The sequence below is a fragment of the Apteryx rowi genome, unplaced genomic scaffold, assembly GCF_003343035.1.
Source record: "Apteryx rowi isolate R43461 unplaced genomic scaffold, aptRow1 scaffold_578, whole genome shotgun sequence".
Classification (NCBI taxonomy): domain Eukaryota; kingdom Metazoa; phylum Chordata; class Aves; order Apterygiformes; family Apterygidae; genus Apteryx; species Apteryx rowi.
Window position 1 is genome coordinate 253,495 of NW_020450847.1, and position 138,814 is coordinate 392,308.

General features: G+C 41.7%; 3 protein-coding genes and 1 long non-coding RNA gene across 8 annotated transcripts; 2 read left to right on the plus strand and 2 right to left on the minus strand.

Moving 5' to 3' along the window:
* Window positions 1–19,114: 19,114 nt before the first annotated feature.
* Window positions 19,115–26,842, minus strand: LOC112973975. 2 transcript variants are annotated; one of them, XR_003256121.1, is made up of 3 exons: window positions 24,944–26,842; window positions 19,572–19,640; window positions 19,115–19,316 (listed from the first exon to the last, which is right to left on the minus strand). It is a non-coding gene; the product is annotated as an uncharacterized LOC112973975 (long non-coding RNA). The 2 variants fall into 2 exon arrangements; XR_003256120.1 differs by lacking the exon at window positions 24,944–26,842 and having other exon boundaries at window positions 19,572–21,903.
* A 120-nt stretch (window positions 26,843–26,962) lies between these two features.
* Window positions 26,963–76,380, minus strand: RIMKLB (ribosomal modification protein rimK like family member B). 4 transcript variants are annotated; one of them, XR_003256119.1, is made up of 8 exons: window positions 76,204–76,380; window positions 74,430–74,961; window positions 67,852–68,072; window positions 38,616–38,846; window positions 36,622–36,708; window positions 33,520–33,723; window positions 29,344–31,887; window positions 27,010–27,035 (listed from the first exon to the last, which is right to left on the minus strand). XR_003256119.1 is itself a non-coding variant. In XM_026082452.1 (7 exons), exons 3-7 carry the CDS (start codon window positions 68,024–68,026, stop codon window positions 31,424–31,426), a joined length of 1,161 nt encoding a protein of 386 aa, XP_025938237.1. In that variant the 5' UTR covers window positions 68,027–68,072; window positions 74,430–74,961; window positions 76,204–76,380; the 3' UTR covers window positions 26,963–31,423. The 4 variants fall into 4 exon arrangements, 2 of the variants coding, with proteins under 2 accessions (XP_025938237.1, XP_025938238.1); XR_003256118.1 differs by having other exon boundaries at window positions 27,012–27,035; window positions 27,442–31,887; XM_026082452.1 differs by having other exon boundaries at window positions 26,963–31,887.
* Window positions 76,381–92,990: 16,610 nt separating this feature from the next.
* MFAP5 (microfibril associated protein 5) lies at window positions 92,991–101,781 on the plus strand. The gene is made up of 9 exons (XM_026082456.1): window positions 92,991–93,032; window positions 93,445–93,507; window positions 96,272–96,319; window positions 97,505–97,540; window positions 98,906–98,941; window positions 99,699–99,734; window positions 100,438–100,525; window positions 100,969–101,042; window positions 101,660–101,781. Exons 2-9 carry the CDS (start codon window positions 93,447–93,449, stop codon window positions 101,779–101,781), a joined length of 501 nt encoding a protein of 166 aa, XP_025938241.1. The 5' UTR covers window positions 92,991–93,032; window positions 93,445–93,446.
* Window positions 101,782–116,848: 15,067 nt separating this feature from the next.
* AICDA (activation induced cytidine deaminase) lies at window positions 116,849–122,042 on the plus strand. The gene is made up of 5 exons (XM_026082455.1): window positions 116,849–116,933; window positions 120,404–120,551; window positions 121,066–121,336; window positions 121,521–121,636; window positions 121,943–122,042. Exons 1-5 carry the CDS (start codon window positions 116,926–116,928, stop codon window positions 121,994–121,996), a joined length of 597 nt encoding a protein of 198 aa, XP_025938240.1. The 5' UTR covers window positions 116,849–116,925; the 3' UTR covers window positions 121,997–122,042.
* The last annotated feature ends 16,772 nt before the right edge of the window (window positions 122,043–138,814 follow it).

Here is a 138,814-nt window from a genome sequence, read left to right on the forward strand (position 1 = left end):
ATGTGATCCTTAAAAAATGAACTTGAAAGAGCTGAGAGATTGGATTGCAGCATTGCAAGAAAGGTGTTAAACCAGCGCTATGAAGACTGGTGTATTGCCCAGGACCACGTAAGGAGAACCACTTCCTTTGAACAGGCTCTAACTCAGTTACAACCCATGCAACCTCTCAAAAAGTTAGCTGGAAAAAGATTGTTGCAAATAAATCAAACTTTGAATAAATCATATATAACGGCCAATACAAGGTATCAAAATAAGGTTTGCACACACTGCCAAAGATGCAGCCCATAACTATTTGTGTAGTCGTCTTCACAAAATCATGTACGGATATTGATTAGCTACCATAGGTCTGTACACATACATGTGCACGTGCTTGCAAATACCTGCATGTACGTAACAAGGCAGAAAAGTCCACAGGTACATATGGACAAACTGTAATTAGGCACAGTTCTGTACACAAAATTAGTCCTGATAAGAGGAAATTTTAAGTTGACTGGGCACTGTTAACTCTAACAGGCCTTGCTCAAATCTTCCAAAGGTCCTTCTTGTGCAAGCAGAAAGGAACCATTTGAAATATCTTTTACTTCAGGTTATCTATCTTTCAAAGCCATGGTAATGATTCAACAAATAATGATAACAGTTCTTATTGCAAAATGAATAAAAGACATAAGGTCTTGAAAAAAGATGCTAATCAAATATTTATTTCAATAATAGAATCATGCCACCTTCAGGGGAGAGAATGTGGGTGTGTAGTTTTCCAATAACTATAATTAGAGTAAACTGCACGCATTAAGTGTAGCTGGAGTGTTTACTGCTGAAGAGGTAATTTTGGATAGGCCAGACATTATTGAAGTACTGGACAGTATTAAAAAAAAAAAAAAAGATACACCAGCTACAAATAGAAAAGAAGAGTTTTCTAGACTTGATGTAACAAGGAAAATATTCTTTGACAAAAATGATTTAGGGAGCTTGAATACAACTAACAAATATAAGATGAAGGTCTTCTGATAGGTGACAGACAGTTGCCAGGTAGGTTCCCAGCATTTCTAAAAAAGGTGAGAGTGCATCATGGCATTTGAAATCTAGGGCAACAAAGGTAGTGAGTTCATTAAGGTTCTTGACCATTCCTTGATGGAATTTGTGTGGATACCCAGGATGATGTTTCCTGGAGCCCACTTAAGATCAGTGCTTATAAACCTAACAAGTCTGCATTGGGGAAACTGTAGAGTGGGTTGGTACAATTTTTTAGAAACAAGCCTTCAGTAGCAGTAAAGTATGAACTGGCAATCAAGTGTGATTTCTTCACTAAAATCCAGGGCCAAGGCAATTATTATAGCAGCTGGGCAATCCAAATCACAAGTCTCTATATTGATGTAGTGAGGATTTGCACACCATCAGGAACACTCTCTCAACCCTCCTCACAGCTTACCTTTATAGGCTTACCTTGTGGTCCTGGCATGTAAATGGGTATCAGTTTGCACAAAAGTGCTGCTGTCAATGTTCTGGACAAAGACCTTCTTCTCAGCTATTGTGTCCTTGCCTACAGAGAGCTGGATGATCACAGCTTCCTTATTGCCTCTTGCAGTGGAGGGATCTGTGGAGTACAGGAAAATACCCCAGGGTAACTCCTGAGCAGTTCTCAAGGGGGGAATTGGGCATACCAGTTAAGCACATGTGATCTGACTAGTAGCTAGTTTGCAGAGGAAACAAGGGGCATAGAACTCTACTTACTGCTAAACAAGTTGTTTCATAGTTGATATGGAAGAGACAGAAGTTCTTAGAACTGCACATGATGTTTATAGGATTTATACAAATTTATACTGGTATCTGTAGTACAAGGACACTGGAAGCATCAAGAAGCAGATAATGGTAGAAGCCAGATCTGTATACCATGCTGGAATAGGTTGAATATTATTTATTACCAAAATTAGAACCCCAATTTGGACTCTGGCAAGTCATAACAATTAGAAGCAAGTGGATCTGACCATTTTCTGGACAGAATGAGAAAAGAATTGCCAGCCTCCAGATGCTTCCCTAAATGTCAAAATGAAGAAACACCTGATTTTGAAGATCCTTCATGCTGTGCTGTGAGGTCCTTGGTAATGCTTGGAGCCACATTGTCCAAGAGGGAAGTAAAACAGAAAAACATAAACATAGGGAATTCTTGAGCGTTAGTAATAAACACAATACTCAAGCAGTTGCCTTTCACACTGTCAGCAAATGCCAGAGTCCCTAAGCCTTCAGCATGTGTTACTGATCGGGAGATCAGAGAATGAACAACTGTGAGACATAAGATCTCAGTAAAATCTCAGATCTGAATAAGAATACTGCACAGAGCTGTGTTCTGAACTACTGCCAAGCACTGCTGTTACCCACTCTCGTTTTGATGGGTGTTCTGCTATCGTTTCCATTTCTTTATGCATGTTTAAGATCAGTTGGGTGTGACTGGCCAGGTACTCACTTTCCATTGCTGTAATCCAACACTTCTCATCACCTGGAATTTGCATTAAGAGATTCTTTATAGGACAAGAAGGAAGGGTCCATGGGCATATAGCTGAATCGCTGACAACACAACCTATGCACAGAAGGGAATTTTGGCTACCACCTCAGAAAAAGGTTGGGTGCTTCATTAGCCTTACTATGAACTACTACGAATTACTCCATATACAACATACGAGCAATATAGCTGTTAATATAACTATTAATAATAGAACCGTTAATAATAATATATTAAACCTTAGTATGAACGACTCTGTGTAATAGAGTCTGATCATCAAATCACATACAAAGTAAGTGAGTATATACATACACACTGTCACCATCAAAACAAGGATCCCACAGCTCTCATCCACAACCTTCTGGAAGGGAAGTCAGAGCTTATAATTCTGCTCATTATAGTATTGATTACAAGGCTTTATGCAGAACTGTAAGTGGGCTTCTGATACTGCTCATAACTATTCTGCAGAGCTGCTATTCCTCCAAAAGGCAATACAACAGTCTACTGGCATGTATGTTTGTGAAGAGTACCTTTCAAATGGGAGCTGAGAGTCAGCACCAAAGCATTTCAAGCAGTCATCTGCAGGCAGGCTGGTACAACTCTCCTTATGCAAACCCATTTGGCTAAGGAACATGCACTGTTCTGTAGCTAAGCAGAGAGAAGTCTCCTTATCTTGTGGACAGTCCCTGCCTGCCTCAGTATCTGTCTCTAAGGCTGATACATCAGACTGCAGGAGCAGCACATTTCTGTGTGCACAGCTTTCCCATTTGCCAGCTGCACCCTCTTGCACTCCACCTCTGGTCCCCTCATCACAGCAACAGAGAAGTGAAATTGACAAGGAAGCAGAATTTACCAGCTTTCTTCTGCTCATGTGCCATTTTTGGCAGAACAGATGACTGCAGTGGAGATGGCTGAAAATCCTTCTCTGGGCCACATTTGAAGTGCACCCTACTAGACATTCAGGCCAGCAAAGATGTGAACAAGCTGAGCAGGGTAGCAAGGACACTTTAAAAACTCCCCCAAGGAACAAAGCCCTGACCATGAAGCCCTGATACTGTAAGCTCGTGTCTGCCCCCACCACTGAAGTAGCTCTAGCTTCAACTTTGACACCCTCACCAGGAAGTTGAAGCACTGGAACAGTTTTCTGTTCCAGAGAAAGCCATCTAGTAGTGTGTGGTTCTTGCCTTCAGTCTCCAATATAAGGGTGAGTAGCAGGGGCTCCTTTGAATCCCCTAGGCCCACACAGACCCTCTCTGTAGAAGGATAGCTCAGCCATGCCAGCAGCACCACCCCATAGGTCCTAGGAAGACAAAAGAAAACTGGGAGAGAGGTTTAAAAACATCTAGATTTTAAAAAGATAAGCATCTGTGTTCAAAAAGGAGAAGGAAATTCAGAAGGGAACTGAGTTCTCTGATTAACTGGTAGACTGATACCAATGTGATTGCAGCAGCCTGTCAGGGCCCTGAGGCACTAATAGGCCTTATTGGCCCTACCCAGCCTCCTCTGGGGCTTACCCCCACCCCTGCCCATGGCCCAGGACTCCATTTCAGCAGAGCTCCGGACTGTCAGTCCCAGCCCCAGCGACGCCATAGCAATGCCAGTCTCCAGCTCTGCCACAGCTATGGCCCTGCCTGGCCACAGGCCGCACTGATCTTGACCTCGTCCCGAAGGCTGACTGCCTGGCCCAGTCTCTGCCCAGCCCTGTCACCATGGCCCTACCCGGCCATTGCGGGGCTGTGTCTGATCCCAGTTACCCTCACCAGGCCTGATCCAGACTCAACCTGCAGGCTGACTGCCCAGCCTGGCTTCAGCCCTGCACCACCACCATGGACCTGCCTGGCTATCATTGGGCTGTGTCTGGTCCTGGTTGCCCTCACCAGGCCTGATCTGAACCCCAACCCATGTTGTCCAGTTTGACCTCAGTCCTCCCTCATCAGCACAGACTTACTTGGTGATCACAGGGTTATGACTCACCATGTTCACCAACACTGGACCCAATTTTGATTTGCTGACTTGCATACCTGGCTTGACCTGGAGTCTGCCTCATCACCATGAACTTGTCTAGTGATCTGGACTCCTGGTTGAATCTGGCTACCATCTCTTGGTCTGCCTTGCTTGCCTCACTCAGGTACTGTGAGCCTGGGCCTGGGCCAGCAATGCCCCTACCCTGCCAGCCATGTTATCAGGTTCAGCTTCCGGCTCCTCTCCCTTGGGGAGCAGCTGGCCTTCACTACTCCCTGATGCAGGCTGCCTGGCAGTAGGAACACATGGTTTACTACCTCTCCTTTATCTTCCTGCCTTCACTTCTCAGATGTCAAAGGAACTCAGTGAGGTTCAGAGACTCCAGCCTTAGTATTTCGGAAAGTAGAGAAAGTAGCCCAGAGAACTACAGAGACTGAAGCAACAAGTGCCTGCATACCTTCCCTACAGAGGTACACCCAACCTTCCACAAGAGAAACAGGGACTCAAAATACCTCATCTCTCAAAGGAAAGGGGCCTTGCTGTTGCCTCTGAAGTTCAATTGGAACAGTCCCTTTAGTTGCTCCTGTGACATCAGAGTTGTTTCTCTGGTATCCAATAATGATGCTGCAGAAGCAAATTTCTCACAGATGTATCACATCTGTATAATCTTTCTGCTTGTGCTACCATCTTTTACCATCACTGGGCCTCTGAGCAATAGGACAGAAAGAGGCACATGGGAAGCCATGTGCTAAGACAGGAAGCTTCCTAATATGTCACCTGTCCACTCTCTCTATGGTCCTTGGCCTTCTGCAACTTGGTAACAATTACTAGTTATCCCTTCAAGAGGAAAATCAGTGCAAAGTGGAACAAGAGGACGAGGCTTTGATAATGAATATTTCTCCTCTATTTCTATTGTATAAAGAACAGGAAAGAGGGTGAAATTGGAAAAAATGTAGTTTTTTAACCAGTTTCATCAAGAAGTTCTCAGCACAACACTGCTACTGGTTTTCCAAAACCCTTATTATACCCCTTCTAAAAGCCATACTAAATTACAGAAGATGGCCAGACTCTCCCTCCCTTAGCCCTTTTTGTCCCACTCTCCATGGGAAAACCTCAGAATTGGTCTTTCACGTTCCCTTACCGCAGTATAACCACCTCCCTACACCAGCCAGGCACCTGTCCCATCTCCAGCTTCCTCATTCCCTGTCAAGGACAATGCACAGTCACTCAAATTCATCTGTTTGCCTCCTTTCTGATTTTATTTCATGTGGCATTCCCTCTGCCTCTGTCTAGTGCCCTCAAACCCTTGGTCCCCAATGATGCCTTCTCCTAGTCCTATGTCCTCCACAATACCATCTCGTTATCTCTGAAGTCACTAAGGTAAAGTACTAAGAGTGCTTTAGGTCCCCCAGACACCTCATAAGCTACTCCTCCTTCTCACACACATGCTGTCTTCCTCCCCTTTCCTAAAGGGCTGCAACCAGTTCCACAGTGACTCAAAGGACAGAAACACTTGCTGGGGTTTACTGAAGAAGCAGGATCAACATGTTGAGAAGAAGCAGCCACATGTCCATGGGTGAAGCCACATGTGCTGCACTTGGCACAGCTGCCAAAAAGCCTCTTTGCAAGGACCTAGAGAAGGATAGAGGAGAGGAGACTAGGCTACTTTGTCTCAGGTTCTGCAGCACCAGTTTTATAACCTGTCAGCATCACAACTCCTTTGCCCAGCTACCAATGGGATTCAGTCCTCCAATCAGGGCATCTCCTGAAGTGAGGAAGAAGGAAATCAGATATGACCTGAGAAGACCTCTGGAACAGAGCCCAGGGAAAGCCCTGGAAGGCTGGAAAAGCTACTTTTCTTCTTGCAATCTGGACAGGACCAAATGTCCACACAATATACAAGCACCACATGCCTCAGTTTGTCTAATATGTATACAAGCAAGTACGCTTGGAAAACCTTATAATCTGCAGAAAACAAGATTGAACCAAATCAAAAGTAAGACAAAAAGAAATCTAAAAAGAAATCATTTTTCCAAGCCTGGCAATATTCTTTGTGCTGAAATAAGTCCAAACAAAAGTATGAGTTGCTTTTTGTAGAAGAGCTGTCAGGTTTTCACTCACTACCCAAAGAGTGCTAAGCATAGCAGACTGAAACAAAATTCATCAGGGCACAAATCACCAGACAGGAGAAAATAAACATGGTTAAGAGTGGGATTGTCAAAGATCCATTCCACAAACCATTCCACTGCATTGACAGTTATGCTCCCATACTCCATAAACAAAACTATCCATCAGGGGAGTTCTTCCAGTATCTGTCCAAAGAAGTAATGTAGTTAAGGTAGGAAAAACTCCTGAATCTTATCTGTAGATGTTCTCAATGGACCAAGCTCTGTCTAAAATTCACCAGCCCAAATTCTGTCGAACAGCCTCCGTACTGTCAGTACCATTCCCAGTGGACCTGTTCTAGTAGAGATTCACACTATGAGGTTTGCTAGCTAGTTTATGCAAGATGAGAGATTTTGCAAGATGAGAGATTTTGTAAGTACTGTGCCTCACCTAGGAAATATAACCCCACGGTTACAAGACTCACAGAAGTATGTGCTGGGGTCTTTCCCATATACTTTAATTTGAGGGTAATCAGATTGTCACAGGAAAATCAATGCTGGTCTAAACTCACATTCGCAACTTTTCAAGTAAATCAGTTTGAGCCTGGTGAAGTTAGGAGACAGTTTGCTTTTTTGCTAGTAACTGGTATGTCTTGCAGATACTTGTGAAAGGGAGTAAAATCTTTCCAGATGCTAAACACTTTAACAAAGAGGGCAATATAATGGAGGAGGAAAACAGTAAGCAATATGTAATTCAGCTGGATGAACAACTATTATAGCCAAAGGAAAAGTAGTTACTGGAATGATGCAGTTCAAAGGGGAGACTGCAAAAGAACTTGCAGTTAAGAAAGAACAATGGAAACAGTTCTCCACTGCTCTGAGTGACATTTTTCTGAAGCTTATCTATGGATTTAAATTTACAAGGATCTTTTGTTGGCCGAGATTAAGGGAGTAAAAGTCAAGTGCTGTTTTATTAATGCATGCATGTTAATTCTCTTGTTTCTTCTTCATCTGCATGACAGTAGGTAGTCTGGAAGTTCCAGGATTCCAACTAAAGTTCTGTTTAAGTGTCTTGTTTTGCATGTTGAATATACACTTATGCCTAGATCTATGATTTCTTCTGAGGACTCTTTGCACATTTCCACAATACTATATCTACAAACAACTGCTGCTTCCGCAGTTTTCCAGTTATTTACAGTTGGAAGTCTGAATGTTGTTTAACTTAGTCTCCAGGAAGCTCTTCTTTCAACACACACTTACCTACAGATAATGAACCAAATAAGGAATCAAACTTTCAGAAATAATGCTCTGCTCCTAAGTCTTGGTCAGCCCATACCAGCATGCACTGCTTTTTCCTGTCCTTGCTCATAGGGAGGGTGATTTTGGGAAAGTATCCTATGCACTGTGAGGAGAGTTCAAAAAAGCTCTCAGCCTCACTGCAAGACAAATGCCTGAAAGTCACTCTCAGCTGTTGTATCGGCATACTCACTTGAAGGAAGTAACACCTGATCACGTGAATACATTCATTTTGAAGCAATTATTCCCCCTTCCCATGTGTTGGAAAACACACACTAACCTACCATCATCTGTTCCTCCTTCTTCTTGTAGACAAGCCTATGGAGAAATGCTTAAGCTCTGATACTAATTCATGAGGTAACATACTGTGCACACTCTTTCTGAAAAGCTCGTCCCAGATGAAGAAGCAAAAGTTGCCAGCCTGCATACACAGGCAACACCTGCTGCCTGAAGAGCTCTAGATTATAACAGGTCAGCTCTGCCAGCCTTAATCCTCTGGGCAGTGAATAACCATTTTCATGCAAGGGCTGCCAAACACATGAAAAAGTGATTGCCCTGCTGTATTATGTTTCCATATAAGCTGCACATTTCACTGCAAGTGCACAGATCCATTGCATCTACATAATGGATCCAGTGCAGCCCCCTGGCTTCTGGCTCCAAAACACACTGAGGCGCTAAGTAGGTCCAATTCATAATGTGAACAGTACTGCTACTGTTAGCACAGTTCTAAAGGACTGCAATAATTCTTCTGGTGGCCCTGCATTCAGCTTCGCATGTTCCATACTCTGCTTCCTCCCATCCCTTTCCTCCCATCCCAGCTTCTTCTTCCTTCCTTTCCTTTTTGGATCTAGAAATCCAAGGTTTCCCTTCTTGAGAGGATGTTTAGCTACATTATAAAGAAGAAGTTTAGCTAAAACCATAGTTCCATAAGATATTAATATCAGTTTGGGGCACAGCCAGATTGCTTGTAGTTTTGCATGTGATCCAGATGAAGTGGACCCACACAGTTGTAACTGTTGAATGCAGCTGGGTGTTTCCATGAGCTGTGGGAGTGCAAATGATGCCTGATCAGGCATGAAGCATGTTAGAAAAAAGTTTCCTCTATCAAAGTCTTAAAGAAAAGACACCTTGAGCCTGCAAGACAAGTTTGTAGGTGTTCCATTCTGTGACATATGGCCATAAAGTTCAGGATCTAATTATACAGTAAACAGGATTTATTGCCATGTGGAATCAACCTGGTACCCAAGTAGAGCTTGGAAACTTCCTTTCTAAACCAGCATCCCAAAATGGCAGAATTGTTTTTCTGTGCTCCAGACCAGTGAATTTTAGCCTGTTCTCTGCTAGCCCTTAGAGGTCTGTGTATTCACAGAATCACAGAATGGTTGAGGTTGGAAGGGACCTCTGGAGATCATCTAGTCCAACTCCCCTGCTCAAGCAGGGTCACCTAGAGCACGTTGCACAGGATCACATCCAGGTGGGTTTTGAATATCTCCAGAAAAGGAGACTCCACCACCTCTCTGGGCAACCTGTTCCAGTACTCTGTCACCCTCACAGTGAAGAAGTTTTTCCTCATGTTCAGATGGAAGTGTCTGTGTTTCAGTTTGTGCCCATTGCCTCGCATCCTGTCGCTCGGCACCACTGAAAAGAATCTGGCTCCATCCTCTTGACACCCTCCCTTCAGATACTTGTACATGTTAATAAGATCTCCTCTCAACCTTCTTTTTTCCAGGCTAAACAGGCCCAGCTCTCTCAGCCTTTCCTCATAAGAGAGATGCTCCAGTCCCCTAATCATCTTTGTAGCCCTTCACTGGACTTGCTCCAGTAGTGCCACATCCCTCTTGTACTGAGGAGCCCAGAACTGGACCCAGTACTCCAGATGTGGCCTCACCAGGACTGAGGAGAGGGGGGAGGATCACCTCCCTCGACCTGCTGGCAACACTCTTCCTGATGCACCCCAGGATACCATTGGCCTTCTTGGCTACAAGACGGAATTGTGGACAAGTCCATTCCCTTGAAGGGATTACAAAAGGACACTAAAACACAGGCCTGTTCTTAGTGCACTTACTTTTGCAATATAAAGTTCTGCACCCTTATTGGAAAACTTGCAGGAAGCTAAAGATTTAGGGAAAAAAAGGTTGCAAACAGCTGTGCTAGACCTTTTTTTCCCTGTCACCCACCCCCACCTGTTCTTCTGGAACAAACACAAAATGATGCTCTGAAAATTCACACGATGGCTCTTTACTGACACATTGTTCATACTACTCTCTCTGTAGCATCTCCTGACATTCTTGGCTTTGTTGTAAAATACCTGGAATGTCTGTTTAACTTAAATGATTTCCTTTGCTTCAACTTGTGTATACGGACATGGCATTCAGATTCCTAGGGCATTAGAACTGCTATGAAGTCACATCCTTTCCATCCTACAGGACCACTGAGAGTTTGTTCTCTGCTCTCTAGAACTACATTCAGTCTTGGTTTACATAATTTAAGTAACAGCATCTCGGGTGAGAAGTCTATTCCACAATGTAACCTATGTAAACAATGTGATCTGCTCTGGCAGATCTGCTTGAGAATTCCTGGATTTAGGTGGGGCAGGACAGTAAGGAACATTGGTAAAGAAACTCAGGACTGGAAGTTCCAAAAGGCCAGAGAGGAGGAGTGGGGGATATCTGATTATGCATATGACCTATTTACAACACACTCGGCTTTAATTTGCCTTGACAAAATTTTACCTTCCTATAAAGAGCATGGATTTCAAGAAAGGGAAACAGGATCACAACCTACAAACTATATGAAAGTTGTTAAGGTCAAGGCAGCAGAAAAATGGTTTAGAGGAAAGCTGGATAGGTAGAGTAGGTAAAGCTGAGGGATGGTGGCAAATTTCAAGCCGAATACCAGGAAATCCTAGTTAACAATAAGACTGCTTAGCAGTACTGGTAAGTAAAATTATCTCCAGAAGGAGAAAAATCCAGAAATGGGTTTTTAAAGTTGGGACAAGATGAAACCTTGGAGAAACCTGGAGATGACAAGGAGTGAGGGGTGAAGAGGCAAAGACATAACAACTAGCTATATAAAGTATTTACAAGGTTTCTGCCACATTTTCCAATATTTCATTAAAGGTACTTTACCTTAGCAGGATAGGGAATTATTTAGTCAGGGCTCAGCTCACTGCAGTATGCAATAGGACAGATCATAGTTAGGATCATAGAAAGCAGACACCTCCATGCCCAGAACTGCACTGGATGCAACACACAGCCTATCAGCAGCTAGGAAAGCAACAGATCAGCTGGACATGAATTTCTTACATATTTGCCTGATTGCAAGTCCATGAGCACTGCCATAGCTACCTATGCCAGGCCTAAGCAGAGCCCAGGAAGTATCATAAGGAAAGACCCCAAATTGGGAGAATAATGCATTACAGAACTGTCATTTTGCTCTTTGAAAAGTTAACCCTAACTTGAGGTTCTTTTAAGCCCTTTGAGTCAATTTAATGTCTCACAGACTTGCATGGGAAAAAATAAAGTGTTTTCTACTCAAAGAAATGTGTACATTTCACACAACAGACAGCTTCCCAAGACCAGGTACCTAGAGCAGTGAATAGGAAAATCCTGCTTACAGTATAATCTATATACTCAGCTCTTTGCATATCTTTTTCCTTGATTCATCTCTCATCCTAGTTTTCTCATTCTCTACTCTGTTTCACCCTTAGCCTTCTTTGTACTGCCTCCTACTTTTTCCTCTGCCACTACTTCAGATCTCCTGGTCAAATGGGTGAGCACTGAGCCTGGAAAACAGCGGGAACAGGAAACTGACCCTTGCAAGAGGAACTGATTGAATGCTCAGCTACTACTTGAACATCTGCAGATGCACATGAATCTCCCCACATAGCAGCTTGGAAAGATTTCTGCAGCAGTCTGCATCAAGGGTAACATATATATCCAACATGCTCTTGTATTCTATTCCCAAGGGATAAAAAGTAGAATGACCCTATCTGTCCCCACCTAGTTTCTTCATTCTCTAGAATGCCAAAGATAAAATAACAGGCTGTGGAGAAGGAGCATGACTCACATGATTTCTGCTTGCTGAAAAACAGTAAGAGTCAACAGGTCTTGAAAGTCAACAACACCCCTTTTTATGGCTGTGTATAAGTGCAGATCCCATGTACAGTAATGAGCTAGCAGCATGGTCTTGCAGGTGGATTGAGTTGGGATTTCACCTGAATATTGCCCTCCCTAACACCAGTTGGCAAAAGTTTGTAGTAGCTCTTTAAACTTCTGCTTTGGGGGCCATGCTGCGGAGGATTTAGCTTGTTTATAGCATGTGCTGCTCCATTTGGATGTGCAAACCATTTCATTAGCCTCTGATCCAAATCTTTTGTGATGTCAAAAGAAAGTATAATCAAGGGACTTTATAAGGGATCTCATTCTATTTGAGTTCTGTGGGTTTAGAATATCTCTTTACATTCAGAGGACAGCATTTTGCTTCATTTCCAGATGATTAGGCTCTTAGGAAAAAGGTCCCTAAAAAGCAAAGATATGCCTAAGTCTTGATCATAATGAAAGTCTTAACACCATTTTTTTTGATGAGGATGAGGTTTCATTGCTCTGAATGGAGGGAGTATTTTGACTGAAGAGTTTGATGTACAGCTTGTCTTTGAAAGCTGAAATAGCCACTGAAGAGTCACCTTCATTGATAAACAGAGGAGGAAGATAACAGTTCAAACAGTGGTTCCATATGTACTGAAAGAATTGAAGTCCCATAGTGAAGAAGTTTTCCTGTCTAGACAATGAAGGTGAGAAATCTGTTTGATCTGAAAAACTGTAATCATACTGTAAGTGACAGACAGACATTGCTGTCAAATGTATCTCTCCAACTTTAAAATAGGTTCATCTGTTCTAACAATGACAAACACTCCAGAGGAACTGAAAGTGAAGACTGTCTCAAAATACTTTCTTTTCATCTCTGAAAAATGTTTTCACTTAACAACTAAAGTTCTTGTAGAGAAAAGCTTTGCAGTATCGTTTGCCATGTCTCAGTAAAACAATTTGTATCAATAGATGTCTTTCAGATATGTTCCACAACCATGAGCAGAGAAAAACCTGTCCTAATGGAATAATAACCCCAAATTGTGCAAAATAACATTGTTTTGGGGTAGTAATACTGAGCTGGTGATTTTGTGAACTGAGAATATGAGAAAAATAGAGTTACTGGGGTAGGGCTGAAAGTAATAACATTATCTCAGCACCAACTTGTCTCCTCTTTCCCAGGGCACCATGAATTGTAAGAGACAGTGTATATTAGCAAAGGAGACCCCTGAATCAGAGAAGTATTTGCTGTCAGTATTGGGCTGTTCTCTTGAGAAAAAAAAGGAAGACAATTTGCATTGTCTTTGGTCACAAGTAGGTCCACCTTAGAGATCAGTATCTCCAGAATATTTGGGACAGCATCAATTGTTTCAGGATACACCTTAACAAGCATCTTAAACCAATCTCAGACTGTAGTATTGCTGAAATGAATGGAATCAAGCCTTTCAACAGACCATGATTTTAGAGAACCTTAACCTGATGATGAAAATACACCTGCAGAGATCATCTGTGGAAAACAAAAGCTCTCTTCAGAGATGCATAGCCAGTGAGTTTACTTGATTTATGATGTTCATTTTTTAAAGCAGGTTAGCTTTCAAACATAAATGGTTTGATTCCCATTTCTTGTTTAAGGCTGTTAAGATAGCCTTGGATCTGATCCACAGTGTTTCTTTTCAAGTCCAAGGAGAGATTCACACAGCAGCCATAATAGCTTTCATTCTTGAACACCTATGTGAAGTCTGGAATCTACTTGTGACTATACCCCATGTATCAGATAATGATACTGATGGAAGCACTGATGACTGGGGGATTAGTAGGCTCTAACGTTCCGTGTAGGTAAACATTTTTCTGTTCTTTCCAGTATAGAAAGGATAAGGAAGACTTCCAGATTCTCACTAGTGGACTGGCATTGTGAATGTTCTGACTTCACTGACATCTGAAACAGCCTAAAGTATGATCAAGCAAACTGTCACAAATATGCAAGCTGCTGGATATTCCAAAGAACTGACGTTTTCATTTTTGATGAACCTGGATCAGTCTGCCAGTCCTGTTATCTGAAATCTTGTAGATGACAGAGAGATAAAGGGTCCTTAAAATTCTGAAATATAAGACCCCAAGCTCTTGAAGGGACTATAGAGAACTCCCTAGAGTGCAGGTGACAAGAAAAGCCACATAGAGATTGCTCATCCAAGTAATCTGGTTAATCCAAGAAACATGTAGCATTTTTAATATCTGACTCTATGTCCCTGTTCTTAATTCAGAATACTTTCTATGGCCATCTTTTCTTTTATGTCAACTAGCAATAGATGGCTTGGAGAACATCTTCTGACAAGAAGGTAAAAGGAATCTCCCATCAAAGTAGTTTAGCTATTAACTCAAAGACCCTATCTGCATGGAGATATTTAGCAAGCATGCAGCAAAGAATGCAAGATTTGTTCCACCAAAGGGAGAGCTTGACTCTCTAACCTATTAATCAGGACATTCTTCTAAAAGTACTTGGAAAAAAAAAAAAGGGCCTTCACCACTGACACTGAGCAAGTATCTTCATCCTGGGCCATAGAGTCAGACCCCCTCTTATTTGCTCCCTCTCTTGCTCAGTGTCTTACATTTCTTCTGTCTATACATTTGTAGATTTAACAGAAAAACTTGAGTGTCTTCCCTACCCTATTTGCCTGTATCCTGATGGTGTAGGCATTCTTTGTATAAGACGCAAAGATGAAGGCTCTCAGCACTTTGAAAGGAGGTAGCACGACTTTCTCTACCACCAAGCAATTTTCAAATGAGAGGCTATGGCCACCACACTTAGTGCCAAATTTAGTGTTGTTGGGGTACATGAGGGACCCCGGCTTGCAAATATCATGCTCTAGTCCTATTAAGAAAGATACCAAGATGCTCAACACAAGATGCTTGAAAATCTCAGATGTTAGGTAGGATTTCTGCAGATTCCTCTGTTAGTTCTAAACTCTGGGATTCCATCTAAGTTACACCTATATTAAATGTGTCTTTTAGTGTTGAGGCCATAAGGGCTTAAAATTGCACTGAATTTAAAACTGCAGTAGTATTAGAAAAGGGGTTTTTTAAGCTTTTTACAGATTTTTTTTTTTTCCAGCTATGAATTTCCTCTTCTTCTGAGTAGAATACAATCACGGGAACAAAAGCAACAGCTTTTAAACTTACAGCTGCAAAGCAATTCCAGGAAGTAAGTATTGCATAAAAATCTATATATAGGGAATGTACAGAAAAATGCATTTTAAAACTCCTTGTGAGCAAATTAAAAAGAGACCTTATGTGGCATATCCAGGCTATATAATCTAACAATTTGACATGGGGACATCAATTATTGCTACCTACAAAGAAGAAATGACTGGAAGCTAAGACCATATGTCATGTAAACATACATGTGCTTAAACTACATTTATATTTCAGAAAGTCAGCAGTATTACTCACATGCAAATTTATATACCTCAGCAAGTGTCTAAATGACCCAAGGCCTTTGTTTGCCCCCCCCCCCCAAAAAAAAGGCAGTTTAGCAGTTTTACAAATTATCTGGTAAAACATCCTACTGCTAAGAGGGATTTAAAAATAAACAGCATTTACGATGCACTGCAACAAAAGTTTAGATGAATTTCATAAAGCTTCCATTTAACTTAGATCAGCTAATCATGCCAGTCAGCAATATGAATTTTCAAAAAGTATTATTTTATTGGTTGGAGAGATACCACGCTATTACTAAATATACCCTAGAGGAATAAAAGTAGGAGACAGAAATTTTTGTCATTTCACCTCTTCTAACTTCTCCCCCCCTCTAAAAATAAATTACTGTATGCATCATCCTCAGAAAAAATTAGGCTGGAACATCTTTCTAGTCCAATGCTCTGTTCAAAGCATGGCCAGCTTTATATCTAAATCAGGTCTCTCATGGCCCTATCCAGTTGAATCTCCCAAACCTCCCAAGGACTGAGATTCCACAGCCTCTTTAGGCATGTATTCCAATGCTGCACCACTATCATCGCGAAGACTTTCCTCCTATGTCCAGTTCAAATTTCCTGAGTTGTAGCTTTGGACTATAACCTCTTGTATCCCAACACACTGTCTTAACATAATCTAGAAACAAAAGTCCAACCAATACTTCTTGACACTTGGAAAATATAATTAACTATATCAATTCTACTTCTGTTGATAGTTTCACTGGAATATCTTTTTTAGTATTTCAAAAAAAATTTTTTTTTAATCTTAAAACCCCCAAAGGCACTAGAAATATTTTAGCACTTCAAATTTTTATTTAAAGACATTTTTAAAGTATGAATTTATTTTACTGGTTAGCACTATTTTTTTTTTGATTAATATTCTGTATTTGGTCACTAAAAAAGACAGTTTAAATGTTTCACTTGCAAATTACAAGGATGCCTGGCTTAAAAAAAAAAAAAAAAAAAGCGCAGTATTAACTACATACCAGCAGGGGGAAACAGAGCCTCAAAAAAAAAAAAAAATTCACTCTCTCTTTCAGATACTTGTTTACCCATCACATACATTGAAACTAACTGATTTACCCAGGGATAAATTTGACCCATTGAGATGCTACAATCTGTGTTGTCTGGTATGCTGTACTACCATGCATACTGACAGAAATAAATAAAAGTGATCTCTGATTTGGGTTGTGTTTGTTAATACATGACAAGGCATCTTAGGCTTGATTTTTTTTTCAGAGGTTTTAAATTTCCTATTCTACATGAAGTTAATGGATCCTCAGTACACTTGGCAAAATATGATCCAGAGCCAGCACAGTTAGAAGCAAATTCTGGAAGTTGGAAAGCACATCTTTCAGCTTGGAAAGTGATAGCTGACTGAGCGCAAGAGCCAGGGACTCACTAATTTGCCGACTCTCATTTACTGAGGCATGGCTATGAAACCAGACATACCTATTTTTTATTAACTTCTTTTAACATTTGTTTAACTTCTACTCCATTTTAGGCTGCGAAATACCAAAAGGAAGTGTGCATTAACAAAATGTGATCCCCCCTCCAAAAAAAAAAAAAAAAAAGCAAAAACAGCTTTTGGGGTAATTCACACAAATATCAAAAAATGATTGTCTATAATAGATACTGAATAAGAAATACTAATAAGCTACTACTGCGTGTGCGTCTGGCACAAGATATAAGGGCAGGCAACAGAACCAGGGATGAGAGCAAGTAGGGCTGACGGTTAGGAGTAGAAACAGTAGGCCTTTTCCAGTGAGAAAGTGGGCAGACGCATTTTGAAGAAACAAGGGCATTCTTGAACAGGAAGGTAGCAGGAGCAAATCCATGAAATTTAGGCAGTAGAACAGAGAAGACATTACTGAAAGAGGACGTTGCTGAATATTTGCAAGCTGAGGCAAAAAACAGAACTGAGCTACAGATAAAGATCTAGAACCATCTTAGTAAGAGGGTATATTTGAAACTATAAGAAATAAAAGGTTCTCATTCCATTTTTATTCCATTAAATATTAAGGAAAATGATAAAAAAAGCACATATGGAAGCATTAGCATATACATCAGCATACTCTTAATTACTGAACTATAACAGATAAAATGGCCACAAGTCTACACAGGCAACCATTTTAGCTGCTTATCATGCGCTATCAGAGGTGTGGTTTGTGGTACACATTTGCAACACAACTGACCACAAACTGCAGATACTGGAGGAAAGACATAGCTACAAACACAGTATCAATCACATTCCTAGTTTCCACTGACATGTAAATAACCAAAACAAGCCTACAGAAAGCAGAAATAAAAATATTAATACCACCACATGAAATCTTCTTTAGTAGCAGCTTTCACATTGTGATAGCTTTCAGAAAACAAGCTCCTGTAATATTTCCTACAATATTAGAGAATAGAGAACCTATTAGCCTAGAAGACATGCCCCACTGTTAGGGGTTCCATTTCAAATTTGAGCAACCAGAATTGTTTGCACTTTCCAGATGATGTCTCAACAGAACCCTTGTACAATAGCATTAAACACCCCTTTTTTTTGGATTGGAACACCTCTCCAGAAACACGTGAACATAAAATTATTTGCCTTTTTCATTCCTACCGTACATTGTTGGTTCAGTTATCATGTAAATGACAACTGTGTAAATTCTTACAAAGATAAAATAATTTCCTGACTCTTGCTAAACTCTTGGCCTAAAGAGTACCTTGAAACTAATTTATTCATCCATTTGCCTTCACTTCATGGGCACTTCCTGAACAAATTGTGTTATAATAATATTCCCTCAACTGTGCTAGTTTTCAGACAGGTGTGATGCAATCTAATCTAAAAATCTGGTCTTACATTTGGCTCTATTTTGTCCACTTCAATTTCAGCAAAGACGATTCAATCTTTGTTTTAAACTTTAATTTTGTCAAGCTTTATTATATATTATCACAGGTCTCTGATAGCCTGGTTTTCAAGGATACAAGGAAAGGATTTCAAGGACCCTGTACATTCCACCTTGTCAAGAATAAGAGGTGTTTACTGATAATTTATCAATTCAGTATCTTGCTTCTCTAATTTGTTTCACTTTTATAATACAAATTTCAAGTTGTCACATTATAAAACTAATCTCAGTAGATTTCTAACTCTTCATATATATAGTATTTTACTAACAACAAACAGAAGAGATACATTAAGTATGTGCAAGATTGATGCCCCATGGTTTTAAAGATTAGCTGTCTTCAGAAAAAATGTATTGTATTAATTGGCATGACCATGCCCGTAACTAGCCTTCCCACTATGACTCCAAAATCCAAATGCACATTATCTAATAGTTTAAAGAATCCCTGCTAGGTCAGAAGAGGAGTAGTTCTGTTCCTAGCAGTAAGCAAAGCTGCAAGCACACATACTACAAGCTACGTTACCACACTACGGTATACCATGCTTTACCTTTTAAAATTTTTGAAGGAAAGACTTGTGTTCTCCGTATCTTAGGTTAACTAATAACACGACTCTAATAAAACTGAAGGCCTGATAATGGGTTACCAAAGCATTTGGGAAAATTACTGATGCAAGTATAAAGCATTTTGGAATTCTTCAGAATGAAATTGCTGGAGAAAAAGGGATAGTAAGATGGAGACAATCCAGCAGGTTTTACTTTTCTGGCTTAGATGTATCAGAAGATAGCAAAAAGAACCTCACACTCACATGAATTAGAATTCACAATTCCTTTATTTGGTTCTCCATGTTAGCAAGACACTATTCATTATGACTGTTAACCCCAAGTCTGGACATCACCCCACTTCATATTGCTGCTGATCCATCCCTTCTTCCCTTCATTGTGAAGGGGGTATTATCAAGAGAGAAGTGTCCCCGTAAGAGGGAAGGGAAGATATCTTGCTGATGTAGAAAAACCTAGAGAAACAAACCATTGAAAAAAGTCAGTTTTTCTCCTAAAAAAAAAAAAAAAAAAAAAAAAAAAAACACCAAAAAAGCCACAACTCTGTAACTGGCATCTAACTGGCTTCCTTGATAGCTGTATTACAGATGCACCAAGGACTGAGCCATGGATACCAAACTCCTCTTCTGACTTTGGAAAAGGCCTTTCCAGGTCAAGGAGTGAGATGCAGTGAAGGTTGTATTCTAAAGGTGAAACTTAGTTCCTGTTACCTTTCCTGTGGGTAGAGGAGTTCAACCTCTGCAACTGTTGATCCAGCATCTTTCACAAGCATTACATTCCTGTGGAAATATTTCATGCGGAGGAAAATTTGTGTAAAAGTTTAGCAAACTCAAACTGCAACCTTTCTGCTTAGTTCTCTCATGGATAAGACTTCAGTATCTGCCACTTGGGAAGCAAACATTTCTGGCATTCAGGCATAGACAAACAATCCTATAACCACACATTATATTTGGGCTACTTCTCCCATACTCCACCCATCTCTACATCAGCGTAACTAAAACATGTGCTGTTTCTGTTGTCCTTGTGTTTGTTAGATAGATGGGGAAAATAAACATAAGCATCCTAAATTTCCTCCTGAATCTCCTAAAATATCATACAAGTGCATAATAAACAATACCACTGAACAGACAGAATCCATCAGAGAATGGTACTGACAGTGCTTTGCACAGTAGTAGTGAGGACAAGAAATTCCATGTACATGTCCTCGGACAAACCACACCTCTTGTGAACACCAGATATGAAATCTTTACAGCTGCACAAAGAGCGAACATGACATTCCCGTTCCCCACCACGATATAACCAAAACAGTCATCTTGACTCCTGGCCTTTCACTACACAGAGAAGACAGAGCTGAAGGTGTATACAGCTACTACTCAGGCTCTTCTCTCTGCTTCATGGCACCTTCCTGTTTTATCCACGTAATATTGTACACTTTACTTACCTCTTTTGCTCCTTCCTACACAAAATGTAAGTACTTCTCAACCCTAATAAACTAAGCACCAAGAGAGCTCAGTATCACTACTTCTACCAAAACAGGAAATTTGCAGAGAAAAACTGAGCAACTGGCAAAAGACCTAGCAACAGTTGGCTTACTGACCAATCTAATATGGGTTTTTCCTCCCTTGCTCACAAGAAATAACATTTTGCACTAGGGAGATCTTCCCAATAAATTCCGGAAATAATATATACCCCTGAAAGCTTATGAATCTGATAAATTATCATTTTCTGATTTTAATACTTTATTCAGAAAAATTCCAACCAAGTTTAATAACATTCCATTTCTGTTCTATTCCTATGTTAAAAGGATACCTCAATTATATTGCAATCCGTTCAAGACAAAATGTAGTCCTTATCTTATATAGCTGCATTATGGTAATCCATAGATTACTTACTAAAATATTGTACCTGCACTTGGGGACAAACACACAGCACTACAAGAGAAATAAAAGAAGTCCATTGTTGAGCAAAAGCAACCACACTTTTTACTGACAGCTATACAGTATACTAGTTGACAAAAGAGACTTCTGTTAGTACTGTATATATCACAATAAAAATATACAAACAAGCAAAATTTATGATGGATCACAACCATCTATCCTCATCTAGTCAAAGTTCAGGTTAGCACACCTGATAGCTGTCAGTTTGGCAACCCGAGCCTATTCCTCCTCTAAAACTGACTTCAGCCTTAGGAACCAGAGTTATTTTCACAGCCAATGTTCTTTTAATAACATACATATACAGAAGCACATCAAAGAGTTCTTAAAGCAAAAAGAAACAGCCACAACAAATGTAGTTCAATGTATGCAACACTTTCTAAGTCCTTTCTCAAACGTTTCTTCTTGTCCTTTTACTAAAAAAAAAAAAAAAGGACCCCAAAAGCCCTCTCCCTAGGAACATTAACCGGTGCCCAGTTGAGACCAGACTTTGGATGTAACTAGTCTTTTAGATCCTATGCACTTTGACTGCTTTCCCTTAACCAGTTTGCCTCCTATAGGAATGGACAGAGTGATGCATCTAACTCCCCAAATACATTCCTTTCCAAACCAAGAAAAAATCTATCACCAAGACAGATTAATATACACAATTGCAAACAGCAAATTGCCTCCAAATAAAAAGCAGAAAACACAGACATACAGAAATCCAGATAAGTCTTTTTATGAGCCCTTTCCCACCACAGCAGGTAGAGCTTAATGAGCTGACACACTAACATACAGACCCTGTATATTTTAATAACACCTACACTGCTTTGTTATATCACTTAAGAGCCTAAATTTGATCTGGTATGAGAAACCATCTTCTCTTCCTTATGGCAGATTCACATTTTACCTGAAGTTCTAGAAAGGAAGGGGAGAAGATGGAAACAAAATGGAACAAAAGGAGAATGAAGAAATATCTTGAAAATGTCTTGCTCAAGTGCAATGTAAATGCTACTTTTGTATCAGCTTAATTCATAATCTGCTTCTCCATCAGAGAGTGAGGAGTTGAAGCCCATCCCTCCTTCCATATACATACCCCTTGCCCTTACTTGGAAGTCTATTAAAAGGAAAGGAAAATATTCTGCCCACCTCTTCTGAAACTCTCTACCAGATCAGAGTTGCAGTAAACAGAATGCTTTGCTATGTCACATGTAGTAGAAAAGAAGTAACATTACGTATTGACAGTCACGTGCAAAAATGTGGAGGAACTGAGAGAGTACTCTAATCCCTGCTTGTCTTACTCTTGAAAAAATTTTCCTGAACAGTTGAAGAGTCACCTAAAATGGCTCCCTTGCTCATTAAAAACGCTTACAAACATTTCTATGCCTCTCCACCTTAGTATGACTTTCAAAAATTGCTGATAAGCAGAAGATTACAGATGGATCTGGGTAAACAGGCCGGCGTTTGGGGCCAGATAACCAACTCTTCTGCATAGTATTATTCATCTAAGCTAAGTACAGCAACATTTTAATCCACATAACCATCTATTCTTGTAGGCAAGTACTACAGTTAGTTTCCATATTCTCCTCTACCCCACTTCTATGCCAATATTCAGCTTTTTTCCTTGATATCTAGTCCCTGCAGGCCAGCATGACTAGCATATATTATGTACAGAAAGTCTGGTAAGATTTCCTCCATGCAGCAGAAAGCAGGAAATACTCAAGATCAGCAAGAGCTGTTTTACTGCCTCATCTCCGTCTCTGCTGACAGACTGACATATGCTTAGACTCCTTTGCTCCCACTACCACAAGCTGCTTTCTTTCTTTCACTTCACCACTGACTGCATTTAAAAACTTTCTATATGGGCCTCACTGCCCATGTAGTCTTTGTTCATCGCTCTATTTAACAGGACTCTTTTCAAGTCTCTCTCTGCCCAAAATATTTTTCAGTTCACACATTTGATCTCCTTTCACTTTGCAGTAACTCAGGCCAGGAATTTTCAGTCTGTGGTCCAGACATTACTTTTAAAGGCTGTATAAAGAGTAACTAAGAAAAGCAAACCAGTTTTCTGTAGTCCAAAATGGTATGTGGAGAAGATTTAGTGGTCTGAATATCAAAAACTCAAATTCAGCTTAGTTGTGATGTGTTAGTGTTCCTCCTGACTTTAATACGACTACACAGATAACTAAAAGAATTTGGAATTAATCAACTAATATTCAGCTGTAAAGTGAACTAGAAATGCTTTTATTAAAGTACAAAAGCCACTGTGTTGTTCCATATATTGGTATCTATTTGTAGTCACAATATATAACTTTTTCCCAATCCACACTGTCATATTTCTCTGCATTTTCAACCGATCCAGATTCAAACCCGCCATGCCAGACTGTTCATCACTGATTCCATATCCTGTTGTTCTCTCCCACTTTCCTCTCTTTTCAGAAAGATAAACTGTTCTAATGTCAGCATTTTAATCTCTAGAAGGAAGAGACTGACTCAAAATGGAGGTATCATTATTATGGAATATTCTAATCACTAGTGCAACACTTAATTCTATGTCCAGATAACTGACATGGTGGTTGAAATTACTGGCTGTTAACCATAAGTCAGAAACACTATATACTCTGCATATGCCACTTTTTCCCATTTTCAAACACAATTCTGATTGTTGGTGCTTTGAACATTTTTTCAATCTTAAGATATATGAGACCTCTATAAAGAATACTGTCCACTACTGTAATTGTATTTCTAAGGCAACTATCACTTAATCTATGTGGTCCTCTATAAATATTCTAACACAGTAATTAGCACCTGCATAAAAATCACACGGAGGAAGAAAATGGATCTGCTTTTTTGCTTTTCCCAGTTTAGAGCTTTTACTTAATATGACCAAATTTGGGACTGACTGCATTGAGGTTGCCTGCAGACATTTTGCATTTTTCCTTTGTATCTGTACTAATTTTCTCTCCCCCTTTTTTAATAAAAATGCTATAATATTCTAATAACTTTGTTTCTATGTAATGTTTTGTAATGACACTTAATCATCTCAAATAATTAAAAGAGTTCTTAAATCCTTTACATTATGTTATAATGGGCTAACGACTGGTACCAACTTAGAAAGCAATTTATCTTCTGCACTTAGCAGTCACTGAAAAGACTGGTTAAATGAACATGTCCTAAATCAAAAAGTAGCCAGGATTCAGAGATGGAGAGGGAAAGCCTCAAAGAGATTTTTTAAATACAGGAAAAAATTTTAATCACACCAGAATTTAAAAAAAAACGCCCTGACTCATTTACATAAATGTGCACTCTATTGGACAAAAATAGAACGGTTCATGATATGATGGAGTCTTATGCCAAGCCTATTCATTTGCTACAGGTGGATCCCTGCTGTTCAAGTGACCATCAGGTACCATGTGAAAATTCTGATTTCTTAAAGTGCCACTAGAGCATAAAACTGACTGCTTACTACATGCATTTGTAAACTATGCTCTATGCACAAAAAGAATGAATGTTGACAATACTAGGATAATTCACATTCAAAGACTTTAGATGCAAAGGAAACTACATTTGAGATAAAACATTAAATTAATATAAGTATACATCCATGTCATGTCAGTTGTTACCAAGTAATATTGTGGTAAATTACTCAAGAACATTCCAAATGAGATCTGTGTGCAAGAGAAATACATATGAGAACAGCCCCAAAAGTTGTACAATAAGATAAAAAAGCAGAAGACAGCCTCTCAGCCCACAGACTTGACCACTGGCTGGAAATAAGGACATTTAAATTTCATTTCAAGCATAGAGAAAGACAGCCTAGGCAGACTGCATAATCCTCCTCATTTATTCCTTGGTTTTTATAAGAGGTTAAAACAAACATGTGACAAATAGCATAACTAGGACTAATCTTCCTGTGGTGCAGAGAGATGGATAGACAAGATGAATTCCTTCCAGCCTTTCCTACTTTCCACTAGTCTAAGATCTGGTAATTTTAGAGTAGTTTCTAAGGCATACTGTGCCTTATGGAGGCAGTGGGGAAACTGGAATGTTCCAACAAAGATCGAAATTGGGACATAAGGTAACCAGACACTAAATCATATAGATCAATGTGTCTACTGTATTACAGCTAGCCTTTTGATGGTCAGAATTCAGTAAATTAGACTCACCATTCAAAGGTACAGTTCAGGGACTCTGCCTCTCTCCTCCGTCCCCCTTACTTCAGTTACCATTTTGCAATCCATTTCTCCCCGTACTGTAGGTTTCTCAGGTCACAGCCACATGAGTTTCTTCTGCTACTGCTGCCACCTACCAGATTTATTATTCTGTTGCAGCAGAAGGGCATATAGAAGAAGTTCTTGCTCAGCACTCACATGATCATCATCCTTTGTCTAAGATGTTATGGCTTATTCAAGTTGTACATTTCCCCACACATTATGCAAAGCACTGGACACAATCAAGATCAATACCCAGCTTTAAAAGCCATTCCAGGAAAGAAGAAGGAGCATGATCTGTAAAGCCATCTTTCAACTAATATTAAAGAAGATTAAGACAGTAACTTCCACAGACTGCAGTAAATTTTGATCTACTTTCCCCACCAAAGCTTGCCCGCAGACACTGCAGAGCACTAGTATTTTCTACCTTCAAGAAAATTTTGAGGTAATACACATGAAATCAGATATGAGATGCAAAACTGTGAGCCAGCATGAATCTGTTCAACGTATCCAAGGAAAAGAAATTCCTTTTTCAGACATTATTACAAACCCACAAATCTCTCCCCCAAAAAGACACCCAACCACATGCCTGAAAGTGTTACACCCGTGTCCTATAACAGCTGATGCACAAATATATACAGAAATAAAGGTATAGGCCTGCCCAGTGCTGAGACGCAAGTAGTGGGTGTGTCTGAAAGGCAAAAGCATTGGAAAATAAGTTTAACAGGTCTGTAAAATTATCTTGCAAGTAAAATTAAAGACACAAATTATACACTCAATTATACTAATGAAATTTGATATCACTCCACTGACTTTCATAGAGTGATTCCACGTTTATCTCAGTGTAATTGAGAGCAAAATTTGGCTCTAAAAATTATTCCCTTACACCCTAATTTGAAGTTGCACTTTATGGCATTGCTGGCAAATTTGCTGCATTCCAGGAAAATAGAGATTACAAACAGGAAAAGTATTTTATGATGATCTAGAAGAGTTAATGTACACAGAAAAAATCTGAAGCTAGTGCTAATTCTTTATAGGTGTACTGGGAAATAAAATACAGCAAAACTTGAAAGTCTGTCTGAAGTTTCATATTCTTCCTGTTTTGAATGATATACCAATTGTCTGATATTTATCTCTGTCTGCCTCAGATTGTGTGTAAAATACAGCTTCTCCTCCTTAAAGGAAGTAGAAGATGTAAGTTCCCAATATCTTTAAAATGGTTTGAGATCAAGGGAGGGAGGTACTAGAGAAGGACAAAGTATGTAAGTACTTAGATACTGCAGTGAGGGCAACATAAAATGCCCCCCTAAAAGATGCAATCAGCCCCACAGCTGTTTTCTTTAGCACAGATATTCTCCCATCTGTCCTTTTTACAGGATCTTGTTCTATCAAATTTTATTAGATTTAATTTAACCTTGGTGCTAGTTTTTCATACTTGCCAACTCCTAATTGATGCAGTTAAATTTTATGCTCACTTTCAACTGGAAAGTATCAGATCTTCTTTCAAAAACCTAAGCTAAAATAGCTCATTGGAAGGAAAACTAATTTAAAAATTATAACAAAGAGATGGAATTAATGTATTAGAAAACCACCCCTTATGTATCTACATCAGGTGGCTTTTGATCTACTCTCACTGTTGTTTCACCTGAGCACAGTAAAGGACAATGACAGATTTCTTAAAGGTCAACATCTAAAAAGATGGGAAATAAAGAAGAAAAGTAGGATTTTTTTCTAAACACCACTGTTAAAGAAATCACTTGAGAAGTTTCACCAGAATGAACCGATAGGGAAAATGGGAAGAAAGGAAAGCAGACAAGTTAGCAAACTTATGAAGGTTACAACAAAATCAGAAAAGAGTCAATTTACCTGACAACAGGTCGGTTTTGGATGTCACCAAACTGCTGCGTTTACCATTTTACCCGCTTGCATTATTGGGGGGAAAAGTTTAGGAAGGAATATTCTCAAGGACTTTTCATAAGTTCTCACTCTCGCCATCAGAAAGGGGAGAAGGGAAGGTTTTCTCTGGATTGTTTGACTTTTTTGGCTCCTGAAAAGTTTTGCAAAGAACAGTGAGAAAGTGTGAACTGTTAGAACACATTTCTGTAAAAAAAAGGGAGAGAAGTCACACAAAATAGAGCAGTAACAATACCCACCCGAAATCCGCACATCAAATTTGTGACATCAGTTTAAACAAATAAACAAAACAAAACTTTTCAACTCAAAGTGGAAATATGAGAGGCTTGGAAATTTCCAACAGCAGGCCAAGATCCTCCATCAGAGTGCTCCAAAAGTCACCCTCAAAGGTTAAGAGAGACTTAAAGAAATAAAACAAAGGAAAAGGCAGCAAATATCTGGTTATAAACCCTGCAGTGTTACAGTTTAAAACAATTCCTAGAACAGTGAAAAAAATCAAAAATGAAAAAAAAAAAAAAAACAGTAGCAACAGAGGTTACCTGTCCGAGCACCTACAATTCCATAGAGAGAACAGGAGTGGGTCGTTTGTCTCACACCAGCCATATAGCCCATAAACCTTCTCAAAAAGAGCGAGCCATGAGAAAGATATTGCACATGCAATTTGCTTTCACAAAGTCTCTCTAAGCCCTTAAGGTCCCTTACATATTTAACTGACAGGTTTTTTGCAATTAGGGGGAGAAACGATTTAGCAAACGTCACTATTTCATCTGTAGGATTTTGAAGTCCAGTACAATATCTGAAGAAGCGTCTCCTTTGTGTCTGACATACAGAGAAGTTCCAGAGGTTATTTCCTGAAAGATAGCATGTGAATTGAAGAAAACCCTCCAAGAGCAACCATTAGCTCAGGACAAAAATATTACGGTCCACATATGCATCAAGCATTGGCCTTCCACTGTGTTATGGACGAGGTGTTGCAGCATTCCAAGAAGAGATTTTATAAAACACATTAAAGTATTAAATACAGAGCTTAAGATACAATGTATACATTGACACAGTAAAACATAAATTATAAACATGTTAAGTTAAACAAAAGAGAATCTCCACTGTTACAAACACCAATACTCCACAGGATTTAGTTTAAGAAACTTATTTTTGCAAACAAGAGTTTCTAAATGGCTCTCGAATATTAAAAAATACAAAAATAGTTTTATCACCATCAGCTGTATTAACACTATTTTAATCCAGTGTTATGCTGACTACTTTTTCAACATAAGCTTCCAAATCCAAATATGCAGTTAGTGTAACTGTATGAAAGTTTAGCATGTGTTTTTCAGCATATGGAACTAAAGGAAATACAGCATATAAAGCTGATGTCTGAAAATTTCACATTCAGTGGGAAACATTTCCTGGTTACCACACACTTTTTTGTGTGTTTTGTGTTTTTTTAAGTAAAAACAAGAAACCTTCCCCCCAACACAACCTCTACATATCTCACTATTTCAGGAGCAATGAATAAGTACGGAGTAAATATATCAGACAAGTGTGTCCATTTGTATCAATGAATCCTCAAGTAAGGTTTTCCTAAGCAGTATTAACACCTAATATCCAAACGCACGTATGCAATGTTTCAAATCCTTTCTCTTCCCCCCTGACCACTACACATACCCTTCTTCAAACTAGCAAAGGAAGCACCATCCACACAGGAGCATCTGAACACAAGGGAGCCAAACTCTTAAGTCCTTCAATCCACTGTTCACCTTTTAAAACAGTCCATGTGTATGTATTATTTGGCAAATATTAGTATCCTGACATGTAAGCAGGACATTCTGAAAGGGTGATAGAATTTTAAAGTTCCTGCCTGCAACAGCACTTCTCCACAAAATAATAAGGGGACTCAAAGAACAGTCCAGAATGTTCAGTTACCAGCTCTTTCCTCTAAAAGATATTTCCTGTGATAGAAATAGATTTTCCACTGTACTAACTAGCATATGTTTACTCCCTGCTGTTAATCCACGTGTGCTCAGTGTGTGCTACAGCTGAAAAGAGAAGGATCAACTTTATCAGGCTCTCAAGTAGAGGCAACTACCAGTTAAAAAAAAGGGGGGGGAGGGGGAGAAGAGCCTCTGAAAAGACAGCTTACTGCTCAATGACTAGAAAATTAGGTTGCTTTCATATTGTGTGTATTTGCAATTCTTCATGCAAGTTCGAGACCTTTGTAATTTTCTGCATGCACTTGGAAGGCTCAGGAGTAAAGCATTTGAAAATACTGACTGCTGAAGCTCCTTTGGTTGCTGGACCAGTTGGTCCGCTTCACCTGCTTAACACCAACAGTCAACCTTTCACTTGATTTTAATAATAATATTTAATTCTACAAAAAAAGTCATTTTATTACATTCCTTTTAAAATAAAAAACCAAACTGTACAAAGAAGCATGATCAAACCTCCATGAAAGCAGGTTAATACTGTTCTGTTTATTGCCTCTTGAAGACTCTCTGCATAGTGTCCATGAATTGTGTTTAAGGTCCAAGTGAAGGTAAAACAGCAGAGCAGCAGAGAGGTGAGGAGGGGCCACAGAGGTGGGCAGTGCCTCAGAGGGTACATGGGACATGCTCCATTAAAGTATCCAGATAACAGCAGCATTGCACACAGACAACCCCCCTCCAAACAAACCCTATTTTCACAAGATTATTTTTCAGCTGTAGACATTTTTGTTTTCTTAAAAAAGAGACATATATATATATATATATATATATATATATAGTTCCAGGATTTATGAACCCAAAATATGGGAAAAGAATGAGAAGAGGTGAAGAGGAAGAGGAGGGGGAAGACAGCAACTTAAAAATGAACTCGGTATCTCTGTTTTGGTTTTCTGTTTTCCAAAACAGATCAAGCTAACGAGAAAATGCACAGCCAGAAGGACTGAAGAGAATCAGGCAGGCTGGAAAAAAAAATTAGAAGCTAAACAGCAAAAAACCAAAAAGAAATAAAGCAGAGCAAACACACACACAAGAACACACACAAGTGTGTGCACACACACCACACACACATAAGGGTCCAGAATCAATTTGCTAATTGCTTGTGGACCTAGGTTATAGATATATATTTTTTTTTTATTCTGGCTGACCTTTTTTTTTCTTTTTTAATCTGCTGCATGTTTCTCAAAGCTAAGAATTGAGTATTTCTCCCCTGGATATACTCTTTGGATTTCCGTCAACATCAGCTTTTAAATATTTTCAGTGGGGAAAACATAAGCCTAGCAATACTGGCATTGCATGAACTGCAGTTTTATCCTAAAGTACGTCCAGATGTCTAATCACTTTCAACCAACTTTTTCTTCCTCCACACCCTACCACATTACCCTCCCAAAAAAAAAAAAAAAAAAAAAAAAAAAAAAAGTACAGGCTTTAAGTCAGTGTTTTGTTACCAAATAGTCTGCAGTGTTTTCACTTTGGCCACTGTTAAAGATGCAGGCATAGAGAAGGGAGTGTTGGACCAGCATGTATTAAAAAAAAAGGAACATTAACATAGCAGATCTCTCTCAAAATGACTAAAACACTAACAAATACAAGTCAATGCACGTTTGTTTTAAACTAGTGTAATTCTTTTTCACATTGGATTACACATTATTTTGTACACCAAACATTACAGTGCTGTTTATCTCCTCCAATCATGCAAAAAATAGTCAAAACGTGCCACTTCCAGCACAAATAGAATACGACCAATTCCCCTACATAACTTTCAAAGTCAGGATTTGAGATGAGAAAAACACAAATATTAAAAATCCTCCTTCAAAAGCCTTATAAACAAAATATGGACACAAAGCTGCCAATTGATACAAAGATTGCAGAAGTTACAAACTGTACTGAAAGCTGAAGTTCAGTGAGCTGACACTTCTCTCTGTCTCATCATTTAAAGGGCCATATCCCACAAAGTCAAAAAGGGATGACTTTTAAGAGGATGCTGAACTTACACCTCCCGCTTACTACAGTGAGAAAAGTAGGTGTCCAGGAACTTTGAAATATCTGATATTAAACACTTTCAACTCTCATTGAAATTAGAGGCACTCAGCAACTTACAGGATCAAGCCTTACAGAGACAGAGGCTTAACTAAGTGCATTAATTCACAGAATTTTCTAGAGAGCTGCCAGACAGCTTTCTAAAAATCTTAAGCGTGAATCATGCTTCGATGCTTTCCTGTGAATGCACATGCACTGCAATACATTTGAGGACCAAAGCAGCATCCAAATAAAATTCCCATTCAGGCTGTGAACTGAGCATCTTCAATAAAAAAAAACTGATGCTGAAGAATTAAAACAATTTTATGCAAGACAAAAAAGTAGGGGCAATCGCAGAATATGTGCCTTTTAATCTTGCTCCCTTGATTGAACCCCCCCTTCCTCATTTCTCTGAGCTCCTCTGATAAACAGCATTGCAAGTTGGTTAAAAAATAAAAATTAAAAAAATTTAAAAAAAGATTTACAAGAGAGAGTTTTGGTGGTCATGTATTTACATGTGGCATCACTCCACAAGAAGTTTGATCTCATTGGCTAATAGCTGGTTCATGTTGAATAGAGCCCCCGGGAGCTTGGTGAGCAACTCTCTCTCCGTGGTCTCAGGGTCGCTGTCGACAGAGCTGGAGCTAGCACTCATATTGTCGACAGCGGCACTAGCTGGAGGGCCCAGCTCCGGCTCGCTAGTCTCGCTTGCCGTGGACACCACAGAGAGCAAGGACATGCGCCGCGTCAAGCGACCGGGGGTAAGGAGAGAAGCAGCATAGTCTGCTATGATACCAGCTACATCTAGATTACAAGCCTTGTCAAAGGCAATGAAACCTACATTTGCATTGGCCTCGCAGACGTAGAATGAACCGTCGTCCTTCATCAGTAGGTCAATGCCGCACACGTCCATCCCCAAGATGTTTGACACCTGGACTGCCAATTGCTTGCCTTGTTCACTCAGTGAGCACATCATACCTACACCACCTGGAAAAAGTGAAAAAAACTCAGTCTATGATCTGGTCACAGGTAACCTCCTTCTTGACAGGCCGGTGCTTTTTGGTTGGGAAGCTCCAAAGGAATCCAGAGACCTGCAAACATACTGCTGATGACTCAGATATGGACTGACACAGACTACCAATGATCTTAAAGATCCAGCAGGATTTCAAAAGATTCTGACCTGCTGAAGGCACTCATTTTATGATGACTTTATGACCTGTTTAAAAAATGGTGTGTGATGACATTTTAGCCAAGAAAGAAGGACATCATTATACATTATGAACTTGGGATATTAAAAAGATGACCTAACAAATCATAAGAGACAAAAATTTTTTCCTTCTTACTTTAGGACAGTGGTGTGAAATGATTTTAACTCCCCTATCATTCTGTAAAGTGTACTTGTTTGCCTTTTTAGGCTCAGTCTCCTGTCACAGAAAACTAACGATGTAAATGGCATAAAAGGCAAGAAAAATGAACAATAAAGGTTGACATAAAATTGCCCTTGTTTCTTCATGTAAGGTAGAGGCTTTGAATACGTATTTCTAAGTTCTCAAAGAAACCTTCCAGCAAAATTAAACAGAATGTTCCTGATAAGACTGCAGCTCTGGCAGATGTAATTTTAGGGGGCAAGGGGGGGGGTAAGACATTACCATCTTCTCATGTACCTCACACCTTGCTGTCAGAGGTTACTGTCTCTACAGCAAGAACACTGGAAAACTTGTGTCTGTACCTCAGCTGCTCCAGTTCACAGTCCATCATCTAAGTAGTAACCTACCCAGACTTCATCTGTTACAATATCAAAGTTAAAAAAAAAAAAAACATTTAGCAGAGAAATCTTTCAGAATACATTTACTCAAAATAAAGAAAGGAATAACAAAAATCTCTCAGGCATTTTGACTAACCAAAATTGTACTACACATGAACACATTTTATCCCATACCTGCTCATGTCTAGCATAGCTTCAGTTAAATTACCAGCCAGGCAAGCCCAACCTTCCTTCCCTCCTCCTGCCCTCAGAAAACCCTCTCTCCTACACTCAAAGCTATGCAGAAACTCAGTTCTGAGCATACTACAATCTATGCAGTAACTTCCTCTTCCTCCCAGACATGGTCTTGGAGAAAAAAGTTGCAGGGAGGAGCCAGAGAGATTGAAGCCAGCACAGCAGCTGCAATCCAAGAAAGGACTCTTATTTAAGACAGATCGCCTTCAACTGTTTTCTCTCTTAACATTATCATCCACCAAGTGGCTCTCTCCTTCACCTCCCCAGTCTCTTTTTCTGTCTTCTTTTTTTTAAACAGGATTAAACCAACAATAACATGGCATTGGCATGACATTGCCACTATCACATCATTTGCTCCATTTGCATGTTCTTACAGCTTTCCCCTCCCTTTTGTCTGTCCTATAAATCTGCCCACTTTGGGGCAGAGATTACTTCTCATTCCATGTTTACACAATACCCCTCTCACTTAAGCCTAACTCTTGTTTTTTTCTCTGCAAACCTCCTACTGTAAGCACAATAAATAAAAAATAAATCTTGCAGCTTATTTCAGTTGGGTTTGTCAATTCAGTCCCGCTGCGTTCACAAGTTCTGATCAAAACTATAAACAATGCTTTTCCTACCAAGTGAGCAGTTACTCTGCATCCTCCCATCTGTTGAGCAGCGGAGCATGGTGCCCACCACACGGCCTCCTACTACGATAACACGTACATCCTTGCCATGGGACTCTTTAACGTATTTTTGAAATAAGTAAGGGGCATCATGACGAATCAAATGGCTCAGGTCTGCCAAATGGTGCTTGTCTCGTGCCAGGAACACAGCTTTGCCTGTATGAAGAAAGAACATTGTGGGATTGGAAAAAGCTACCAATTTGATCTGCGTTGCTGATTCAGCACAAGTAAAAAACTCTGATCAGTACGCTGCCCATTCTCACAGGCCCCATCTGTAGTTTATACCTATTTACACATTCTTCTGGAGAAATCAGTGTTTCACTGCTTCAGTGCTTCTCAGCGTTCAAGTACTGAAAGAGCTGAGGAACCAGTAAGTAATAAAATACAAACAAACAAACATGGCTCTTAGATAAAGGAAGTGACCTGTAATTTCAACCTTTTTTAGGAAAGGTTCCTAATGAGAGAAAAATGGAAGAAATACTAAAAGAGCAGCAGAAATTTAATCGCACAGCTTATTCATCCAAGAAGACTGGGAACCACAGCCTACTACTTTGACACACAAGAACCAATTGCACAAAACTCAAAACTCAAAACTCAAAAAAAAAAAAAAAAAAAAAAAAAGGACAGCTAAGACCTCGAGAGCTAAGAACTTTTAAGCCACTAGTGTGCCACTGCAAAACTGCTTTACTATTTGGAAATGACTGAGAGCTGTTCTTCCCAATACCTGCAACAGCTCACAACTCTAGAATGAGGCTATACAAAGAGACTTCAAAGTATCTGCTATGACATAAATTTAGCAAAATATTCCACTAAACACGTAAGTGAATGGAATGTACTTCAACTTTAAAAAAAACCCACTCTTCTAGAAATACTGCCGGACTTTTCTGCCAGCAAACATCTTGGGGACTTTTTGTGTTTAACCTTAAACCTGTCATTTTCATCCCTCACCAAAGACTTCCTCTCTGCCCTTTTTCAATTTTATTAATATTGATGAAAAGGCATTCCTGAAACAGATTCTACCATTCTCCACCTCTTTTCTAGTCTCACACCAACGCATCCCTTTCCTTCATTAGGTACATCTCACAATTGCTATTCCCTTTTGTTAAGGACTCTTAACAAAAGAAATGTGTCGCATATTAGATTTATGTTTTGCAATAAGCCTGCAACAAATTTCTGTGGCAGAACTTTCACTAAATTATGCTGCAATGTTAACAGAGCATGAAAAACAATTTGTAAACTGCCTAACTTAACTAAGGGAACAGAAATGCAGCAGCAGCAGAATTAAGAGAAATAATGTGCCAGGAGAAATTCCAACAAGTGCTCCAAAGTCCAACTTGAACAGGCTCTATTTCGTCAGGATTTAAGGTCTGCAAAACACAAAACACTGCTTGAGGAACATAGTGTTTCTCATAACAAACAGAGCATCAGAATGCAGGTTTAAGATCGCAACAGGAAAACAAGAACTTTCATTTGCTCTCTCTCAGAACCAACTTTGGCCATCCTACAGGCACTTAATAATCTTACTGTACTCCTAAAATGAGGATGGGAAGAATGATGCCTTGGAGCAGAACTGTTTATTTCTTAGAGTTATGCAGCACCATGACATCTTGGCAAAAATAAGACTGGCACATTTGCAGCAGCAGCAAACTACACATTAAATTGGCCTAAAACAGCATGGCTTTTTTATTCAGCAGGCAACACCTACAACCATGATTGCCCTGTTTTTTTAAATACCATTTGCAAATGGCTGCTCTGTAATTCATTTGAAAAGGTTTCCCCAACTGTTTTAATGCACAAGGCTATGTATTGTGCATAAATTTCACATGGGATTAAATGGACTCTAAAGCACAACTTGTAAACAGAGATTTGCATGATTTCTGGCTAAAAAAAGGAGAAGAAACTCAATAACTGCAAAATATTTACTCATTTATCAGATTATCTAATTCAGCTTGCTGCAAAGTCAAACTCCAACCTAACATTGTAGCTCCACAAGTACTTTAAGAATATTTAAACAGGTATTATTTCCAAAAGAAACAGGCCTGATCTTCCTCTGCCACCATCTTTTGCTCTCACTTTTCCATTACATCAGCACGTGGATTTGTGGAAGTAAATGACAATTCAAATAGGAAATTAATCCAAGTTTAAATAACCAGATTAGATTTAGCCAAGATCAGTTCCTGAATCCATTTATTACACAGCTCCAGAAACACTTGTACCAGCAGAAGAGAGGGGACAGCAGGGAGTGGGAACAAGCAGACAGAGACAATAAGAAGTGCTCTTTTTAGGTAACTCTGATTTGTGTGCTCTTGGAACTTCAGTTTAAGGCTCTTTTTACTTAAAGCATTGGTTGAATTGGTTTTAAAGAAAATTAAAACAGGTATAACCCCCTGCGCAAATAACATCTGAAATTGATTTTAAACCTGGTTTTGTTTAGTAGTTCACTATCTAACAGTAAATCAATTAAGTATTTTACATTCATCACTTAAATCAAGACTGGCATTAGAAAATTTCATCTGAAGCTGCTGCATTATCACCAACAATGTCAGAGAGTTTTCTGAAAAACTGAGATCCAGTTTGTCTATAATTAGGATTCTGATTTAAATAAAATCTCATATATTCTTTGTTAAAGTCAAGTAGAAAGAAAAATCAAATTAAGATGTACTGAACTAAGTTTCTCTCTCTTATGCCTTTTTAGAAACATCTCTAAAATCCACATGGGCTCATCTCTACATCTCTAAAGCCAGACCTCCCATTATTCCAGTTCAGATCTCTCCTCACAGAAGTCACCAATGTACCATAATTTTGAATCTCTATCCCCCCTGCTTTTGCAAGACTAGGTCCTTTAATTGAGTTACTGTATTCTATTAAAACTGCTTCTCAGTGTTGCAGCCTATTCAACATTCAGAAGTAAGAGGCTGGTAGAATTTAGACATACAGAAAAGTCCAACACCTAACAGAAGACCTTCTTAACTATTATTCCATGGCAACTTAAAATCTTAAGAGTGCTGCTCACAATCACATACTCCTTGCCCTCACCCCTGACCTCACACCCACCTCGGTGACCCCGTGTGTTCTTCACCACCATAGGAAACTCCAGCACTTCCGCCTCATCAATCATTTTGGCAAAATTCTCATGACCACCTGGCAAAAAGAAAACCAACAACATTATGTGCCAACAATCTGGTGTGGCCAAATTGGGGATGTAATTGCCACATATTCCTCCCACCCTTCCAGCTTAGATAATGCAGAAGAAACTAACAGTTAAGAGGAACTTGGGTCATGGAGCAGGGTCAGACTTTGAAGGTATTTATAATCTGTGGAATACTAATTCTTACTTCCTTAGGAATGGAAGATACAAATTGACAAAGTCCTCCTGACCATGACCTCAAAAGGTTCAATCCAATTTTCCAAATCTGAATGACCCAATTCTACCATCTTGTTCCAGTTTATCCCTTTTATCAACTCCTACCTTTGCAAATCTCTAGCAGGAAAATAGCATGAACTTAACCCCGGCCACTGTTCTATCCAAACTACTAACCAGGAAGGCAACATGGAATACTAAAACAAGGTATAATCCAGAAAGTTGCAACAACCCAAATCTTGTCACTCCACTTTCCCACTTTCCAAGGCTTAAGCTTCCTGTATCTCATTCTCCCTCCTGAACCAGTACTTCAATCTCTGTCTCAATGCATTGATAAGTGCCTTAGAAAGTAGCTTTTAATCACCATTCACATGATTATGGTCAATGTTTTAAGGTTATCTGAGGACAGCTCAATTCACAAAAGATTTAACAAAGTATGAGCAATAAGGAAGTCAGGTGAGAAAGGAATGAGACTCCGCTAAAATCTTTTGCAGCAAAGCACAGAAATCAAGCCAAGACACTGGTCAGAAAGCCAACAGCATCTACCATTATCCTGCCATGGATTTTAAAGCTAGTCAGGGAATAACATGCAGTTCAGTACATCCTGTTTTTCTTGGCAAAGCCAGCTCTCACTGATCACTTGATACTTGCATAAAAATAAACAAATAAACAAATAAACAAATAAATGAATAAATAAATAAAAGGTCATGCTTCTGTCAAATTCCATAGAAAGGCATTAAAAGAAATGGCAGGGAGTTATGAAAGAACAGAGATGTTCTCTAATTACCCCATCATTCTTGATCTCCCTTTCCCCAAGGAATTAAAAACCCCTTCTCAAAGAACTAGAGCCACTATATTTCTAAAGAAAGGATATGTTACTTCTCAAATTAATTTTCATAGTAATTCACGGAAATATTTGACCCATGAAACATGCTTCTGTCAAGTTCCCATAACAAAATCCTACAGCTGCACCTGTATAAAGGGGAGGAAAGCATATTTCCCAATAAAGAACAGAAGGCTGACAGGTATCTTCCATTCTTTAATATATTGCAATTAAAAGACAGAAAGCATCAGGGCAGAACAGACAAATGGTTCCTCTAATCTAGCACTGTGTTAGAGACCAGACACTCCAGAGGCATGAACAAGAAACAATATTAATTATTCATTATTCTAGAATGAAATTTTACTCCAAATCCCAAACAATTACTAGTAGTTAAGCATGAGAGTCTGTATTCTTTCTATCCTTTTATAGTAACTAATGTACCTGTAGATATTTTTATTCATATAGAAGTTTAATCTATTTTCAGATTTTACTGAAGTTATGAACTTAACAGTATCCTAGGACATCTAGTTCCCCAAGTTCTTGTCTGTTGTTTCAGGCAGGCAATTAGAAAAGCGGATTATTTAAAGAGTTCAAAGTGTTTCAGTACCAGCAAAAAGTAGTTCTTGGGAGGCTGAGGTACATTCAAAGCACTCTTCCCGAAGCATCACAGCAGCAACAAAGCCAAAAAGAGAACTTGAGTGTCCTGACTTTAATTTCTGTCGCTGGTTACTAAACACTTACTGTGGTACTACCATAACACTACCCAATTCTAAGGATTCCCACAACTTGACTCATATCTTTTGTATTGCAAAAGCATAAATTATTGTAGGCAACTATACTATCCTTTTGATCCAAAAACCTTACCATATGAAAAGGTGTCTGGAAGAGGCACACCATGACCAGCAAGTTCTTGGAAAGTCCAAAACTTGTTGACACAGTTGAGGATGGCTTGGGGACGATTCATCAATCGACAACCCATCTTCTCTAGATGGCGAAGGACTGTGATATCGCTGTCACTCTGGACCCAAGGCGTTGGCACACGCACAACAACCACCTGTGGGTAAGCAGTAATGAGCTCCCCGTTCACCCGGAGACCTACAGAAGGAAGAGAAAACCATTCCAATCAACTACAAGGTTTTCAGGACATGCAGAGAAATACTGCACTATATGGGTTCACAAGAGAGATACTGGACTTCAACGGTGAATGTTAAAAAAAACACATAATTCTCCCTAAAATGCATCTTGTCAGTTGCACTATTTCATACAGGTCACAGTAAGCCACTTAAAACTATAGCTAGGCAAAGAACACACCCTAGAAAGGCGCACAATCCTGAGCTCCTTCCCCGGGTGAAGCATTAATCTTAGGCTGACGCATTATCCTTTCTATGAGTGTTAGCTGCACACTACCTTCACTTTGGCTGTAACAATAGCTCAGGAAGCTCCTGCCTCTCACCACTAGTTCTTGCCCACATGCTATAGTTCATATCCTTCCCTTCCCAGTCGTACTGGTCCTACTGTTTGCAGAATCACATTACATAACATATTGCAGAAATGACTGAGATTAGATATAACCTTTAAAAAGCAGCAGTATTTTTTTTAAACACAGATCATTTTAACAATCTGATTTATATTAAATAGTAACTACCCAGAAATAATTTTATCAGAACAGCTGGGAAGGCAGCACCCTGTGACACAGAAGCAGGAATAAGAAGAAAAGCCAGCCTTGCTACCAAGACCAATGTATTACTTAATCATGACCTGCACTTTTACAGCGTATGCTTCTGAAAAAACAGGCATGGGATGAAAATTCTTAAGTTGTAAAAAGGAGAGTATGATAGGACTAGTTGGGAAGGCATCAAGCTGTAAGAAGACAGTCTGGCAACTGAGGATGGGAATAGACCAGAAGTATCTGATATTCACTTTATCTGCCTTATCATGTTCAAAGTAAAACTTCTAACCGCAGTGTAAAATACACAGTTCACACTGCTGTCAGCACCCTAAGCATTAAAGAGAAGAAAGAAGGTGGGCTGAGAAATCACAGTGCATCTGGATTTCTGTGCCTCTGAAATGCCAGCTCTAACCCTCCAGAGAGACCTAAAACTAATTACCTGATCAGCTCTCTTCCAAAGATGTTACTTTTAAATACAGACTTGTATCTACTCAACCCATAAAGACACACAGTCAGGCAATGTATTTTCCTTTTATTTTCATTTCACAGTGCACTTTAATTAATGGGGGCCGGGGGGGGGCAGGGGAAGGGGTTCCTCTGTACTTCCCGTTTTCTCTTCTTCTCCCACCCAGGATACATCTCAGAGCTTGGCTTTAATACAACAGGGCAACCACTTAAATCCCCAAATGGAAGTAAAAATATGTGCCCCAACCTTCATGAGGACATAGAACCACGCTCTAAAAAGGCCAAAACAGAGCCATATCCAATAAAAATCCTTTTTCCAATCCCCACTGCCATAATTGTACAGAGAATGAGAAAACATAAGCAGACGAGTGCTCTGGCTGCTTACCTCATTAGCACCAAGCACTGCCGCATTGCAGCTGACATGACTTGTGTGTTTAAGCAAGCAGGCTTCAGACACACACATACACCATTTTACAGAAGCGTCTCAAGCAAGATAAAAACCACGACATTAAAAAGCCTGAGTAGAATGTGAACATCAGGAAATGGACTACCATCTTCTTTAGCCAGTCAAGGAGTTCTGTTTAGGCAAGCAAAATTTCTCTCTCTTACACATATATTTTCCTCACTTAGATGTGTGTGCCCATTTACACCCACTTTTTGCCACTGTAATTGCATACATGTCCTAATCAACATGCAAGTTGTGTAACAATACATTTTGAAAAGGACTGCATTTTCTACAGAGCCCAAAAATAGCCATTGTACGCCTCTGCTGTGAACCAAAACTACATAGTTTTCTAATTCATAATTTCTCAGAGTCTGTTTTGTTGTTTTTCTTTAAATGAAGTCATACCACATGCTGAAGTTTTGCATTATGGAGCTTGAAAAAGAGAAATGGCAATTTGAAGAAAAGTATATGCCTCATCTAGAATTCTCCTGAGTATCTGGATTAGACTTGACTATTACACTATGATAAATTCAGTCAGGCCACCAGCCACCCTGGGATGACTCTGGAAGTACACTCACGTGATCAGCAGAATAAACTGACCTCTTGTTCCAGATCAAAACATTTTCTCTGGTCTCAATACTGTTCTCCCCAAACGAAGATTTTTTTCTTTCCCCTCACAGAAGACAGTTCATGAACAAAGAAAAGAGATACTCAATGAAATGTATAATTTGAGTTACCACTACTGACATGTGCCATAAAAATTAGCTGCAGTCTCCCAGCAACATAGTGCTGCAAACAGAAGCAGCTTTACTACAGTAAAAAGGAGAGCCAGATTCTGCCATTTTGAAAAATAAGCTTGTATTCAGCATTCAATTTGAGACCCAGCAGTTAATAGTTAGGTTAATGGTCTTTGTTGTTGAATGGACTGATGAAATAATATTTATTCATTATGATGAAATCAGTACATTGAAAGCAGTACATTAATGCATACAACTAATTTCTTCTCCAAATCATGAATTCAAAGAGGGAGAAAGAAAAAGAGAAATACTACAGTGTGGTTAAGAGGAAATCAATGTTTTTCTGAGAATGGACATGGGCTCTCTTTATAGGAATAGTACCATTCTGGTCCCAGAACAGTAGCAGCAAGTTATATTCATGGTTGCCTGTGGATAAGGAGCTGACCTCACTAACAAGGAGAAGACAGATGTTCAGGTCATACAAAAGTACCTGGACAAATACTAAGTTGATCAATTCGCTGGCATTCCCAGTGGATGCCCATGCTATCACAGACATAGAAATAGCAGGCAGTTATGCAGTCCTTTCAAATACAATATTGAGGGCCAAAAGGAGTTTTCATTGCCTCTCCAATGTTAAGACCTTTTACCAAACAAACACTCATCATCCCAATGCCTGGGGAAACTTCTTTTCATTTTATTATAAAGGATCTGGGCATTCTTTGGCCTTATGAGAAAGCAGACTCCTGCAGTTGGAACATCACAATATAAAAAATAATATAAATCCTACACCTGTACAGGACTTGTTCTTTCATTCAGCACCAACTTTCTTTGTTCTTCCTCTACAAGATAAAGAAGTCTCCAAAATGGATTATGGCGGACCCTTATCATTACACAGTAATTTTAGACATGCAGCAAACACCACAATATTCAGCTGAAAGTGGAAAAGGAGTTTTAGCAATGCAGACCATAATCCCTTGGGATGGAATTTTGCCAGGTTACAGCATATCCTTCAGATAAAGCTGAAGTATTTATTTGTGTATTAAAGTATTTAATACACAAGCACAAGGAGACTGGACAGACTTATATATAACTTAAATTACTGAAATCAAGCTTCTCTTTGTATGCAATTCAAACCATCGACATTAACTGATATATTGTGATAGATGAGAAGACTAGAGTAGTTGAAAATGTCAAAAGCTAAGGCTTGAAGAAGAAATCCAAAACACATTAATATAACAAAAGGAAGAAGAAACTTCAAGGAAAAACACTACATTTACTTATACTTCCATGCACTTAAAGAACATCTGTAAAAGAGATTTCCACGATCAAAATTGCCAAGCCTTTGATTCTGTGGCCCAAAGCCAACTAATCAAAAAATGTCTTGCTTAAAAATATATACATATAAACATGCCCACAGAAGTTCTGATGTATCATACCATGTTTTTGATCAAATGGATCAAAAGAATTGGAACAACACACAAAAGGTGGGCCTACAGAAGTTCCCTATTCTGTATGCTGCCATGAATCCTGCAACACAAGACATTCCAGTCATTAAGCCTTTTTCTTTTGAACTGGCTTCCAAATACATCTATCTTACAAAATTTATCTCAGAGCTGAGTGGCTATGAGAGGTGCCCAAATGTGACAACATGCTTGATTTAAATTATTTCCTGTAGAGCATGGACAGCTATGAAAGGAATAGTCAACAATAACAATCATTCTTTCCCACAAACAGTTACTTCTCAGAGGAAGAATTTAACTTCAGTGGCTGCCTCTGTATTTGGTGAGACTACCAATAAATGCCAACCGCTCTAAAATATACAAGTAAAAGGAAGCAGGAAAAAAGTGTTTCAGTTTCAGTATTCAAACAGATCCAATATGTGGAATACATTTCTAACAGCAGTAGCACAGAGATGGAGTAATGCATGGTCATTATGCCATACAGCCTTCTAAAAAATAAAATTTCAGTCAAATTTTCAAAAGTACTAAACATACATACACTAGCTGCCATCACATTTCAAGCAGGAGCTAACAGGGATGGAGAACTTCCAAAAAAAAAAAAAAAAAAAAATTACCTACATTTTTCCTCAGAGATCCGTATGCTATCCTGAAAGTCTCCAGCTCTCTCAGCTTCGTTATACCAAATTATTCATCCATCCATCCATCCAGAGTTGCTAATGTTTCCCAAATGAATAGTCATTCATCAAGCAGGTTATTTTAAATTCAACTTATTCAACTGGGAAAAATAGGCCAGCCTTCCAGCACACAAACCCTTCCTCATATTTTGAGGACATTGCATACTATCTGTTTTTTTCCAATTAATCAGTTGTTCTAACAAAAAACACTGACTTTTCCTGCAAACCTAGATTCGCTCATATTTTCAAAACATTATGGCTATAGTGTATTATTATTTCCGACTCATTCATCCTCCCAATATCTGTCAACTACAAGATACTGCATAATCTTTGTGCTACAGTTCTAAAGTGTTTAATAATCACTAATAGTTTACTTGCAGAGAATTAAATGTGTTTTATCTTAATTGCATATAAAAGCAAGACTAAAGCTCAAAAGGCAAATACCCCAAACTTTATCCCTAACTGCAGATTATTGGCAATAACAGATTACTAAAAATTCAAGATTACATTGCTGCACCAACCTCAAACACAACTAAATCTCTAAGATATTTTTAAAATTCAGCATTCTTTGAACATACCTTCTGCCAAGGGAGTGGCACAATTTAGCAGTGATTAACAAAAGCAGAATAAATACATTAACAAAATACAATTATATGTATCCAAAGAACTAAGGTTGCTGCAATATATTCATTTAAACTTACACATCTATCTTATAAAAGGACTGCAAGCAACTTAAATGCCCACAAATTGGGTGATGCTAAATTGAGTTTAGCACTTTAAATGCAATTTTATTTAAACTTGAACTTAACATTGAAAAAGCAGCAAAGCACTGAATTTTGAGAAATTCACTCATTCATTAACACAAATAAAAATCCCCCTTGGAGTCGCACAGGAGAAAATTCTTACCATCTGACAGATAGTTTATTAATTTGAACACTAAGTTGTCTCAGTTTTCTCCAAAACTCTGCTGTCAGGCAAGAGTCCCTTTGATATCTAGTATAAGCTTTGAGATCTAGTATAACTAAGCTATTTTTGACTCTAGCGTACACAGAAACAGATTTTTACAATAGTTTCATGCTGGGTGTTTTAAGTTCGTATTCTTTCCCTTTCCACCTTACCTCCTGGGTTTTCAAACCAAACTAAGAAGTACTGTAATTTTACCCTATCGGTTTAAGATGTCCTCTTTTGCCCTCTCCACACAAAATAACAGCTCAGAAGTTCAAATGACAATATATGCAGTAAAGAGACAAAACATCTTCCTAGAACACTATCTACACCAGTCTTCTCTTCTGAAACAAAGAAGAGAGAAACAAGGAGGAGCAGCTTCAGTTTCTATTTTTAAGTCCTTTGATTCATATACTGTGAAAACTTTCACAGAAGGCCACTACTACAGCTCCAAACAGAAAAAAAACAAGCAGGCACCTGAGTTAAATCAGTTCTAATTTTTTGTCCCTGCCTTGACTTAGAGGACCTCTTATGCATTCCCTTCTCTAGAAAGCAACACACAGAAGCATTCTTAGAAATGCACAGACTATTGAAATTAGTTAAAAATCTCGGGAAGGAGGAAGACACTTAGGGTGGTTATGGACATTCTGGGTAAGAGGTTCTTTTCAAGTGCGGGGTGGGGTGGAATCAGATGCCTATATATATACCCACTAAAATCAATACAAAGCAGACTGATTATTGCTAGATCAGTGTTTCTAAGCCACATCTCTAGTCACAATACATAGCTTGCTTATAATCTCAAACTAGAAGCACTTCTTGAAAGTCATGCACAAATGTGAAATAAATGGACCCAAATATGAAAACATACTTAAGAGATATACCATAAACACAAGTTAATTTTTGACCACCATCTTGCCCTAAGAATTTATTCTTTGGTAGCTATATAAGCATGAGAACTATTTAGAAATCATGTCAAAATCTTAGTTACGGTTATTAAGTATATATAAACACACAATTAAGAACTTTTGCACCATCAATAACTAAAATAATAATAATAGTAAAACAGAATCTACTTAAAAGACATTCAAACAAGTACAGATGAAAATGAACTGTATTTTAACCATATTGCCAAGCATGGATGCTTTAGTACTATCACTGTTAATTTTAAAAGGAGTGTTGTAAAACCACAAATTCATTAAAATGGAACCAAAAGATTCAATCAGTATACAAAGAACTACACAGCGTTGGAAAAGATGCAATTTCAACCTCCTTGTAAAGTCAGCTCCTATTTTTTCTCATGAGATTTTAAGTTCATATCACAACTCTTTTTATAATTTGTTCCTGGGCAAAGTTAAAAGAATTTAAAATATTTTCTATAGCATAAACCCAAAGAAAAAAAATACTCAGGTAGAGATAAATTTGAATCTACTGAAATTACTTCTTCAAATAAATTGAGTGTAGCTGTTGATCAAAACTTTAAATTATTAGGTCATAAGGAAGCCAGGGCTCTGAGTGCCTAGGAATTGGTTTTGACTTTGAATGTTGCAAAATGTCCCCAAATCCTTTACATGTATATGCATGTGTGTGCGTGTATGCTATATGCTCACTGCATAAGCAATCACTAGATTCTCTTTGTCTATCAGATTTTCTGAAGCTCTTAATGAAGACAATGACTCTCCTAATTAAGAGAAAGAAGCTCAGACTGTAAGACTGAATTTAGGTATCCAGCCCTCATTCACTATGTGCCTTTAAAAACATTTTTCTAGCAACTGCACGCCAGATACTTTTCTTTTAATGTAAATACAAAAAAAAACCGATAGGTTTCATAATCAGCTTGAGCTGATCTAAGCCAAAGCTGCCACAGATAGGGACAATCCTGTCTTTTACCACACTACCAGCAATGTGTTCCCATCATCTCTCCTTTGTCCAGGTGTTAGTGACCAACAGGTAGCTAATTTTATGACAAAAAAAATAGCTTTCAGCTTACCTATGTGAGATAGCATCTTCATAGTTGTTAATGTCAACATAGTAAAGTAACACATAAAGCCTGGTGAGAGGGAGCACAACACTGTCACTTTGAGCAACACAAAGGTCTTAGATCAGCCTAAGCTAGTAAGTGAAACTGTAACTTTGGGGTAAGGTTTCACAAGATACCTAACACAATGAATTTACCACTGATCCTGAAAGAGGCAGCCTCACTCCTCTACCCTGGCCATACAGCTCCACTCTCTCCTTTGCTCATTTCTGGTGTTTTTCTGACCCCCTCAGTGAATTAGGTCAGAGAGACAAATCTGCAAAGCACCACTTTTTTTTTTTTTTTTTTTTTAAACACTTAGTTACCTGACACATTAGTGAGGTAAGACCTCACTTAATCAGGTCTCAGAATGCAAGAGCAAGGGATGGGACTGCACAGACAGGAGAGGTTAAGATGATGTAAGACTGCCTTTTGGGCACTGAAAGTCAGATCAGCTCAAACATCTCACAGATCCCCACAGGCAGACACAAAGACTTTAAACCAGCACAAGTCGGCGCTGCCACTGAAAGCAGCAGTCCTGCCCTCATGCTACTGCAGCTGCTTGTTCTAGATGCCACACTGCCAGCTCCTCTCTCCACTGTACCTGCTCAAGTATTTGCACACCTACATGATGATATGGTGAAAAGAGAAAGCAGCAGAGAGACAAGAATGTGTAGGCTGGAATAACAGGGAAGGCAGAACTACTTCTTTCAGTAGCACTGTAAACTTAAAATTTTTCTGAATCTTCAGCCTTGGAGACAGTGGGCACTTGCGCATTTATATAGAGATCATTCTGTTCTCCAAAATTCCAATATAGGATGCACCTTCAGACCAGTCAGCAGGATAGGTTAAAGAAATTAAAACATTTATGAAAGCCTTGGAAGAATATCCAGAAGAATGTTTCTTAAAATTTGAACTGAAAGCATTCTAACCCTTTATGATGAGCTTCACAGTAAAGGGAAACCACTATGTCCATTATTTCATACTCTAAAGCTAGGTGTCTCCAGACATATTACTCCTTTGTAACACAGCTTTACAATCCTAAAAATGTCAGATGACTTATGCAGCAGCCAACAATTTTAGAGATTATTATTTGGATTAGCAACAACAGGCTCATCAGCCATTGCTATTACCAGGCTTGCTCCAGCATGCTTAAAGTAACTTTAGCTTGCTTGAAGGAATCTTAAATCAAAACAGACAAAACAAGATTGTCTAACCTAAGTAAAAATAAAAAAGCAAAAGCATTTAGTACCTTTTTTAGTTCCTTGTCTAAAAGGAAAGAATGAATTCTTGGCTAAATGAAAGGAAAAATTAACTTCTCACTAGAAAAATAGTATGGACGGCTTTCTGTGTGAGGGAAGGGGGCAAACAGGACGATTCCTTTCAGCAATGGTCTGTATTTATGTCAGGAAGCATTTTCTTGTAGTTACATGGTCATAAAATCTGGGCTTGCACTGGCATTCAAAAAAGTGGTCCTCTTCTCCTCTGCATATTTAAACTCATCCTTCTCTTGTGCTAGCAACAACATTCATGTGGCTGTAAAGTGAATCAGACCAGGCAATTACTCCGAATTAAAACTAAACCAGGAACAGAATCCACTTAGTTTTTTACCCTGAACCTATTTATCAGTTTGGTTCATTACACAGCCATAAAAAAAGTTTGAGCCAAGTGTGGAACTAGTGTGACAACTGACCAGGCATCTGCTTATATTTGCTGAGAATATGTACCATACAGAGCAGAATCTCACTGAACAAGACTGGTCAGAAACAAGAATACAAAGCAATGAGATTGGTCAGGAATACAGATGTAATGTTTAAGAATTCTTTTTTACAGATGACTCTGTACTACTTCCTCTACATTATCTTTCGTGGTACAGATCTTAGATAAGATGATCAATTCAGAAAGATACTAACATAATGTGCCAATGAATATGAATGTCAAATTAATATAACATCCCGAAAATGGAACACTGTGTAAACCAAAAATGTGTTGACATATGTCTCATGTCTGGTACTAACAAATTACATGCACTTTCTAGGAAAAAACTTAAGCTTGCACTGAAAACTGAACCATTTAAAAATGTCACCACAACCACTTCAAAATTAGTATTTATGACAAATAATTTGTATACAATTGTAATGGTTTTAGAAATTTTAACAATCCATGAGCATTTTGAAAACAAAGGTTAACACTCCCAAATAAAATAACATTATCATATTAATATTTCAAAGGCAGCATAAGCCAGGTTTAAGAAAAAAGCAGGGGGGAGAAAGAAAGGGAAGGTTATCCATCTAGAAAGAAGAGATATGGTTGGAGCAGACCATTCAAAGGTCAGTGAGTGGAAGAGGAGAACTAAAATCAAGAGAATGGTTACTTGAGAGCTGAATTAAAAGCTGTCACCTCCCCCCATGTTCTTGGGCAGACATTAGTACTACTTCTCTGACCTGCTTTAGTTGATAAAAGCAGCAGAGACTTAACCCAGTCAACACTAGATTGTTTCCTGCTACACTAGCAAGTTAAAGTGGCTTAGTAATTGCCAGAGCTAAAGTAAGACAAAAGGGAGCACACAGGAAACAAAACCCAGGAGGAACATGCTTTTCCTCTTTTGACAGCAGCAGTTCAACTGTCCTGTGAACAGCAGCTGTAGGGCGTGGTTTCTCAAAGTGGCTAGAAATAACAGCTTTACTGCCATCAAAATAAAACATTCCTGTTCCCTATTGCTTGCATTTTGAGCCAGCTTTGGCACCCGCCTGATTGCACCGTGACCAGTTCAACTCACCTGAATGGTAGAAAATTGACCCTGGGGAAAAACTAGTTATTTTTTTAGTCAATTTAAGTGGCTTATAATCAGAAGACAAATGGAAAACCTGCACAAGGGGGAAAGGATCATATAGCTGCAAACAGAGATGAGGGAGGGAAAGAAGTAAATAAGGACTCCCCCTTTTGGAAGTCAGGAGCCAGATAGGCTTTATGATAAAAAACACTCCCTAAAACCACTGCTCAGCACAGAGTATACTTCAGAAGCAAAGACAGACTTCTGTGCTACAATCCAGACATGATCTCTTGGTTTCTACACGGCTGTAGGTGAGATCTTCTGTATCTCGTTTATTAGGACTTTTTTTTTTATAATGGTTTCCTCTAGGAGATCTCAGAACATTCCTGGGTCTAATAGGCATGTTCTGAAGTTCTAAAAACTTCTAAAGCATGCTCAACTGACAGAAAATCCACTTGTGGCAGATCTCTGTCCTTTTATACCATCTATCCAGAACCCGCCAACCCTGAGAGCCTTGGAAATAACAAATACTGGACTTTTTTTTTTCCCTGCAGATGCAGAAAGCCATAAGCATTAACCTCAAGTAATCCCACCCTAAAATGCAAATCTTAAATACTATAAATACTATAGAAAATGAGTAGAGACATATATATGTTATCTTACCAAAAACTCACTCCACTTTAACATTTAATCTCTCCTTTATTTTTTGCATGTCTAATTTCTGTTAAACAACAGATGAAGAAAAAAAAGAGTACACCTGAAAAATGGTTTTTTCCCCCATCTAAAATGAATCCAAAATTCCCTCTGCAATGCCAAAAATCTCCTAAAAACCTTTAAAATGCATAACTTAGACAATCCATCTTGTTCTACCATCAAAAATACTTCTTTTGTTTCAGCAATTCACCTTTATATTACTTGAGCAAATTGCTGAATAGAAGCTTCCCATGGGACTTTCCAATTTCTAACAAAGACATCCTTCATATCTGTCTCCCATATCAGAAAAAAATCTAGAAGCATTTCTACATTGTCAGAAACTTCCAATAAATAATATCCAACTACTTGTCCTTCCAAACATTCCTAAGCATGTTTCATTCAGCCAGCATTTTGGGGAATGGAAAGGTCCCCTGTCTTACTATTTTGACCTGTCATTCTGGTGTAAGGACTATCTAGACAAGCTTGCATTAAATTAATGAAGTGTAGGCATTTATTTTGGAGACAAACGTATCCTTCTTAAAGGCAGAAATTTAATAAGAGATATTCTAGAAAAATTCTGGGTAAAGACTGACCCTAGAGCTTGCAGAGATACATCAACTTTCCTCATTCCAGGTAGATTCTCTATCTCACTTCTTTTTTGGTGTGGCAGAGAAATATTTAATTTACTCAGGTATGTGCTAAACAACAGCTTGGGTCCTCTCCATGAATACAGTATTTTCCTGGACCAAGAAAAACAAAAAGAAAAAATGACCAAAGGATATTAACTAAATTCTCTTAGTTTTGACAAGAATTAATATAAGAACAGATACAAAGCAAAGAGAGAATGAAGACTTCCATTATTCCCACCCCTATAAGCACAGTGGGCTTGTTTCCTCTTCTCAGTTTACAGCATTAAAACTACAGTGCAGTAGCTGCACATGAGCTCTATGCCAGTACTGTAATGAAAACACAATTATAACCCCACAGTATTGTTTCTCACCTGTTCTGGACGCAGAAGCTTCCAGCTAATGCCAGAAAGGTGTGAGCTAATTAAGACATTTGCTTAGGATGTTCCGTAATTGTCCTCCACACAATCCGTAACTATCTCCTTTTAATATCACACAGAATTACACAGGTATAAAGACCTTCCAACCAGATCAGTAAAATAAACAAAATCATGCAGTGGTAGTATTCTATTCACAGATGGCAAATTAAAGCAAGCACAAGAGACAATCTCCACTGTCAGTTTGTTTTGACCTTTGAAGAAAACATATTCAAGAAAGCAGGCTGTCTTACCAGTAACCTTTGGATTTAAAGTGTAGTCCTGAGCTTAGCAATCCCTACAAATTGGTATATTTTATCATCTGCATTTTGTCTGCCCTTCAAACTCAGAAGCTCCCTTTGCCTTAATCTCATCTGAAGTAAGTATCTGCCCAGCTTACAAAGAAACATGAAGCACTGAGGGACTACTGATCTGATCACAAATCAGTTGCAAAGATGGGAAACTGAAGCTTTTTACAAGCATCAGCTATGAAAAGTTTCCTTAGCTTATTTACCTCAGTCCTGCACAGAATCCTCTAAGAATGTCCTTTAAACATTTGCAGATTACATTTTCTTCAAGTTCCTCCACTCAACAGGAACACAATCACAGAAATCTCATTACAAAATGCTGCTCTTGATTCATTCCCAGCAACAGAATTGTAATTTATATTCACTCCTAGACTCTGCCTCTAATACTTAAAATGATGAACTATTAGAGGAAAAGGTTCAACTGCACCTTGGAAGACCCAAGCCAGAAACAGAGAGAAATGAGCACCTTTTTAGAAATCCCCATGTGAAATGATACTAAACAAAACAACCCCCATGTGAAATGATGCGAGACAAAACTTAAGGCTATAGTTCTAAGACAATTTAAGTCAATCTAAACTGCTGCTGTAGCAGTTCTACTCTCCAGCCCCATGCAATCCTACTCCTTAGCATGCAGTGCCACCCACTCCCTAGCACTGGTAGCAGTGCTCATGTGACTCACTGGTGAGTAGGTAAGCTTCCTACACACCAGAATTCTATTTGTTCTTTTGTTGGATTAAGTTTCTGCAAGTACTGCAAGCTGAACCAGTTCACCACAGAATCAGATGAATCCAAGTGTCAGCACAACTGAGGAGGCAGGATCATGCCAGCAATGATCTGAACAGCTTAAATTGTTGTGATATTGCATTTTGAGACTACAGAATTCTCTATAGCGAGATTTTATTCTCCCTGTATGTACAGATCTATGGTCACTACCCTAGCCCAGCTTCCAATTTTGTAAATACATGCCTGTCAGCCAGATTTCTCTTTCTCCAGTTGTCACGCTTTCTCTCCTCTCCTAAACAGGTAGTACATTCTACCAGAGGTTCCCACACTGCCAGATAAGAAATCGCGAAATTGCTATAAAGGCCCAGCTGCCAGCCTCATTCTAGCATAATAAATAGTAACAAGCATTAAGTCATGCAGTTTATATGTATGGTATCCTTATGATTTGAAGCCACAGAACTTATTCACCTCAAAGCATCCACAAATGCATGCACTTTCAAAATCCTGCCTCACCTTTAGTCCAAAGAATGTAAGGGGGAGTGCACAAAGAACCATTTCAGTCTTAGGCCAGAATGATCCTGAGAAGACTGAGAGAAAACAAAAGGAAGCAGGATATGAACATGCACATCTCAGAAACCTCCAGTCATTATCAAGTAACTTCTCTCTGTTTTTTTTAACTTACATTTACACTGTGACTCCAACCCATAATCTCTACTCATTGACAACTATCTGGGGACAGGTCTCTAAATCCTCCATGCAAGCAGTGATGGCTCTACCAAGTACTGCACCAATCTTAAGTGCATTTGCAATGGTATCATGCCTGAAGAAGACACCTCAACTTACAGAAGACTATCAACAGATCTAAAGGTACCTCTCAGTAAAAGATGAGGAGAAATAAGTTCCTTGGGGACAGCAGCAAAGTCAGCTGAGCCCTATTCACACAGTAGCACCGAGAGGGAACAGCAGATGAAAACAGTCAGAGACTCCTTTCTGCAAACCAAACTTCCCGTCTCACAAGGTTTGCTGCTTGCAGACCAAGGGGTTTAGATCTGTGATGTTACAAACAGACTGCTGAGGTTAGTCCAGCCTTTGGGCTATTGTACCTTGCTGCATATTCATGTGGGCACCAGTGATACAGCCAAGGGAGAATCAGAACATATCAAAAGCTACTACAGGGCTCTAGGGACTGTAGTGAAGCTGAGGGGTCATATTCCTCAATCCTGTCAGTGAAGGGGAAAGGTTTGGGTAGGAGCAGAAACATCCTGCTGGTCAACACCTGTTTGCACAGCTGGTGTCCCAAGCAAGGCTTTGGCTTTTATCATCACAGGATGCTGTCTGAAGAATGGGGACTGCTGAGAAGAAACAGGATCTCTCTGACAAAGTAGGGAAAGAGCATCTAGGTTTGCTAACCTAGCGAGGAGGACTTTAAACTAGGTTCACTGGGGGATGGAGACCAGTCTGAAGAGAAGTGGAGACACAAGGAGCACTGAAAAAGCATTCCAGAAACAGCATGATTGGGGAGGCTCTCACACCTTCCCTGTCAAAGCAGTGTGATTGGAAGCTTATCTAAAGCATCAGTCCATGCATGCTGCATGGGAAACAAAAGAGGAATACAAAAACTACATGCAGCTGGAGTGTTACAATCTCACTGGGAAACACAGAAACACGGTTGGATAGCTTGCATGTCTGGAGACATGCCTTCTTTCAGAAGAACAGGCTGTGAAAGCGAGGAGTGTTTGGGCCCTCCATAGAAGGGCAGATCACATACATGAGGTTTTGCTTTGGAAGGGGCAATGAGCTAGTCAAGAGCTTACAGGTCTGGATCAGAGAAGAGAGCAAAATGGGTGACTCTGTGGTAGACATCTGCTACAGACACTCTAATAAAGAGGAGGAAACAGACGAAGCCTTCTTTAGAGAACTGAAAGAGGGCTCATGATTACAGGACCTGGTACACGCAATGGGGGACTTCAATCATCCCAACATCTAGCATAGCACAGACAATCCAGATGATTTCTGAAAAACACTGAGGACAATTTCTTGACAATGCTGACCGAAAAGTTGAGTAGGGAAGCTGCTCTGCTGGACCTGCTGCTCACAAATCAGGAAGAACTGGTCAAAAATATTAAGGTCAATGGCAGCTTCGGCTGTGAGAAGCAAGTGAGACTAATAGCAGATTATAACCCTGGACTTCAGGAGAGCAGATTATGGCTTGTTTGGGGAACTGGCTGGAAGGATCCTGTGGCTTGGCTGAACAGGCAATTCCAGCTTGATATTAAAAATTAAAAGGAAGTATAGAGAAGACAATGGCAGGGATGAACTACCCAAGGGTGATACTAAGGCACTGTCGAAGCATTTAGGCACAGAACTAGGTCAGAGCTCAGCTGGAATTGAAACTAGTGAAGGATGTGAAGGGGAACAGAAGGATTTCTACAGTTACAAGGGGACCAAAAGAAAGACTTAAGAAAATTCAGGTCTGCTGCTCAGCAGGGCAGAGAACCTAGTGACAAAGGACATGGAAAAGGCTGAGGTATTCAGTTGTCTTCTTTGCCTTGATCTTTACTGGTAAGGTCTGTTCTTGGATCTCCCAGGTCCTGAAGCCTAGTGGCAGAGCCTGGGAGAGTAGACTACTACCCACAGTACAGTAAGATCAGGTTAGAGACCACTTGAGCAAACTGAACTTACACAGTCCTTGGGACTAAATGGGATGTATCCAAGGGTGCTGATGGAGCTGGCTGATGACACTACAATGTTGTGTCTCTGTCATCTTAAAAAAGCCATGGCAATCAGGGGAAGTTTCTGATGACTGAAGAAAGGCAAATGTCACACTCATCTTCAAGGAGTATTCTTCATAACTGGCTGCCAGTTGGATTTTGTATTACTAATAGTGTTCCACATGGGTCAATATCAGGACTGATATTGTGACTGATATTGTGTCTTGATGGACAAGCTGAGCATGAGTCAGTAGTGCGCCCCTACAGCAGTGCAGACCAACTACCTACTAGACTTTAAGCATGAGCGTAGGCCTTCAAAATATTCCCCCCTACTCAGCACTTCTGAGACTGCAACCTGAGAACTGGGTTCAGTCTGGGCAATCTGCAGTACAACAGAGATGCCGACAAACTGAAATGAATTCAGCAGAGGTCAGGGTTTTGAAGCACATGACATACAATGAGAGAGAGAATTGTATTTGTTCAGTCATAAGAACAAAATGCTGGGGGGAAGGGGAGGAGAGGGGTGTAAATCAAACTGCAGTCCTCCACTACCTAAAATCTGTGTGTGTGTTGGGGTGGAGGGATGTGGATCAGGAAAAGGACAGGGGGCAATAGATATAACTTGCAAACACACTTGTGACTGTGTATCAGGATTTTTCTCCTGCCATCCCCAGGGCAATCAAACATTGGAACAGGTTGCCCAGAGAGGCTGTGGGGTTTTCATCCTTGGAGCTGTTCAGAACTCAACTGTATAAGCCCTGAGCAATCTGATCTAGCTAAAGTAGAAAGTGCCTTCTGAGGTTTGAGAGTTGAGGAGAAAGAAAAACAGGAAAAAATAAAAATAAAAAAAGCCAATTCCCTGACCACAGTGAAACTCAAATCAATTTAGGAGGAAATTTAGTATAGCTATGCAGACAATCCCTATCTGGAAAAGGCACTATCAAAGAAAAAGAGAGTTGCAAAACTGTTAAGCTGCGGAGAAACAAATGAGAACAGCTGTTTTTCACTACTACCCCATTCTCCTGGCAGAAGCAGTCATCCAATATACTGCTTCACAGAAGGATGCAGAAGCAAAAAGTTGTCAGGTGCCCAAAGGGTAGTCCCTCTAGGTCCCAAGCTGAGTTCAAGCCTCATTGGGTGGAACAAGTAAAAATTATTCCAACCCTTTGAAGAATTTTAAGGTGGAACTATTGAAACTCCATTTCACTGGGAATAAGCGGAGACAGCAATAGATGGACTGTAATTCAGCTGAAGGAAAAACAAAATTTTAATCCCAGTAAATGGAATATTTGAGAATATGATCCGAGTCAGGGAACCAGGGACACAACTGAATCACTAAGAGAACCTGATAAGGTCTCTTTCGTTATTAATAATTTTCTTCTTCAATGACCAGAAAAAGGCATGCTACAGGAATGAAAGCCACCCTCACCAATATTAGAAGATATGGTACAATCTGATTTGGATGGCTCTACATTCTATAACTCTGTGCTAAAACATGCATAAAAACAATAATTCCAAGACCAAAACAACTGACCGCCTCCACCATCCCAGGCACAATCTGGTTCACTAGTACACCCCTTCCTACTATTCCTCCCTTCCTATTGAGAAAAAAATCCAACTCAAAGCACTGTGTCCTGCCTGGCCATAGAACTAAGAATGTAGCTCAACCTGTGGGTCCATTCGTCATCCAGAAACAAAAGGTCCAATGCTTCATGTTGATACCCAAATTAAAAATATAATCTGAAGATGTTTTTAACCATGAAAAATGGCCTGCAAGGCACCTCATTTAAAAAAAAAAAAAAAAGAAGGATAAGCACTGAAAGCAGTGCTGTCAAAAAGCCCAAAGAAACAAACAAAAAAAAAATCCAGCAATGGAATAAGCCATTTCCCAAATCAGTTGAGAAGTCGAGTAACAATGGGGGCATGCCATCTTAGAAATTCATGTAACAAGTATGAGAGAGAACAAGGCACAAGCATAACCTCTCCAAATATTTCAATGGGTAAAAATTCCTCAGTTTCAGTGACAGGGGTTCACATGTATCTTGAATGTAAACTTATTATTTGGGTCCATGGATATATTATCATTGCATCACTACTATTCTCCCTACATTTACATTTTCCAATGGAGGGAATGTAGTAGACATGTTGATACATCTAGCACATGGAAACATTTCAAGCTAGTCCCTATGTGACTGCACATACATTATTTACAAAGTACATGTGTATATACAGTATTCATGAAGGTTAGAAAAGTTAACAATTAAGGATATGTTTCTAGCATTTATTTGCCACCCCATCCACATACTGTCTTCAACTACATTAACAAATATTATTTTTTCACCCCACAGGACTTATCTTATGCAGTGCACAGGACGTACAGCACTCATTTAACAAGCAGCTATTCAGCATTGTATTTTCTCTATATTGTTCGGTGTGTAGTCCATGGATTACTGGTGTATTGAAATCCTTGCTTGAAACACAGAACTATTAATTTCTTCATGAGATTTCTCTATTGTGCTTTTCACTAACATTTGAGTGCTTCACATTCTTAGTATAGTTTCATGACACCCTATGCAATCAGTGGGTGTTATCAGTGACAATGTTAAAGAAGGAAGTTTGGATGCCAAATTTGAGACTGATTTCTCAGTTTCCAACACTGTTCCAGTTGATTTTACTTGTCAATGTAAGTATTCAGCATTTCACAAAGTTGATCCTAGAATCCAAACTGTAGGTACTCAGAACATGGAAGCACATATAATTAAAGGCAATTTATGACCAGTCCCATCTAAATTACCAGACTAATTCTTCTTTTCCAGCAACACTCTGCTTCAGTCATCACCAATGCCTGTAACCACAAAGGGATCCTACAAACTGCCTTCTCTTTTCTATAACCTCTTTTAATGTACAGGATGGCTCTGGTCTGGGAATGTAACTTGTTGCATACTGAAAAAATTGCATGTGATCAAATAATTGATTTAACAATTGATTTAATTATTAATTGATTTAGTAATTAATATTTATAATTTATAATTCTAATTTATAATATATTGAATTAATAATTGATTTAACATTGCTATTCTAATAGTTTATATTTGCAGATAATCAAAAAATGACTTCAGCACTTAGCATCTAAACAGCATGCATGCCACTGCGGTAGAATAGGGCATTAGGGTTGTAACATTTGAATCTACCATACAGACTTTTGACACACAGAGAGAGATAAGTGTCACAACACCGCAGCCCCTATGTGGACCAGCATTAAGGCAAAGGGGACGCTCTACTGCCAGTAAATATCAGTGAAATCCACTTGCAGAGGAATGTTCCTCTGCAGGAGAGAAAAGCTCTGGAAACTTGGATTCTATTCCAGGCTTTGGAAGTCAGTGACTACTGCATGCATCTTATTTTGCCTTAATTTCTTACTCTCCACTCAACCTCGTAGGATTCACCCCCCGCCCCCAGCAAACATAAACCCTGTGCTTCCATTTCCTTTACATCCTACCTTCATTCTATTCTCCTTCCCTATTCAGTTTTAGATTTCTTCTACTGTCTGTAGTGGGGTTTTTTGTTTTTTTTTTTTTTTTTTACTACAATTTTGAATATCACCCTAACCACTCAGTTTCCTGCCTTGCAAGTTGTTTTTCCTTTGAGGCTCCTTGTTCTGTTTGCATCTCTTCCTGAATAAGTTTCAACACAAAACATGTTCCCACTGGTTTCCGGCTCCACTTTTTTTCTTGAGGGAAGAGGAGAGGCAATTCCTTACCCAGTTTCACTGCAACCATTTCCTGCTACCCCATTCCTTGTCCCAGCATGTTTGCAAAAGCACCCTGCCTTCTTACCAGATTTTTTTCCCCTACCGACAGAGTTTCCAATCTCTTCTTCACCCCCTGAATCCCAGAACAATTTTGCTCTTCTTGTTTCCTCCACATTTGAATGGAGCAATTTACTCTTTCATAAGGTCTGTGTGTCAGTGGGAGGAGGTATAAAGAACATGAGACAATCTCCTGTTTTAAATTGTGCACTTAGACCAAATTGTAGCCCATCCCATAGCAGACAAAGGCACATCCACAGGAAATCCTTTTCCGCATAGGGCAGGGGTATGTTTCAGAAGGTTTAGATGAGAAGCTTTGACAAGCCTCTTAAAGATGCCGAACATACTATTTTTAAAAGGTAATAATTTGGGACAAATTTGTGTCTATTGTCACAGGTATAACAAGAAAAGGCCACTTCAGCCAAAGTTTGAGGTCCTCTTCCAGACTGTTCTTCCAAAAATATCCTTACAATTTTAGGGACAAACAGGAAAGTATAACAATTTTCTCCTTGAAATGAATTATTCTCCTTCAACAGAATCATTTTGCTGAAAGCTTCCAAAACTCTCCCCACGTGACATCCTAGCATATGGGGGGCAGGGGGTGGGGGGAAATTATAAGCAGCAAAACACTGTAACTATAATTGGAAGTTTCAACTGATTTTAATGTTAAGATCGGTGGTGATATCAGACCCATCTGCAATGTCACAAGAATACCTCATACAACATGCCACAAGATACAGTATGTCACTAAGTACAGAATCATTAAGAAAACGCAAGATTTTCTGACCCAAAGCAAGCAAAGTACCTGTTTTGAGTGCCACCTCCCTGACCAACAAATGAAACTATCTTTTTGTTTTGTTTCAGACATAAGAGAAAAAGGGAGCAATGTGCCTCCCTTACTAAAAAGCAGGGAAAAAGGCACTACGAATTAGAATATTTCATCCATTTACCATTCCGAGTGTTTGAAATTAACCTTCTAAATAAATACCCTGACTTCCACAGGAAGTAAACATTATGCCACTATATCAGCAGTTTCAAAAGTTAGATCACTCATTCAGATGCCAACACATAAAACTGTACCTTGAATTAGAAACACTAGTCTTAGCATACAGAAGCAAGCAAGCAGGTAGCAACCTAGTCACAAGAATAAATCAAGCCTTTTACTTACTGTAGTGACTTAGACAAGTCTCTTAACTTACCAATATATTTTTTCTGCATTGGTAAATATGGCAAACTACTGCACTTGCATTATAAGAATGTTAGAAGGTTTTAATCAATGTTTCCAAAAAGCATTAAAATTTTCAGATGAAAATTATGTGGGGACTACTGAACCTGACAGTTATATAACTGAAAAGATCTATGACCTCAATCTCTGAAAGCCTATTGATAGGTCAGAATCCTCTGCACTGAAACAACATATAAATCCATGCTCCATCATAATATTTGGCACTGTCACTTCATAAAACATTGTTAAAACCATACTGGGATCATTTGTTCAAACAAACTAACAAAACATTAAAGGCCATCATTCCCTTAAGCACCAAATTTAATTGGTTCTAATCCATCCAAGAAATGTTTCCACCAAAATTAAATTTTCAAATCATCTTTAACTGGGTGGTCTAAGCAATTTCAAGAGCTGACTGTAAATCAAAATCAATTATTTTTACTGGGGATAGAGGAAAGCAAGAGAATCAATTAATCAATTCAAGACCTTCACAATTGTACCTGAAGCATAACAAGAAACTTTTGAAAGGAGCAGCTTGACTTTTCAGATTAGGTTCATGAAAGGTCTTCAGCACCTTTCACAGTAAGTATGTGGTGGTAGTGGAGATATTCTTGTATCTTGTCATTCAAGCACACTTACTTGGTTATAGAAAACTTCACCCAAATATTGACACAACCATTGGGCTAAAAGGTATTCTGAAGCTGGGTCTCTGCTCAGCTGAATCTGTTCTATGTAATAATACAAAGAAAGTAGCTACCAGGTCAAAGATGAAAGTATTACATCTTGAAGGTCAGGGCATGAACCTGGGAGAAAATACACTTACATTCCATTATCTGTTCCACCTAAGACAGGAGCTTTAACAGAAGTCTCTCACACCCAGGTGAATGCCCAAAACTCCGGAGTTTACATGCTCCCAACTCCTCTCCCCCCATTTGGTGAATGGTAGAAAAATCCTCTTGTAAATTTAGCCCATTACTTTCAAGTATCTTTTTATTTTAAAGGGCAACTAAAAATTCCCCAAATATAGTCATCCATGGAAATAAGCAAAAAATTCCTTTGAGTAAAAACAAATTTCTAAATTCACCAAAATAAAATTTTACATTTTGAATTGCGCTATATTTTTTAAAATAATTTATTTATTTTATCTTGGTTACCAAACCAAAAGAGTCAGTTCTAGCTATGAATGACCAAGTAAGAGTTCGTGAAAACTACTATTCATCTGCTACTATGATTCTTCTTTTTTGGCAGGCAGATTTCCTGTATTCAAATGAACAAGCAGCACAGCATCTTATCCTCTTTCCAGCCCAGGGCCTAGCATATGCAGTTCATAAAGGCCAACAGACTGGACCCTACCCTGGAGTGAGGTACCAACCTGATAACACACACTGAAGCAAGAAGAGAAATAATCTAGAACACATGCTCTTTACCAATGACCTCAAGCAAACCAATCTCCCTCTACCTTACTGACCTAAAACTTTTGACAACTACAAAGGCATTTTAAAACTTTTGTCAGTATTCCAGTTTTAATCCTAAAACGGACTGGACCTTTAAACACAAAAATTTGCAGACACATGAAGGGCTTTCATTAAAAGAGCAATCATTAAAAGGACAACACACATTTTTGTAATAACTTTCGAAGTATCATTTACATCACAACAAAAAAGAAGTAAAAAATAAGAGCAATAGTTTCATTAGCGACTCCTTTTATTTTTGGTTCTGCTATTCACTGTAGTCTTTTCATGCAGCAATGGGCAGGTATAAAAAGGAAAGTGTAATTCTAGAAAGCAAAAAAAAAAAAAAAAGTATAATTAAGGACAATGAGCCACAATGGAAAATAGGTTTTTTAATTTTAATTTAACTTTTAAAAAAGTTTAATTGATTAAAGTGATCATTTCTAATATTCAGAACTCTGAGGTAAACTGGTATTTTCACTACATTTTATAGATAGTTTTTAAGCATAAGAAAATAAAGGCACATGGCCACTGGCACTCCTAGGAGTACAACTTAGTTAAAAACCACAAGTCTGCACATTGTTGACCTATCTCAACACTGAGCAAAATCGAGCAGTACCAGTCTCTCTCTCATGTTCACAATCACTGAGGAGCAATGTCACTCATTCAAAAACAGATGACAACTTGACATAAAGGTGGAAAAAACCTAAGCTACCGCCACTGCTTGTAGAACAGGTAATAGAGTACATTTCTGATCCCAAATTTAGTAAATCACAATTGTCACTTTTGTGAGACAAAGTCTTTCACATCAGCAGTGAACTGTAGTATCTCCTAATCCCTCAAACCCAAATGCATACTCTCCCCTTCTAACTGTAGTTTCTGCGGCACACTACTGTTTGTGCCATTATGATCTGTCTTGAACTCATACAGCTTTAAAAAACACCCAGCATCAAAGACAGGCTGATCTGGTTTAAAACTAGACCAGTACCCAGATCTGGTTTAGAGTGCAACTGATCAGACAATTGTGTCTGCACAGACCCCTTAGCTGACACAGGAACAGAGACTGTTGGGAAAATGAAACAGAAACACCAGCCAGTATTCCTGATTTGTCTTTTTTTTGACACTATTCTTCCCCCAGATGGCTGTTCCTTAGAATTCTTACAGTAATTCCAAACCTGGCAACATTCTCTAGCATTTTCAGATATGATGACATGCATGTATGTTCAAGATGAGCTGCCATACAAGACTAATTCTCCTGGCTAAGTGTCCTAAAACATGTGCAAATGAAAACATTCAGTCCTTAACATATGCATCTGAAATGATTATAATAAAACATTCCTAAGTAGAAACATTCTTATCTCTCTACCTTGCAAAGGTTATGTTTTGGACTGCCAAACTGATGGCATACTGACTTTTACTGAAAACACTGAACTTTGAGAAGATCAAATTCATTTTTAGCCTTCATTATTTACTGTCAGCTTGAGATAACAAGAGATCATTCAAGAATAGAAATCCCTGAAGGTAAGGAAGAAAAGTACAAGGACACCCAGACACACAGAGCATATATCCCTTCTTCATATATGCATAAGAAAGTTGTGTTTGATGTCATAGTTTTGGAAGAAAACAGCAATTCTTCCCAAAACATGTGGTTACTATTGAAACACAATGGTATTAAAGTACTTTTCTAAGACAATAAAGGAGATGTTTGAACTGCCATTTCTTGTCAAGGACACTTGTCTGAGGTATCCTAATTTTGGGATGATTACACAGTCATGTATTTCTAAACACAGCTACCATTTCACAAACCCCTCTATATTCCATTTTCCTATTAGTAATGCTTAAGGCTCAATAAGATTTAACACAAATCATACTGGCAAGTCATAAATTTCCACAATGAAAGAGCATCAGAGACAAAGTTAATGGGACAAAGTCCAGTTACTAGTTGTAAGTGAATAGGTATGTTTAGTCTGTCAGACTTAAGCCAGTAGTTATTTGCACTTGCAAAATAAAACCAAAAAAAAACAAAAAACAAAGTAGTACTCTGGTAGTAGAATTCTGATGACAGATCTCAGAGTATAGATAAAAACGAAGCAGAAACATACAATCTTAGGAATAAGAGCAAGATGCTATTCCAGAATCTAAAACTTGGGTGTTTGTTTGTTTGTTTTCTTAATTAAATCAAAACATTGGCTGAGGTTTAATTCAGTTTGACAAATTAGAAGTTATTCTGGTCTTTGGCAGAGTGTGTGTGTGCACAGAGTTGACTAGTTCTGATCTAGTTCCTTAACGTGAAAGACAACTAGTAGCATGGAATAACACTAATGATTGTTAGCAGCGTCAAAGAAACCCAAGAATGTATAAACTTCAGGGATTAACTTTGCTATCCTTCTTTTCTGCAAGATGGTCCCAGCAGCTCAAACCCAAAACATGCTGGCTGGTAGAAATTCCTTTTGCTCAGGACAGTCTCAGTGGTTTCGAGGGGTTCAGAGCCCAGCAATTTCACCAACACCAAATTCACTTCATTTCTAATCATTTTGTAATCATTTGCACACACTGCAGTTCCTTTTCCAGCTCTTACTATTGAGTTACAAACAACTTCCCCATTCTGCAGGGGAAGTAATGGCTGCTGTTACTTTTCTTAATAGCAGGAAACAAGCCAACTCTGCAACACTGGACAAGGTATTATCGCTCCCAGAGCAATTTGCTGCACACTGCAGGAAAAGTTCTCACAGTAAGGTGCACTGCTGGACTAACAAGTGCCAGGAAAAATGCTGAAACAGTCCAACTTTACTCTTTTTCCCTAGCTCACTATACTTTATAGAAATCTTTGAAATATTCTGATTGCTCCATTCTTATTTCCAATCCCATATGACCCAGTGTGAGAAAGGACCACATCTACTCTTTACTAGTTCAGACCAATTTAGAAATTAAGGATAGATCGCATGAAACAAAATCAGATTTTTTAAGATTAAAGAGACAGGCCAGGGCTTAAACTAAATAGTTGACTAATGCTGCAGATTTCAGGCCCACACAAGAAACCCAGAAGTCTACACCAGCAACTTTTTCCAAGTATAAAATGAGGGAAGAATCTTCTAAATGCCTCCTTTGCAAAACAGAATAAAGACAAGCAATCAGTTCACAGATGTCATCCATCTGACTAGGGAAAAAACAGCTGATCATGCACTAAGTATTACTGTTTAAGCATAGATGATCATTATTGCTTCCTTCTTATTTCTCATTTAGGTCAATCACTTGCTTTTACATTCGCAAAGGAAAAACCAAGGAAGTATTGGGAAAAACTCACACTTCTGTTTTATGCTTTAGGACACTCCAATTCCACTCAGTCCAGCATCTTTAATCATTGAAAGTTCCTGAAAGCAACTTCGCTCAAAATTATTTTCCTCCCCAGAACAGTATCAGAAATATGGAGAAACTAAAAACTTACAATACAGGAAGTAGAAAGTCCCTAGCTCAGTGATCTCAAAATTCTGCTACTTACAGACCAAAGAATTTTAAGGAAGGCATTCTTGTAAAGAATTCTAATGAAGGAAAATTCAAATTTCCCCAGGGAATCCTTCACCAGCAAAAACTTCTTAAACTCTGTTTCTCTGTTAGGTAAGGCATCTATTCTAGTGGGAAGGTCATTGCTAAGCCCTACTCATTGGTGAGAAGAAAAAAGTAATCAACTCTGTTCAGAAAGAGAAGATAAGCAATGGATTATATTTTCTCTCTTGCCCACTTATTCTAATAGCATACTCATTCCCCAAAGGCTTCACCCTCACCCTCCACCGCAAGGCTCCGATTTGCCTTGTCTGACATTTCCCAAGGCTGTTATACCACTGAGTTCACAAACAGAGAACTATTTTTTAAAAATTACGTATTTTAGCAGGACTCTCACTGTTAAGACTTTATATGTGTTTGAAAATGTCTTACACAGTTTGGCTAAGGTACTTGCTATTTACTTCAAATGAATATAGAATTGCCAAACTAGATCAGACTACTAGCCATCTAATTTAGCAATCTACTGCTTTCCTTACAGCAGTAAATAGCAGATGCTTCAAAGGAACACACACACAAACACCCCCACACACACACCACCCTCCCCCGCAAACTGTACACACATACCCCCCGTGCACACACACACCCTTCCCACACACACACACACACACCTAAAACTGACACTATCAAGTATCCTGGCCATAAGCAAATTCCTCCATTTTAAAGTAAAAAGAGCAGCCCCATTCTCCCCTGCCCTCTTGGACTAGAGCTAGCAATTGTATGACCACAAGATGAGTTGATGTAGCAGGCTATTCCAACACAAAATTGTTAATTATTTGGGCAGGATTAGTTTTCCATCGGATGCGCCGACTCAACTCACCCTACAGCCACACAAGCACCAGATCTAGTTTGGCAATTCTATATTCATTTGAAGTAAATAGCAGGTACCTTAGCAAGAGAACAGAGAATTTGGTCAAACTATTTTGGAATAGATTAGATTAGCTATAACATGAAAGCAAACCCAAAGGGACATGAAGTCCTCATACACAGCAAGCAGCAAGGCTGGAACGGGATGAGAGGAACGGGGCTACTTCTTTCAGCAGCAGATTATCATTAGACTGCTTAGCTTCAAGAATGTAGCTGTGAGAATCTTAGGCTACAGATGCACCATAGTTTGAGCCAGTTTAAACAAGAACAGCTGCAATAGCCCCCTCCACTTTTTTCCAGACATGCATTCTTGTCCACTCCTGAGTGCCAACACTGCGCATGTCTGGTTCAAGAACCATTTCAGTAGTTCAGCCCAACAAAGCAGCAGAAAAATATTCACTCTTTTCAGCAGCAGTTTTCTGCTGATTTTAACTCAGCTTTTGCCTCAGAGATCTACAGAATACTACTACCAATGTACAGGGAAGGAGACAAGAATGCATGGCCTGAGTGAGCAGACATGGAGCAGCGCTTAGTGCATAAGCCATTGTCTAAGATTATTTTCAAAACAGTTTAAATCTAAAATCAGACATGTTTCTTTCCTTCTAAATTTAAGGGAAAACCTTTAATTCTACATTTCTTAGCTTGCATTTACAACTCCTTCTGGAATCATGCTCTGTTGAGGCAAATAACTTGTGACTCTTGAGCTGAATACAGTTCTTCAGCAGATCAGAGTGGCTCTGTTGACAAATCATCATGTGATACTAGGGTTGTGCAGGTGGTAAGGATGCTGGGTAATCCAAACTTTCAGCCATGGAAGAAAAATTTATCAGCAGAGACTCCTGGGGACTACACTGTTGGCTTGCCTGGAGGATCCAGCCACACTTCCAAACCAACTCTGCAACACAGCAGTAAGGCCTCAAGAAACCACTGCTACTGCCTCCTTACTGAAATAAGCCTATCACTTCCTCTCCATTTGGCCATGTCAGGCACATGGTAAATCATGCTATTCTTAGATATATACAGATTTTGGAAGAGTCTGAGTAACAGAAGTTGTCCATGCCTCTCTTTGGTTCAAGGCTTCAGTGATATTGACATCAATGTGCTCTATTTTCAGGTATGCATAAGTATGCAGGTATGTACAAGTAGTGGAAGAATGCACTGTATGCACCACGTAACTGGGACACATTCTCTTCATTAACTCCTCTGTTGTACAAAATTTTACTCACTTGGGACCCCTCCCACAACAGCAGGTAACAGAAAAGGTACAGAATGTATTATCCCTTGAATTTTGTTCCAGGACACCTTTTTCTAGGCCAACTGAGTACTTTAATGAGGAAAAAGAAGCATGAATAAAGATTTTGCCTGTGTCCTCAACCAGAAGTCTATACCAATACATGGGGGCAAATACGGGGGGGGGGATAACCACAAAAAAAAAAAAACACAAAGATTAGAGGGAAGATTCCTCATGTCTTTCCAGGAGAAAGAATTCTGTTCAATATAAGGAAAGGAACAAAACAAAACAAACAAAAAAACCCTACAATTAGCCAGTCCAGACTAGTTATAAGGAAACTTCTACCCACAATCTTTCCACACATTTTTACCTCACTTCTTTTGAAAAGATTAGTTACTTATATAGTTTTGAATGAACACTTTTCATGAAAATTATTTCCTTTGTGTTCTCCTCCCAGTCAATTTCTTAATTTGTACTCATTCTTGTACTATACATCGCTCAAAATTAATTTTCTGACTCAAATAGTATTTTATCTTTTCTTCTTGCACCAGATGGAGCATTGGGAAGTAATAAACAGAAGAGAGCAGAAATTGGGTGCGTAAGGTCCACAAATCATTCTTGCCAATTTTAATTTCCCAAATACAGACAGAAAATAGGGGACAGGAAGAAGAAAACATCACCAAGAAATAAAAGCAATACTGAAATGCTGAAGGACCAATTACGCATCTTGGAGGCTGTAGCTACAGTTCTGGATGGTTGCCTTACCAGAACTCACTGTCCACTGGACAGCATATGTGAGACAAAAAGGTGTTCAGAGTTTCTGACAAGATGTTTCCCTGATTAAATAACATCCTTCTGAAGAGCTTCAAGTCTCTGATAAAAATCACAGACACAGAATTAAAGACAAAAATGTGTTAACAAACAAAATGAAAGTTCAGTGATATCAAAGTTCCTGGGTTTTATGCATTCACTTTTTATGCTCGATTGACCCGTGTTGTAAAAAGGTACCAAGGCTGCCCAAAGTTCCTCCATAAAGTCAGTTTTAAGATATTCCTCCTGCATGGATTCCCCAATACAGAACTAAAGCAACCCTCCTCCCTGTGCTATTGGCAAAGTTAACAATTATATTTTATGATCACAATAAACGCTAAAGAACATGATACCATGTACGTTTATGTGACTGAGATTAGATATGGCCATCTGGCACACACAAGTTCATTATTAAAGAGTAGAGAGGCTCCATTTTAAAATCTTTTTATAAGTACTCTTTCATCTAATTCCCCGCCTTAGCTCATCCTCACCAAGATTTCCATCCTCAATGGTCAGCACCACTTCATCCATCACCAAGGCCCGAAAATCTAGCTCCTCTTCACAGCATTTGGCCTTCAGTGCTCTCATAATCTCCTGCTGAGGGTAATCTTCTCTGATGCGACGGTCTGTTAAGAACCACAGCCTGGGAGCAACTGAACTGCACATCTTGGACTTGTCTTGCAACCTTCAATGTTTCCTTTCAGTGGAATTTCTAGATGGTTGAGAAGAGGAAAACTGTTAAGAGTGCAAAGGCTCCCATCCTCATATTCCCCACTGTCCTGAGTCCTACTCCCTCTACACAAGTTTGCCCTTTCCAATAGGGTATAACTTAAAACCTCCAAGTGGGAGAATAATGCTTATGCCTATCTATAGCAGAAATAACAACAAGAACAAATACATTTACATTCAGTCGCTACCTACTGAACTTCAAAATCAGGTTTTAGTCCTTATTTTCACCTGCAAGAAAGGCATACTGGATGAAACTATTGGTACTGGCAGTAACACCCCCTTTCTGAACAGTACTAGGAAGCATGCTATGGACTGAAAAGACCTTTAATGTCCATCTCTGAAGGACACAATTTTAACTTCAGAATGGGGATACTTCCTTACACTTGAGGTGAACTCAGCCCCTCCCTACGTACTGCTAAAACACCTATGACAGACATGATGTCTCCCTTTTTACCATCTATGAAAGACAGCTTGTGCCAAATTCTTTATGTTAAAAACACAGTCCAGAAGAAGGAAAAAAGAAAAAAAAAAAAAGCATTAAAATAAAAATTCCCCTGAAAGGATTTCAAGACAGTGATTTGCTCTGACAAACGCTTAACATCTACTTGTGAAAAATATTTAGTATTATCCAAAAGATATTAATGGAAAACCAATGGAACAATAAGCATCAACATAAAGTTAAGAAGACCCAACATTAATACATATAGCCTAAAGTAGAATCAAGATCTGAATACAAGCATTAGCCCTTTTCCTTACCCTCCACGTCCAATTACCTTTACACATAAGGAGCACCAATGGATTCAACACCAAAAACACAAATCAGTTCAAACTACAGAACGTCTACGGTGTTAGAAGTGATAATCAGGAAAGTACCGTTCCCCTTGCTTTGAATACAGAGAACTCGGACTATTTTTTACTGTATTCTAACATATTTTGAAAGCTGCAAAACAATTACAGGTATGTTAATGGACTAAAAAATACATTCATCATTTGCATTTAAGTAACAACAGGAAGCAGCACAAAGAATTCCAGAGAAAAACAGAGCTCTTTGCCACTCATTTTAAAACCCTAAAATTAATATAAACAGGTAGAAATCATTATTTTCACCAATATGATTTGCATGGGTTTCAAGCAGAATTAAACTCTGGGATAGAAACAGAAGTTTTGCCTGGTAGTCCTAATGACTGGAGCTGGTGTCAGGAGAAAACCTAAGTGCAGATAAGACCATAAATCTGTAACAACTTCTTTCATGTTCAGAAGAATTTTTGTAAGTTTTTCTATTGTTCTGGGTTAAGATTTCGACAGTAGGTACCAGGGTTAAAGGATTGTTTTGCTACAACCATAAGAACAAGCTGGATTTTTTGTAATTAAAAACAATGGCTTTGCTACCAATAAAGATTTTTATTAAGCAACAACAAGATAAAATTTTAAATGGCCATTTTTACTCCTGGTATTGAGAACCCCAATAGCAACAAGCAAACCCTAAAGAATCTATGACTTTGTTTCTACTGCTTTGGTAATTAGGAGCAACAATAATGCCAGGGACTAGTTCTTCATAATAGCAGATGAAAAGAAAACAAAAGCTGGGGAACAGCAGTCACAGATGCAGACCAGGCCATGACAGCAGCCAAGATGCTCAAGGGAAAGCAGGATAAGGAGTGTTTGCTCCTTGCAAAAAAAAAAAAAAAAAAAAAAAAAAAAAAAAAAGAGGGTGGCAAGATAGGTCGTAAAGAACATCCTTTGTATCTAAGAGTTCCTTTTTTCCTTCAAAGCAGCTGAAAGTGAAAAGGACAAGACAAGACTTGGGCTTCAGTGGCTGACAACTGCCAGATCCTGCCCCACTTTTGGCTCTCATATTCTCAACAATGGATTTCTCTAGCTGGTAGTTTACAGAAAACCTGCTGGGGCAATACACTTAACTAAGAATTGCGACAGGCTATATTATTCAGAAATGGCACTGCCACAGCACAGTTCAGAAGGCTTCTTGTCAACTTACCCTTATTTCTGCTATTTGCATAAAGCATGGGGGAGACCAAACAGCCCCACTTACTGTCTCTTCTTTGAAAAGCATGCTCTACCTAACAGTAAGGTTAGTCCATCACATATTAAATACAGCTATAGAACACTGAGTTCATAAAAAATATTCTAGACAGAGCTCTCTCTCTTTTTTTTTTTTGGTCATAAGACTAGGACAATCAGAAGCCATTACAGATCTTCAGCCTCCTCTCTCAGTACTGGTTTTAACACTGGTACAAAGGAACAAGTATTTTCTTTCCTCCAGCTTTCTCCCCATTTCTGGTTGCTACTAACCCTTGATTTTTTTGCCAGCAGGGATCTGCTCACATTTTTCTTAAATCTCTTTTCTACATAGCCCCACCTCCACCCCCTTAAATCTGCAGAGACTGTGCCATCTCTGATTGCCATTTCAGCACTTCCTTTCTGAAAAAACAGTGAAGGGTTGAAGAAAAAAAAAAAAAAGACACATCCTTTTTCTTCCTCTCTTATTTTTGTAAGGAGCTACAGTATCATCAGGAAGAGCTATCTAGGTATCTTAATTAGCATACTAAATCAATAAGCATATGAAAAATGCCTTGGATATGTATTAGTCTCCCTCCTAACACTTCAACTTCTTCCCTCTAAATATTAAATGTTTTATAGATGTTTTATAATAGATAAATGTTTTATAGACACATACTAAGGCTCACGCCTCATCATGAAGCAGGCAGGTAGCATCCTCAAGTCTGGAGACAAAGAAACTCACTTTAGATCAAGGCATAAGTCACTGGCAGAGATAGAAATAGAAACTAATAATCCTAACTATGGATCCCTTGACCTGCTACCCATTACCCAATTTTTTCCACCAGGACAAGTATCCCCACCACCCCAACATTCTGTTCCTAAAAACAGAATCCACTTGTCAGTTTCAATCTCTCCTTATATTTTGATTGTGTAAGGAGTGTCATGGAACAAAACCTGCAATTTACCCTATTAACCCAAACACCTTAACAATCCCTCCCACATTCTCAAGAAAATGGTCTGTAGGAGGAAAGCCTGCCTAGCAGTCAGATGCACAAGAGCATTAAGCTTTCAAGTTGGACATGATTTCCAGGATTTTTCCCTGAAAACCAACTCCACCCATTGCAATCTAAAAGAGATACAGTTTGAGACAATGCTGGGTGTGCATGAAATACTTCCCAGTCTATGTCAGTATCTATTACAAAATAAGTGTCTATGTACAAGGGAAGGAGCAGAAGATGATTACATGTCTTCAAAATGAAAGTAGCTAAAATCAAGTTTTCACTCAAAGCTACTACAATCAATTTGAGTACAATCTTTCAAAAAGCCAAGGGACTTACAAAACCATAAAACAGAACTGGAGATGTAGAAGAGTGGAGTCAAAGCAAAAGCTCTATAATAAAAGTTGAACCAACTGTGTCAGACTAGCCAAGCAATCACTGCTGCATTTGTTTCAGAAAGATGCTCTGTGGAACAAATTCTCAGCAATTTATAGAGTGAACAGAACACTCAACTTTAAACTGTAGCATCACTGCACTATCTAAGCCAGGTTTCATTTCAGCATTCACACAGCAGTTTCCTCCTCTCCATCATATACATTTATATTTCCTTCCTTCACAGCTTGAAGCTGTAATACACCTCTTGCAGATGTTCTAACAAAAGTATTCACTATGCTACTGTTCTACTTCAAATCATATAGGAATACTTTTTACGGATATAACAGGGAATTCAGCCAATCAGATCAGCTGTCTAGACAGGATCTTGAAATCTGAAGACCACTTCCTTAAACAAGGTCTTCTATCCACTACAGAGAGAGTTTTAGAGACCTGACTCCAAGAATGGGAGATTGGTGTCCATTGCCCATTTATTGCTTGTCCTGTCTACAACACCCAACAGCAGGGAGAAAAATGGATTAGTCTCTTTTTTTAAATCATGATGTATTTTCCCCTAAGCTGAAAAAAGAAAACAATTATGAGATACAAATCCATTTATGTATTATTGACAAATGTATGACTTGAAATGTATCTAGTTCATAAAAAGATAGTTCCATATCCTTTCCATTCAAAATGCAATTGCCCAATGAATTTGTATATTGAAAAGACTAGGCTGTTTTTTCCCCTATGAGAATGATAAATGATATTCCAAATGTTTTGCAGCATTAGGAATCAATGTGGTCTAGCCATCTCAACTGTTTGACTTGTGACCTGATATTGCAGCACACTCCTGTTGCCTGTAGTGAGATCTGGGAAACAAGTTATTGAAACAATTATATCATCAGCCCCTCCCAGAATCACCTCTTTTTTAATCCTTGGCTCAGACTCCCGGCTTCAGTTACAGCACTGTGCAGATAACTTAACTCCATGGATTTTAGCAAATAGTAGAGAGGTAAAACCTAATCTTAGGTTTAGCATACCTCTAGGAACGTTTAATCCCTACAGCTCAGGTAATGATAATAAAAATCTCATGGGAGTGAGGAGGAAAGAGCTACAAGGGTAGCAGCCATGATCATCATGGGAAATGGAGAAATAGGAAAAACATACCTCCAAGCACCTACTTTATTACGAATAAAATTGCACTCTTATTTATCATTCTTAACAAAATGCATATCCCTTTAATACTTTTTTCCAGTACACTGTTACTGGGGTTGGGAAAAGGTATTTTGCATTCCTTTTCATCATAAATTAGCTTAGGCTTTAAAACTGAGTATGTAATTCCAACCGACCAATTGTCTCTACTATTACGGCAGTTTCTAGAATGCTGTTTTGGAGGCCACCCCTCAAGACAGCGAAGATCTAAGAATATTTGGAATATGCTCATAAGTTACAATAAAGACAATAGCTCAAGGCAGATTTGATTTGTAATGGCAATGTTATGAAATAGATTGGTTAAACAGTTAACAAAGTGCTGTCCAGCATATGATCCATCATACATTGTCAAGGAATGAACGTCTCAGCCTCACTTTAGCGAGAAGAATAACTGAATAACTGAATAACTGAAACATCCCAGAAATATAACTTTTCTGTGTCATAGGGAGAGCAGGTCTGAAAACAGTTCACAGCCATTCTTAGTATAAAGAACAATTAACTGTGTTCCCCATACAGATACCAGAATGATGATCATCTAAAGAAAATCTTAAAGAAATATCTTTGGATTATGAGTATAATCCAAGGTAAGACATGCAGAGATAACAGAAACCAACATCTTGAACCATTTATTAAAATTATTTTAGAAAAATAAACTCAACATAAATCAGTACTCATTCCTGATACTGCTGCTCCATGGTGATGCTTAGGGACAACCTCAAGGAAAAAAAAAATCTCTCTTACCTAACAGAAACTAAAATTTTAAATTGTAGTTTTCATAAAACTGTCATGTAACTGGTTGAGAATCTTTGGCAAGCACAAAGACCCTCTGAAAAATAAAAGTATTTATTTAAATGCATTTTATATAATATATTCAGCAGCACAATCTGTCCAGTGCTGCTGCATATCATCTGCCCTCTGTACATGCACTATAGAATTTAAAATCACTGCAGGCAGGTGAATCCCAAGCACGCCTCTTTTAAAGCACAGCATGGTATTCAATCCCCTTCCCTTTCCCTATGAGGTCTGTAGAGACTGCAACAGTCAAAGGACAAGGGAATATATTAAGTACAATGTGTCTTAAACTGACTGCGTAATAGTAAAGCAGAAAATTGCTACCACTCTTTTCCAGTACAATTCCCCACACACACTCCCACAGATGGGCAAACTGCAGTCCCTACTACGGTTTTCATCTGCTCTCTGTCACCCTTGCATTGAGTAATGTTGAAGATACTAGTAGCAATCCTTCCCACACAATTGCCTCTCAAACGCAGACATCCACACCTCCAGTCTTTACTCATCTATCTTCACGCTTGCAAGTAGGTGATAACATTTCTCATTCACACACCCCAGTTCCTGATCTCCAGTGAATAACCTATTCTCTTCCCTCAATGCCACACAAGGCTGATACTGGTCAAGTCAGCTCTCCTTTTACTTTGATCTTACGATTTTTTTCCTACAATAGGCTCTCAGCTTTTTCACCCGTGTGTGCGCTTGTGTAAATAAAACATCGTTTCTTCCCACATCCACTGCTTTCCTGAAGAGAGGTTATCCCATCTCTGCCCAGGTTCCTCTGCAATGTGGTATATAATACACCCCTCCTTTCCGATTCGTGTGTACACAGCCGGTTTTCCCTCCTCCCTTCCCCCACCCTACTCTCAGTCTCTGTGCCTGCCTCTCTCTTAGCACCTGGAATGGGGGAAGGGAAACAAGCACTGAATGAATGGACTGATGTGACTTACCAGAAATTTGGTGAGGAAGGACTGGAAGATAAAAAGATGCCAAAGATGGGTGCTTCTTTTAGTGTGCCAAGTAAGTGCTGCTTCAATTCTGTCTCCCTCAATGAGGTCACGTGTCTTGTTATGTACCCCTTTTCCTAGATCCCCTAATACCCAAAGAGGGTGGCAATGAAGTCTTCTGGACACCTCCCTGCACTGCAATCCAAAGGATGGAAATGTACTACTGAAGCTCCCGAGGTAAGCAAGGGGTGATGAGGACAACGTTCTCCTGGTACTATATGGGCAATGTCTAGCTAATACCTCAGGGAACAAGGTAGATTTCTGAGGGTGGAAGAGAGGAAAGGGGGAGTAAATGAGTGCTAATATAACTCTCAAATCGTCCTCTCCTACTGGAGAGGAGGAATGGGAAAGAGACAAAAAAAAATACTAGTGTAAAGCTGTAGTTTTCAGTGTAAATTAGAGTCAATCCACCAAGCCTCTTGTGTCTCTACTTCCTGAGAACTAAATCCCTAAATGAGTCTGAAGTCACCAACACCTACAGAGAAAGAGAGAAACATCCATATTAGACACAAATAAACACATAAAGCTATCTAATAAATTACATTTCAACAGAAAAAAAGGTAATAGACAAGACAATAAGCAAAACCAGAAGAAAAGGAGATGATGAACACAACTGGGGAACAGTGTGACTTTAAATAATTTATAGAAATTTACTACCATAGAAACGCATTTTTAAGGGAGAAAATAGACAGTTATGTGTTTATTTACAGATAGATGTGTGTTCAAAGGAAAGATAAGCCTGTAACTACACGTGAACAAAAGAAATTAGGTTTTAAAACCGAAGAAAACTGTATTCATATTTGTGTGCTTCTTTAAACCACTCCTCCAGAATAACATTTAGAATTCATGTGAGGAGACTGAAGAAAAGTATGATTCAGGTAAGAAGCATATTCATATGAATGAAACCCCAATTCGCCAAAGAAAGAGTCGTTTATAAATAAAGACGAAAAACAAAAATAACATGTCTAGAAGGTGCTTGTTTAAATGATTAAAGATGAACACTCGCTCACTTTGAAAACGAAGCCCATGGTAGATCCTAAGAAGTTAAGCCAGCAATATGCAATTATCTCTTCCAACATTAGAAAACAAAAGGCAAGAAACCTGGTTGTAACGATTTCGTTATAAGACCCAACCACAGACACACACACCCCTCTCAATCACGTGAAAAACTGCTCCCAGCAAACGCAGATTTTTACACTCGCGCACGGGAGCGGTTTTTCGTTGCGTTCCAGCGGCTGTTTACACACACGTATGCGTGTGAACAACGCACAAGGCATGCAAGCACGGGTGTGCAAGCACAGACACCAAGGCAGGACGTAAACAAACGATATTCCCGAATACATACAAACACCACCACGACGTACAGAGCGCGATACAACAGCGGAAAGCACTGGGCGAGGGCAGAGCATCGCCATCCGAAGCCCTCAAGCCCGGGAGGGGGAGGGGTGGACACAAAAAGAGCCCCCCGTGGCTGAGGAAATCACAACCCTGGGTGTCTCGCCTCGCCTGCCCGCGCCTGCGGGGTGGGAAGGCGCTGGCAGGTCCCAGCGCTGCCCCGTCTCCGCGCACAGGGATGCACAATCACCATGGGCGCAACGCGAAGCAGCGGTCGCGGGGCGGGACGCCTAAGGGGACGAACCCAACGCCCCCCCCCCCCCCCCGGCACAGCGGACCCCACGCCCGGGCTCGTACCCGCTCAGCCCGAGATCTCACCCACCCCGGGCACTGCCAAGCCCGAGCCTGAGGGGACCCGGCGGCGGCTGCGACACCGGCCGACGCCCCCTTCCAGCACCGCCCGCGGAGCCGGGCAGAGGACAGGAGGCAGCGGGGCGAAGAGAGCTTCGGGGAGATTCGCCCCTTTCTCCCCCTTCTCCCCGCGGGTTGGAGTCACTCGGCAGCGCAGTCCGAAAGGGGAGCAGACTACGTTCCCGTCCAACCCCCTCCTTTATCACTCCTCCCCGCAGCTGCGGAGATGAGGCAGCGTGGCTGTTCCCTGCACTAAGACCCCCGCCCCCCGCAGCCGCTACTCCAGCCACAGCGCTGGCTCTAGCGCTGCCACCTCCTCCTGCGCTCGCTCCCGCCGCCCGACCGAAACAGCGACCGCGCGAACGGCCGACCGCGGCCGACACACTGCTGGGGGGGAGGAGGCGGGAACGGCGAGGCGGGGCGCTGAACTCCAGGATAGGGCGGGAGTTGGGAAAAGCGGCGGCGGGGAGGCCGGGCGCTGCTGCGTGCGCCTCCGCACGCGCACTGGAGGCGACCCCTCCGCCGCTGCCTCTGCTGGTATTGCCGCCCTCTCGCGGCTCTTCCCTCCCACCCCGCTTCAGCCCGCTGCACCGCACAGCGGCCCGCGTACCGCAGGGCGCGAAAGTGATGGAGGGGAAGGGGCAGGCAAAAGGTAACCGTCACGCCAAGCTCTCCTTCAAACGCCTTGGCGCCATGTTATTCGTGGCCAATACTAGTTGCCTCGCAGTCACTCCATGCCCCCCCACCCCCGAGTCCTGAGGCTTGGCAATGACATCACTCATGACACACTCGCAAGAATCTCCTCTCATGACTGGAGAGTGGCACCTTCTCTGGTCAGGTGTGCCGACATCCTCTCTTCCTCCATCTGACCCACACCAGTGATTTCGTCAAACCAAACCCCCTGTGATGAATCCAAATTCAGGCCTGAGACAAAAACAGCTCAGGTGACAGCAACCTGACCATGACACACCTGGCTGCTTTTGCAGCCAAATGAAATACTGCTCAGATTTGCCATGCTCTTTGTGTCATGCATTGATTCTCCTGTCCCTTGTTCTCTGCAGGCATGTAGAGACCTATCCCATTGCTGTGGATTATCAACTGCAGCACAGTACAGGTAACCAGCAGTTGCAGCATGAGATGTGCCCAGCCTTCTGGTCAGCCCGGTATGACAAAACAAACATATGACACCCACCTCACTTCTCTGGTGCTGTTGGCATGTGGCACACAAAGCCAAGCGCCTTTGTCCTTTGCGTGACAGAAATTTGTGACACAGCCTACACACCACCTGTTATGTACCATCACAGGTCTGGCATATCTGATATGCCTGGGCTGCATCATCCTTCACCATCATTTGTCTAAAATAATAACAGTTGGCAACAAAAGATTATGACACATCCAGTGCACCAACCAACACTTTGTTTATCAGTGTCTGTGGTACCCCTCCACAGTTCCCTCCATACACAAAGACACACCCTTTTTATTCACTATATCACATTAGCTGTATATTCAGTGTTCACAGCACATTGCCCTAAAATACATGCCAGGCACTTTTGACACAAAACACCTCAAGCATCAGTGATCTTTTCTCCTTCCTATTTCCTAGGCTTTCATGTACGGTTGAATTTACACTTTCAACATGTGACTACTTACCAAGCAACACATGTTGAAAATCCCCACAGACACTGGGGCATAAATTGTCATTCTTATATGTAACATACTGTGCACTATTCTATTCATTACCACAGAACAGATGAAGTTGGAAGGGAGCTCCGACAATCACCCTGTCTAACCCCCCAGCTCAAAGCAGGATCAGCTACAGCAGGTTGCTCAGTACATCACCAGCCTGGTTTTGAGTATCTCCAAAGATGGACACTCCACAACCTTTCTGGGCAACCTGTTCCAGGGTCTGACCACTCTCATTGTAAGAAAGTTTTCTTATGCTAAAATGGAATTTCTTGTATTTCAGTTTGTACCCATTGCCTCTTGTCCTGTCACTGGGCATCACTAAGAAGAGTCTGCCTCCATCTTCTTTACACCCTCCCTTCAGATATTTATATACATTTTTAAAACACAGCCTCCAAGCCTCCTTTTCCTCCAGGCAAAACAATCCCAGCTCTCTCAGCCTCTTCTCATTTGACAGATGCTCCAGTCCTTTAGTCTTCATGGCCCTTCACTGGACTTACTCCAGTGTGTCTCTCTCTCTTGTATTGGGGAGCCCAGAACTGGACACTGTACTTCAGATTTGGTCTCACCAGGTCTCACCACACACACCAAACATATTCAACTTACTGCCCTGATTCTGTCCTGTATAAAATTCTCACTCACCAACTTTCATAACCTCTAGATACAGCACACTCTCTGAGTGTCCTGAGGAAACAACATACATATTGCTCAACAATTTGTGTTACGCTCCCAATTTTTCCCTTCAAATATGAGGCATGCCCCTTTGCTCACATGTGATGCTCCCAAACACCAATCCTGTCATGAATACAGCAAATTCAGCCTGCTTTCCTCTGCCTTTTAAGTATGTTGCGGTTCCATCCTAACAATCTTCACTCTCCCACCTGAATGACAGACACTTTACATACTCCATGCCTCCCACATCTGGTTCATCTACACATGACACACCCAGAGCCATTTCAGACAAACTGTGAAACCTTCAGTTGCAGGATAAAGATATGCCATCCAAGCCTTTTATGCAGCACCCCCTATATTTAACTGGGTTGATGGGACTGCATTCCACAGTGACGAGCTCTAAATTCTATGGCAAAATCTCCTAATATCTGCTGCAATGTTTATTCATTTATACTATGATACACATCCTACTATATAATATGCTCCTACTTTGGCATACTTCCTGTAGAGTTACAGCTGATAGTTAAAATACTCATCAATGCAAGCATTGTTGAGCATTTCTAAGACTAGCTTTCCTGAGCGTATGCACATTCATTTGGTTCCCCAAACATCCTAGTTTTGCTCCCCAAACCTCAGATGTGATTCAGGCAGCTCTTCTCAAAACTTTTGCCTAATGAGTATGCCATGGAAAAGGCCACCTCACAGATTATGTTAGTGGCCAAAATGCCCATTTATCTAGACATGATCTGATGCACTGTTTAGGTTGCTTGCCAGTACTTCTGGCTTCTCATTAGTTCATGGCTGCAAGCCAGAGACCACTTCTGACTCCCAGGTTCCTAACTGCCTGACTCTGTACAAAAGTGTCATCTCCTAAGAGCAAGAGATAATTTTAGGCAAGTCCCAGGAGGGTAAATTAAAAAAAAAAAAAGATTTAAAAAAACACAAACATACCACACCAAAATGATGGACAGTATTTTTGTTACTTTGACAGCAACAAAATTTGACAGAATTACTTAATTCTAGGCCTTCTGGAAGAGAAAACACATGTGCATCAAGTTCACACTTTTGAAAGGTGTAGTTTCATATTGTGAGGTGCAAGGGTTTGTATACACAAGGAATTTACTAACAAAAAACTATTGTAGTATCTCTTCTCCACTGAAGATGTGTGTAACCATTATACATCAGCTAGTGGACAAAGTTATTTCAAAATAAGAGTTTTTCTAGATTACTGTGTGCTGCTTTAAAAATAGTATGAAGCAAAGAAGAAAGAATGTCCACATAAGGATTTACATAGTTGTAACTACAGTGATGTAATAATACCAGATTTTTTTCTGTTATATTCCCATAAGTAGACAAGCTCTAAGGCAAGTACCTCTACATCCCAAACATGGTTAACAGTTTATGGAAAGAAGAGAACTCCACAGTTGGGAAATCCTGAAATGTAGATTTTTGGCCATAAAAGTAAGAGTTTAGTTAGGAGAAATCTGAGAGGAAGTCATTCCATAAGAACAGGAAAGAGACTCAGCACAGTGAGGATAAGACATTTGATCTGCCTCTCAAACTGTTCAGGATTTTCCAGCTGGGTCTTATGATTCTCAGTAAGAATTTAATCTATTCAACCAGCTACCATCTGCCTTTCCAGCTCTCTTGCGTGCAAAATGAAGCCCTGGATTCCTTTTATTATCGTTTATCGGGCTGCTGGAGTTGTACTATGTGGAACTCGAGCACAAACAAACTTGGAGTATTGAACTGAAAACAATGCTGGAGTCAGTGAAAGAGCAGGTCAGATAGAATATCCCTAGAGCAATTTCCCATCATCCTGAAACTTTAAGTCAGTTTGGAAAGAGTCCTGAAAGTGTTCTGCTATTTCTTATATGGTTAGAACAGGAGATGATATCAATTTGTTGCTCAGGACATACGCACTACTGGAAAAGCTTTTTACAGTTCTTCATAAAAACTGCCAGTATAGCTGAGTTGTATGTAGATGCTATTCTTCTCCTCTGGAATGAGGCAAGACTTTTTTGCCACTGAAGATGAGGTCTTTCCCATTACCTACAGATCTATTCTCAGGAAAAAAGAAACAGTGAAGGGTTGGTAGTGCCCTCAGTTTCAACTGTTGGCAGGACTAGCTAGTTTTACCCTTCAGGAAAGAAATAATTTTAATATCTGATCGATGAAGAATGGATGCCTCTGAACACTAAGCATTCTTGACACCTTTCTTTTGCAATTTTCCCCATGTGCCCTGAAATGCATAATCTAAGGACAGGTCCAAAGCCTTAATGTATGCAAAATCAGATTTCATAGCTGATTCTATGAAACATCTTTTGGCACCAAGTTCACTACAAATGGAAAACAGCAGTTTAGCTGAAGTCTCCATTCTGCAGGACATTATTCCATTATTCACATCAGAAAGTTTCACAGCTTTCTCTGGTTGGGTGTATGAGGCTGTGACAAGAAAAATGATGGAAAGTCTTGTCTGCAAATGTTGCTAAGCCTAATTATTTATACCAATTGACTTAAGCCTGTGGGCTGCCTGTGGCTGCAATAGCTATTCATTTGGTCTGCTAACTCACACAGCAATGTTTGCACTTCCCACTTGGATGAATGAATAATAAAAAAAAATATGGGAAGGTAAAAGCCCTTGTTCACTCATGATGCTTGGGTTCACATACGAACACAGATGCTCCCATGAAGAGAAACTAGTTCTTGATTGTTTTCAGTGAGAAATGGCCGTTCTTGAGAAATATCATTCTTGTTTCACCCAAAGTAAAACAAGGGTTAAGCAAAATGGGGCAAAATCATCTTAAATTTGATATATCCTCCATTTCTGATCAGTTCTGACTGCAGTATTAATTCTAGTTCTCATTAAACTGCCATAAGGTAGCAGAAAATGAAGAAATTACTGCTAACACAAAGGTCTCCCAGCTAAAGGGGTCTGCAAGAAGTTGCAGGTTTCACTGACTCAACCCAAAAACTATTTCAGCTCAGCACCATGGATATCTCTGATCTCAGCAAGCTACTCCCGGCTCATATCTCCAAGACACCAAACTAGTCACCATACCTCCCCCTTCAAGAACATAATATCCAAATTTTCCACACCAATCCATAATGCACATAACCCATCCAGCCTGAAAACGTTTCATCACATCTAATTCCTCACTGCCTTTGAATAAACCCTATCCACACACACCCCCAACACGAGGCCTTCCCATGCCCCTTTTCCCCATTTACAACTCTACACCTTGCTGTGGCACTAACTAGTGCTGAACTCCTCTTCACACAGCAATTTCACATGCATTAGACAAACCCACTTCCATCTACGAGTTGCTCACTTGCAGAATCAGGCTTGAATTAGGAGATGCCAGCTGCATTCCCGCACAGACAGCAAGCTACCAAGGAAACAGCAAAACCTGTAGAAGGGAGGACTCACAACAGACTGGACATGGTGAAAACGAGGTTTAGATACAGGGAGTTCCAAGGGGAGCCTTGCCATGGAGGAAGAGCTGGGAGCAGGCGGTTTGTCCGCATGCGCTGCCACCCACTAACGTACCTAGCTCTGGTCACTCCACGCCACTGTACAAGCCAGCATGCACGTGACTGCGCGCGCGCTTCAGGCGCTCGCGGCGGAGCGGACGGGTGCCCAGCCCACCGAGCGCAGTGCAGCGTGCACGCGCGTACTTACCTCCGGGCGACTGCGTGGAGCTGCGCTGCCGTGCGCGTGGGCCGGCGAGCCGCTCCCAGAAGCCGCGCTTGCCGGGCGCGCGGCGGCGGGGGGCGGTGCTGCGTAGCGAGGCGGCCGCTCCGCAGCGAGGTGCGGCGGGCGCCTCCTAGGCGCGCGCTCATCCCTGCAGCAGTGGCGGCGGCAGCTGCAGCCTGGCTCACGGTGCCAGCCGGCTAGAACCGACCCCAGCAGCAAGGTCTCTGCAGTCAGAATGGCTGAACGCCCGCCTGGCTGCCCCCTCCGCTCCTCTCCTCCACCTTTACCTTGAGCGCAGGCCATGCTGAGCAGCACCGCTAACCTATATCAGAAACTGCTTACGCAGCACAGAGCCGCCCGCGGAGCAGGTTGGGAGGACCTGGTAGAAAGGTGCTACTGATTTATCTTTATTGAAAGAGGTTCGTTCTCTCCCCGCCCCTCCCCCGCCCTTTATCGCGCCTGTTTTTTCCCCACCTTGAAATGGAAATTAGTCTTTCTGTAGGGATGGGGGTAGAACTTAACTAATCGGCGTGGGAAGGGTGCCACCATCCATTGCCTATGCTTAGTGGTAGGAATGGAGCAAGCAGGTTTTCCAGGACGGAAAAAAAAAAAGTGATATAACTAGTTTTTTATATATATAACTAGACAAAGGAGGAGAGATCTGTTCAGTCGTGAAATAGATTTCACCCAAGGAAGGAGTGGGAACACCGTTGCTCCCAGCATTAGAAATGAGGACTGGAAAAGCCCCGGGGAGTGACTCATAGGGAAGAATCCTGCCCCAAGGAATGGGCTAGGGGCCATAGCAAGACTTTTCCTGCCAGATAGCAATTGTTTGGGAGCTTAAGGGAGGAGAGCATGCATCTCATTGACTAACTTTGAAGAAGGTCAGAGGGTTCTGCTATCCTTATTCTGGGCACAGTTTGAAAACAGAAAAACACAAAGAATCTCAGGCTGGCAGAGTTACAAACAAACAAAGGGATGGATAAATAGCAGTTGGTGGGCTTCAAACCCTGGTGTATAAACATCAGCTCCCAGTTCCAGAAGAAGGAAGTGTATCTATCCCTGCTAAGATGCAGTTATACTTCATGGAGACATGTAATAGTACTGAGGAGCTAGAGGAAAGGGGAAAGGTGACCTTTGAGGGAAAGGATAATTTGGAGGGAGAAGGCTTCTTTCTCTGTGTATCTCCCCTCTGCCTCTCTTTTCCTATTAGTCTGCCTGGGCCCTTCTCTTCCCCAGTTACTTTTCTCAGTCTTTCATTCTGTCTCTTGTTTCTTTCAATTTCCAGAGAGTTCCTTTTCTCTTTTCTTTGTCTCCCTTTGTTCCTGTTTTCTGTTCCTTTCTCTCTTTTTGCCCGTTCTTGTCTCTTTCCCCAGTGGCTTTTGATTAATGCTGTTGCAGTGATGACTTAAGATCTCAGTGCATGTTGGGAGGCTCTGATGCAACCACAGGGTGGCTATACTTTACAGGCAGTGCTTTCCTGCATTGGAGAAAAATTGATAATTATCTGCCCTGCAAGCTAAAGAGCTTCACAGGGTAGGTTAAAGTGTCTCTGAGTTTCTCCCAGTCGTTTTGGTGTTTTACTTCCATTTCTGACAATGGGGCCAGAACTGATGAGATGGTGTTCCAGGGAATATGTTTTTAAGACTTATCTCATTTGTGGAGAGTTTCTTCATCTAATTCTCTTACGCTTTGTCTTGTCACTGGCAAGTCTAGTTATATATCCATTGCCCTTGTCCACTTGCCTGCATTAAGCAGATGGAGGGGATTAAGGAGCAGGTGAGTGCATCTCAAAATTCCCTCCTCTCTTTGCAGGGTTTGTCACCATTATGGTAGCTGTGGTTAGGGGGCTCTCTGGAGTGTGAACTAACCACACCCTTCTCCCCCTTCTGTGGCCGTTGTGGGTGTGAAGGTAGAGGGGACTGAGGTGACTGGCAGAGAGGCCGGAACTAGTTCAGTGTAGCTGGAAACTGCAGCTGGTGCAGTGCAATGGCAGGGTGGGATGGGGGGAGGAGGGAGCAAGCAATAGCCAGAGGGTGTGGGTGTGAGAGAAGCCTCTGACTGTGTTGGAGGAAGGGGGGGAGAAGTGAGGGAGTCACTCTGAGAAGTTGCAGGGCAGCCTCCTGTAGGCTGAAAGCATGACTACCAGGCACACCCCTTCTCTCCTCATCCTCCCCTCCACTATCTTCAGCATCTGAACCCTCCGCACCAGCACTGTTGTAAGGCACCTCCCTCTTGCCATCACTCAAAAGATGTGCAAGGCATGCTTCCCCATGGCCTTGTACCCTGTTTGTCCTTTTGATCCAGGCAACAGGCATGAAAGGAAGGGTGGTATATTGTACACTGTCATAACATTTAGTTGGCGGAGAATTAAGCCTGAGGGTGAGAAGGGGAAAATCTGCAAAAAGAGAGGCAGAGGAAGGAAGTGTGGACGATACTTCTGAAAGACTGAAAGAAAGATGTTAAAAAAGGAGAAAGGAAGCTAGATGGAATTAGAAAAATTGGAGAAAAATCTAGATAATAAATAAGAAACAGATGGAGAGATACAGAGAAAACAAATACAGAAAGAAGAAGAAGAGAAGTATTGAAGGCAATAAAGGCAAGTGTTTTGGACTTGTAATTGATGCTGTGGGGAGAAGGTGAGCTGCATTCCTCACTGTGCCCAAGAGAAAGGGCACATCCTCCTTGGTAAAATTCGCAAGGCAATAGAGCTTCTGTAGCCGGACACTGTCAACGTGCTTACTGTCACCAGTAGCATAGCATCAGAGATACTGATGTACTTCACTTCCGTCCAAAGGTCGTACTATTATCACCCTTCAGAGTACAATGAAATACGCTTCAGTAAGCTTTGCAGTATGCCTTGTTTGACCTTTTACATGTTTCCACATCTCTGACATTGCCTTCCCTGTTATAGCTCCAGAAAGAAATTCAGATTATAAGAGTTGTTGTGCCTTCTTTTATCATTCTTGTACCACTTAAGGCTTTCTCTCTCTTTTTCTCCCTCCCTCTCTTTCCCTTTTCCCATTGCTTTTCCATTTTCTCTGTCTGTCTCCCCAGTGCCCCTGTGACAGCCTTGCCCATACTGCCTTGTATTGTTTTTTGGCTCAGTCTGTCTCAGAGCTTGGCTCTCCAGTCTCTTCAGCCAGAATCAGAATGATGCAGTCTGCAGAAACATACACTCTCCCAGACATCCCCCCCACTTCCCCATTTTCCACTTCCCTTCTTTTCTTTTGATCAGTCCACACTACATTCTTCCTGTCCTGACGCTGGCAGTGCGTCTCCTCCTTTCTCCATCCCTCCCCCTCCTCTCACTGCAGTGCTCCCAGCCCTTACTGCAGTGCAATCCATCACTCTCAGCCAAGGTCTTCATGCGAGGGGAAGGGGAAACTTGGCTCTGTGTGAGGTGGGGGGTTGTCAGGGAGTGTAACTATCATCTCCTTTGCTAAGAAGTAAGAAAAGCTCTCGGAATACAGACCCTTCTGGAATTGAAACCTTCTGTATGCTTCTAGCTATTTTATTTATTCATTTAGTTATTTAGTCTCTTTGTTTTCAAAGAAAAAATGTTTCTGCCAACATTCCAGTGAAGGTGACTTAGAGGAAACCGGGGAGACAGGGAGAAAGCCAGAGACAGAAAAACTTGTACAGAAAGAGAAACCAGGAGAAAGAGAGAGCACAAGAGGGAAATATATATATAGAAGAGAAGAGAAACGGAGGAAGAAATGCAGAAATAAAGGGGGGAGGAAGGAACAGATGCATATAAAAAACAGAACGTATGGAAAAAAAAAAAGAATGAAAGAGGGAGGAATACCAGAGATGGCAGGTGGGGAAAGAGAGAACTGAAGACGAATGCAGTAAATAGCTAAAAGAGGCTGGCTAAAGAGGCTAGGTTGATAAGAAAAAATAATGTTTACATATTTTAACAAACAAACCCAGTATGTTTTGATCTGAATGTAAATATTCTATACAACTGAATGCAAATGAAATTCCAGTGCTTTTTTATTCTAAGAAATAATGGAAATAATGAGTGAACAGTTAAATTATTCTTTATAAAAAGATACCTGCTTTCTCCCTTCTCTGCATTCCTGTGAGTTTATCAGGGCAGACGCATTGATGGATAAAGACAAGAAATTATTAGAATATTATCAAATTAGGTATTTTAGCTACCAGCATTGTCACCCTTTTACAGGCATTCTGCAAAGGTACTGTTTATTTTGGTGCGGAATGATCTACATTTGGTGCTGTTTTCATCTCTTTCAAAACGAGATGAGCTAAATCAGTACAGGCCTTTTAAATATATGCGTATCACATTAGGACAGATTTTCATTAATGTCATTTGCCTTGGTTTCAGTCTGCTATCAAAATCAGAATATCCTTTTTAATTTATTTATTTATTTATTACCATTCCCACCCCCGTTCTCTCTATGCATGTACCTACCTCCTTCTAGTGCCAGTTTTAACTGAAAGAGTATGTCTGGTTCAAGTATTGCTAGCTGTCATGAGTTTATCACATCTTGTACTTTCCTGAAACCCCACTATTGGAATCATGAGGTTATTTGAGAATCACAAAACTAAGTACACTTCAGAAGTTCAGAATTTGAAAGTCAGAATAGCCCATTCAGAATGTGATTTTTGAAACTGTTCTATTGGGGGGGGGAAGGGGGGAGGCGCATGACTCATGGTTTTGGAGCGCTAGGGCTGGCAAACCTACCAAAATCTTGAAGGAATACTAACAGAGAATAAAATGGCGCAAAAGGCTGAACCTCAATTAAGACAGATACTGTGGTTATGGGAAAGCTCGGATGTGACTAATTCTCTGCCAGATCAGCTCTGGTGAACCTGTTTGAGTAGGTTTAAGACATCATTGCCTCCTAATGTCTGTCTCACTCCTCAGTTAGAGGTCATGTTTTGAAACAGGAACATTGAAACCGGTTGTTTAGCAGAACCTAGATGACTCCATTTATAGTCTGGAGAACTAAATAGAAATACATGCCAGTTTACTTTAATAGTTCAGGTGTCAAACTGCAGTTCAAGAGAAGGTTCTTTTTTCCTGAACCTGTAGAGGCAGCATTTTATGGGCAAGATGTGGGATAGACAGCTTGGAGTAGTGACTTCTTTAGCCAGCTATGTTTAATACTTCACTGTAGAATCACCACACTGAGATGGGTGATCACCACACTAAGCTTAATTCTGCTGACTCTGCTGCAGGGATTGTGATGTCCAGAAAGCAAGGGAGAAGCGGAGAAGGACCAGTCATATCTTAAACTGCTACTGGTATTTAACTTGTGGCCTGAGCCTTGTTCATACATTAAACTTGCACCAGTTTAAGTAAAGATGGTGTTTCCATTTGGTCCAAACTCTATATGGACACACTTAACTGGACTTACAGGCAGAATTTATGTATTTGTTGAGCTTTAAGTACTACCTCTCTCCTTGAGAGAGCAGTCTTGAAAAAAGGGTCCTGAGAGAAGCCATGGTTCAGCTCAGCTGCTTAGAGAAGGGGAGACGCCACAGGATGTGTGAAACAGCCAAGAAGAATGACCCTAATACAGTGTGGGGGACCAGAAAGGAAAGATGATTGTGGTATTCAGAACTGGAGAAAGAAGAAAGAAGGTAACTAAAGCAGAGCACTAGGAAAGAAGCAAGATCTTGACAATTTCTCGCTGCAGGCTTCTTGGCCCTGGGAAGCCTGAAGCACATGGCCAAATACATCAACAAAACAGGAAAGAAGACTTGACTCACTGACTCACTGTATGCACGCTCAATTCTTCACGAATATTGAACTGATTTGAAGGAGTTGACTGAATTAATTAGTTTCATGGACTCCCTTAGGGCATTTTGTGACTGCAAGGCTGCCTGCCCTGTTTGCTGATCCGGAAATAAAGGGGTGAAGAATTCCTTGTTCTTATAGACAGGACAACAAAAAGCATGGCCATTTTTGGAATAGAGGTGGGTCACATCCAGGTTCCTGAACTTTGTGGCATTCCCACTTTTGTAATGGATTGGATACAAAGTCAGACCTTACCTCCAAAAACCGGGGAAAGATGGATCAGGTCTTAAACTCATGTCCCTTCCTCCTGGCAACCTCAGACACACCAGTGGAACAACTGAAGGATGGTGTCAGACCTTAGGTATTAATGGAACCCATTGGCAGTGAGAAGTCATCAGTGTGGGTCCCAAGAAAACTCACTTCACAGCACCAACTCAAATGAATGCCCAGTGCTACATTATTGAAATGATACAGTCAAACGTCTTACAGCAGTTCATTAACTTCTCGCCACTCAGATGTAATTTAATGCCCAGTTACTATGAGCATATGTGAAGGCCAGTGAGACAAAGATGGAAAGAAATCAGCTGGCTTTTAAATGCCTCTCCAAGACCTTTACAGATGAAGTACACTGGGATCACTTACCTGTCTGCTGAGAGGCAGTCACCTCTGGGGTGAAAGGCACCAGGAGATTTTAATTTCCAGGAAGGCTGATTTTGTGTCTCATCCAAAATATCACACTACCATTACTACAGCATCCCTGGCAACATATAGGGATCAGTACCAGGTTTTTGCTGAATCACACTCACTGCTTCTGATCTATAAACACGTACAGGCACTGGGGTCAGTGCAGTTTAGGGTATATATGTATGGAAGTGTTTCCCTTACGAGTCACCCATGCTATTTACTGTGGCACAGTTTTCTATGGCACTGATATTGGACTTTTCAGAGGGAAGAATGCTTTACCTTGAGTCATCTGCTGGATCACTGTGAATGTCCTCAAGTTCCCCTTTGCTGGAGAAGGATGGCTGCATGCAAAGCAGAAGACAGCAAAGTGAATGAGAAGGGAAGATGCAGAATAACATTAAATATTTAAATCTTCCAGCAGTGAGGGCTCTCCTGCAATCTTTGTGAATGTCATGGGATGGGGATGGGGGAAAAATAACAGATTCTTTCCCTTCCATTCCAAAAAAGCAAAGTGGTTAAAGAGGTATGGATCCAGGATACTGACAAATAGGAGTGCTAGAAGGAGAGCCTTCATAGCAGATCAGGGCCTTCAGACACATAACCACAGCTCTTGAAGAATTCACTTGGATGATGTATCAAATGCCAACGTGCTGCAGCCCCCTCCAGTGTCCACAGAGAGCGAGAGCAGCAGGATACTTCCATTTGTTTCACTGCGGTTTGTCTGGTAATAATAAAATACTGAACTGCCTCCCGGCCAGCAATTCCCTCACCAAGAACTTCCCATCTGCACCAAGCTGTCCAAATGAGAGGTGTGTTGTTAGCATAAGTGGCCTGTTTGCATTGAGCAACCTGGGAAGAACACACACTTCCAGCTTGAAAAAAGGATTTAAAGTTCAAAAGCACTCTGAAGGAACCGTGCCCAGGACCAGAGGTGAATCTTGCTGTCTATGGGAGATGGTGATACATTAATACACTACTAGACCAAAATGTATGACATCAATGAAAGTTTCCAAATAAATGTGTTTCAGGACTCACAAGGTCTTCATCTGCAGCATCATAGTTATCCAGTTAAACAGTAACAATGGCTTGAATGACAAGACAGAGGCACAGAGAGAAACAACAAAACCAAGCTATGTGGAAAGATGTAGCCCTAAATATACTACTACCTGGACATCCAGAAAAAGCCAAGGATCTGAAAGGATTCCTCAAACCAGGGAGCAGTAATAACTTCCATCAGTTCTTTTGTTTGCTTAAGCACCTTCTGAGTGTCTTCTGTGGACTGAGTTTTAACCAATCCCTGAAAGTGTGAATGGTGGTGTTTAGCTTCAGTGAAACAGGCTGATGGTGCTTCAGTTCAGAATGCTGCCCTGGTGAGCAGGGAAATGCCTAGCATTCCCTTTTCCCACTACCCATCTCCTGCTACCTCTCAGCACCAGTGCTTTTCCCCTGAGTTTTTGGAGGACCAGAAATGAGAATGAGCAGATGGTCATTCTGTCTTTTCTCTTGAGCACTGCCACAACCCATCCTCAGCCACTATTAAGTAAGAAATGCTGGTTTTAATTATGTCACTTGCAGGTAATGCTTTTCTGTGTTTCTCGTGGCAGCCAAGACATGGTAGAGATTTCCTTAGCAACTGTATACTGGGAATTATTGGGCTTTATTCCTAGCCTACTGTTTCTTGAGAACAAATGAGGGTTACCTAGCTACCAGGATAAGGCCTATGTGTTGCAGCTTTCCCCTGAAAGGTTTCTGTCTTTCATTGCTGCATGAGGGAGGGAGCTTGGGTCATTTTCTAGCTTCCTCCTTCAATACCCTTGTCTTCAGGACTGAGATTGTGCCTTGAAGCTCAAAGAAGGGGCACTGTCCAACCAGTGCCTCCTCAGACCCAGAGAAGGAATTCCAGGAGCAGCAAAGAGAAAAAAATCACTGAGAAAGAAACTGGAAATGGAGATCCTAGGGCTCTTGGAAGAAGAGTTATATGAGAGAGAGGGTATTCCAGTGGGGCTCGTGGACTTGCCACTCCCTCATTCATAAAATGCAGTGTGCTTGGAGGCAAAGCAGCTCAAGGGTGTTTGAAGGGTGGCATAAATTATGGTCAAATCTTGTTCTTCCTTTTTCTTTTTCCTTTCTCAGTTTATGTCCTTCCACTTTTGCTGATATTTCTCCTATTCTCCATCTTTCTCAGGTTGGCCAGAATGGCAGTGGCATTGCAGAAATTGCCCCATGTTCCAATCCCTGTTTGGTACCTGCATTGCACATGACCCTGATCCTGGGGTGAGCCCCTCCCACAGCCTGCCAGGAGAATGCCCAGACCAAGGCAGCCCACTGAGGGAGGATGCTCTGCTCCCTCCTTCCTGGTGCTTGGCTGCAGGGTGATGTCATCACCCTTGCTGCCAGCTGACGGGCTCTCTGCCAGGCCCTCCATCTGTCTGTGATCCTTGGAAAGCTTGTGTCTTCCTTCTGGGCTTTTTCCCTTTTCCTTTATTTATCCAATCGTATTTTCTCTGTTCTTTTACTCTCTTCTTGTAATACATCTGTTACCACTTAGGACTTCAACTTGCTTTGCGCCTCCCACTTAGCTGGATTATCATTCCAGACACAGGGACAGAACTCTGTCCTTCCCACTCTGAAAACCTGAGTACTGACCATTTGTACAACAGGGACCGCAACACCAAGTACAAAATAATCCCATTGGAGTAAAGGGTGGTGCGGCATGTCCATTCTCACTGTTCATTAAATACACTGTCCCCACCCATTGTTCTGGCACTAAATCCTATTCTGTGAATGATTTTGAATTCCTCCTGGACAGCATCACTTGCAGTACATGCTGGACTAAGCTATGTGTCTGGAGTAATATAATCCAATAGTATATTAGGGGGAAAGACTAGCATTCATTCTGTCACCATGGCAAACTGAATCAAATTATGATGTGCCCAAGCCCCAAAATATTTCTAGAAATAAAAGAGATTTTGCATTTGGCAATAGGCAGGATCAAGAGAAGTACTGGGGGCAAGGAAGAAGAAAAAGGAAGGGGGCAGCAGTGGAAAAAGATACAAAAAGATTTATAGAGGAAAAAGTAGAGACAGTAGGAAAAAAGGATAGAATGTAAGACTGACAAAAAGTAGTTAGATGGGAAGAATAATGGTTAAGTGCATTTCAAGCCTGGACTTGCCAGTCACCCATGTGGTTCACATACAAGCATGTGCTACTATGGCCAAGCTCTGGACAGGGGAAATCTGAGCACACGTTTCCTGAACATAGGGCAAAGCCAGAATATAATGGAGGGGGTATTTGTGGGGCTCACTGTATTACAGTCCATTCTATTTTTTGGTATCCTGAATTCTACTTTTCTAAAGCATAAAGTTTTGGTCTCAAGGGGTAGCCAGGCTAAGGTTCATCAGTGTAAACACAAAGTGTACAGTCACAGGGCTCGGCATGGTTACCTGCTCTTGAGTGAAATGGAGATATAGTAAGAGGTTTGTACAAAGTTCCACAGGATATGTCTCAGACTAATAATGGAAAGGTTAATAACTCAAAATACTATGAGTGGTCTAGCTACAACCCCTATTCTTTGTTTTTTATCTTTAGATAGAAGAGACTGGAACCAGAAAAAAATTGGAGCTGTTTTTTTAAGTGACACAGATGTTTTTTAAAGGCATTGCTCAGAGAGAGTGCTGCAAAGTCTCTGGACTGGTGTTGGGAAGGCTGTTCTCTCCTCAAATGGATACTGTTGGAAAACTACATGTTCTTTAGGAAAACAAAGGTGCAGGCTCTGCAGATTTTCAGTGCGTAAGAGAGAAACAGAAAAACAGGAAGAAAAGAGAACCAAAGGAATGGGGTGCAAATAGGTGGCGAAGTGGGAAAAGAAGGGTAGCTATAGTGATGTAAGGAGAAGAGGGAGAAAGACAGGACTGCACAGGAAGGCAAAATAAAATAGGAGACAAATATATAATGTAGATAGAGGAATCCGTCTCTGGTGCTGGACCATCCTGAGGGAATGGGAGGAGCAGGCTCCTTTTGGATTATAATAAACTCTGGAATGAGGGTGTGGGCTGCTGCTCCTCGCTCTCCCCCCTCTCATTCCATCTGCATGATGACACCACATCCCACTGCTTCACTGCATTTTCCTTTTTCTTTTTTTTTCTTTTTTCCAATATTATATTTTGAAGACAACCAAAAGTAGAACGTTTTCTGGGAGTGGCTGTATATGATCTACCCGGTGGCCAAAGTGAGGAGAACAGCTGAAGGGGGAAGACAGAGCGTCTACTGCTGAAGGGAGCAAAGACTGAGGGCTGCAGTAAGTGATGGGGACCCTATCCATTCTCTCAACATTCCTCAGAATAAGTTAAAAGGATAAGAGAGTGGAGGGAGATAACAAAGGGAAAGTTTTCTTTGTATCCTAGGGGGGGCTGGGGAGCGGTTAGCCACCTGGATGAGAAAAAGAATGGAGACAGGGAAAGAAAATGTCTAAAGAAGGGAGGTGCTAAGAGAAACAAGGTGTATAGAGTTCTATGTTCAGTCCAAAACGTTTCAGCAACAGCTGGAAAACTGGCCAGATTAGGAGAAAGCTGGTGGGAGGGAGGCTGGGAAGAACAAAATGTCTTAAGAGGGAAATGGAGGCAGCAGGCAAAGAGTGCTTCTGGTCTACAGGGGAGGGTATTCCAGCTCCTGCCTTAACTTTCCTCTGACTTCTGTCCTCCACTCCACAGGGATGAAGATCTTTGGAACCTGTATACTGCTGTGCCTCTTATCATTTTCTTTGTCCCCAGCTGGTGAGTTCTTATTCCAAGGAGAGGATTTCTTCCTCATCCTGGCCCCTTGGAGTTCTCTGCAGAGACTAAAGTGCAATGACCTAAGGAGAAAGACACATACGTATAGATGGAGGGGAAAGACTGAACAGGAAGGGAATGGTGGAGATAGGGTTATATGGAAAAGTCCCCATCCCCCTCCCCCCCCCCGCCCCAGCAGGGACTGGTTCCCATATGTGCCCACTCCCCAGTAAGCAGCAGGGGTTACAGCAGACAGAGGTCCAGGGGTTGCACAGCAGGGATGTTTAGGTAAGCAAAATAGTCAGGGCCAGATTTTAGAAAGCGTGTTAGCTGTGATTTGTGCTTATTAGAGACTGTGCTATATTTCACATGGCTGACAGCCTGTGTTTCTGTGATCTGAGGAGCACTTCCCAGTGCTCCACATAACTTTTTCTATCATAGTTGTGAAACGCCTGCTGTCACTAATGGTTCCTGCAGAGATGCCCGTAATTCCAGGTCATTTGGTTGCCCGAGGGTTTTGTAGTTTTTTGCATAGTTGTTTGGACAAACTTAAGCTCAGGAGTCTAGACCTCTCTCTGCTTTTGTTATTATTGTTCTGTTTTATTGCTTCACGTCTTTGCTTGGAATTTATTTGGTGAAAATTTAGGTGGGATGAAATTTGCAGAAGAAAACAAAATGAGAGGGTTGCATCAGACATTAGAGTCGGATCTGTCAGGACAAAGAGCAAAAGAGGATTAATTCCAATGACTGGAGAAAGCTTCACCCAGGGAAGACTGTAAGAGACAGATGACTGCACCTATTATATTCAAATCAGGTTATGCCAATCTACTCTCCTCAGTTCTCCCCTCATACTGAAATAGTTGGCTCCAGATGGACTTCCTCTGCTGTTCGGTGACTGCTTGGATCTGGAATTTAACTGAAACCTGTTTGTACTCCCAGTAGCACTTTTTCCTGTAAACACACATAGTAATTATCACAAAGAGTATGTCATATTTGTGACTGTGAAGCAGGGATGAGAGCCATCCAAGAGATGAGCTTGTAGGTGGCCTACAAAGTTAGAGGCGAGAAAAGAAGGTTGTGGTCTTCCTGATGCATGAAGAAGGCCTGAAAGGAAGATTTCCTGCTTGTGAGTATTTTGTTCTAGGGTTTCTGTTATTTTTATTTTAACGTAAAAATAACAACAGAATAACAGGTATCACCAGCTGGTCTCTCATGGTCTCTTTTGTTGTCTGGTCAGGTACAGATTTGATGAATTAGGGTGGCAGCTTTTTCAGCCAAGGGTGAAGTCAGTGCAGCTTGGACAGCAAAATCTTTCCTCCCAAGTGTTTAAAAATATCTGAATTGGGTACTCGAGCAAATACAAATTAAAGTGATTGAAAATCTGACAAGAAATTCACCTTCTTTTTGTCTCCTCTCCTCACATGCAGAGGTTGCGCTTCCTTGTGCCCTGTCATTTAATAATTGAACTAGTTTTCTAGTAGTCTCCTAGACAAGAAAAAGGCTAGTAAGAGCTAACTTTTCAATGTTAGAAAAGGTTTGTTTTTAAGTTAGAATTTGAGTCCTTCCTTTTGTATCAGAAACAAATCAAAAGTGTACAATCTCACTTTTCCTCTCTGAATGTTACCATTAAGAGATTAGCTGGAACAGGAAAAATTTGGGGCTGCACTACACTGTGTACTTAAGTTATTATGCATGTCTGGCTCTCCCTGGATCAATGGCCAGCAGCTGAGCCCTTGCTGGCAGCTGGGTGGGGAAGGAAATAGCAAGGTCCTGTAATGCTGCAAAGCAGGACTGTGTAGGGGTCCCAAGTGTATTTCTGCAGCCTGCAAGTAACTGCTCTTGGAATGAGAAAGAACTAAGGCTTTAAAGCTCCTGTAGTCTTTACTCTTGCAGTGCTCCCACTAAGAGTAGAAAGCTAAAGGCTGAGTTCATAAGACATAGCAGTGTGTACTGTGCTTTGAGCTGGTCCTGCACACAACACTGCAGTGCCCCAGATCACCATTTTTTTCTGCCAACTCTTTCCTTTATCCCACCTCCAGTTATGTAGACATTTCCCTCCTCTGTGGCTAGCAGGAAATATTTTCTTATTCCTGGCTGCTGGAGGAAGCAGCTTTCTCACTCTTCATATTTGGACAATTGAACAGTCTGTCTCAGTTTCAGTTCCTCCTTTTTCACACAGAATGCACAGCCAAAACTTCATCATTCTCCCTCTCCTATTGCACCAAGGGTCTGGAAAGGGAAAGATCTTCCACTCTGTGCTCCATACCCAAGGAGGATGGTGGACTTGCTTAAGGAGCTACAAGATCTGCAATCTGTTTCTCACTGTGCCAGTGACTCTGTGACCTTAAATAAACAATTTCCATGATTCAGTTTCCTCTTTTATAAAATGGAGGTAGTGATTTTGACAAATCTCCGGAGCAGGGAGACAAGGTGTAAGTTGTTTTCAAAATGCATCAAATGGTGTTGCAGAAATGCAAATTCTGGAAGCAAATCTGGAGGTACTATAATCTCATCCCTGTGCCTGGCCTTGGACCCTGGCAGAAGCAGCAGGGATAGAATCTGGACCTGCTGTATCCAAAAGTCTTTAAAGAACAAGTCCTGCTGTCATTGGAGGCTGAGGCAAAGAGGAGAGCATCTCTCCCTTCAGCAGAGGGCAGTGGTGTCTCCCAGACAGACAAGCATCTCATAGCAATTTCACAAACCTTCCAGCCTATAGAAATCCATCTCTCTCTCTTTTCGTCACTCCCTTGTTTCTCTTCTCTTGCAGACTGGTATCCATGGGTGGTACATGGGCAAGAACTGCAAACTGTAACTGGTAGGTATTACGGGCATGTTAGGTGCTGAAGACTTGCTCATGTGACCCAGTTCTTCTATGTAGTTACAGCCTGTTTCATTGCAAATGCTGTTATTTGTTTCTTTGCCTCTGCCATTGTGAGGTTGCCTTTCAGTGAGGATTAAACAAGCCCTTTAAGAGAACTTGCTAAGTGTTGTGAGCTCTTCACAAATAATTCACTAGAATTGGAGTCCGGGGCACTTAGCTGATTTGCATGAAGTTATATTCACAGCAAAGGGTTGTGGAAGATCTATGAGAGCTGATAATTCATTAGCAGTGAGAAGTCAGGGAAACTCTCATGCTGATCAGGAAAATCCTGAGCAAAAGAGTCCACAAAGGGTGGGGTGCTCTAGCAGCAGGGCTGCTGAGAAAGGATATTTTGAGAACTTGACTTAACTGTGTTGTTGGGGGTGAATCGCTTTATCCCTCTGGGTCTTACTTTTTCCATTTCTCTGACATGATAAGATAAAACAAATATGTTTTTGCATCAGGCTTCAGCACCTAGAGGAACCACAATGGCCTGCTTTTTCTTCACACTGAAGCTATTGGCTTAGCCATCAAACATCTCAGCTACACTCCTGTCATGTGCAATGCATGGGGCTTCCTGGAAAATTGTTCAGCGGCTGTGGCCAGTCCAAAATGTATCCACAAATCATCCCTTTCCTTCACACTTTATCCCTCCATCACACACACCCCCACACCCCAGTTTTGCTATCTTTTGTTTTTCAGAGAAACTCCAGCTGCCAATGCATCTTTGCAGTCAGGGCTAGGTTCTGGAGTTTTCTTCTTCCTTCTGTACAGTGGGTGCCTCAGCTGTCTGTCCTCATGCTGCAGAAGGCATCAGTGCCTTGCTTTCAGAATTTTTTCTTTCTCATCAAGCTGACCACAGTGGCAATGTCCAAGAAGTCAGAATATGAATCCAGAGTTCAATAATGTTTAGTGCAATATGCAGTAGTAAAGAAATCCAGTCCCCAGACCAGTCACTGATGAGGGAGATGAATAAGGGTGAGACAGGGGCACTGTTTCTATTGATGTATTTACTTCATTGGATCCCACAGTATCATAAGCCTATCATGGCCGCCAAGATAATTCAAGCTATGTATGGTTAGCTATGCAAGAGGACACAAAGTTAAGGCACACTCTTTCAGGACATTCTCTCTTTTCTAGGTGGTCTTAACACTGAGTTTCTCATCAGCACCTCTGGTAAGTTCATATGTCTGCAACTTCAGGCTTTTTTTCCCCATTCACCTTTACTCTCACCTATATAGCCCAAGAGAATACTCATTATGCTCAGAAAGCCCTCTTTCCCGCCTCTGATATCTAGCAGTACTTTTCCAGCATCCATAGCTATTTGGAGTTCCTGTCTGTGCTCCACAGAGTGAGATGAATTTAGGGTGGATAATGATGTGTTCCCCAAGGAAATGCCAGTCTCACTTGGTTCTCTGAAGATGCTTGCATTGCAGAAAAGCATGAAATCCGAAGTTCACACAACCTCAGCTTCCAGACAAAGTTGAAGGAAGAGACTAAATGACAAGGCGGAAAAAACTGGGCAGGTTCACCACTTACTGGGCAACATTACAAGAGCTGATGGAGTGTATGCTTTTACAAGGTAGATTTATCCTGCTAGGCTCACAATGGGTAATGCAGGAGAGGGCCAGAGACTCAGAAAGGAGCCTTTGCCCTTTTTCTGTATGACTTGTTATTTGGAATCCCCCACTGCTGACCTCTGTGATTGTTTCTCTCTCTACTGGGGCAGACTCTCAGATATAGGGTGTAGAGATCAGGCAGAGCAGGGAGAGGGGAGAATACCTCTGGTCATGTGATTTGGGGAGTCATACATTAGTTCAAAAGACAAAGGAGAGGAAGCACTACTAGGCTGTTGCTGGGAAGTGTGCTATGTTAGGAGATCTGAGAGGGATGTCCCATTCTCCAAGACAGCACAATTCCATGATCTGTCTTCTGCCCTGTGACTCTGCTCATCAGCTGGCTAGATGACTGTGAATCAACCACCAGCTGTCACTGGCACATGGGACAACACTGGAAGAGAAAAGTTGAGGCATAATACTGTATACACATGATGTATGATCTTCCTGATGGGAGGTGACAGCAAGCTATGTGAGTCTCTTGTTCAGTGTGTGAGACCTACCAGTCTGTAAAAGGATAGCTAAGGACCCTCTGTGTCCAGACCAAACTGGCTGTGGGTAACCTACATCTAAACCTGAAAAATGTGAAAAAAATGAACCTGTCTAAATGTGAAGCCTTGACAGCAGACTTTGGCTTTGAAATACTTGTTGTAGAGCAATCAAGAAAAAACACCTCATCTTGAGCATATACTCTGGGACCCATCTCTGCTCTGCAGCATCCCCCAGCTCAAGGACACCCAGCATATTCACAGGGAAAGCTTGCTGTTACTCTGACAAGTCAAATAGACAACACAGATTCTAATGATATTTTGAACAACATGTGGGATAGCTGCAGTTCAAGGATGAAGAGCAATTGGCAAAACTGGGGGGGGGGGGAAGAGTCTGAAAACTCAAATCAAGATATTTCAAAAATCTCTTTCTCCAGCTGCAGCTGTAACACCACCTGTCCTTCTTAGCCCTGGTGAGTTTATTCTCAGTCCATAGCTGAATAACTTGGGCCCTTCTTCCTTCTCCTCACCTTGTCTCTTGCACACTTAGAATCCTGCCTTCTCTGATTGCCCCTAACCGGAATTTTGACTCCCAAAAGACTCCTTTTCTCTATGCTCATGTGTTTTGTCTGTGATTCTGGTTAACACCATGGTACATGAACAAGAGAAGTAAAAGTCCTCTATTTAAAATTGATGAAAACTTGTGTCTGGCAGGTAAGTAATAAAACATACTGTTTTACTTTGGTACAGGTGGGTTGCTTTATCAGAGGGAACAATAAATCAACTTCCTTTTGCCCCACTGTCATGGACATTAAGGAATCAGTAGGTCCAGGGATGCTGTTTCTTAAAGAAGTCACTGTCCCCTAGAAAGAGTCAGTTGGGCTCCTTCCCTCCTTATCTAGGTGGGAATTACGGCAACTAACTACATTTACCCAGCCTTTTGCTTTCTAATTAAAGATTCCCTTACAAGCAGAGTGTAATGTTGAACAGTAGTGGTAACGCTTTATGGCAAAGCATGGCTAGATTTTTAGCATTGTTGGCTAGATAGCTATCACCAGATTCATACTGGGTTTTACCTTCTTTCACTGTTTCATGTTAACAATGTTTCCATATCAGAAATTACAATGAAGGGCTCTTGAAAGAGCTTTCCAGTTATTTGTTTCAAATAAACTGATGTCTAAGAAGGAATAATGGTAAATCATCCTAACTTTGCTATCCTGTGTCTTCCAGTTCAATCTGACACTGAAACTACAACAGCTGCATCAGGTACATTTAAGTTTGCTGCCCACAGCTCCTCCCCAACTTCGCTTTCACCCACCCTGTTACCTCTCCAGGCTGGTGCTCTCTGAGGCCTGCTGGAAAATTCACTTCATCCTATTCCTTGAGTTAGAAGGACTGGAGAATGAGAGTAGTAAAATTGAAGTCTTTCCCTGGGTGGCATGTCCAGGGTGGGAGGAATTGGCAGACCACCAGACCAGACACCTGGTCAATATCTTGTCATTGTCAGTGGCCAAGAGACAGTTATTTCAGAGGCAAATGCAAGAAACCCTTTCGTAGATCTATGGGTTTGATTGCCAGCAAAAGAAGAGAACTGGATTTGTGTCCTGAAGCATGAGACTGCAGATCCATTAGAACGTGTGTCTTAAACATAGGACTACAATTTACATTTTGATTCTTTGTATCTGTCCCTTTGAAGCATGTGTGTCCTGTATTAAGGATTTTCCCTAGGCTGGTTTTGCACTTTACCTAAGGTCCCCTTATTTTTGTCTTATGAGGCAAGGGGCTCAGAAATGTCTGCCTTATTTTCTTCTTCTCTAAAATATCCCCATCTCTCGCAAGAGAATGGAAAATAGAGGCTAGGTACTGCCCTCCAGACTTCTAGTGAAGGCCTCTATTTTCTGTGTCAGAATGAGTACACCTGCCAATGATGCTTGATTGCACCTTTGTGTGTGTGTATGTGTGTTTCCAGATTGTCGGGAAGAGCAGTTCCCTTGCACACGCCTCTATTCTGTTCATAAGCCAGTGAAGCAGTGTATCAGCTACCTCTGTGTTACCAGGTAAGAAATCTACAGTCCCTAAGAAAAGCCATAATGCTCTTCAGAAACAACATGTCCAGTTCTGCAATTGTTTCCTTTAGAGACTAGGGGTTCCCTCAGGGAACCAATTGGTGAGATGAATGCTATCCTCAGAGTGTCCTTTTTAAGGCGATTAATTAATGCAGCATAATAACTATTATCTGTGCAGCACTAAGGTTTTATAATGAATCCTATATTCATTATCATTATTGTCATCGTTTAATGCATTTGGCCATATCATGGAGTCTTGACAAAGACTACCTTTCTATTGACAACAGCCTTTTTCTGGACTAACTACAGGACTCAGGATTTGCCTCCTCACAAGTGATTATTTACATGTTTTTTGCCTGTATCCCTTTTTTTGTCTCCTTGGGTATCTGCGTCATCTCCTCTTGTCTTTGACATGCTTCTGGTGATCCCCTCAGTGTGCGTCGCATGTACATAATAAACAAGGAGGTGTGCTCTCGCATTGTCTGCAAGGAGAATGAGGTCATGCAAGGTGAGTGATAGAAAAAGCTAGCCTAGAACAGGCTAGAAGAATAGCCACATCCATCTGACACATTCTTCAAGCTAGCTAAATATCCACTCCCAATCTATATGTAGTAGATTCCTTAGAATTAGTTTGGGGACTTCTAATACAATGTAGCCTTGCATCAAGTATGCGTGCCATGAGAAACACTGGGAGTTAGGTACACACTATCAAGAGGTTTGAGAGCTCTTGATTCTACGTTGGCATTGCCTTGTCTTGATCAAGTAATGAATCATGTTCTACTAATTCTGAACACACCCTTATTCAAAATTACATTCCTTTGAGGTTAAGAGTGACTCTCGTTACTTCTATTCATGACTATAAACAGGATCCAGTTCAGATTTCTTATGCAGTCCTTGCTGCAGAAATATATGAGTAATTTTAATATGTATTGTGCATTTATAAAGCCAGAAGAAACTGAATAAAGGCCTAAGGATTTGTTCACCTGCCTCATGTGTATGAGGATTCAGCAGTTCAACAGCTTCTGTAGACAGAATGAAGGATGTACTCCTAATTATTCTGGTGGTGAAGAGATTGAAGGAAGGCTTGCTGCTCTGTCACCATGTATTTATCTGCTATGTCTTCAGATGAGATCTGTCGCCAGCTGGCTGGCCTTCCATCTCGACGTCTCCGCCGCTCTGGGCAGTCCCTGAATCTCCCTTGCAGACAACTCGTGGACCAGCAGCGCAGAAGGCCTGATGCTCTGTAAGCTACCAACAGTAGAAGAAGGAAGGGAGAGAAGAGAAATCATCATCCACCCAGAAAATCCACTATGTACAAACCAAAACAAGTCCCGCTTGCCTGTTTTGATTCCCCCAACATTTCCTTGCTGCTCTGCCTTCCCCCACATCCTCTTCTTCAGGTACTGCAGTACACAGAGTCCCTTCTCTCCTATTCTGTCATGGTGGCTGCTGTCATCCACTAAATCTGTTGCTGATGATGTGGGATGCTCCCCTCTTTTCTCCCAAACTCTATTTTGCAGGCCATGATCAGCTCATTTCCCAGGGGTCCTTATAACTGTGCTGCATCTTCTCTTGCTTTGCCCCTGCAGAGAGACCAGAATGGGGACAGGATGTAGTCTTCTCCCATGGTACAGATGCCTTAAGCTGAGTCTCACGTGGAGGAGCACAAGCCTTTATGCCCTAGGACTCTTGGCCTAGGTCTTTTGCATGGCATCAGTACGAGTTCTGATAGGCTTAATCATCCTTAGCTTCTTCAGTCCTCCTGAGCAACTGAGTTTGCGGTGCGGTAACACAGTGGTAGCTTTCTCCTGTGTCTGCCGGCCTCAGAGAAGTGAAAGGACTGGAACTGAGCTGTACTCAATCCAAGACAAACCTCATTGTCCTTGTATGGCAGCAGTTCATTTATAACTACCTCTGGGAAGTTCTTTGTCTCAAACCCATTGCCTCTCTCACCCACAAATGCTACCAAAAAGAAGAATTATGGACTTAATATGGCATATTTTTTCTCAATATGAAAAGAAGATTATGTTGAAACAAAATGCTTCCTCTCCTCCCTCCTCTCCTCTTCTCCTTTCTATCCTTCCCCTACCACTAATGAAATCTCTTGATACCCATTCCAGGCAAATTCCAGAGAGTAGGAAATATGGCTGCCTCAGCTCCTAAGCCCAAGAGAGCTCAAGAAGAATGTGTGTCTTGGCAGAACTATGAACTTGGTTCTTCTGGGCTGAAGGACAGGGCAGGAGACAATGAATTAGCTTGTCCTGGTGACTTGTCTTGGTCTGGCTAACTCCACCCTCTCCAGTTGCTGAGTCTGCTTTCCATATCTCCACTTGAGTTCCCACCTCCTAACACTGGAGCTCCTGCACAAAGCAGAAAGGAGTCACAAATTGGGAAGGAATGTGGGAGAAAAATAATTGTCTGAGACCCTTGGGTTTTCCTGCAGGTTTTGTGCCTGTGCTGTCCTGCACAGAGCCAGGTGCTGGTGTGGAGGTGGGAATATTTGCAGGTAATAGAGAATAAACACAGGCCAACCTTGGGAAAAGAGTTCACTCTTCTAGTGCTGGATGTCTGGTCTGCCGGAGAACTTTGTTTTCCAGGTATATGAGCATTTTTACTGTGAGATTGGATAGAGTAAGTGGGGAAGAACAGAGCTGTCTGTAGTTTCTTAATCACTCTACGTGACTCACAGTGGCATGATTACCCCTTCTGTGGGGCACCTCAGCTGAGCAGCTTTGCTCACCACTGCAGACATGGGGCTGGACCCTGTCTGTAGGATCTCTGACAAGTGTTTTTCCCAGCTCTAGCAGAAAGCCAGTTTGCTAGAATAGGCATTCAGCCCCTTCATATAATACACCCTGTTGCAGAATTGTTTGCCATTCAGTTTTACAGGAACAGTGTTCTGCTACATAGAGCCAGAGTAACACAATATAGGGGACAGTTTGCTGTGCAGAGGCAGAATTCAGTTTAAGAGCTAAACAATTAAAGTAAGAGCCTTCCCATAGGACTCAGATTTCTGCTGTATTGAGCAAGAGGCTCTGTTACATCCTCTGTGTAGAGAAAGATACCCCTGTGCAGAGGAAGATTTGTTCTATGTAAGGACAAGATTGGCCATAGATGGGCTAAATCTCTATATATCAATCCATTATACAGGAGAAAGAATTCCAAGTTATGAAGTAACTGGAATTCTGTCCTATACATAGGAGCATAGTGCTCCTACACAGAAGATGGTGCTGCTCTTGAGTACTAGAAACTCATGAGACTAGGGATGGAGGAGGAATTTCTCTACACTGAGAATATGCATATGCACATCTCTGTAAAGAGGAGGGCATTGCAAGCTTGGTCTCAAAGCCATTCAAGTCACTGGCAGCCACTGACTTCTGTGGTGAGAGGCTTGTGGAGTTTGTCTGTGTGGAGGAAGGTAGGGTGGAGATGAGATGTTAGGAGCTCTTGGGAATTGGACTAGACCAAGTCTCCGCTCTGTACTTAGAGTTGAATATAAGCCTATATAGATATAGATATATAACTGTATAACATAGCTACTGTACAGTATGTAGAAATTTTATCTTTCATACAGTTTGGAGAATGATTAGAAATCTTTCTGCTGCTTGCTTCCAGCAGAGACAGCAAGAGGCACTCCTTCCCAGGAGAACACTGTTTTAATGTTAGAGTCCATCTAATGCACACAAAAAATATTAAAAGAAAATTTATTTCCTGTTGTTATTGGCAGCTCTCATGTGTTTGGGTTTATTTGTCTCTGGCTGTATTTCCTCCAGATTTGTGGGCAGACTTGACTCCAGCCTGAATCTGTACTCCTTGTTAGCCCAGTCCTGGGCTGCCACCCCCCTCCACTCCACTCCTGAATCACAGGTCTTTCTGGTAGACCGTTATTTTTTCTAGAGTTACAGATAATTGCCCTCAGCAATTTCTTTACCATGGATGGTTGTGCTGGTTTTTCCGGACAGTTGGTAGCTGCTGAGCACAGGGATAACTCCTCCCAGCCCATGAGATTCATGCTGAGGACACATGTTCTCGCTAAGGCTGTGCCCTGCCTTTCTGATGGAGAATTACTGTCTCCAAGAAAGATGATAAGATGGTTGAAGTAAAACAAAAGCTTTGATATATCATCTCGTAACCGAAGAAGAATGTGTTCACTAGAGCTCAGAAATAGTGATAACTGAAAGATCCATTGACTATGTTAAAAATTATACATCTAGGTCAAGAGTATTATGCAAAATTCTCTTTCATTGAAAGAGAATTTCTTTCCCACAGATTCATCAGGTACTGCATGTATGTTATATATCAATCACAAAGATGGAGCACCCAGAGCACAGCAGATGCTGAGGAGCTTCTGTTCCTGTGCAAACAGTCAAGGGGACTGAGCTGCATTTAACTGGCATTTCTAGAACAAAAGTGGCTGTGGCCCAAATTACCCATTAAACTGCTTCTAACAGTGGCCCATAATTCTTCAGGGTTGAAGCATACAATGGACCTCATTGCACAACACTATCCCTTAGAATCAATGTTTCTTCCCAGCTAATGCTGCTTAGTTCCTGTCTCAAAATATTCCAATAACAACAGCCTCAGCCAGAGTGGCCATAAATGTTGCTCCTATGCACACATTCCTGATCCTGCTTTGACTCATGAGTTCTTGTAATGTCTTGTTATCAGCACATTCCACAGGCTGTATTAGCAGAGTGAAACATGTTACTTGGTTTAACATCATTGTCTTTTTCAGTTTATTCATCCCTTTCCTTATGGTACTGGAGACCTCAGACAGTCTTCCTCATCTTCATTAGCATTTATCCCATGTATTAATTTATATCCCTTGCCATTCCAACCTCAATAGTCTTGGTTCTTAGTTGCCTATCTCTGGACATTTCCCATTCTCAGCACCCTGCTTCTGGTGCCTTCTCTTGTAAACTGGGGAAATGGTTTTAAACACAGTTCCAGCTAGGTCTGTTTCTTATAAGGTGTGGCTAGCCACAAAGAATGGTGCCAGAGTCCCATTTTAGAAGTGTGACCTAGAGTTCGTGGCTGATTTTCATAAACTCTTCTAACCCAGAGCTGAAGTTACATGGCCTGCAGTCACTTCCCACACAAGGACTGTTTTTGCTCATTTTGCTGTCACCCTTCCTGGTTACTGATCAGTGTTGTCAGTTTCAAGGCTGCCAACCAGCGCTCTGGTGCCTAGCCCTCAGTCTGAAGTGGTACCTTGCTTTGTTAGGCATAGGGAGCTGGAGTTCCCCCTCAAGGGAAGTCAGTCACACAGACAGGTACTGCACCTAGAAAGCAAGGGGAGTTCAGCCCTTCCATTTCTTCTCCTCTTCTTTGCTCTTCACCTTTATTTCCCTTATCCTCTTCTCAATCTTTCTTCTCTGTTCATGTGTTCATCTCAGAGCAAGAAACAAGGTGAAGAGGACGGTGAGACTGAGGTGGGGTGGATGCTCAACGAGATGGCATACAGCAACCCCAAGTGGGGTTGGGAGTAGTGCTTGGCCTGTGCCAGTTCTCCTTTATCTTGCACTCTAGTTCTCATGCACTGCGACTCCCTAAGCTGTAAAGTTCAGGGGATTTTCCAAAGGGAAGGGCATGCCAGTCAGAGCAGAGATGGGAGAATGGCAGCACAGATCAGTTGTGCACAGTGATGGTGTGTGTTAAGGGGTAGGCTCCAGGCTGCACAAGCAAGGTGGAAAAGGAAGGAAGTATTTAACACCAATGTATTCCACCCTTTGCTATGCCACTGCTCAGCTCTTGTTTTGGGAATCTATGAGGAGGCTGTTGGAAATGGCTGCCATGTCACATGGAAGCTTCAAGTTGCATAGATCTCATGTACAAGAACCCAGAGTGTGGACAAAGTGCGTTGTCATCAGGTCTCTCAGCTTGGAGGGATTCCTAATGAGCATGCTGCTGAATAGGGTATGGGTTTGTCCTTCACAGAGGGGAGAGATTCTTGCAGTCCATCCAAGAAGAGCACCTCCATTACATAAAGAATAGCTGTACTGAAGTCAAAAAGGGCTTTCGATTTTTAAGGTGAATGATCCCATAACATTTACTCCTGCTTCACATGGTCTGACATTGTTTGACAGTGTACATTTCTCCTTAAGTGTCCAGTTGTGAACATTGCCTTGACTGGGGCAAAGGAGATCTGAATTCCATTTCTGTATCCGTTCTTCACCTGCCTGCTCTGTGATCTTCAGCATATTGCTTCATTTCTCTCTGTTTCCTTCCATCCTTAGTCCTTTTAATTGTAACAAGCTGGAAAAAACCTCCACAAAATAGAGTCAGATTTTAGTCCTTTAAAGAAAACTATTAAAAAACATGTTTGAAATGACAAGAATAAATGCAATTGTCTATTTTTGCTATTGATATATATTTTTTCCAAATAAAAATGTTTAAAACCAATTTAAATGAAATCAGCTAAAATGCAAGCTGTGTGTACTTGCTGCCAGTGTGTTGAAGTGTGTCAAACAACTGAACTGGTGAAAGTCATCAGCAAAGCAAAGCTTGTAAATACCCTTTTCAGAATGCTGTTTTGGGCATTTTAATAAGATTTCAATTTCCATCCAAATACAGCTTGTCAGAAATCAGACATTAACAAAAAGCTGTAAAAAATAAATATATGTAATTCAATGTGTCTAAATAATTTTTAAAAAGACAGAACTCACCTGCTTAAATGTAAGAATAAATGTACATGAAACTGTACATTTTCTGAAATAAATGTCCATATCAAGATAGTATACCTTCCCAGTTAGGATCATAGATAAAATTATGTGGAAGTTAGCAAGCAAAGGTAACTTCAAAGTTAATCAGGACCTTATCCAGTTGAGTTTTGAAAAATCCCCAAGTCCGCAACCTCTCTGGTCACCTGTTCCAGTGCTGCATCATACTGTATATTTTCCTTACGTCAAATCAGAAATTCCTGTGTTGCAGCTTGTATCTATTGCCTCTTCTCCTTTTGCCGTGCACCTCTGAGGAGAGTCTGGCTCCATCTTTCCTGCAATCCTGCTATAGATAATGGAAGAAAATAGCAAAAAGGAACATCATAGTTCATATGATGCTTGTGTTTAATTGCAAATTAAGGAATTTTAAAAATTGCCAATTGATTTTATTTTCCTTTGGGGAAATGGCAAAAAAAAAAAAAAAAGTGATGAAAATCAGTGATGATCCACGGATGTACACATAATGTCCCTGGAGCAGGGACTCTGCATGTGCTCATACAGCATCTCTCAAGAAGATTTTTCTTCTACTTGGGCTTACTTCTTCTTGGGTACTACCTGCTTAGCCTTAGCCACTTTGGATTTCTATGCCTTGACTGTAGCAGCCTTGGGTTTCACTGCTGGGATCTTTGTTGCCTTTCAGGGTCTGTCAGCTTTCATCTTCTTCAGACTCTTGATTGCTTTCTTGGCCACAGTGGCTGCCAGTTTCTTGGCTTTCCTTGGGATCTTCACAGCCACAGCTCTCCTGGACTTCTTGGCTGTGCCAGTCATAGATCACATACTCCTTGATCTTCACTGCTTTTGTGGCACCTTCCCGTTGGCTTTTTGTTGAGCTAAAAGGAGCAAGAAGCACCAAGTCCTCTTGTGCTGCCCTTGTCCACTGGGGTCCAGAGCCCCAGCCTGGTGCAGCTGTTGTTCTTCTCTATTCCACAGATTACGCTTCTTTTTCAGAGTAGGGAGGGAGAGTTCTTCTGTGCTCCTTGGAATCAGTCATTGCCTTCATAATCAGCTTAGTCACCCTGGTGACTGGGGGCTTGCGGGATTTGGATCCTCTTCTCACCTTCTTTGGCTTCTTAGCAGGTGCCTCAGAAGCAGAGGCAGCAGCGGCAGGTGCAGCAGCAGGAGTTGTTTCAGACATGGTCACCAACACAGCCTAGCAACGTGAGCATGCTGCCTCTTGTAATAGATCTCCTGTACCCACAAAGTGTTTCCATGCTCAAGGCATTCCTGTGAGACTTAACTGCTCTGACTTTCCCTTTGCAGCACCAAAGTGAGGTGATATTAGAAAAATCACCCTCTAGAAAATGCTTACACCTTACTATATCTCGACTGGTACCCAAATGTCACAGAGCAACTGGAGCAAGCAGCATGGACCATTATTATGGATTACCTCCACTACAAATAAAATATGTTTTCTTCCACTGCAAAGCACAGCCTAGTCCTAGCTTCCAGCCTGCTCCTTGCTGCAGAAAAATGGTTCAAAAGATGTTCTTTTCTGCCTGCTGCAAGAGTGAATGTAGTAGTCCCTGATTCCCTGCACTCTCCTCATCAGGTCAGCTTGAGCCAAGCATCATCACTACACCATTTCTCTTTGATCCATTGGGAAAGGCATCTCAACCCTTCCTAGCCTCAGCAAGCCCCTTTGCCCCTTCTGTTCCCTGAGAGTCCCCAGAGACACTTCTTCAGGGTGGATTTTTACCCCTCTAATCTGTAATCTCTTCTGGTCTTGTCAACATTCTTCCAAACTGACATGGAACCAAGCTAGCCTCTTTAGGGTGGATGTCCTTATGCCCTACCCTAAAAGTGAGCAGCCTGTAACTACCAGAAGGGCTCTGGGTCTCTCCAACTAGACACATTACCTAAGCTAAACACCAGGTGACCTTCTCAGTTGTCTCCATCCTCTACAGAAACTTTTGGAAAGGCTCATTTTGTTCGCTTTCATTCAGGTTTTATGATGTCCCTTGCTCTATGGATCCTTTCTTGCAAGCATGGCTTGCCAAATTGATGTGGAAGACTGTTCCTCTGTCTTGGAGTTGAAGACACCATTTTATGATATGCTCCATCTTGGTGCATATTTCAGGCATATGTAGCAAGGCTTCCTTCATTTTCGTATAAATTTACTGACTTCTACGTTTTGTTATGATACTCCTTGCAATGGCTTTCCTGTCCTTTACTTCACACCATAGACAAATTGTTTCCATCTGAACATGAGGAAAAACTTTTTCACTGTGAGGGTGACAGAGCACTGGAACAGGTTGCCCCGAGAGGTGGTGGAGTCTCCTTCTCTGGAGATATTCAAAACGCGCCTGGATGCAATCCTGTGCAATGTGCTCTAGGTGACCCTGCTTGAGCAGGGGGGTTGGACTAGATGATCTCCAGAGGTCCCTTCCAACCTCAGCAATTCTGTGATTCTGTGATTCTGTGATTCAAAGGATCTGTCAAACATCTACCATATCCCCAGAAAGCCCAGGTGAGTTCCTTCTGCCATCTTTTTTTTTAAAGTGGTGTAGGTGTTCTGCCTCCCTGCTGAGCCTTCTTCTTCCCAATTTCATCCACAGATCACCTCAGGGTCTAGCTCATTGCTTATGCTACCCAGAAGTTCTTACCCTTTTCTTGAGTCCCCATGCTTCTGTACTGTCTGGTTTCTCAGCCAAAAAATGAGGATGGTGCATTGGTGTCATTGATTGAATCTCTGACCGTGGCTTTCAGGTTTGATCATTCTTTTTCTGCAGCCCTTTCTGGAGCAGTGATCAGTCTCGCAACCTCCAAATTGTCCCACAGTTGCACTTGTTGAATTTTCATCACCTCCATAGGGACAGTGATCTGCTTCAACTCCTACCTGAATTTGGTGGAATATTTCTCCCTAGTCTCCCTTCCACTAAAACCAGATAACTGAAACATCTCCCTCTCCTTCTCACTTAGTTCTCAGCATACTTGAGGTTTGCTTGATAGAGTCACCTTCTGGTCTCCCCATTCAAACTTACAGGTGGGCAATTTCTGATTTCTGACACCATCGGCTTTCACTCCCTAAAAGTGAAAAAAGTTAGATTTTATTAGAATAAAAACTAGAGAAGGTGACTCTTGAAAGAGAGTAATTCAGTTCCCCTGGAGTAGACATTCAAAGAATAGGATTTGAAGACAAACTATTCAGTCCCCTCTATGTTCTTGGGAAGTCCAGTCTCTGTCACCTCGGAGGCCTGGTCTGGGGTCAGCTCCATGCTCCCCTCAGGAGACTCCCAATCTGCTCCCATTATGTGGGTTCCTGCTTACCCCACCCTCCTGTCTAAAAAGAGAAGGTGCAATCTCCCCTCCTTCCTGAGGGATCAGCCAGGAGGAAGTAGTCAGACATCCAGAGCCTCAGCTCACATGATTTCACAGAATATAAAGTACCTGCACAGAAATGATGGACAAGATGAGTGGACACAGAGGCCCCTCACTGAGTGCAGACTGGGCAAAGGGAAATGAACTACTCCTGTCTGTGAACTCAGGTGCTATATATTTTAGTGAGAATAGTTGTGTTGGGGCCACATCTGAGAGTGCAGGAAGTGCTACATTACATACCATGCATGGCAGATCTGAGTGGGCAGTAGAAGCTGAGCTACAAGCCTGTGTGTCTAAATCCAATGGGCACAAGTGAATCAAAGTTTTTGATAATAATAATAATTAATAACAAGTAATTTCCCAGGGTGTTTCCCCTTCAGATTTCTCATTGTCTTTCATTACTCTGCTTTCTAGGAGCTGCTTTTCATCCCAGCAGAAGCCATGCTTTTGGCTAGACCGTGAAGGGGTATTTTAAACTCTATGAAATTAACTGGGAAGTTCTTACACTCTTGGATATCCTCCCCTGGCTGGGCAGCTAGCTCAAATGTGTCACAACTCTGACTTCACTGCTTAAAGCAGGAACCTGGGGGTGTCCCTTGTGGCCCAGAGCACTGGGCCCCCAGGAAGAGGAGCAGAGTGAAAGGGGCAGACCTTAATTCCACTGTTTGACCCTCTCCAGTTTGGCATTAGGAAGCAGAGTTTAGAAGTGGCATCCCGCCAACCCTCTGGATGCCGCCAGTGATGACGGCATAGAAGCAACTCTGCATGCTGGGGAGGAAGAAGGCAGGAACCACAAAAACTATCTTGAATCTTCTGAAGATGCTTGCTTTGTTGATAAGAAAACTTTGTTAGATTCAAGAACACTGTTCATAAGGACCTCCAGGCAAGGAGAGCTTGTACAACTGCAGCGAACGCTCAGCACGTGATAGCTAGCCAAGGAATATGCAATGTGTTGCTCTGTAGTGAGCTCCCAAGCACTTCTGCCCCAGCATCTCCTAGCAAAGGACTGCTCCAAAAAGAACAAGGAAACTGAAATCAGGATTTACTACCCAGGCCCCAGGTGCAAGCTCTTTTTGCACTGAGTAGTATGAGCTGCAGCAACTGCAGAAACAGAAGCTAATAGGAGGCAACTCTGGTCTGTGAAACCATAACCACAGTTAGGAGGTGAGTGTCATTGTGAAAAACTGCGGTGCAAAGCAGAGTTTCTCCCCGTGACTAGCAGATGATTGCAGAGATACAGAGCTGGTGACTTCCACTAAGGAGGGGGAAGACGTGATTGGGAGCAGGGCCTGGGGTGCCCAGACCAGGGGGCTGGGCTATAGGAGAATAGAATAACACTAGAATGTAGCCTGCAGTTCCCTGTGCAAAAAGAGAATGCTATCTGAGTCTGTTCAGCACAAAGTTAGGAGCCAAGTGAGATGGGCAGGGTGTGCTGGAGGCTGGAGTTGCATGCACTGCTATGGAAAGGAGCAAGGTGCAAGCAGCTCTGGTGGGTACTCCCCCACCCCCAGCTCTCAGCATGGGGAAGGTGCATTTTGCTTTGATTACTGACTCCGTGTTTTTCTTACTGTAAATGAGACAAACTGCCGACCATGTCACAGCCTCGAGCTAGTGAAGACACCTGAAGAGAGTCCATGCAGGTGCTTGGACTCTAATCGTATTTTTTACCCACATGTATGATGAGGAAGCCATTCACTAGTTCTCAAACTCCTCAACCCAACACAGCCCCTTTTCTCCTTCCAGTGGTGAGCCCAGCACATGTCAGTCACTGGTTGCAAGGGATGGACCTCCTGCTGCCTATGGACATGGTGGGGGCAATTAATACAGGAAGGGAGAGAAGAAAACTGTCGGGTCACAGAAGCAGGATTAAGGGTCTTTAGCTCCTGCAATGAGCCCAGGGCTGGACTAGCAGAGGGCTGAAGAGCAGGAATGAGAGGCACTCATAGGACTGCGGTTGAAAAATGTGTACTCAATTCAATAGTTTCACCTTAATTTGCCTCATCCCCCAGTGCCAAAACAAGCTCAACAGTGGAACAAAAATAAACTGCAAGTTGAGCCTCCAGGTAAAGGTTTTGCAATGCAAGCCTGGAAAGCCAAATTACTAGTAAAATGCATAATAAAGTATAATTTTAGTGCACACCCAGCAACCAGATGCCCTCAATTATGTATCAGTGGCATCATCTACAATCCTGCAGCATGCAGTAGTGCACAGTGTGGGGGTCCAGGTTTCATAACCACAGCCTCCAGTGGCACTCCCACACATTGTAAACTCCTTCCTTCTCTCCCTCCCAATTTCTTTTCATGGGCTTGGATCTCTGCTCTTGTCTAAAAGAAATGCAGTCTCAGTGGCACTCTCTTTAGATGTGCATTTGCAAATGCAAGGAAATAGCTTTTGCTTTTTTTTTTTTTTTTTGATTCCCCCTCACCTCACAGTCTCATCCACCCCAGGTAGACCTCACACACATTCTTAGAGCTTTTGTATGTCTCCCTGGTGCTGTATATTCCACACTATGAAAGACAGTGCATTGTTATGCCATTGCCAAAACCTTCTCCACAGGCATGGCATCCACAGATGCATCACAAGAAGAGCTGGCAGGTCTAGGGACAAGGCCTTTGCCCCATGTCTTAGAGGGCAAGCTGATTTAAAGGGCTCTGCTTCACACCCAGGACTGGAACCATGGGAGTGGGCTGCCTGGCAGAGCTGTGTGAGGAAGTGCATTACCTACGTGTTGGGTCTGTCATTCAAAATAGGGTGATGAATCTTTGTTGAAAGAACACACAGTATAATATCACTGCACACCTGCTTATTTATTTGCCTGTGGATAACTGCAAGGAACTCTCTCTACTGTTCCCCTACTTGAGGTCTCTCTGCAGGTCTGTCTCCATGGTGTGTCAGCACTTGCTGAGCAGAGAAAGTTTTTCTGCTTGAGGTTTTCACTTGAGGTGACGGGAAGCAGGTGGCTGCATTTCTTGTGCTCAGCATAAGAAATAACCAACTGGTGATGTCAACGCTTGTTTCAAAATGTGATTTCTGAGCAAGGGGTGAATGGAAAAAATAAATACATATTTATATCAGTACACACCAGCACACGACTTCCTGTTGACTAAACAAGCAACCTTTCCTTTGCTTTGGGGCTAGATAATTACTTTTAATTATTCACCACATTCTTGCTCTCTGATTTCTCAGCTCTTTTCTTTCTGAATCTTTAGTAACAGTGATGGTGATGTTCTCCCCCACCCCACCCCACTCCTCAGCCTGCTGCTATTTTTCTGCTGTTCTCATTTTAAGACAGAGAACAGGTCTCCAAGTATAAGAAATATGAAGGGATGCTGGGCCATCCTTCTTTGATCCTGATAAGCTGGAGTAGTGTCCCTTGCTAAATAACACTCCATACACACCAACAGTGACCCTCCCTAGCTTTCCCCAATAGCCTTATTGCAATATCTGCTTACTTTAACTGACCTGGGCTTCAGTCAGAAATAGAGATGAAATCATCTTCAGTAAAATTGTCCTTCCCTCCCACCCCCAGTCCCTTCTCCAAATAGCTGTGCACTGAGCACAAAGGAAGGAAAACCAGTGATCAAAATCTCTCCTCATGTTTATTAGCTTCCAGGAAAAAGGGTCCCACCATACATTAAAGATTTGGCAATTTAGAGCCAGGGAGGAAGCTGGATCAGCAGTTAGACCAGGGATCAGCAATCTTTCCATGATGTTTTGACAAACTTTATTTTCTGGAAGCGGAGGTGACATCTGCTAATGAGCAAGTTCTTGCCTTAGCAAGAGGCTGCAGCTCCTGCTGTGGGCAGAACTCCATAGGAGCTGAGAGTCTCTCTCAAAATGTCACGCTAGACTTGCTATGAGCCACTAAAAGCACATCTACCTGCTGACTTTGACACCAATGCATTTCTGGTCTTGAGATTAGATCTAAAGTTTGAGAATCCCAGTGCTGCTACTGACTTAGTGCATTAACACCTCCAGTGTGAGGAAAGATAGTGGTCTAAATAAAGGGCATTAGAAATCCTACATAGGTATTTAGACTTGAGAGCCATGCTGAAGAATGACATAAATATAGTTCATCTATTTATTTTTTTGCTCTTTCCTTCTTACCTCCATGCAGAGCAAACAGACTCTCAACAATTAAGGAACACAGCTGATGTTTTAAATCTGAAAGGATGAATTCCACTCACAGGCAGGGGCAGAGAAAGGATCTAGTTAAACATCTTATGAAACATGACATCTATTAAACCTTTGAGAAAATAATTGCTTACAACTTTTGTTTATGACAGAGATGAGGCTGGCTGTGAAGATGTTTTTTGACTCCATTCAGTGTGGAAAGTTCCATGTAAAAAACTCTGCAAGCACTTGGCTATGGAAATGAGGAGCCAGAACAAGAATACAGCTGAAACTAGCTTAATTTATCTGATGAAACACCAACAGTTGTGATCTTAAGAAGCATGTTTCCCAGGGTGTGTTGCTATTTTCTATGATGTCCCATGTAACAAATATCCTTCTTGCATTATTAAAAAAAAAAAAACTAACATGAAAGGGAGGCAGAAGGACCCTTGGACTGACCCTGAGGGATTTGTCACTAGGTAATACTATGGCAAAGGCTGAAAAGGGACATCTGTTTCATTAGCAGGAATGTCCTCTTTGACTCTGTTACATGGGACACAGATTCACATGAGATGCAAACTGTTATGGCTTCAGCAAAAACACTAGGAGCTGTGGAGCTGTGGAGCTGTGGAGCTCAAAAAGGATAATTGCCACAACTGTTGAGACCAAAATTGCAAAATTTGCAGCTGACAAAATGTGTATTCATCAAGCATCTTCCCTACTCATGTGGAGCCAGGAAGACATTTCCTCAGGAAGTAGGACATTCTAGCCTTAGATCTTCCAGGAGTTCTTGCTCCTTTTTCTGAAGCATGTGATGCTGGCTGCTGTCAGAGACAGGGTACTGGCCTGGAGTAGTCTGCTCTGGTCTGGCAATTCATCTCTTCCTTTCACGTTTTTGCATATACTGGTTTCACACAGTTCTAGCATGCTGAAAGCCAGTTAAATTAATAAGGAAAGTAAATCAAGCAGAGAAAAAATGAAGAACTGCCCCAGTGCAAGGTAAACAAAAGCCCTGTCCCTCAACCCTAGCATTGAGCATGCCCCACTTGGGGGAGAAATGGAGTAGAATATCCACTGACTGTCTCCTCAGCACTGTTCCCTGGCTGAAGGTGCTCCTCTGTTTCTTGGATTTCCTTCAGCCCTGCAGAGGCCACAACTACCCTGGCAGGTGCTGCAGGGCTGTTGTGGAGGAGAGGCTGGGAGGCTGTGCGGCAGAGAGCTCTGTTGGTTAAGCAAAGAGTGTACATCCTGCACATGGGCATGACTGCATATAACCACAAGCCTGCTGAATGCAAGCACCTCTGTCATGAGACATCAAACAGAGAGTCCTGCCACCCCATCCTGCAGTTTGCAGATTGCAGTGCCAGCTCTGGCTGTAAATAGTAGGATCAGGGCCTGAATCATTCTCCACTGGCCTTTTTTGCATACAGTTTTATGATTTTGGTCTCATTACTGCTCTTTTTGTATTGACACAACTCAGTCACTATGGTATTCAGGTGTCAAATTGGGGCCAAGAATTCCATTTCTCCTCGTTGCAGTCTGGCCTCTCTCTGGAGATGGGTGTCCCTCTTCCTCTCCTCTCTTCAGCTGTGGTGTTTGCCACATGCCACCAAAAAGCTGCCAGGCCTTTCCAGAGGAATTGGAGGAGAGGGGTGGAAGCATCTCAACAATTTCATGTTCCCTGTGTTCTTTCCACCTGGATGTGTAATGGGCAATGCATATACTAGACAGGCTCCCTTTGCCCCCTCCTCAGTGAGGTAGGTCATTGTTATCATCTCCACCACACAGCTGCATGAACAGAGGCCCAGAGGGATAGTGTGGTTTTGCCCACATTCACGTTAGTAGTACACAAGCTCCCAGGCCCCCTGCTAACCACTAGACAATGCTTCCTGCCTCATTATTGATATTAATTCAGAATTATCTCTCAGGCTGGGAGGACCCAATGACAAATGCAGTAGGGGGGAGGTGACCAATGAGGGCTGAGCATCTTTCAGAACTGATGTGCCTTTACATTTTAACCCTTTGCTCTTTGGTTCCTGCAGCTCCAGAGAGCCTTCTGACTCCTCCCCTAACCACACCCAACTGAAACCCGACAGGGGGGAGGGGAGAATAGATAGTGGTGAATGGGAAGAGACATACAGGACAGTCCACATTTCTGTACATCAAGTCAGAGGGCTGTTCAGACGGAGCCTGTGAGACAGCTTCCCTGCAATCCCATCACCTGAGAGACCCTGGCAGTCATGGACAGGTAAAATGGGTGCCTCCAGTTACTTGCTCAAATCAGAATCCAGAGCTTTTCTCTTAAAATTAACCTGCTCTGCATCTGGTGCTCACTGTCCCTTTCCCTTTCTCCATCTGACTCACTGTTCTAACTCCCTCACCCTGTCCTGCTCTCACATCTTCCATCTCCGTGTTTCTGTCACTCTTTCTCTCTTTGACTGTCACTCTGTATTCTTTTCCCTCTCTGTCCTTTCTCTTTCTCAAGATTATTCTCTATTCCTGTTCATTCTTGCTTTCTAGAAAGAAAGAAAGATAACAGAAAGATGAACATTCAGATGCTATTTGCCGCTTAAGCCTTTCAGTTCCTGCCCACTCTTAATTCTTGCATCAGATTTCTGTCTCATTCTGTTTCTGCTGCTCTCATCCTAGCTCTAAGGCACAGACCATTGCAACAGCTGATATCTCTACTTGCATTACACTTACTCTGCAACCTAGTTATCACTAATCACTCTCCACAACTGCATATCATTCCCACAACCAGAGGCCTTTACTCTGATTTGAGCATTGGCTTCATGAATCTTTATTTGGAGAGATGGTCTCTGTTCAGTCTACTTCTTCAGGGCCTGGATATAAAAACAGCTCTTGTGTCCTTGATGCTTTCCCTTGAGCTACACAGTAGCTACAGGAGCTGCACATAACCACCAATTTGTACCTAACTGCAAACCTGCTCAGTTGCTCCCTTTAACATCCGTTCATTCATTTTTTCTTTTTGTAACAGTCACATTCTGAAACCCTTTCTAGAAAAAAAAAACAAAAAACGGGATGGTCAATTCCAGAGAGAAGGTAAAACAGGAACTGACGTAAATGAATATTTCTAGTTGAACAAATTACTTCTATGATTCAAAATTGTCTTGAACTGTCTTCATTTTGTTCTGACATTGAGAAATAACCAAAGTGATGATTATTTTCTTTTTTTTTTTTGGTCATTTCTCATTCTTCACCCTTTTTTTTGCAACCAGACACTGCTCTACAGGGTAAAAAACATTGAATAAGGAAAAATGGGGAGAAGGGAAGAAAGGGACAGTGGGAAGGAAAATCAGAAAAATTTTGAAAGCAAATATTTTTGCTCAAAATTTCACAAAGTAAGAAAAAGGAAATCCTTCGTCCCTTAAACTTTTGAACATGTTGAAGAGCATTTTTCCATGCAGCCTTTGGTGAAACATCAACAGAGTTTTCATTGTTTTTCACCTGGTTTATGTGGTTCTTCAACAAATGACTGCATTTTTCACAATTTCTCTGCTCTGTTTTCTCCTGTTGTGACACACCCCAACTAAGAGTTTTGCAGTCCATCTGGCCTATCATACCTGCTCATTTCCTGCATGGTTTTTGGGCTGTCTTCTCTGAAGACCCTGAGATCTGTCACACCTAGAGAGGGTCTCCTCTCTAGCATCTCTCAATATTAAGAAGGAGACTCTTCCCCCGCCATTCCTGCAATTACACACATCTGAAAGGGAGATGCTTGAGATGCACCACTGATTGACAGTTTTGTGAGCCAAAGAAGAGCAATGGTGTGTGCATGTATGTATGTTAGTGAATATACATGTGCACATATGTATTTGTACAAAGTGGAGGAGAACAGGGTAAATACAAGGCGGTAAGTATGCTCCAAGAATGAGAGATACCAGTGGGAAATAAATCAGAACTAATGATAAGGAGCATACAGCACAAGAGAAAAATGGGGAGAGGAAACACAAACACAACCTGAATACCAGAGGGGTGATGAAGTGTAGTGAGATCAGTTTGTGCTCCACTCCTGACACAACCTGCAAGCCCAGCAGAGCAGACTGGAACAGTGCTTAGGTGACTGACCTCCAAGAACTGCTTGAGGCTGCTGAAGAGCTGAATAAGATGCTTAGTAGGGATGCTCTGCCTACTGAGTGTACACGGGACTCTGCAGGGCCTTGTCTCCTCTATGGACTTTCTCTTAGCAGAAGACATGCCACAACTCCCATGTGATCTCCTTCTCTAGGAGCTTATGTGTATAAACAGTGTCATAAATGACTATGTGCATGTTTGTTCTTTCTGTGTAAGCAAGACAGTTTTTTTGCGCTGCAGGCTGAGGATGGCAGAGAAGAGGATGTGTGCAAGTGACTTGTGTATCTGTGGGACAGTCAGGGTATCAAAGGCATACAAGGGAAGATTGTGCCTCTGATAATCCAGTGTTTTAATAGGGAGCACTTGAGGTGCAATTGGGAGTGCTACATGAGAGCAAAACACAGGTCTGTGCAATAGGTCAATGGCAAGAGAATGTGTGTGACTATGTGAATGAGCAGCTCTGGTGTGGTGACCATTTGTGAGGGTGCATGATGGAGACGAGTCACTGGAGAAGTAAATAGGATGCCACGGTTATCTGGAGGTTAACTGCTCTGCAGTGCTCAGGCTTTATGGTGACAATGGCAAATAGATGAAGGGCATTTGCATATGAATTTTTTCCTTGCTTAGACTCTCAGATTTAAATCAGGAAATTCCCCAAAACCCCAAATTCCCCTTTCCTACACCTCACTGAGGACCCCCAGAAAACCCAGCCTCCTATCACTTCAACTGACCCCATCTCTCAGCTGAACACCAGCCTATCAGAGGGAAAAGATGACAAAGGATGGGATTATTTTTAACCCATTCACTTCTGTTTTGCATTGCTGTGGGGGAGGTAAGTATTCACCTTGGTAAACACAGCTGTTGTCAGCTGCCTTTGTACCTCCACTTGGGGGAAAAGCTATTAGAGAAAGGTCATGACTTGCTTATCCTCCCAGTGCTCCTACTCCCTACCTCTCTCCAGGAGGATCCTAGGCAGGGGAGCAGGCCCCTGCCAGCCTCTGAATTTGTCTAATAGGGGAATGGCACTTGTATCGGGAGAGGTATCAACATGCTTACCCCATTATGTATCCTCTTGGCTAGAGCATGGCACCTTGCCCTAGCTCCTTGTCCTACACCCTTCCAACCATGCTCTTCTTTTGGCCAGTGCTAAGAAACACTGTCCAGTCTTCTCTAAAGAGGCTCTAGTTTGATCTTTCCCTTGCTCCTGAGGCTTTTCAGGATTTCATACAGCAAAAAGAATATTTCTTGATGACTGAACTCCAGACCCTCTCATCTTCCCAGATCTTCTCTTCTCAGACACCTTCATCCTTTGCCCTCCTTGGTGTCCATTTGGATATCTGCAGATAGTTTCACACTCCACCCAGCTGTAGCTGCTGTTTGACTAATCACTACTAATTTACACACCTTTTACTGTTTCCACTCATAAGGTTACCTGCTTCATCCCTACATTCACGTCTGCACCCTTTCCCTAGCCCATTGCGTGCAAATTACTGATGCTCTTCTTGTACTGAGAGATCTGGACACGACGTGGATATTTTTGATGCTGAGCCCTCAACAGAGACATGGCCAACTGCTGGCTCCAGGGAGGGGCTGATGTAAATTCTCTCTTATCTTCTCCTGCAGCCTCCTGATGAAGAAGAAAAACTTCCTCTACAATTTCAAGAACCTGCGCTGGGCCAAGGGCCGTCGTGAAACTTACCTCTGCTATGTTGTGAAGCGCCGTGACAGTGCCACTTCTTGCTCCCTGGACTTTGGATACCTGCGCAATCAGGTATGGGGAACACCTCAACTTCCTGTTCTTATACCTGTGCTGAGGTGGATGCAGCTCCACTTTGTCTTGGGTGGCAGGGAAAGGAGGGCTGCAACAGCAACACTGTGCAAGCACTGGTGCATGTATCCAAGAACATGCACACTGCACTGGTACATAGCATTTGGGGGATGCAGCCTCCTGGTAAACCTGCACCTTACGCTACCCACAACTGTCCTACCAGCAAGACACCCATACTCCCTGCTGCTCTACCAGTCCCTCTAATTTTCTGCCCAGCTCCCACCCATTTCTCCTGTTGTACATCCCTGCACATCACTGTGTCCCTGCACTTTTCTAGCCAGTCCTCTACCTATGTACCAATGTCTTCTTCCTCTGTGCACTAACACTGAGATGTATCCCCCACCTTGCTTATCCTCCCCTCATACCCTACTCAACTCATTCCTCCCGCCTCCTCCTCCCCTCTTACAGCCTGCTTCACCCCTGCCTCATGCTTTGCCCCTCTCCCTCTTTCATGAAGATGGGCTGCCATGTGGAGGTGCTCTTCCTGCGCTACATCTCAGCCTGGGACCTGGACCCAGGCCGCTGCTACCGTATCACATGGTTCACCTCATGGAGCCCTTGTTATGACTGCGCCCGACATGTGGCTGACTTCTTGCGGGCCTATCCCAACCTGACCCTCCGCATCTTCACTGCCCGCCTCTACTTCTGTGAGGATCGCAAGGCAGAGCCTGAGGGGCTGAGGCGCCTGCACAGGGCTGGGGCCCAAATTGCCATCATGACCTTCAAAGGTGAGATGGGAAGGGGGGAAAAAGATGACTGAGAGCTATGGGGGTTAGACTTGGAAGGTGGTGGGAGAAGCTAGGACAAAGAGCCAGAAAAGATGATTGCAGTGATTTAGTGATCCTAGGAGAGATCTATGTCCTCTCCTTAGGCAGTCCTAAGCACTCCTTAATTCCCCTGTGCCTTGCACAGATTACTTCTACTGCTGGAACACATTTGTGGAGAACAGGGAAAAGACCTTCAAAGCCTGGGAGGGGCTGCATGAAAACTCTGTCCGTCTGTCCAGACAACTCCGACGAATCCTCTTGGTGAGGGCCATTTCTCCCTCTCCTTCCAGTGCCTCTTCCCCTCAGCTTTTTCCTCTCTTCCTTGCTGTAGTTCCTCTCTCCTCTTGCTGCCCATCTGAACCATCTGTCATTTCATCCTTTCCTGTGTCGTCACCTTCCATGTCTCTCATGCCCTTCTCCCCCCATTTTCTTCATATTCCTCTCTCCTCATCCTCTTTTCCTTCTTCCACCTCTCATCACCTCTCCTGCCATTCCTTCCTCATTCCTCATCTCCATAGTTTTCTGCTCACTTGACAACTGACCCATCATTTCTATTTTGTCCTCCAGCCGCTCTATGAAGTAGATGATTTACGAGATGCCTTTAAAACCCTGGGACTTTGAAGTGAAAGTCATCAACAATCAGAAGACTACATAAACACTTGTCCTTCATCTCCATCTCTATTCCTCACAGTAGATCTTTCTCTTCTCCCTTCTTTTCATCTCTCCTCCTTCCAGCACTGTGTCCAGAGAGATAAGACTATCCTTACTTTTTCATTTCCAAGGAAAATTAGGCTGGTCTTCTGAAGACACATTGCCCTAGATTCACACCTTATCCATCGCTACCTGGGAATAGCCAGGACTGTAGTGACATTGCCAGAGAGCAATTTGCCCTCCTTTGACCCCTGCAGAGAGAGCTAATTCAGGTTGTCCACTCACGAGTGCTGGGTTCAGCCTTGCCCAAGTAGGAGCAGACAGACTGCAAAGCTGTGCACTTCACTGTGTTCTCACTGACACTGCATTGATCTGCACGTACCACTAGGGCTTTGGAGAGCATGTCTCTTACAGCTGCACTACATTGAGTGTCCTTCCCTGTTAGATAGTTTATCTGTCTTTCTGGATGTGAGTAGGTGCTTAAGTGGTCTAGCCAATGTCTTAACAGCAAAACTGGCCAGTTATTGGACAGTTTGAGAACCTTGGACTGAGTCCTGGACAGCCCAGGTAGCTCAGCTTGAAAACCTCACTTGAAGCCAGCAGGTTCTGTAAGATGACTGTGGGCTGAAGGCAATTCATGAACAGCAGTCGAGTCTTCATGAAAGACTCGCTGAGAGACCCCACAACTGAATTGTCAGTTTCCAAAGATCTGCCTTCTTGTCTACCACAATATTGTCTTCCCACAGCACTGCCCTTACAGGAGAGGCTGAAATCAGAATACCTGTGAAATAATCACAAAACCTCCTGTACAGGCCCACTCCCTGTAATATCTTCTGCCCAGAAAGGAGGGAGATTCAGTAGCTACATGTCCAGGTTCATGCCCTGGGAGAGGTTGAAACTAGTAGAAGATTCTCTGGACTGCATTTTCAAGAGTGAGCTGCAATTCTGGGTGTCCAGGAAGACATTCTCCATGCAGAAACAGGAAGCCCATTCAATTCCCATTGACTATATTGAGAGCCATGGCAGCTCTGGGCCAGTGCTGATCAGTGTGTGGACCTCTCATCCAGCCAGGAAAGGACTCACCAAGGCACTTCACCACTGCAGTGTTTTCCCATCGTATATCTATTGGTTCAGGATGTGGAAAAATGCTTCATTTCCACATTGTAATGTCCCTTTAGACTTAGTTTCTCCATCATGTAGGTTGAGCCTGTGGCATTTTAGATGATGCACTGGCATCCAGATCAGGCACCGTCTGTTTCTTGACATACCACAGGGCGGAGGACCACAGCTCCCACTACTGGGGTACTTCCCAGCCACTGAGCATTTCCTCTTAATCAAACTTGAGATATGCTCCCTCTGTAGCCTGCTGTCCTCTGCTGCAAGCAACCTAGCAGTCCCATAGTCCTGTTTCTTCAGGCCTTTTACCACCCATACGCTAACTAGATACATCTAGTTGGTGACTGGCCTGAGACCTGGCCAGCAAAACACCTGGCATGAACAAAGGTTTACAGCCTGTCAGTCCCTTTTGTAGGGTGCAAAATCAAAACATCCTTCTGTCTGACAATCGCTGTTTCCACTAGGGGAACCCATTAGCACTGCTAGAAGCCTTGTCTTGTAGACAACATCTTTACTAGGTTGAAGACATTGGTTGATAGCTATACCCCTACTACCACCTTTTTACTACTTTGCAGCTGGATTGTTCTCTATGGTCTAATCTCTTGAGGCTTTCTCTGATCTTATCATCAGCATCCCATGCTCTGGGGATGCTCTGTCATTCCCTTCATGGTAGCAGCAAGCTCTCTAGTCCACCCTGTTCCTCTTTCTGGGTAAGGCTATAGGCTCCCATGTTGCTCCTCATAATGCTTCCTCTGGTGATGGACCAGCACCAAGACAGTGGAAAGCTCTGCTCCCACAGTGCTTCCTGCTAGCAGAGGTCAGAGCTGGGTGCATCACAAGCTTCCTACAATTTCAGGCTCCTAAGGCACTCTCATCTCAGGGAATCCGGACCAGGAATACCAGTGTTAATTCTTTGCAAAGCATTAATTTGCAAGCATGGTGCTGTATATTTCCTTGATATGGTGTATATTATTTATATATAAATAAAGGTCTTGCATATAAGCCTCTGGTTTTGTCATTATTTTCAGACTAACTGGGGGAGGGATGTAAAAGCTGACCTAAAAGACTGAAGTGTAATCTAACTGTTCTGATTTCAGGAGAGATAAGCCAGCACTATTCTATGAAAATGTCTTTATCCTTTTCAACTATAACTTTGAAGTTGTTCATCCAGCAGATCAACGTGGTTAAAGCACTTGGGCCATTGGTACTTCGGAAATATTACCAAAATAGTGATATAAATGCTAGAAGTTGTTCAAGATGATTCATATATTGATTACAAGCCTATTATACAAATTCATGACTTGTCACTCTGTGTCCACTTTAGTCAATCAATTACAATATACATAGCAAAACCAGAGGAAAAGCACAGATGGAAAAAGTATCTGTCTTCCAGCTTCTGGTACTGGGCTACACAATACCACTGTCCTTCTGAGTAAAGTCATTGGAAATCTACTAGAAAAAATAGCATTTTCTAAAAAGGCAATTGAGATACTGGCTTTTGCTTAAGTGCTGTTATAGTCAAGTTAATATTGACTGTCAAAACATGAAAATTGGTGATATTATATAATAGGAGAATAAACACAATGAGCAAGTATGAAGAAACATGCACAGAATATTTCCCAGGTTGTTTCCTGCGAACCTAAGGAGGATTAAATATTGAGTAGACTGTTTAGCTAATCTTTGTGATTTAGCTATTGGAACTTAGCTCTGCCACTATAGACTTTTTTTTTTTTTTTTTTTATTAACTGCGCTTTGTCAGTTCTCATATACCAATCCTTTATCATTTGTTAAAAGATATTCTTTGAACTGGCTTTATAATTCAGCCTCAAATGCATTAGGTATCTCCAAAAATAGCTCCATGGAAGATGACTATTACAAAGTAGCATTACTTTTTCAACCTAATAACTTTTCTACTTGTTTATTAGGTTACATATATAGGGATTATTTCACTATTGCTTATATTCTGTTATATACTCCTTAAGTTTATAGCCTGCCCCTTATGGCAATAGTGGCTGTGCTATTACAGAATCACAGAATGGTTGAGGTTGGAAGGGACCTCTGGAGATCATCTAGTCCAACCCTCCTACAGCAGGTTGCTCAGGACCATGTCTAGACAGCTTTTGAATAGCTCCAGGGATGGAGACTCCACAACCTCTGAGCAATCTCTTAGGGTGCTCAGTCAGCCTCACAGTAAAAGAAAGTTCTTATATTCAGACAAAGCTTCCTGTGTTTCAGTTTGTGCCCCTTGCTGCTTGTCCTGCCACTGGGCATCATTGAAAAGAGTCTGGTTCCGTCTTCTTTACGCTCTCCCTTCAGATATTTATATGTATTGATAGGATCCCTCCGAGCTTTCACTTGTCCCAGCTAAAGAGTCCCAGTTCTCTCAGCCTTTCCCCATATGACAGATGTTCCAATTTCTCAGTGTCATTCACTGGGCTTGTTCCAGTAGCTCTGTGTCTCTTATACTGTGGAGCCCAGAACTAGACACAGCACTCCAGTTGCAGCCTCACCAGGGCTGAGTAGAGGGGAAGAATCACCTCCCTCGACCTGCTGGCAACACTTTTCCTAATGCAGCCCAGGATACCATTGGCCTTCTTGGCCACAAAGGCACATTGCTGGCTCACATTCAAGTTGTTGTCCACCAGGACTCCCAAGTCCTTCTCCGCAGAGCTGCTTTCCAGCAGGTCAGCCCCCAGCCTGTACTGGTGCATGGGGTTATTTCTCCCTAGGTGCAGGAGGTTGCACTTGCTGTTGAACTTCATGAGGTTCCTCTCTGCCCATTTCTCCAGTCTGTCCAGGTCCATCTCAATGGCAGCACAGCCCTCTGGTGTATCAGCCACTCTTCCCAGTTTTGTATCACTGTCCCTTCATCCAGGTCACTGATGACTAAGTTGAACAGGATTGGATCCAATATTGACCCCTGGGGGACACTGCTTGTTACTGGCCTCCAGCTAGACTTTGCCCAACTGATTACAGCCCTCTGAGCTCTGCTGTTCAGTTAGTTTTCAATCCACCTCACTGTCTGCTCATCTAGCCCATACTTCCTGAGCTTGCCTATGAGGATGTTATAGGAGACAGTGTGGAAAGCCTTCCTGAAGTCAAGGTAGAAAACATCCACTGCTCTCCCCTCATCCACCCAGACAGTCATTCCAGCACAGAAGGCTATTAGGTTGGTAAAGCATGATTTCCCCTCTGTGAATCCATGCTGACTACTCCCAGTCACCTTCTTATCCTTCATATGCTTGGAAAGGGTATACAGAATGAGCTGCTCCATCACCTTTCCAGGGATGGAGGTGAGACTGACTGGCCTGTAGTTTCCTGGGTCCTCCTTCTTGCCCTTTTTGAAGGCTGGAGGGACATTTGCTTTCTTCCAACCCCCAGGCACCTTTCCCAGTCCCCATGACCTGTCAAAGATGATTGAGAGTGCCCTTGAAGTGTCATTGACCAGTTTCCTCAGCACTCGTGAGTGCACCCCATCAGGGCCCATGGACTTGTGTATGTCCAGTTTGCTTAAGTGATCCCTAACCTGATCTTCATCCAACAAGGGAAAGTCTCCCTTTCTCTAGATTTCCCTCCTGGTTTCTGGCCTGGGATTGCTGTCTTACCAGTAAAGACTGAAGCAAAGAAGGTATTCAGTACCTGTCTTTTGTGTTCTTTGCCAACAGGGCCTCTGCCCCATCCAGCAGTGAGCCCACATTTCCCCCAGTCTTCCTTCTGTTTATGTACTTACAGAAACCTTTCTTGTTATCCTTGACATCCCTCACCAGATTAACCTCCAAATGGGCTTTGGCTTTCCTAGACCCATCACTACATGCTCAGATGATGTCCCTGCATTCCTCCCAGGTTACCTGTCCCCAATTCCACCTCCTGTACACTTTCTTCTTCTGTTTGAGTTTTGCCAGGTGCTCCCTGTTCATCCATGCAGGACTCCTGCCACCTTTGCTCCGCTTCCTGTGCTCAATAGGATGGATCATTCTTGAGCTTGGAGGAGGTGATCCTTGAATATCAACCAGCTTTCTTGGGCACCCCCCGCTCCTTCTAGGGCCCTATCCCATGGGATTCCTCCAAGTAGGTCCCTGAAGAGACCAAAGGTTTCTCTCCTCAAGTCCAGGGTTGCGATCCTACTTTTTGCCCTGCTCCCTCCTCTCAAGATCCTGAGCTCCATCATCTCATGGTCACTGCAGCCAAGGCTGCCCCCAACCTTCACATCTTCAACCAGTCCTTCTTTGTTTGTTAGTACAAGGTCCAGCAGAGCACCTCTTCTCATTGACAACTTCCTGATACAGGTGTAGAGCAGCCATTGATGCTCTCCAGGAGCCTCCTGGATTGCTCATGCCCTGTGTTGTCCCTCCAGCAGATATCGGGATGGTTCAAGTCCCCCATGAGGGCCAGGGCCTGCAAACATGAGGCTACTTCTAACTGTCTGTAGAAGGCCTCATCTACTTCTTCCTGATCAGGCAGCCTGTAGCTAACACCCAGTATCACTCATATTGGTCTGCCCCTTAGTCCTTATCCATAAATTCTCAGTTGGCTCATCATCCACTCTAGACAGAGCTCCATGAATTGCAACTGCTCTCACATAAATGGAGAGTCCTCCTCCTCGCCTTCCTGGCCTGTCCTTCCTAAAGAGCCTGTATCCATCCATTGCAGCATTCCGGTCATATGAGTTATACCACCACATGTCCATGATCCCAGCAGGATCACAGCTCTGCAACTGCACAGAGATCTCTGATTCCTCCCATTTAGTCTCCATGCTGCATGCACTAGTGTACAGGCACTTCAGAGAGGCACACAAGCATGCTGATTTCCTGAAAGGGTGTGAGTGGTGTCCCCATAATGCTGTCTTGTAGGCTCTACCGTGCCTTCATGCAAATGCTTGATGCAATCCCACCTAAGCCCCATTTTGTTGATTGTGTGTTCCCTGTAACTCTCCCCATACTGTTCCTAGTTTAAAGCTCTCTTTACCAGGTCACCCAGCCTGTTGGGAAAGATACTTTTGCTCTGCTTATTGAGGTGGATCCCATCTTTCCCAAGCAGACCTCAGTCCTTGAGCAGGGTCCCATAGCCATACAAATCAAACACTTGCTAACACCAGCTGCTCAATTGTTGACTCACAGTATCCATTCACTCTTCCTTACACCCTTCCCCCTCACCAGCATGACTGATGAGAAAATGACCTGGACTCCCATTCCCCTGACTTCCCCTCCAGAGCTACATAGTCATGTTTGATACTTACTGCCCTTAGCAGTATCATTGGTGCCCACATGGAAGAGCAGCAGGGGGTAAGAGCCAGAGGGCCAGACAAGCCTCAGCAGTCTCTCCACAACATCCCAGATCCAAATCCCCAGCAAGCAGCAAACCTGTCTAGATGACACATCAGGATGGTAGACAGGTGCCTCCATTGCCTGTAGCAGGGAGTCACCCACTGCTATTGCTTGCTGCTTCCTCTTGGTGCTTTTGCGTGGCTCAGGGTCTGTCGGCCCAGATGCTCCATTTGAAAGCATACCCAGCTCCTCCTCAACTTTGAGGGCAGTGAACATGTTCCATAGCTGCAAGCCTTCTAGTGGAGCAGGAACCTTCCTCCTGGTATGAAAAGTCACCAGCTTCCAGCCTTCACCTTCCTCAGACTTCCACATACCATGCCACTAGGCACAGACTCCTCCTGTGTCTCCACTGCCACTGAGGGTCAGGGCTCTTGAAGCTGTATGGTTTCCAAGAACATCTTGTCTATCTCCCTCTCATCCTCTCCAATGCCACACAGTCTGCTGACTTCCACCCATAACTCCTTTACTCAGCAACACAGCTCTTCAACAACAGCACACGTCTTGCAGAAAAGGTGACCATCTGCCCCAGCCTCAGGGAGAGACTCCTTGCAGCCCAAGACTTGCAGTTGCATCCTCCATCTGAAGTTCTGCCTGGATCAAAGCCTCCAACACGGCAGGGACAGCTGCTCCAACAGCTGCTGGGGAACACACCTTGTAGCAGATCACAGCCATACCTGAGGATGTGCGCCCAAGCCCAAGCCCAAGCCCAAGCCCAAGCCCAAGCCCAAGCCCAAGCCCAAGCCCAAGCCCAAGCCCAAGCCCAAGCCCAAGCCCAAGCCCAAGCCCAAGCCCAAGCCCAAGCCTTTGTTTTTGCACCCTCCCACACAAACTGCTGCATCTGTTAGCTCTGATCTAGCTCTTATATAGGCCTCACCCTAGCACTGGCTAAAAGGGTTTTTGACCATCCCTAATCATGGGTCAGCTGCAACAAAGGCCCCAACACTCTCTGATCAGGGGCAACCAATAAAGCTTGTTAGCAGAGCTTGCCAGAGCTTCCAGGAGTTAAGGCCTTCAGGTGCTCTAGGTATCTGCTATACACAGGAAAAAGCTGACTCTCAAGGGAACTCCAGGGAATGTATCTTGGGCCCTGTTGCCTGAGCTGTGGGAAACAGTAGCCACATTTGTGAATTCTGGGAAGATGTTTCCTCCAGAGACTGTGGGAAACACCTAGAGCGGGGGGCCTATAATGCTAGCCCAAAACCCCAGTCTCACTCAGTCTAATATCTCATGGCTTGCAGTGATGAACAAGGCACAAGCTGCATCTGAATAATCATACAACCGCTACCCCAAACTGTTTTCTGCAAAAGTGTCCATCTCTGTGTTCTCTTGTTACCATCATCTTTACTACAGGTACAATTAGTGATAGCATCCAAAAGATTGCTCAGCAAGTCTGGTGCAAACATGAGCTCTTGCTAGGCCAGCCCTTCAGAAAACTGCCCCTGTAACTGGATGTGTAGTTTTGGGTGCTTTTCCACGCTCAAGTTAGGTATCCCATTACTGTAAGCACACCTTCATGAGGCCCACAGAGCTGCTGGAGAGTTATCCAGCCTATCTACACGCTGGGAACATTATAGTTGCTGAACATGAGCCTGTATTTCTATGCACACAGTTACCAGAATGATCTTTTGCCATTCAGGCCCTTGTGACACATCCACAGCCCTACGACAACAGACAGTTGCTTTTATCACTTAAGTGGCTCAGATGCAGCCACAGTACCCCCTGAGAAAGCTCCAACTCTCCAGAGAGATACAGGATAGGTCTTTGATAATGAAGGAGAATCAACAGGATAATGAACAGGAGAAATGGGAGATGGGGCAGTTTTTGGCACAGTGTGTAAAATTGGACATGACTGCCATCTCCTGGTGCATGGGAATGCATGGCACCCTTTATGAGCGTGTCAGCTGAAGGGATATTGTTACTTGCTGCAAATGGCTCCTGGAGTCCAGCTCTTAACAACACTTAAAACATGCCCATTTAAGAGCAGGACACTTACATCATTCCCACAGCTGCACACAGTATTACTTCAGGTCAGCACACAGTGTCCTTGGACATCTTATCACAGTAATAAGAAACAGATTACCACTAAACAATGCACACATGTTCCAGGCCCTTACAAATACAAGGGGGTTTCAAAGTGTGTGTCTCTCCTGCTTCATCTCTCTCCCTCTCTTGCATGCTGGTTCATGGAAACCAGGACAGAAAGGGGCTTCAGGGTCATGGAATCCAATCCCGTTACTCATCCTTTCCAGGGTTTTAGCCTAGATGCTAACCAACTGGCTGTTGCATAGCCAACATTAATCTTTAGTTCAAATAGTTTTTTATCCCCTCACTGGTGCTCACCCTTTGGTGTTTCTACAGGCAAAAAAATCATGATTTAAGCATGTATATACTAAGTAATCATGGTGATGGAAATCAAATTTGGTTCACAAAACAAATATTTCTTTTTCTGTCATGGGACAGTATTTGTTATGCCAGCATCAGCAGGGATAAGCAGAGCCTGCGGAGGGGAAGGGGAAAGGAAGTTGCTGCAAGATGATAGGTCAGAGAGGAAGGGCAGGAACCACAGCGTGGCAGGGATTTTGAAGGCTGCTTTTGACTTTTAAATCTCTTGCACACTTTTGGGATAGGCAGGTTTCCCCTGAGGCTTCTAAACCCTCCTAAGTGATAGATAAACCACCATTGTTGTTGTTGTAGTTATCATTGTTACTACTAAGCACAGTAGCTGAAGGACTGTTCTAACTTTTGAAGGTATGGGATTAATACTACCTTCAGAGAAGTAATCATCCTGCCTACAAGAGGACTGTCTCCTCACCTCAGCAAATGCAGGTGGCAACCAAGTTCCAGAGCAGAAAGGACATTGATATCTCCATGCTTTTATGTTGTTATTAATCACAATTAAGATCCAGTCTATACTACAAGGTAGAACAATGTTTTTACCTGTCCAAAGGAATAGAAGAAGGTGAGGTGAAACCAACTTCCTTCTGTGGTTACATCCATGGGATAGTAGTGTGGTAAGCTCACTTTGGGGCCCTAACATCCCAGTAAGAACACAGCAATGATGCAGCAGATTGCAAGTTCACTCTGGCAGCTAAAATTTGTGTAAAAAAAATTACTGGACTTACTTTGAACTGGCAGGCTTCTAACTGAACCAGAGATGGTTTGTCCTCCTGCCATCAGTAGAAGTGCTGAGCCTTTCATAAAGGATCATGCACTCTGGCTAATTCATTAAAAAATTGGCCACATACTGCAATTAATACAGGCACTTCCGTACAGCTGAATGACTTGGTAGTGCACAGAAATACCAGCAATGGCAGAACTGTAACCCATCATGTGGATGGGGATGCCAGAAAGCTCTGCGTCATCACAACCTGAGCTGAGCCATGGTGACAGACTATCCCCAGCCGACTGTGATTCTGAGAGGCTGGGACTCCAAACTGTGACAGTGTTCACTTGGAAGTCCAGACTGCACTTTGTGTATGACACTAATTCTCATGCTGCCCTCTTCACTGTTTCTGCCTTTGTCATGTGTCCTCCTGCTCCCTTAGTGACAGTTCTACACCATATGGGGCCATCATCACTGAAAAGTTCTTGCCTAATGGACTAGGATCATTGCTGAACAAATGAGCACATCTCTGCCTCGCTTCTCCAGCCCAGGTTACTGTCACTTGTACTGGGGCAGGGCCACAGGACTCTGATCACATTACAGCTGAAGTTGTTACATCTTCCATAAAATGCCCTCTCTGCTTTTAATTGGCTGCAAGATTTGTCTTCATTTCCTCTCCTAGAACAGCAGTGCAGCTGCATATGCTTCAGAAAGGGCTTGTGAATACTCAGAAATGACATTTGGCCTAGGAAGAGAGAGCTGGAGCCTCAGAGTGTGTCAGCCAAGAGGTATTCCAACTTCTCACTCTGTTCTTTCTCTTCCCTAGTAGTTCACTTTCCAGGAACTGTTGTTACTGTTTTTTCCCTTTCAGACTTATTAGTCCCTCTCAGAAGAGGGACAAACAGACAAGAGATTGGGTAGAAAAACAGATAATTATAGGGGACAACAAATGAAAATATTTGTTTGGGGATGAGAGTCTACAAGTCAAAAATGTAAATATAGGGAGCTGGAAGGGGACATACAGTGGCACGTCCATGCACAGAACCCACTGCTCCCTGAAAATGTCCGAGGAGTCAATAGACACTATCCACTATTGCTCTGACTGAGAAAAGATGAGGGAACAGGAGCAGATGCAACCGCTTCCAGGATGTGTGTCCAAAAATCATTAGGTTGCATACCTGCCTCACATTCTTACCAGTGCTGACCTACTATTATTAATCCCAGAGGCATTTCTCACAGCCTGAAGAGAATTTTACCTACTGTGCCAGCTCTCTGGAGAAGCCACACTGGACAATGCTGCAGACATCCATTTTGAATGAAACCCAAGGAGTACAGTGTTACAAATGCATCTCCTTCCCTCTGGCCTCTCATTTTCTTCCTCTTTCACTAATCATTTCATCCTGTGTTGCTCTGCTGTATTTCCTGACTCCAGCTTTTCTCCTTTGGTCACCATCCCACCCTCATTCAAGGCTCTGTGGTCTGGGGATAAACAGTTGAGTGTTAGCTGAAGTTCACAGGGAGAATCAGGCACATTTCAGTGTGCTAGAAACAATTTCTCTGTCCCGCAGTAAAGGCACTATTCCCTACCTTGCCTGCAGGAAAGATATTTCATGACAGTAGCTCCAGTGATGTGGGTCTTGGACTGCCAGGAGCAAAGCTGTAGGATTCACAACAGACCCTCAGACAACACTGCAGGAAAAGCAGTTAATTTGGAGCTGGTCACCATGTTTCTGTTACAGGGTCGGAGGCAATGTGGGGAAAGACCTTAATGGGCTATGGGTCCTTTCCTGTTTACGACAACGCAGTTGACACAGCCCCACCTTCTGGACCACCCCTTCACATAGTGCTACTTACAGAAGGCCCCTTATCTCTCTCTTGGGTCTTCTCAAGCCAGTTCTCTCCCATTAGCCTACCTTTCGCTCCTAATTATTCAAGTCTCACTTCATCCCCAAGCAATGTCATCATCCTACTGCAAAGAACTGGACCATCCAACTTGCCATCTTCCTCCAGAGACTTGGAGTTTTAAGTACACTGAGGTCAGACCTTTACAAAGTCAAATTCTGACTGTATGTTTATTCTGAGGTACAGAAACACAGCCACACCTGCCACCATTTTTAAATTGTTTCTTATGAAATAGCAACTTTTAAGCAATTCTCACATTGCTATGTGTAAAGCCTCCTCTGTGCTATGCAAGGTTGTGAGGGAGACCTATGATGCTTGAATAATTATAGCAAGAGGTATGGATGAGTCTTCACATCTTGTAGATTTTCTTAAAGTTACTTAGTAAAAGATTTCCATTTTGTGACAGCCATGGATGATACACATAGTTGCATCATTTTACACCATTGTGATTTTTAGATTCTCCCAAGTGGCTCAACTAACTTCTCTAGCATAATGAAGTTTCAAAGTCAGACACAAATGGAGATATTTGAAGATATATGTGTTGATGAGGATCCAAGCCAGTTGCCACATGACACAGCAGACCAGTAATTTACAAGTACAGGTTTATGCTGCTGAGTGGTTACAGACTTTAGCATACTCAACTATATGTTAAATGAGTGATTTAGTGCCTCACTAAGGAACCAAACAGGTAGTACTAGGATGGCCAGAGAGAAAGCATGTAACATCCAGCCTCAGGACCTGGACAGTGGGGAAGAAAACCAGTCATGCTGTAGATAGGAATAACTACTTGGAGCAATTTTATTTGGCTAGTGCAGGCGACACTTCTCAGACAGCTGCTCTCTACTTTAGATACTGCCTAAGACAGCAGGGGCTGGAGCTGCTTCCTCAGCCTGCAACATTTCTGGCTCTCTTAATTGTCTGCTAAACATTTGGAGACCTCGACATGGTCAAAGGATGCTATAACCATTAATCAGTTAGAAGACATAGACATGGCATCCACTAGTTCCTGCCTTATTCTTCAGACAGTTATTTGTGTCTGTCACGTTGCAACTCCTAAAGGGCCAGCAGCACATTCCCTGGTAGCCTGGGGGGATCACACACTGAGCCACCTGCTTGGAAGGGCTGGGAATCATGACACTTTGAGCTCCCAACCTGTCTTTCAACATTCAGATGTTTTGTACTATTGCCAGTGCAAACTGAAAACTAGCTATGCCAAGCACAACTGTATCTTCTTTTTGCCTTCTGCCTGTTGAGACGCATCAGAGTTTTCAATAACTCCTACCACTAATCCACTCAGTGTTCCTGCTGGAAAAGTAGTAGTTTGCAATAGCAAAATTTTTACAGTTCTGCCAATATTCTCCCAGTTTGCAAGGAACAGCTGGGACTCCAGAGTATGGAATTACAAGGGAAGGATGTGCACCATTGAAACTAACAGCAGGAACTGAGCAAGAAAAGCAAAGTTTTCACAAAGCTGATATTTTCCCTTTATTCTGTTCTTTCCACATGGTTAGAAAAAATAGTCAGAATAAAACTTTAAAATGCAGTAGTATTAACCTCAATAATAAATTTGTATCATATAGTATTAATATATAATAAAAACAGTAATATAATAGTAACATCAAATAATAGTAATATAATAGCATAAATTATTTTTGAAACATACACACTTAGCCATAAAAGTGATCTTCATAGGAAATTCTGAAAAAATAATGCATTGTTCTGATTAAGTCTTTGGAATGGATCAGGACATGAAAAATATTTCTTGCTGGCCTCTCAAGATAGTATTCACAGAATCTGTTTGTAGCATCAGCAGATATGAAAGGCTTGATCCTGGGACCCAGGCCCCATCTCCAGCTGACTTTCAGGAGGCCTTCTAAAGAACCAGAGCCCAGTGTCCTTGCTGCCTGGCTGTACCATTGAAACTTCCTGGTGGCTTCTCTTGCATGTTCCTTCTGCTTTGCCCAATACTTAGCAATGATCAGCAAGTGATATGTGACTCTCTTGGTGGCAGTATGAAACTCATAGTTCAAGGCTGTAATCAGAATGACTGCCAGGGTTTGGCTTTTCCAGTATTGTAAATAAGGCTGTGATGTATAAAGTGAACTGGAAAGTATGCTGCTGATGCTTGTGGGCATTCAAAGCTTGTCAACAATGGAGGAATACCCTAGACAGAAGAGAGAAAAAAGAACATTAAAAACTATATGCTATAAGCTTAAGGTTTTCTCTTCAGAGTTGTCCAGATTTTGAAAATACAGCATCTTTTCCAAGAGATCACTTCTATCCACCTTCAGCATGTCAGAGAGCCTCCCTTGGGACACAGCTTTCCAGACAACAGCGTAACATCCCAGTATTTACAGTGCAGTATAAATCCCTCCTAGAAAGACAGATCATTCAGAAACAGAAGTATTTCAAAAGTGGCAAATTGCATAGCTGAATCCAGGGAAAGTGGAACTAGATCCTGTAGAAAGACAGAATTTTGGGGGTTAGAAAAGACCTCCATAGGTATCTAGTTCAACAACCTGCTTGCAGCATGGCTAACTCCAAAGCTAGATCAGGTTGCTCAGGGCATTTTTCAAGAAACTGCTGAATATTTCCAGAGATGGAGACCTGACAGTCTCTGGGCACCTGTTCCAGCACAGCACCTCTCTCAGAGGGACAGTTTTTTCCTGTTGTCCAATTGGAATTTCCCCTGTTGCAGCTTGTGCCTGTTGCCTCTTGTCTTCCATCTGTGCAACTTTGAGATGAGACTGGGTAGTGGGGAACTGCAACTAGATCCCACTTAGTCTGCTCCAGGCTGAACAAACACAGTTCTCTCAGCCTCTCCTTGTACAGCAAGTGCTCCAGCCCCCTGACTGTCTTAGTGGCTTTCCACTGGACTCTCTCCAATTTTTTAATGTCTTTCTGTCCTGGGGAGCCCAGAATGTGACACAACAGTCTGCACATTTATCTGGAACATGTGTTAGACTCACTCTCCTCATTACACTTCTGCAAGCAAGGGGACTCGTTCTGCCCCGAGAATTGTGTGAGCTGGAAGTGGTCAAGATAAACAAGGAGACATACCTGAAATGTGCTTTTCAGCAGAATTAATACAATGGGGCTGGGTGTTCACAAGCATCGACCACATAGACCTTCCCATTCATTTTGTGGGGAGTTGCTGGTTAGTCAGAGCTACTGATAACTGAGCCCTATCCCCCTTCATTTTAGGGCTGGCTTGAGTTTTGCTGAAACAGCAAAGCAGTTGAGCAGGTGCTTAACTTTCAGCATGAGTAATCCAGCCAACATGAATCTGTGGTAATCAGTGAGGTTGCCAGGGACACAGGGAGGGACAGGTCATTTGTGAGCTGGCTGTTTGAAACCAAGACCTGAAGGCCAAATTCAGCTGGTCCTGTTGCCTAGGGAACAAGGCTGAGTGCTGTCTCTGCTGTGGTTTGCCTGCAGTCACAAGCACGTAGCAAGACAGCTCTTTTSAGCTGCCTGATAAGTGTCATGCTATGAATTTGGTGGCGAGTGATCTGCTATATTATTTAATCTCAGACATTAGGATACTCAGAAAGACTCAAAGCTGAGGGGAATTCTCTCCAGAACAGCTTCATTGCATTGACTACTTTGTCAGATTAGCTGACTGACTGGATAATGTGACTGGGTGCATATCTTGTTAACTGGACTTCTTATTCAGACAATTAGGATTAGAAATGTCAGGTCCTGAGGTATTAAAAGAGCTATATAAACTTGGGAGTGGGCAGAACTGAAATGAAGTCTAATGCTTAACTTTTCCTCAGTCAGAAATTAAACAAGACTTTTATAGCATCCTACAAATAGGTTAGCTTTCCTCCTTCTAGATGTTACGTTTCAGTTTGTTAGTTCTATGCTTTCCTTCCTCTAGCTTCTGTTGTCCACTCTGCTCATCCCCCTTCTACATATAGGGGACAGTTCAAGCAAGAACTGCCTTGCCCCACAAAGTATGGCTGAGCCAAGTATTTAACTGCAGTCCTGATCTTCTCTCCTGTTCAGTGGATCATCTTCTCTTTCACGTACAGTGGGACATCAGACCATACAAATAACTTCTGTAGTTGTATAAATTGCATGAAACAGCTGTTAAAGACCACAGTTCTCAGTCATATGATAATCTTATGTGTAAGTTCTGATCCTGAAACTGAATCCACCCAGCTGGGCTTGTGAATTTGCTCAGAACCTCATTGAAATCAGTGGCCCTGTCCTGACGGGCAAAAAGAGAGTGTGCTTGAATAATGTTTACTCAGCTGAATGAGGTGTCAGGACGAAATAGCTCCAGTAAGCTGCAGGCTAGCATGCTTGAAGCTGATCCATTTTAAGAGTTGAAATAATTTACCCTTTCCTAGTATAAAACTGTGAATGGTGCTGAATCTCTTCTCTTCTCCTGGACACAAAGGCACAATGTTAGCAGCATAATTCTTGCCAATTTCTCGCCCATTTGGCTCTCTTTTCATGCAGCACTAAGCCCATGCCTATTTCTCCTACAATAGTTCCTGGTAACATCATTGCCAGGATCCCCCAAATCTCATTTTCTTAGGATTTTGCATTATTTTTTGCTTTCAACCTTTTTTTTCCAAGCTGTCTACTAACCAAAAGGGTATGAGAGAGCTCTATCCAGTTCAAAATGATTTATGAAGAGAAGCTCCAGGGCCAATAATCATCTTCTCCATGTTCGTATGCAACAAATTTTTTCAACAGTAACTGTAATGTGAGAAAAGAAATATCCAGTCACTCCTGATGAAAGCAATACCCAGTTCTTTCTTGGAGAATATGTCATTGAGAAACTCCTTTCTCAGTAAGAAGACAGTAAAGGACAGGAGAATGTTGTTTATATAAGGGTATTCATGCAAGGCGCCAACAATGACCTGCAACTACACACATATGTTAGTGGAAAGAGGAACTAAAACTGTACAAATAGCAACATATCTAAAAAAGGGGAATTGCCAGACAGAGAGATCATTAAAGTGGTAATTGCCAGGGAAATCATAAGGGCATAGGCCAGAGAACCTTGGCTGAGGTAATCAAGGCTAGTTATTTCTTTTGTAGAAACCCATATATGGCAAGCTTAAGAATATAAGAACTCTCCAGTTCATTTTACTGAAGGGAATGGAGTTAATTTCTTTAGAATTAAGATACTAAAGGGGCTTTTCCATAGTTCTTAGCACTCTAAGATTATGAAATAAACATAGCCCAATTAAATTTCAGCAGGAATCACAGAATCACAGAATCACAGAATCGCTGAGGTTGGAAGGGACCTCTGGAGATCATCTAGTCCAACCCCCCTGCTCAAGCAGGGTCACCTAGAGCACATTGCACAGGATTGCATCCAGG

Coding starts and splice junctions, on each gene's coding strand:
- MFAP5 (XM_026082456.1), top strand. CDS start 93,447: ATGAAGATCTTTGGAACCTGTATACTGCTGTGCCTCTTATCATTTTCT. Junction 97,541..98,905: donor GTTTCTCATCAGCACCTCTG/GTAAGTTCATAT, acceptor CTCTTTCTCCAG/CTGCAGCTGTAACACCACCT. Junction 98,942..99,698: donor ACCTGTCCTTCTTAGCCCTG/GTGAGTTTATTC, acceptor TGTGTCTTCCAG/TTCAATCTGACACTGAAACT.
- AICDA (XM_026082455.1), top strand. Junction 121,337..121,520: donor TGCCATCATGACCTTCAAAG/GTGAGATGGGAA, acceptor TGCCTTGCACAG/ATTACTTCTACTGCTGGAAC. Junction 121,637..121,942: donor AACTCCGACGAATCCTCTTG/GTGAGGGCCATT, acceptor TTTGTCCTCCAG/CCGCTCTATGAAGTAGATGA.
- RIMKLB (XM_026082452.1), bottom strand. CDS start 68,026: ATGTGCAGTTCAGTTGCTCCCAGGCTGTGGTTCTTAACAGACCGTCGC. Junction 36,709..38,615: donor TCCAGACACCTTTTCATATG/GTAAGGTTTTTG, acceptor TCTTTTTGCCAG/GTGGTCATGAGAATTTTGCC. Junction 33,724..36,621: donor GAACACACGGGGTCACCGAG/GTGGGTGTGAGG, acceptor TTCTTCATACAG/GCAAAGCTGTGTTCCTGGCA.